Source organism: Peromyscus californicus, unplaced genomic scaffold (genome assembly GCF_007827085.1).
Source record: "Peromyscus californicus insignis strain IS unplaced genomic scaffold, ASM782708v3 Scaffold_5__1_contigs__length_169319896, whole genome shotgun sequence".
In the NCBI taxonomy this organism is placed as follows: domain Eukaryota; kingdom Metazoa; phylum Chordata; class Mammalia; order Rodentia; family Cricetidae; genus Peromyscus; species Peromyscus californicus.
In genome coordinates, this window is record NW_026294573.1 from 142,165,195 (window position 1) to 142,309,373 (window position 144,179).

The window sequence follows — 144,179 nt, forward strand, 5'->3', positions numbered from 1 at the left end:
TGCAGATTAAGAAATCGGTACTCATTGGTCCCAAGATCTTCATCTAGGTATTCCCTGTCTCCAGAGTTCAGAGGGAAATGTTTTTGTTGCTTCAACCACCTAGCCTTTGGCAATTTGTTCTTGTAGCCAAAGCACAACACTGTCAAGCTACATATTTTGCTTTCTTCGTTATCTTTAGGGACCAGTATCAGCACAAGACACCCCAAGATCAAGTTCTCAGACCAAGATCTCAGCACAAAGGAGATTTATTTTCCCTAGAGGGACAAAAGACAGGGAATAAAGGACAAAGACAGGAGATAGAGGGCAGGAGAGAAGGGGAAGAGAACAGGGAGAGGGGAGAAAAGGGACAAGGGTCAGGAGGAGGGGATATTTGTCCTGCAGATACAAAGGACTGCCTCTGGATAGAGGGGAGACAGACATGGTCCATAGAAAAATATGTTTATAAAGGTAAAAGGGGAAACTCTGTGTTAGGATCAGCTGGTTAATTTTGATTGGGTGTGTTAATTAAGGCAGCCAAAAGGGGTTTTTTAATTGCTGGACTTCAATATTTAATAGCTGAACCTTGGTAGTCAGCCTCAGGAGGAGGACTTTGTCAAGTAGAGGAACAGACTATGGTGGCCAGCTGTTGGAAACTCTTAATGGTTTTTAGGAAGAGGGAATAGGGGAAGGGCAAGTTCTATCAAAGCTATGTTTGCCATGCTCCACCTATTAGAGTCTCTCAGTATCCTTCAAGATTATTTTATTTATTGTTTGTTTGTGCACATGTGTGTACAGGAGCTCTTGTGCCACACAGCAGAAGTGTGGCGTCAGAGGACAGCAGTAGGAGCTGGCTGTCTCCTTCCAGGCTGATAGATTGTTTTTTTTTAAAATTTTTATTTCATGTGCGTTGGTGTTTTGCCATGGGTGTCGGGTCCCCTGGAACTGGAATTACAGACAGTTATAATCTGCCATGTGGGTGCTGGGAATTGAACCGGGGTCTTTTGGAAGAGCAGTCAATGCCCTTAACCACTGAGCCATCTCTCCAGCCCCCAGGCTGATAGATTTTTAGCAGCAAGTATTCTTACCCCACTGAGCCATCTTGCCAGCCGTGGTCATTGTTTTTCTTATAAACTGTGGAATCAGTTTGTTGGTATGTCTGACTTGGTGGGACTGTGACTGAGATTGTATGATATCTATAGATAAAGGAGGAAAGAATTGGCATCTCTACAAAATTGACTCTTCCTACTTATAAACACGGTGTCTTTCGATTTACTTAGGTCTTTAATTTTCTTTAGAACTCCTCTGTCAACACAAAACAGTAGCTCTCATCTTAAAGGGGCTAAGAGTTTATTTTGGGGCCATTTTGAGTGACCATGGCCTGGGAACACAGTTTTAGGTTACCACAAACACCATGTTTCATAATGGAAGCAGTGTCATGTAGTTTTTATAGTTTTACAGAACAGAGAAAGTCATAAACCAAGGCAAGTTTAAAATACATAGGTGGGTACACCAGAGAGGCAGGTACATAAAGACAGAGAAGCTTTTCTACAGGTGCAAGATGCTCTCTGAAGGCATTCTGAGCTTTAGGATTGGTAGAAGCCAGTTGCCTGCTAATTCAATAGACTCTAAAAGACTTTTATCTGTTGTCATAGGATGTTAGTTTGGATACAGCGGGCAAGGAATGGCTGTTCTGGAGAGTCAGAGTTTAGTCCAAGATAAAGTAATTATTTCTCTGGACCTGTAACATCCCAAACTCTCCACAGTATGAAATTCTAATCAGACAATTCATCTCTGCAGGCACAGATTCTTTCAGGAGTTTTCCTTCACATTCTTGCCCTTCATATAGACATACAATCAACTAGGCCTGTAGCTAAGTATTTTATTTTGATGTATTTGTAATTTCCAATGCCAGTTGCTCATTTGGGGCAGAGAGGAAAGTAATTAACTTCTGTATACTAACCTTGTATCCCGGCAACTTTGCTATAACTGCTTAATACTGTTTATTTGTTTACGTAGATAACCATGCCATCTGTGAACGGAGCTGTATTTCTTCTTTTTCAATTGTGTATTTTTACAAGTTTTTCATCAGTTAAGACATAAGCTCCCTGAGGATCAAATTTTTATTCTATTTGTCATGTGTTTAATGCTTATTGTTTTACTAGTTACCAGAAATAAAATTTCACACTACTGTGAACTAAATAATTTAGATAGACAATTGCTTGCATGCTAATGCTGTCATAATCCGTTAGTAGGAAAAGCTCAGGTAATGCCATGGAATGTTGCGCTGGTTTCGCAGATCAATGCGGACCCAAAACATAGCTTGAGTTCTCGCATCAGCATCATCAACTCTCAGAAATCAGTCTGTGTTTTCAGATTAGGATATGGCTTTTACTTTTTGTGCATTACCGACAGTACACGTCAGCAGCCAATGAGCTTTCGCTCTGGGAACAAAGGGTAGTAAAAGGCGGCGGGGGCTCCTAGGAAAACACCGCGGGAGCGGGGTCTTGGGCGGATTTCGGCGGAGGAGGGGCGGATTTCGGCGGAGGAGGCTGGGCCGGGAGGTCGCGCGGGATGCGCCGTGTTGTCATGGGGACGGCGCGTGCGCCTGCGCCTGCGCGGCGGAAGGCGGGGGCGGCGATGACGCGCAGGGCGGGCCGAGAGGTTCGCTAGTCGGCGCCCGATCGAGCGGCGGGAGCAGCGCGGTCGTCGGTGCAGGTGAGCGGCAGCGAGGGCCCCGGACCCGGGAGGTCCGGGAAGCTGCTCGGGGCACCGGTGGGCCCCGCCGGCACCCCCACCCGCACTCGGCCCTCCTTGGTCGCGTCCTCAGCGGCGTCGGGACGGCCCGGGCGGGGACCGACCGGAGGCGACAACGGTTAGCGGCTGAGCGGCGGCTCTTGGAGGGGGCGGGGAGGGTGTGTGCACAGGAACTGTCCCTGGAGGTCTGGTGACTCAGCTCTCCTTTGAGGATTTCCTTCTAATACCGGGAGGAGGGAGGCTGTGGACGTGGAAAGTTTCCAGTTTCCGAAGTGCAGTTATGGAGCCGTGGAGTGTGTGGGAGCGTCTGTTGTATTCGTCCTGACAGACACAGCGGCGTTTTCCCCTTAGGTAGATTAGAAAGTGTAGGGTTTGAAATTCTTAACATGCCCGCATTACACCAAGAACAATGGTTAAGAACGAAAGTTACCTTAAAATACCTGCTGGCGTGGTAAATAGTCATGCTTTTTCAGTGTCAAGGTGATACGTTAAACAGATTTGTACACTCATTTTCTCGTTTTAAGGCAGAGGACAAACTGAAAATCTTCATTTCCATCCTGTAAACAGCTTAGTTCCTTAAACTTTTAGGTCTTACGAGGTACATGGCTATTACTGACCCATGGTGTACGCCAGGAAATAAGGAAGTGGAATGACTCAAAAGTTTCAGTAAACAATCACTCCATTATAACAAGAGTTACTTAACTTTGGAAGCAGACTGTAGCTATGGGCTGTAACCATTAAAGAGGATTTAAAAATCATGAACGAGAAGGGCCTGATTAGCAATTAAATGTACTTTTTAATTAAACAGTCCCATAAAATGAGCATGACACCATTTCCCAATGTTTTTGCCAGATCTGATGATAATTGTTCATCAACTAGAATGTGTGGCCATGTCTTTTAACCATTGCGAAGATTTCAAATGTATCTCTGTTCTAACACATCATTGCTTTTGGTTTTTCTTGCATTTGGGTCATCAGAACACAGTATTGATTCCAGATCTCAACTATCAGTGGGTTCTGTCAGTACTATTTGTTAATTTTTTTGTTTCTCTGGTCAAATATAATATCTTTAATAACTTGAGTGGTTTAGGATGATGGTGAGAAAGTATCTATTTTTGTTCCTCGTTTAGAGAGAATTTTCGTTTAGGCTTATAAATATTAAATAGAACAATCAGTGTAGTTGTTTTTTTTAAACTGCCTACTTTAATGGTTCCTGCTGATCACCTTTCGTACATGTTTTCCACAGTTGGCCTCTGTAAACATGCACAGTAAATCTGGAATACAAGTAAAGCCGTGGAAGAAAACTAACACCCTCTTAGTGAGATTGGTGGTTGGGGCTTGTCTAAAAATGCCACAGGACCAAGTTCTTCCTGTGCACTGAAGAATCTTGTTTCTCCTACTAAATAGAAATATGTTGTTTATTCACCCGATTCTCAGGTTTGAAGAACTTCGGCTAGAAGGATATCATCTAAAACCTCAGTGTATGTGGTGAGGTCCTTCACTGTAAGCCTGTAACACACCAGCTGGTCTTACATGCATCCCCTTCCCCTTTAGTTTTCTTCTCTGCAACTGTGGCCAAAAGAGGAAAATTCTAGATTTTTATTATGCTCAGCAACAACAACCTTAGTTTTTCCAAAATATCACTTCCCTCGTTTGAACTGTGAGTAGGTCAGAGGCCCAAGGAAGCAACACCATATTGCTTGGTTTTGAGGGATAAGTAGAAAAATCTTATCAACCTAGAAGTTACTTCTTCAGTCACTAATTTTTCCAAATGATGCTAAACAACCAACCAGCCAAACAAACAAAAACCCTACGATGCCTACAGGAACAGTAGGATTGCTGAGAACAACAGCACAGCAGTGAAATGCAGCATACTCTGTTTGTCCCACCCAAAGTGACTGTCCTTTCTACAAGGCACCAGTTCTACAGATAAAATTTTTGTAGTTCTTTTCATTGTTGTCTTTATGTTTTGAAGAGATTGTGGTATGACCCAAATCATTAGAAAAAAGTCTTTGCAACAGACACACCTTTGGGTGACATTTTCTAAAGCCTACTGGTGCATTGGGCTATTCATAAGACATGATGGAGTATTAGGGTTTCAGCCACTGTGTGGTAGCCCAGTCCTGCTTGAGGGGCTGATTGTTGAAAGCACCAATTCTTTTCAAGGAATAAGAACAGCAGAGCAACTGCTGTGGAGGTTGCAGTCAAACTCCTCGGATATTGAGGACTTGGGGTGCTGATTTGACTCTGAGAGCCTTCAGGGGCCTTGGGTATCGTGCCATCACTCCGAATGGGAGGCCAAGAAGCAGAGTTCTGTGACTTAGTCGGCACATGATGGTTTAATAGGAATTGTAAGGGATTAAAATGAGAACTCTTGACTGGTGTAATATTTTCAGAATTCTCTCAATTCACTTGGCCATTGTAAAATTCCAGTCAAGGGTAGTTTCACGGTCCTGCACAAAGAGCTCAATACTTTTGACACTTGGAATCAGATGAGAGACTCAGCCCCTGTGACTGGGGGTGGAGAGAAGTAGAGGAAGCTGGGGAACGACTTTTGGCAAACTGTTCTGTACCCTGGAATCAATGCCAGATTCAATCTCACTTTTTGGGATACAGTACAGATTACATAGGTGGATTAGTAATTGGCTTTGCTGTAGAAATAGTAATTAAATGACCCACTTCTTGCTTGAAAGGGATTGGTTTGTTCTTCCAGTTGTGGTGTGGAAGATAAATGCCTATGATTTCATCCACTGATTTTGTTGGATTTTTCTAGCACTGTTGCTTATGTAAAACTAACAAAACGCGGGGACAGAGAGAGGCTGGAAGCAGTCTTGATCCTGCAAACGGGGGGGGGGGGGGGTCATTGAAGGCCCAGTTCTGTCCCTCTCTTGCCAGCACCCCTTCCTTCTCTTGTCAGCAGCGGGAGGAGTTTTATATGGAGCTGGGGAGCTGGGGCTGCATGGGGTGGGTGCATGAGTGGATGTGTAGAAGGCTAGGGTTGCTGAGTGAAGGAGAAAGGTTGTGGTAGCTGTCCTGGGCTGCCTTCTAGACTGTCAGTCGATTCTGGTTAGAAGGGACTTCTTTCTAAAGGAAGATTGTGAGAGCAGAATATCTGTAAACATCTGTTTGGTATAGGTAGAAAAAGGTTAGCTGGCTATACCAAGGAGAAACAAGGTGAGAACGGTGAGGGGGACCAGCAGGAGGCAGAGTGGCAAACTCAAATCAGTCTAGAGAAGTGAGCTTGTTCCTGGAGGGAGGGGCCAGAACAAAGGGATATCCCTGGCTCAAGCTGAAAGTAGATCAAAGTTCAGAGACCTAAAGGGAAGAGAAGTTTCAGCAAAGGTTAATCAATGAGTATATGTTTTGTTCACCAAGGAGAAAACTATTCAGTCAGTTGTTAATATGGAAAACAGAAACAAAGCACAGCTGGGGCCAGTGACTGGCCTAAAGCAAGAGTGCAAGCATCCCATCATAATGCAGAGGACGTTTCTTTACTGTGACGGCACGCATGCAGGGATGGGAGAGGCTTTCTCATAGCTGTTTATGAAGGTCAGCTAGCCGCTCCACTGCTGCCCTGCGCCACCACCCACCCCCATTTGGTGCATCTCTGTCAGTTTTGTACACTGTAATAGACTGGGAAGACAAGTAGCGTTTTGCTGAGGTTTGAGTATTTCTGTCAAATTATGGAACTTGAGGATGTTATAGGAACACTTGATTTATAAGCCATCATGCTGATACAAAATTTGTTATTTCCACCAGGTGAGAATAAGAGCACTACCACATTTTTTGAGCCAACTTTGAAGCAAGCTTTATTATAAATACTAGCTAGGACAATGGACACTGGCCATGTCCATACCTGGGATTCCCAGAGAATGACCACAAATTACAATAGTCAGGTGCCTATAAAGGCAAAACCCACAAACCCACAGGGCTACGACATACTTCCCATCTTCATCCAGTGGGGGTAAGCATACATCCTGCCTACACACTTCCCACCTATGTGTGATCAAGAAAGTTGGGCAACCAATCTTGTTTACAAAAGTGAAAATAAGTGGCTTGTTCCAGGAACAGAAGCCCCCAGCATTCCGAGAAGTTGTCTGTCCTTGGGCAAGTAGGGCTTACAAGTTAGAGGCATTTTTGTTTGCACAGTAATTTAAACTTACAACTTTAGCCTTCAGAAACTTTCAGAGGAGAGAAGGGACTGAAAATCTGCTTTAAAAATATGCCCCAAACTCCCAAATCTGGGGAAAGGAAATGACAGTCAAGGAATCCTGTACACAGCAAATTGGAGCAAATCAGAAGTATCAAATGAAGAAATTAGAGAGAGCTGCAAGAGAAGAACAACTCATCCTGTAAAGGGTCTTGGTAGGGCTAAGGGCAGAGTTTTCAGCAGAACTTATGCAGGCCCATGAAGAGTGTTGATATATCCAAAGTTTGATAATCCTTCTGCAAAGTGTTGTATGTAGCAGAACTGCCCTTCATAGACAAAGCAGCTGTAGTGCCCTAGAAAAAATGGTGGAGAGAGTTTCCTACCAGGTTGGCCCTTTAACAGCTGCTAAAAGGAGTCTAACAAATGACCTCTGGTAGGGGATGTTCACCAGCAAAACATGACAGCACAGAGCTCATTTGTAAAAGGTAAGTGTGGGGCCTGGGAGGTGACTCAGCTGGCAAAGGCTTTTGCCTCGCAATCCTAACAAGCTGAGTTTGATTCCTATACCATGGTGGAAGGAGAGGTCACAGTCCTGAAAATGGTTACCTCCTCACACAGGCCATCAGCTGTTTAAAGCCTCATGGTAACCACAAAGAGGGTTATAGAAAGGAAGTGAGAACAATTGAGAAGTGCATAGCTTCACACGTACACACAAATGAGAGAATGCTGAGAAGAGAGGAGAGAGAGGCAAAATGCTACAAGACAGTCAACAACAAAATGTTGGTAAGGAAGTTACAGGTACATAAAGACTAAATTGCTAAGCAGAAGACACAAAAAAATTAATGAATGGAAAAAGTCAGCTGTCTACACTGTACATGAGATGCTATAGAAACATGGGCTGAAAGCGGTGGTACAGGAATAAATGGTAAGCCAAGTAAACTATTAGCTGGCTCGTTTTTCTCCTCAGTGAATAAAAGTGTATTCATTGATCAGCCTTTGCTGAAGCTTCTTTTTCCTCTAGGCCAGTGGTTCTTAGCCTTCCTGCTACTGCGATTCCTACCCATTAATACAGTTTCTCATGTTGTGGTGACCCAAACCATAGAATTATTTTGTTGCTACTTCATAACTAATTTTGCTACTGATATGAATCATAATGTAAATATCTGATATGTAGGATATCTGATGTATGATGCCCGTGAAAGGATCTTTTGAATCCAAGGGGGTTGCATCCCATAGGTTGAGAACTATTGCTCCAGGCCTTTGATGTCTTTCAGCATGAGCCAAGGTATAGCCCTTCTTTCTGACCCCTCCCTCCAAGTGCAGTAATTTGACAGAAGTACTCAAACCTTGGTACAATATTACTTGTCCTTCCCAGTTTAGAGACTATTATTTTTTCTTCTTTTGGTTTTTTGAGACAGGGTTTCATTGTGTAGCTTTGGCTGTCCTAGAACTCATTCTGTAGACTAGGCTGGTCTCGAATTCACAAAGATCTGGTTGCCTCTGCCTCCTGAGTGCTGGGATTAGATATTAGTATATGGTAAGTTGAGCATGTTTCGTGTGGTAAGCATAGGATTAGTGGTTCTCAACCTGTGGATCATGACCCTTTTGGAAGTCAAAAGACCCTTTTACAGGGGATCGCATATTAGATATTCTGCATGTCAGATATTTACATTACAATTCATACAGTAGCAAAATTACATTTATGAAGTAGCAATGAAAATAGTTTTATGGTTGGGGGTCCCCACAACATAAGAAACTGTATTAAATGTTGTAGCATTAGGAAGGTTGAGAATCGCTGGCATAGGACACTCAAGAAGCAAAGGTGTGGTGCTGTAATGCTAAAAGCACCCACTCAGAAAGCAAACACTTACAACCTCAAATTCTTAAACTACATAAAGCAGATAGGGACAAAGGAGAAACAGCAGCATAATGGACTTTCTTATGAGAGCTCTGATTGTGGAGAGGACATCCAAATGGAGCATTAGCAAGACAGCAAGGGACTTGAGCAATATTGTAGACCAAATGGACCTAAAGACATTAGCAGGACATTCCATCCACTTCATAGAAGACACTTTTAAGTGCATGTACAGCATACTCCTAAGAAAGATCACCTATGAGGTCATTACATCTTAACAGTTCTAAGAATGTATCAAGCATCTTTTTGACCACAGGGAAAAGTAGAAACCAAAATATACTCATGAATACTTTTTAGGGTAAAAGAAATTGAAGGGGAAACTAAAAAATATCAGTGACAAAAATAAAATACAATGGATTCAAACTTGAACAGTTACAGGCAGTTGTAAACTGTCAACATTGGTGCTGGGAACTGATCCTCTACAAGAGGAGTGTGTGCTCTTAACCACCCAGATATCTCTCTAGCCCCCAGATCTGTGTACATGCCCATAAGTGCAGATTCTATACTTAAAATTTGTTAAAGGGTGAAGAGTGGGAAGAGTAACCAGAATGCACTGTGTGACGTTGTCAGAGATTGAAATTTAATAGAAAATGCTGATTCTAAAATTCACACTAAACTAAAATGGATGTAGAATAACCATAGAATCTTAAAAAAAAATAGTGTGGGGAAATTCTTACTCAAAACAGTACAAAGGTATAGTAATTAAAACTGGTACTGGTTAAAATAAACCAGTAGAATAGGAGCCAGGCACGATGATATACTTAAACATCAGTTGACCTTGAACTAGGCCAAGGCAATTCAGTAAGAAAAACCTAGCCTTTTCCAAAGACAGTGCCAGAGCCGACATCTTGATGTCCAAATAGAAAAGAATTAAATTGCATCACTGCTTTATCTGTGTACAAAAACTATTCAAAATAGATAAAAGATGCAAATATTATAGCCAAATCTGTTAAATTATTAGACAAAAACTGTTTCAGTGACCATGAGTTAGTTTTTTTTATGTTGCATTTAATGCACAAATAGAGGGAAACACATTTAACTTTATCAAAGCAAAATACTTCTGTGCTACAAAGGGTGCTCAAAATGAAAGACAATCTAAAGAATGAAAGGAAAGTACTTGGAAATCATATCTGATAGGAGTATGTGGTGTGTCTGAATATATCTGCTCCTCCAAAATTCATTGTTTAAACCTCTAAGTGGGTGTTTGGGACGGAGATTTTGAGGGCTCTGCTGTTATGAGTGGCACCTAGTACCCTTTCAGTGGAGACTCTAGAGCTGTCTTGTCCCTTCTTCCATGTGAAGACACAATGAAAAGTTGCTGTCTGTGGCACAGGACATGACATTTCATCAAATTCTTAGACTTCCCAGTGTGCAGATAGATTTGTATTTATAAGCCAACCAGCTCCATTGATTTTTTTTTTTTTTTTTGGTAACCTGAATGGATTAAAAACCTAATTTCTAGAATATAAGCAGAACAGTTACCATTAAAAAATAATGATCCAGTTAAATAAACAAGCAGTGGATTTGAATGGGCATCTTCACAGCCAGAAGATGTAGATGTAGTAAGGTCTGCAAGTGGCCAAGTGGCCAAGCACAGGACAGAATGCCAGCATTGTCAGATGTTAGAGAAATGAAATTCCAACCACAGTGAGATGCTGTTTCACTCCCAGAGTGGCTGTCAGGACCACAGACTGTAGCAGTGAGGAAATGGAGAAATTAGAGTTCTGAGCGTATAAAAATAGTGTAATCCTTTTAGAAACCAGTTTGATAGTTTACAAAAAAGTTAAATGTAGGGTTACCGTATTGATTTAGAAGTTATGTTCTTAGCTATGTATATCAAAAGAATTAAAGACATACCTTTATGTAAAAACTTCTAAATCATATATATATATGCATATATATATATATAATTTACAAGTAATGCAAAAGAGTGCTAGCATTATTAACAGCATTATTTTTATGGCCCCAAGGTACAGATCAGAATGAATAAACGTAAAGTGGTAAACAATGTAATGTATTCAGCCTTAAAAGGATAAAAGCACTGATAGATGCCACAACATTGATGAACCTTTAAAATACCATACAGTATGAAAGAAGCCAGACATAAAAGGCCATTCAGTCTATAATCCTAGTTAAAATGCCCACATCAGGTAAGTCCCATTCACTTTGGCATGTATGTTATTGTCCTTATTCAGCTCAGGTTTAAGAGGTCATGTTGGTGAGACTTTATGGGTGTAGCTTCTGACATTCTAGGGTACACAATCTTACAGCAAACTCCCTGATCTCTGGCTCTTATAATCTTTCCACCCCATCTGCAATGTTCCCTGAGCCTTAGGTGCAGGAGTGTTTTGTAGATGTATCCATTGGGACTGGTCCCCCACAACTCTGCATTTTGATTGGTTGTGGTTTTCTGTATTGGTCTCCATTTGTTACAAAAAGAATTTTCCTTGATGAGGGCTGAAGACTACATTTTAGACCCCCCCCCCCAACTCTGCATTTTAATTGGTTGTGGTTATCTGTATTCATCGCCCATCTCTTACAAAAGGAAGTTTCCTTGATGAATGGTGAATACTACACTTTAAGGACAGATATTTAGAATATAGTTAAGGATTGTGCTGGTTTAGTAAAACAGTGATTGTAGGTTCTCCTCTAGTATCCATGACTTTACTAGCTCTGAGTAGTTAGCTAGCTTTCCAGTACCAGGTTCCCTTCTTGTTGAGCAGGTCTTAAGGCCCAGTTAGAGAGTGGTTGGTTACCGACAAGGAATGTGTGCTACTGCTGCACCTGTAGTGTTATTGTGGGTAGTGGTTGTTGGTGTGGTTCATAGGCATCAGAGCTGGATAGGACTGATAGTTGCCTTCCTCCTTTGGAAGCTTGTATGATGCCCTCTGGTATCATAAAAGATGGTCCTCAGGGAAGAGGCATTCAGGTAAGTTCCAACTCAGGAATCTCTGGGCCCTGTTTCTGGAATGCATGTTATCGTCAGCAGTAGGAACATATTTTCCATCTCTATGGGGCAACCAAGGGTAGTAGCAATAGGCTATATGTTTTGGGAGTCTCTTAGCTGTCTTAATTAGGATTTCTGTTGCTGTGAAGAGACACCATGGCTATGGCAACTCTTATAAAGGAAAAGTATTTAATTGGGGTGGCAGTTTACAGTTTCAGAAGTTCAGTCCATTATCATCATGGTGGGACATGGTGGCACGCAGGCAGACATGGTGCTGGAGAAGGAGCTGAGAGTCCTACATCTTGATCCACAGGGAACAGGCAGTGAACTGTTTCACTGGTGTAGCTTGAGTATAGGAGACTTCAAAGCTTACCCCCACAGTGACACGCTTCCTCCTTCAAGGCCACACCTCCTAATAGTGCCACTCCCTATGGGGGGGCATTTTCTTTCAAACTATCACAACAGCCCTGGCTAATAACTCAAAGAGGACTTCTCATGTCTGTTATTGGGGTTTTTGTTTTAATAAGTAGCCACTACTAAGACCAAGAGAGTGTACCACAGAAGCAAGCTGCCTGCTGATAGTTTTATTCTGTGGCTTGTGAGGTGCTGCTTGATAGACATGGCAGAGCTTCACCAGTGAGTGTTTATTAACGCATGTCACATTTTAGAATTTACTGCAAAGCCACAGGAAAGGGTTTTGGGTGACGTGCTCCAACATGATTGATGGCTTTCTGCTCAACATAGCAGGCTAAGCTGCATGAGTCTTCTCCCTGTGATGCAGAATGCTACAGAAGCAGGTCTTGTGGGCTGGTTGGAGAGGGTGCTGGCCTCAGCACAGCTGGGTGGCTCTTCACACCTCTGGCTGCCCTTGCTGAGCATGAGGCCTCCAGCCTTCTGTCAGTAGGACATCGTTTAAGGTTCAGCTGGTTTGAAGAGCAGGAGATAAGGAATGGATTTGGAAGTGGGAAGTTGATAAACTGGCTCAGTAATTGCCAAATTTTTTTAACAATTAGGATACATTCTCTCTATTTGGTTAAGTGGAAGTCTTGGGTATTTATCTCAGAATATCTAAACAAAATGTAAAATATGTGTCTTTTTATTTCAGTGTTAAATGTTTCAGAGAATTTTATTTTAAATTGTTGCAAAAAAAGAGCTTACGGTAGCTTAAAAAAAATTGAACAGTATAGAAATGTTAAGAATGAAAGGTAATAGTTTCCTTCTTGTATATGTTTCCCAAGATAAAACCACTGCTTAAAAAAAAAAAAATAAGACAGATGGCGCATGTTGGTCTTTCCACGTACATATGTGTATTCTCCCAGTGCTCTTTTACATGAGACATTGCACACTGTTTGCTCTCATTGTTAGAAGTAATGTATCTTGTGAAAGGTCATTTCCTGACCCTGGTTTTGCTGAGGAGCACTGTGTCAGCTAAGCATAAGCCAGGCCTCTTGTGAAGTGATGGCAGCTTTACTTGTAAAGTTTAAAGTCCGTGATGAATGTAGTTTGGTAGCTGTGGGAACAGAGACAGAGTTTGGTAACAACTGTTAAGTCTGTTAACAACTATGATATGCCTTAAATAGTCCTGTGGTTTTGGCTTTTGAAGTTATATGTTTATTGTATTAAACAGTTGTCCATGTTTATGTGCATGTTGCTGGCTGTGCACACTGTAAATTTCTGTGACATTTGAAGATGTTTTTTTTTTCCCTTTAGAAAAAACCTGCAAAAATGTCTCTTTATCCATCTCTTGAAGATTTGAAGGTAGACAAAGTAATTCAGGTATGTTTGCTTTCAGTTTTAAAAATTATTTCATAACGTGTTCACTTATGAAATGAAATGGGAACGCCCAGCCTGATTTTAGATTTCTTTATAGATGTATTTCTGAACATTGTTGCCCACTGTTGAATTATTAGGTCTTTGTCTCTCTTTTGTCTTTTGCACTTTGTCCTTTCCTAACACACTGTGGTTGGGCGTCTGCCCTGTGTGCCTGTTTTCTCCTTTCTAGTTGTGTTACTGCATTGAGTTTGTACTTCTGACCTCAACTGTTGAGTTGTTTCTTCCATAATGTAGTCGTACGTCTGTTTAGGTCTATTGTAGACTAAAACGTTACAAGAAGACTAGAAATTTTTTATTATTTCTCTATATCCATCAGCCCTGGATAAACAAAACTGTGTGTGTGTGTGTGTGTGTGTGTGTGTGTGTGTGTTTACCCCAGACAGGTGAGTGCAGACTCCTATGAGACCAGAAGAGATCTCCCTGGGAGCTGGAGTTGTGTGTGTGTGTGTGTGTGTGTGTGTGTTTACCCCAGACAGGTGAGTGCAGACTCCTATGAGACCAGAAGAGATCTCCCTGGGAGCTGGAGTTGGAGGTGGTTGTGTACTGCCAGGCTCCTGTGCTGGGAACAGAACTTGGGTCTGCTTCAAGAGCACTGTACTTCTCTACCTTAACTTCTGAGCCACCACTCCAGCCAGATAGTATTTCTTTAAAATTTGTTTTACAATCTTCAGAGGGCTTAATTTTCTTAGTACAGTTTAAATTGCATATAACTCATGTAAGTTGGAGTGTATAATATGCATATCCGCCTTAGATAGTCGTAGTTTTATGTAAAGTTGGTGCAGTTTTCTTGATACCGTCCTCAGGTGAAAGGAGAGGAATAGAGTAGAAATAGCAGCTCAGCTGTCCTAGGGACTGACCTCGTGGCACTGGGTGAGGAGATTGCTCCGTAGACAGTTCTCCAGGAAGGCTATTAAAATGTGGCTTTTAGCATCTGAAGTGTGCAGTTGAGCTGCCCAGGAGAGATGATTTAAGCTGTGAGCAGCGTGCTCCGTCATTTTAAATGTATGCCATTTCTTTCTGTAGTGTTCAGTTTCCCCCCTCTGGTAATTTTCACAAAGTTCATCTAAACATGTACTTTTTTCAAAAAGCTTTTATCTGAAATACCCTAAAACAATATTACATTAAGGGTTAGCACACAGATTACAAAGAATGATCTTTGTCCACGTTTTTCTTAATGGCTATGTATGGAATTGAACTTAAATTAACCACAGTTGGCTTTTAGTAGAGCATTTTCACTTTGAAAATACAGAAGGCAGTTGATGCTGGTGGATGTTTTCCTGTAAAGTAAAAGACTTCAGTTTATGTCAGCTGACCCTTTTAAGAGAAGCAGGTTCCTTTAGAGTTCCTTCAATGTTCAGAGCAGAGAGCTAGCTGCTGGGAGACGGAACAGGGCCAGGTGGAGGTGGGGTATATCTCTTCTGTTCCTACTAGATTTCAAACATTTCTAGTCCAGCCTCTTAGACTAGTTCTGCTTCGTCATCTAGGTGGGTGACTGGTGTGTTTTTTATCTTGAGATGCTCTGGCAAGAAGTTACAGAGGAGTGTAACACTCTTTCTTGTCATCTGGCTCTTTGCACCTCAGCAGTGAACTGCCAGTTCATATTTTGTAAGTGATTTTATAGTAGCCATTACGCCAAGGCTTTCAGCACTACATGATCAATCCTAGAACCCTTTTCAGTTCCAAACTCTTTAACAGCTTATGCTTGTCTGATATGCATGAAGCCCTGGATTCAGTCCATCCCCAACATTAAACTGAGCAGAGTGGCACATGACTATAATCCCAGCACTTGGGAGGTGGAGGCATGAGAATCAAGAGCTGATGGTAATACAGTATTCAGCTAAATGGGGAATTTGAGGCTAGCCTGGGCTACATTAAACTTTGTCTCAAATACCAAAAGAGAAAGCACATACAGTTGATTTATTTGCAGGAGACTGCTAAGCACTGACTATAAATAACATGTATCATATAAATAAGTGGTGTCATTCAGTTTTTAAGGTACTCCTAAATTTTTTTATTTATAGGTTTCCTTTGGAAAATAAATGGTTGCTGAAGTATTTAAAATGAAACTTGGAGTAAAACTTCAGTTGTTCATTTCTTTGGGAAGTTCTAGATTTAACTTATAAATCATACAAGAAAGATACGTATTTTTGATACTGATAGAATTTTCTTTTCCAGGCTCAGACTGCCTTCTCTGCCAGCCCTGCCACCCAAGCAGTTTTGGTGGATGTTTCTGCTGCTTTCCCTCCAGATGGAAGTAGGTTCATACTTTGGGCTCATTTTCTTTGGACAGAAATACATACAAAGCCTTTTTTTCCCCTCTGAAATTCAGAACCTAGGATTTTGACATGTTATATGAATTTGTGATTAATGATTTAGTAGCAATAAGGAAAAATGGTTTACTAAAGAACTGACCTGTATAATCAAGAGCTGTGAGTATGAAGGTGTGTTTTAGGGCATAAATTGTATTTTACTTGGACTCATAGGCCTTAACATCGTCTGTTCATTAACGGGAAAGCACTCTTGCATGGGAGCTAAGCTTTCCTGACCGCTGTAGCAGCTCGCAGACACTCTGAGCTGCTTCATTTCACCTTTGCCAGGGAGCTTGGGAAGCTTCTGACTAGCTCCCATTGGGTCTCACATCAGATCTAAGAGTTACTCTCCAGACTCCATACTGATTCAGGGGCTTCAGGACAGTGCTATAAGACATTGGGATACAAAGTCAATGGTCAATTCTTAAGTTTCTGTGGCCTTTCATCTTCTGCGTGGCCATCTAACATTATTCTTTGGAGTGAATCTACTCTGAAGTCAAAGTAGATCATAGGAAAAGATTTTAGAAGTAGCACACTTCTAAAAATGTTAAATGTTGTTAATGTTTAAAAATTCTGTTTGCGTGACTTCATTGGACTATGGCTGCCATTCTTAAAGTGGTAGGAAACTGAGTAAATTCACAAGCTTTGCCTTTTTCTCCTGTTAGGTAAGAGGAACCGTCGTCACATCTCATAGCAGTTGTGACAGTGAATACTTGGGTTGTTCTGAACAGAAGAACTCATGCCATAATCCCCAAATTTCTATTGCATAGGGTTATCTTAAGAAACAGAAAGGACAAGATCATTTATTTAGAAAAATAATTTTTACCTTTGAGTAGTCACCCCTCTGTATCCTCTATTTCTGTCTAAATTTTTATCTGTACTGTGAACATGCAACAGCCATTAGCGTTGGGTGATTGTGTATGATAGTATACAGCAAGGGGTCACAAGGTGACAGCAGGGTTTGCACAGGTCTGCTGATGGCTAGAAGGCCTTCTTTTCTTTCTGCTTATTTCAACTTTAAGTCTTGCTGTCTAGCCCTGGCTGGTCTCACATCTGTGGCAGTCCTCCCGCTTCTGCCACATGAGTAGAACTCTGGCTTGTAGCCATCCCTACCAGCCAGCTTCAGACCATGTTAAATGAGGGACTTGAACACCTGCAGATTATGAACCCAGTGCTTTGGCCACAAAAGGATGACTGCATAGGAAAGCCCAGACTATCTCAGATGTATTTATATTTTAGGGCTTTCACATTAAACATTTTATGGATTCTTTTCATTCTAATCATGGCAGAGAAGGAGAGATGTCTTTCCATTTTATAGATCTTTTAAATGTGTCTAAATCTTTGTACCTTAAATGTGATTTTTTTTTATAAAACACAGTAAGTCCATAGTAAGTTATTATTTTGAATATTCTGCCAATGCCTTTTTCCTCATTTGTTTATATTAGATCTCTATCCTAAACTGTATCCAGAGCTCTCCCAATACATGGGATTGACTTTAAATGAAGAAGATATATGTACAAATATGCCCATGGTCTCTGGAGCACCAACTCAAGGGGTATGTACAGTATAATTTTGAATTCTATAAAATGCTCTTTATATGTAGATGTAAACTCTTTCATAGGGAACTTACATATTTAGAACATTAGTGTTGACGTCTCAGATTTTAGATTTTTCTTTTGTTTGTTTGTTTTTGGAGACAGGGTTTCTCTGTGTAGCCCTAGATGTCCTAGAACTTACTCTATAGACCAGGCTGGCCTTGCAGAGATCTACCTGCCTCTGCCTCCTGAATGCTGAGATTAAAAGCATGCACCACCACGCCCAGCCTGATTTTAGATTTCTTTATAGATGTATTTCTGAACATTGTTGCCCACTGTTGAATTATTAGGTCTTTGTCTCTTGTCTTTTGCACTTTGTCCTTTCCTAACACACTGTGGTTGAGTGTCTGCCCTGTGTGCCTGTTTTCTCCTTTCTAGTTGTGTTACTGCATTGAGTTTGTACTTCTGACCTCAACTGTTGAGTTGTTTCTTCCATATCTCAGCAATTCCTATTCAAACAGTATTGCAGTGCGGATAGTTAGCCATGTGAAGTTCATATCTGCCATATTATTTTGCTCACAATTTTATTATTCCTCTTATAATTAGAAGCCAAGCTTCTTGTAATTAGACTGAGGTGCTAGGCTTACATATAACATATAGCACTTGATATGATTATAGTTACATACTTCATGACGGAATCTACTTCTCTTCTTTTGCCATAATGCCACTGTTTAATACAGTACGTAGCATTTATTTATTGAAATTTCAATATTTATTGAAAACTTACTTGTATTAGTCAGGATCCAGTGGAAAACAGAGTATTTCAACTGAGGTAATTTTAAGAAATTAGATAGTCAGAGATTTCCAAAGGAAAAAGTAGAACCAGTTAGAACTGCAGGGAGCCAGCTGCTGTCCTGGGATAGAGTGGACAAGGTGCTTAGGGTGGAGTCTGCTGCAGCTTTGACCTTGGGAAGTGTTTCTGGTGGCTGCAGCCCCTTGAGGGGTTGGGTGAGTTGGTAAGAGATGGCTCAGTACCTCTCTTGCAGAGGAGCTCCAGAGAATCTGACGACCTCTCTGGCTCCCTTGGGCAGCCACACAAGTGGCAAATACTTAGAGATGTACATATAGATACATTATATAAAAGTAAATCTTTAAAAGGAGGTATGGAGAAACAAAGGTTAACTGCTATATTTATAGAAAATTTATCTTCTCACATTGAAAAAACCCCAATTATAGGTATTATTTAATGCTGAGGCTCCAGTTAGTGTGTCTGACCTCCTTTGCCCCAGGTCTGCATTCTTTGTTCCTTTTAATGTAATGAGCACACCAGGGCCCCCTCCATGTGTACATTTCTGGCCTGGAAGGTAACCTGAAGTTTCCTTTAGAAGTATCTGCATGTATAAGGCTCTTTAGTGTGCTCGTTTCTTTTTCTATCATTTTGTTATATTTAATTTGTTCTGGAGATTTCTATTAACTCTTCCATGTAGTGACTGATTCATTTCACATACCATATATTTTTTGTTTTTGTGTTCCATCTAGTTCTCTCGCCCAGCTTTATAAAAATTATGTACATTGAAAGTGTACAACGTATTACGTATCAATTTGTGTACGTTGTGAAATGGTTCCACAATCAAGCCAATGAATATATCTACCCCCCTAGAGTTATAACTTTTAGTATGTAGTTATAACACTAGCAAGTTCAGTTACATGGTTTTAACAGCATGGTTACTGTGCTGTTCATTAGAGCCCAGAATTACTTTATCGTTGAAAGTCTGTGTATCTCCCCATTTCTCCTCTGCCCACCCCTTACCCCCACAAGTGTCCTTCTGCTCTCTACTTCTGAGACTCTGTATTTATTGTTTCCATTTTAAGAGCAGACTATACTGTCATTCTGTCTCTGACTTACTTCCTTTAGTGTAAGCCCTCCAGGATCATCCATACTGTCCAAATGCCCATGGTTTTATGGCTGGAGTAATATGCCATTGTGTATTTACAACAACATTTTCTTTATTCATTTATCTATTGACAGACGCTTGTTTCTAAGCTTTGGTCACTATGAATAATGCTGCAGTGAACATGGGAATGAGGTATCATTGGGATATAATGATTTTATTTCCCTTTTGATATTTGCCCAGAAGTGGGATTGTTTGACCTATGGCAAATGTGTTTTCATTTTATGAGGATCCTCCATACGGTTTTTCAAAATGCTTATATTAAGTACATTTGGTGTATGACAGTGCACAAAAGTTTACCAACACATCTGTCTTTTTGGTAGATACATTGTGAGGTGGTAATGTCATCTTCTGGTTTTGACTTATATCTGCTAATGATAAATGATCCCTTTCACATACCTGTGAGCCATTAGTTATCTTTGGGAAAATGTCCTATGTAGGCTTTTTGCCTATTTTTTAATTACTTGCTTTTTTGCTGTTGAGTTTTGAGTTCTTTATACATCTGGATATTTGCCCCTTAATACATGATTTGTAGATAACTTCTCCATTCCCATGGGTTGCTCTCAATTTGCTGAATGCCTCTTTTGCTGTGAAGAACTTGTTTTGAGGCAGGGTCTTTGTAGATCATGGTGGCCTTGAACTTAGAGATATACCTACCTCTGTTAGGATCAAAGGTGTACACCACCATGCCTGGTCCCAGCTGTGAAGAACCTTTTCAAGTTTGATGTAGTCTTACATACATATTTTTGCTTATGCTTCTGGTGTGAAAAATTTTTTAAAAAATCATTGTCAAGATTAGTCAAAGAGATTTGTCTTGCATTTTCAGCAGATCTGAACAGTTAAGCCTTTTGAATCCATTTGGAGTTGGTTTGTATGTCTGGTATAAGGTCAGCCCCAGTTCCACTGCCCTGCATTGGACGCTTCAGTTTTCCCAGTCCCATTGTACATGCATGACAACTTTGTCTTGAGCAGTTTAATATAAATGTTTCATTCCTGACCTAAGTCCTTGATCATATTAAGTTTATTTTTAAATTGGTAATTTTATGATTATACCACAGAAACTTTCTGGAAAATACATGTTACAGAAATCCTGAGTGACCTCTTGGTTCTAGGAAAATATGTTCAAAATGAAGGTGAACAAGCGTAGTTGTTGGTGACAGGGATATTTTCTGAGAAATGGTTCGTGTGTTGCTTTTTTTTTTTTTTTTTTTTGGTTTTTCGAGACAGGGTTTCTCTTTGTAGTTTTGGTGCCTGTCCTGGATCTCACTCTGTAGACCAGGCTGGCCTCGAACTCACAGAGATCCACCTGGCTCTGCCTCTCAAGTGCTGGGATTAAAGGTGTGCACCACCGCCACCTGGCTCGTGTTGCTTTCAATGCTGTGGCAGCTTCATGTAGTGTATTTACCCAGTCTGAGGTCATATGACCTCATTGGACAATGCAGTCTTTAGAGACTGCTGACACTTAAGTGTTCTCTGATTGAGGTAGTTCGGCAGCAGATGATGATTCATACACAAGAGTGCCAGTTGAGTTAAAATAGCAAGCCTGGAGCAAAGTCCCTGAGTCTTCTCTATCCAATTATAATGGAGTAAACTACTAGAGGAACGAAGAAATGAAAACCAGTGCCATTATTGTAGAAATCAACTTCACTGCAGGGTCTTATTTTTGGAGCAATATTTCTAAGAACTAGAACTGAGCATGCTCCAGTTTTCTGTCGATTACTTTCAGGGAAAGTGCTTCTAGACACTGACAGATTATGTATTGTTCCAGCAGTTGGTAGCAAGACCATCCAGTGTGAACTATATGGTAGCACCTGTGACAGGCAACGATGCTGGAATTCGAAGAGCAGAAATTAAGCAAGGGATTCGTGAAGTCATTCTGTGTAAGGATCAAGATGGAAAAATTGGGCTCAGACTTAAGTCAATAGATAATGTAAGTATTTGTATTTCCGAAATATTAATATCAGACAATTAGAAATGAAAATAGTTTGGCTAGCTAGTTGTAACAACACATCTAAATCTACTGACTTAATTTTTCACTTCCAAGTGGAGACAGCCTGTGCTGGAACTTGTAAGCAGTTCACCATGAATGAGCTTTTCTTTTTGATTCTCTTTACTGAAATGAATGATGTCACTAGCTTTACATAAACCCTATGACAGAGTTTGTATGGTAGAATTCTGAGTTGGTATAGGGCCGCATATGTGAAAGTAATGGAAAAATTGACAGTGAGAATTGGGTGTGCATTTTTAAACTACATGATAATTATTTAATTTGTGAGATGGTTTTGCAAAGTTGGTTGTTCTTTCTGTCTATAAAATTTTAACTTGATGACCATTTGTGAACAAGTTCTTTTAATTCAGGCAGTGAATCCCCTTGGCACACTAAACACATGAAACCAGGTTTCCCAGATACATTTTAAAATGTTACAGACATGGTGGGTCTCATAAACCTCAATTTATGATTTTCTTTTTCTTTTTTTTTTGGTTTTTCGAGACAGGGTTTCTCTGTGTAGCTTTGCGCCTTTTCCTGGAATTCACTTGGTAGCCCAGGCTGGCCTCGAACTCACAGAGATCCGCCTGGCTCTGCCTCCCGAGTGCTGGGATTAAAGGCGTGCGCCACCACCGCCCGGCCTTCTTTTTCTTTTTATAGTCAGTATCTTTCTGGATTCTGTTTCAGTCTTAAGACTCCTTAGCTCAGTGAGTCCAACTTTCTGCAGACAAAATAAGTATGGCACACTGTGGAGGTGAATGATGCTGATCTTGGCAGGAAATGCCAGCACCACCTTTCTACTCAACGGGCTGAGAGCATGATTGTGTGTAGCCCTCAATACATGCCCATTGTGCTTGTTGTAAAGCCTTGACCTCACTGGTGTTCTCCTCTTGCGTGCCTGCAGGATACTGTAGCAGAGATTCTCCGGATCCTTTGGCATCATTCTAGTTTGTGTATTGGGGCGCTGCCTGTTCATAGCACCTCATGGCACAAATCATGTCTGCCCATCTTAGATTGTAGGGAAGGCCTAGCCTTATAGATGTGTCTGCACATCCCTAGCTTTCCTTTTACGTTTGTCCATTTGGTTCAACATCTGATTGAATTTACATAAGTATGAATGTCTGTGTGAGTTAGTTGTTAGAGGTACCCTTCTGAATTTCATAATGGATTATAAGCATTCATGTTATAGTTAACATGTTTATCTTTTTAGCCTGTTTAATCCCAGCTGTATTGATATTTTAAGAGATGAGAAAAGTGGTCTTTGAACTAAAAACATGGAATTATTACCCCAGACTATCATTTATTTTTAAAATTTATTTAATTTTATGTTTTGAGTGTTGGCTGCATGTATGTGTGTGCACCACATACACGCTTGGTACCCTTAGAGCTCACAAAGTGATACCAGATCCCCAGGAACTGGAGTTAGACATGGTTGTGAGCCACCATCCTGGTGCTGGGAACTGAACCCGAGTCCTCTTGTATATATACTTAAGCAGGAAAACAACTCACCAGACATGCAGTGCTTGGTGTGATCAGAACCTGCTGTGTAGAGGTTTGCATTGGGCAAAGTTGCCTGTTCCTGTCACTAGACTCTATGCAGGGTGATGTGACCAAGGATGCTCAGGTAGGTCCCGACTGAGATCTGTTTATTTTGATTTGTTTTGGGGGTATTATTGCTTTAATATAGTTAGATTTCTTTTTTTTTTTTTTTTTGGTTTTTCGAGACAGGGTTTCTCTGTGTAGCTTTGTGCCTTTCCTGGGACTCACTTGGTAGCCCAGGCTGGCCTTGAACTCACAGATATCCGCCTGGCTCTGCCTCCTGAGTGCTGGGATTAAAGGCGTGCGCCACCACCGCCCAACTAGTTTTGTTTCTTTTTAAGAAATGACTTGACAGTCATACAGTCCTAGGAGTATTTGTCATCAGCCGCTTCCTCAGCCATAGCAGTGGAAAATGATAACTTCTTTTCTTCTTATCTAGGGTGTATTTGTTCAGCTAGTCCAGGCTAATTCCCCAGCCTCCTTGGTTGGTCTGAGATTTGGGGACCAAGTGCTCCAGATCAATGGCGACAACTGTGCGGGTTGGAGCTCTGATAAGGCACACAAGGTGCTCAAGCAGGCATTTGGAGAGAAGATCACCATGACCATCCGTGATAGGTGAGCTGCGACCCAACAGTGAAAATGGAGATTCAAGTACAACAAGATTGGTTTTCATTTCAGTGTTCTGTAAATACAGCTTTCTACTTTCGCTTTTTTTTTTTTTTTAAAGAAAATGTTGATTCATTACAGTCATGGAGTTGCTGCAGTTGTGTGCTACAGGTTTTTCTAACATAGATTCTTTTTATAGAATTCTGCTTTTGCATATATTCTTTATCGCACTTTATGGGAATCTGTCCGCTAGGCAGTGATTTTCCTGTTTGTCTCTTTAGAAAGGATATATATGCTGGAGGAGTAACTGACACAGTAAAGAAGCCGTAGGGGTCATTCGGCAGCCCACTGCTTAAGCATCCTTACCAGGGCCCTTTGTCACGAGGACTGAAATAGACACAGAGTTCCCAAGAACTCAGTTTTGAAACCAAATCTGGTCTCTGGGGTGGTTGTGCAATTAAGTAAAAGAGGATGAATCGTTCTGCATGGTGGGTAGTCTATTTTTATCTTAAAGTGACATTGGTCTAAAAATTTTTATTAAATTCCTAAATATATCAAAAATTAAAAATGGAAAAGTCTTATAATTTTTTTTTAAGTCTGTAAGCAGAATTTCATAAAGTTGGACCAGAGATGGTTAAGAGTACACACTGTTCCCAGAGGACCCAAGTTGGGAAGGGTACAACTGCCTATAACTCCAGCTCCAGGGGCTCCGACACCTTGTTTCTTCATAGGCACCTGCACTCACATGCACAGACCCACCTATGTCATTTTTTAAAAAAATGTTAATTTTGCAAATAAAAAAAAAATCACATGTTGAAATTAGCCAGATCCAAAGACTGTAAGTCTCAGTGAATCTCTATACAGAGTAGTTATTTAGAACAGAAGCTGTGGAGCTTCACATTGGATTTTATATTTTCACTGTGGAATATATTTTCTGACACTTACCCACCACCATAAATAAATCCATGAGAGTTAGAACTAGTAAAAACAATTTCTTATATTTGTTTGTAACTCATGTTCACTACCTGAATTCAGTCCTTTCTCATGCCCTAATATTTACTCTTCCTTGTTCTTTTTCTGTTATGTCATGTGGGCCTTTGTTAATATAAATATATATATTTCACTGCCTAGGTCCTTCATATAAAGAATGTGCCTATTTCCTAAGATTTTGTTACTTTGAGTAATAGTATAAGTCCATTTTTCTTGCAACTTTTATGAATGCATTTTTCTTTAGAGCTGAATACTAGTCATACATATTCACATACACACACACACACACACACACACACACACACACACACACACACACATAAATTTTACCCACTTACTGTTGATGAACATCTAGGTTAATTCTAGTTCGTTGCTATAGTGAATAAGTAGCACAGAGTACAGGGCACACGTATTTGCAGTAGGGTATGAAGTCTCTGGGTGTATGCCCAGGAGTGAAGTAGTGGGATCATGCGGTAGTTCTATTTTTAATTGCTGGAGAAACTTCCAAACTTATCTCCACAATTGGTATATTAATTTGCAGACAGACACACAGATCCCATTTTGATAATAGCCATTCTGACAAGTTAGCTAATATATTCCAAAGTAGTTCTAATTTGCATTTCATTGGTGGCTAGTAATACTGAACTTTTTTTTTGAGACAGGTTTGTGTAGCCCTGACTGGAACTCTCTCTGAAGATCAGGCTGGCCTGGAACTCACAGAGATCCACCTGCCTCTGCCTCCCGAGTACTGGGATTAACGGCATGCACACCGCTGCCTGGCTTGTGGTCCATTTTTATTTTTGCACCAAGTGAAAGAATCTAATTTCATCCGTCCGCGTCATTTCTTGATTAGTCTTCTCATTATGTTTTTGCCTCCATTGCCAAAAATTACATGGGCATAACTTTACCACCTTATTTATGGGCCCTCTTTCTGTTCCATTGGTCTTCTGTCTGTTTTAATGCCAGCACTACTAGACTTTATGACTATAGCTATGGTATGATCTGTGGTTGAGTATTGTAAAGCCCCAATAAGTGTTCTTCTTAGGATTGCTTTGGCTATTTAAGGTTCCAAATGAATTCTTGAGGGTTTTTTTTTTTTTTTTTCCTAAAACTTTGAAAATCTGATATCAGAATTTTGATAGGTATTGCATTAAATGTGTAAATTAATTTTGGTGTAATATAGCTATTTTTACAATATTCTGCCAATCCAGTTGCATGGATTTTCCATCATCAACTATCTTCTGTGATTTCCTTTTTCAGTATCTTGAAGTTTGTACTGGAAGAGGTCTTTCACTTCTTAAATAATTTTAAATATTTTGCATAAGAGAAGTTTTTTATAAGTGGGACCAATAGGAAGGTACAGCTGCAGAATTTCATAACGTGAACAAATCAGGTGGCCTTAAAATCTTAAGTAACACTATGGCAGAGTTGCAGAACATCAGCATGGATTACACTGCATGGCAGCATCTGAGACAGATACTCATGGCCTTTGTAATAGTAGTTTGTGCCTCCCTTACAGTCAAGCTTGAAGAATCCTTTCACTGCTTCTCTGGTGGCTTTTTTGTTTTTGTTTCTGTTTTTTGTTTTGTTTTGTTTTTTTCAATTTCTTACCACAAATTAGAGCAGACAGCTTTGTCCAAAATCCCAGCACTTGCGAAGATTGGATTGCGTATAATGAGACCCTGTCTCAAACCAATAAAGCTGGCATGATGGTTCAGTGGGTGAGGCATTCACAACCAGGCCTGATGACCTGAGTTTGAGTCTCAGAACTCATGTGGTGGACAGAACTGACTCCTGCAACCCATATACATGCACCTGTGCACATACAATCAATAAATACAGTGTTTTAAAATTTAAATGCCCTAAGATCAGTTGGCTCCCAGAAGTATTGAAGGTATTCAGTGATTTAGTTTAAAGCCATCTCGTTGTTAATGCAAAGTATGGTGAACTGTAAAGAAAAATGTATTGATATATTGATAACTCCACAAAGCACTCTGTTCTGTTTTCTCAAACTTTTAACAGAAGGATATCTTGATTAGCAAGTCAGTCAAATCATGAGACACGGGGGGGGGGGGGGGGGGGGGGGGGGGGGGAAGGCGAGGCTACTGAGGTGTCCCATGTATACAGTGTCAGAGTCATAGTAAATTATTAGAAACAGCACTTACTGTAACAAAATACCGAATTTAAAGCTTCAATTTAACCCAACCAACCCTTATGCTTATAGGCCCTTTGAACGGACAATTACTATGCATAAGGACAGCAGCGGGCATGTTGGTTTTATCTTTAAAAGTGGAAAAATCACATCCATAGTGAAAGATAGTTCTGCTGCCAGAAATGGCCTTCTCACTGATCATCACATCTGTGAGATCAACGGGCAGAATGTCATTGGCTTGAAGGTAAGGAATGCACTAGACCCTGGTTTAGAAAACATTTAGGTGGTATGACTTTGGTGGTGGCCTTCAAACACTGAAACTTGGTGGGAGATAAGTGTAGCAACTGGGGCCCTGGCCAGCAATGCTCTTGGACCATCACAGAAATAACTCTGGGATGTTACGTGGAATTGTCTGTCCCATACTGAGGTGGCTAAACTATGATTCCTGGCATCCCTCAAACTATAATTCTGTGGAAACATGGGCAGGGAAATTTTTAGACATTCGAATGGGTAAATGTCCAACTTTTTTCAGTCCAGAAATATAGAAAAGGAATGTCTTGGTATATATTAATACTTTGTTTTTATACATTTTGATCTGTAAAGTTTTTGTGGGCTTGTTTGTAGACAGGGTCTCTCTTAATAGCCCTGGCTGTCCTGGAACTCACTCTGTAGGCCATCCTGTTCTCTAAGTCTGAGAGATGTGCCTGCTTCTCAAAGGCATGTGAAACCATGCTCGGCTTATAAATTCTTGAATTAAGAGTATCTTAAGATCTAAAGGTTTTAAGTAAAACTTTAATTCATAAATTCTAGAATCAGTTGACTGTATATGGGGCAAGCTGTCCATTCTCAAGTAAGGAAAGGATTTTATTCAGTACCTTCAACTTTGTGACCACCTTAAAAAACATATGTCAGTAAAATTAAAATTCAGACATACTAGGGATTGTGACTCCAGAGATATATTAGCACGAGAACAGCAAATATAATGAGTTTTTTTTAACCTAACAATTACAGTTTCATGTTTATTAAATAAAGCCTCAGTGAAATTAAATTCTATTATGTTTCATTAGGACTCTCAGATTGCAGACATACTGTCAACAGCTGGGACTGTAGTTACCATTACAATCATGCCTGCTTTTCTCTTTGAACATATTATTAAGCGGTAAGTGGACAGCTCTACTTTATGCTTGTGGTCACCTGACATAAATGTAAACACTCCTTTCAGTCTGCAGTTCTGCTTTGTAGAAATCTAGTCATGGTGGTTGTGACGGGGATTTCTTGCCTGTGAGATATTAAGAGTGGTGGTTGCTGTTCTTCCCAGTGTCTCTCAGGAGGTAGAGAGGTGCATGATGCTTGCTCTCTGTCCTCTGGAACAGAGGAACGTAAAGTCCATGAGAGTTGACAAGGGCCAGCAAGGGGAGACTCTGTCCAGAGCTTTTCTGCTCCTATCTTCCTTATAGTTGTTACCATGGTATCTTGGAAACTCTTCATTCAAAATCCTGATACAGCACGTGAAAGTGAGATTTGGAAGATACATAAGCATAACTGTTGTAATGAAATCTTTGTCTATATTTTTGGCTTTTGGGTAGAATGCAGCTAGCTACCCTCAGGGGGGAAAAATAGGAAGAAAAAAGTAATAGTTGTTCTGTAGTCTTTTTTCTTTTTTAACTGTTGGTAGGTCCCTTTTCCCCCCTTTTCTTCTGACTCATCATAGCCTTGCTATTTTAATTAAACTGCCAGTCTTAATATAAAGGACTCACACTGTCTCTAGCATATCTACCCTGGTACAGATGTCTAGTCTTCCTGGACAGTCTCAGCCAACTCAGTTATCAGTTCCTTGGCTCTGGGCTCATTGAAAGACCTTTTTTCCCCTCAAGCTCATCAGTGATAATAGTGCTAAACTAGAATTGGGGTTGTCTTGGATTAACATGGCATTTTTGCAAGTAAGTCATCACTTATATAATGAGCGGCTCTCTTGTAGGATGGCACCAAGCATTATGAAAAGCCTGATGGATCACACCATTCCTGAGGTTTAAGAACCTGTACAACATACACAGCTGAACGTTTCCAGTTTTCTTCTTTGGCAACTTCTATATTTTGCATATGAAGCTTTCCCGGAGCCAGGGAGAATATGCTGCATGGGGACCTGTCTATCTTCCATCATGGCTGGAAACCTCAATCTATCTGATGTCTTCTGCAGATTTTAAGATAGGTGTAGCCTTATCCTGGTTTTACAGATGTGAAACTTACTGACTTTCCTAGAATTGTTTCTCTACTGGAAACCTGATGTTTTTATAAGCCATTGTGGTTAGGATGACTGGTGTAGTCTTAGCTGTGTGAGAACTGGTCACCTTTGTCCTAGATAAAGCACAGTGCTAGTCGTGTGCTTCAGTTCTGTGGCATACTTGGATTTTAGAACATCAGCATAGAACATTGAGGATGATTGCCTTTGATAGTTATTTTTTAAGTTTTCTCCATATGTGTGTAAAATTCCAGTTAATCAACACTGGTTTCATTCCACAAAAGCATTATACAGTGTGTGTAGTTTGCAAGAGACTATCATGATTGTCACTAAATTTTAACTACCTTCACTTACTATGCTTCAACTGTCGCCTTAACTACAGTAAGCATTTAGAATAAAAGCCAAAATAGAATAATTGCTGCCTTCTGAGACCTGAGATGTTAGCTCTCTATCTAGCTGGTAGATGCTAGCCCTGAGCAGCTTACTAGTAAAGCAGAGCTGCCTAGTTGTGTGGAGATTTTCTAGTCACTGCATAAAGGAAACGCCTCAAAGTTGCGTAATGCTTTCTGAAAAACAAATCGCTATATATTTCATGTAAAAGTTGTTATATAAACAGAACAAATCTTGGAGTTTCCTTTTCACTTGTAGATTATTAAGTGGGCAATATTTAATTTGGCATTTGAATCCTAACATTATGTAACTTAGCTACCTTGGGTAGTCTTAGAATGTTTCCCTAGCCATTTTAATTTGTTCCATTTTTCTGACTCTGTCCTCTAAACAAAAATGGCAATGACACTTTATCTTGATTTTTTTTCTTCTTCTTGGTTTATGCCTATCCTAGTATTTTATCTGATATTATCCTAGTAAATGTATAAAAATGTTAAACTTTTGTCTGTCTGTTATTCCTTCGGTCCTTTCACATCCACGGTCTGTGAGAACAGCCATAGATCTGTGTCTGGAAATACACTTGCTTGGGAGCCCTAGATGGCCAGACCGGTGGCCCCGTTCACCCTCTACACTTGTAGGTGATGAAGGAACCTACTGAGACTGCTGCATCTCTAGTGAAATCAGAGACTACACACATGTATTCAGTGATGCTTAAAACTGACTTTCAAGTTTCTACTACTTTGGTCTGGTTTGGGAATTTTCCCTCTTAACCACACTATAAAAATACTTTCAATAGCACAGAAAATTTGTAATCATATGGTTGCTGTTCAGAGATTAAATAAAAAGGAAGTCATTGCTATTGCTACATAGCTTACCTTGTTGGAAATTTACATTTCCAATTTACCTACCTTACTGTCTGGACTTGGTTCTGAAGGTAGGCCCAAAAGAAATGGAATTATATTTGTCATTAAGTATGGTTTTGTAGAAGGATTAATATTTGTAATTCTTAAAAGAAATTATTTAAATAAAAGGAAAAGTGCTTTCATTACAGAAAAATATTTTTAATGTAGAAAAGATGAACATTAGTAGCGTAATGAAATATAAACCGTTACTATACACAGTAACAGACTTACTGTTATAAGAACTGCTATTCCTCCCCTAGATTCTTAGAATCTGGGCACGCGGCACTGTAGAAAGGCAGCAGTCCATAAAACACATCCAAGAACCTTGTGACAACCAGGCAACTTGGATCAGAGGCTCCTGCACTGCTTCTCGGAGAACTGAGCTGCCAGCGCTGCCGATGTTCTCAGTCCAATGGGTATTTCTTCTCGTCCTCTACCACCCAGTACAGTCTTCTGTCATCACATGTGATAGTCCTCTGTCTAAAAAGAATGTTCTTGCCCGTAATGCTGCCATGTTTTTATCTGCCTTAACGGATGACAAATGGCTTTGAATGAAGTCACCATGATTTAGGAAGTTGAAACCACAAATTCTTCATGTGGTGGAACTTCCAAGTACTATATCATTGCACATTCACCATTTAAAAGTTTGGTTTAAAAATACATTAAATAGAATTGAACTTAATAGAGAGGAAAAGGCACTTAATACTGCAATTTCCAAAACATAATCTGTCTGTCTTCCCCTCCTGTGATGATACTGCTACACTGTTCGTTCATCCATATGCATGTCACGGCACCTGAAAGACAGGGAGGCAACCAAGGTAGACTTGGTGACTGCATGTTGACTCCCATACACTTAACCAAGATGCCATCATTATTCCTTGTCATTGTGTAACAAAAGCTGTCTATGAGTTTAAAAGCACCCACTTCTACAGAGAACTTGAGAGGAATGAAACCAATTCCATATGAATCTAAAAGCAAAACGATTGATGCCAACACACACTTTGGCAAATGGTATAACAAAAGTAAAGAGATTTTATGGGAAGGGAAATGAGTAGCCTGTGACCACGTCTGCAGATTTATGCCTTTTCCATGGAAAGATTCACAGATGAATTGCAACTATTAAAAAACCCACTGAACCGAGGGGGAAAGCATAGCTACATAATTTTAAGATAGATGACTAAGAAGAAATAAAGCATGTGAAATTATATGACAAGAAAAGAGAGTGAAGGTATGTCTCACAGTGGGAAGATGCAACGGTTAAAACAGCCCTGCAAATGTAAGCGGACTACATTGAGTCTTCCAAGAGTCTGCAAATGAAAAGGGAGAGGGAGCAGGGAGCAGGGAGCTTTACATGATACTGTATGTTGTGCAATTCTCTCCACATAATGCTTCCGGAAAGATCCATATGGGATATGGCAAGTACCCCTCAAGACTGGGATGTAGGAGTTGCAGTTTGACACTAGTAGGTAGGAGGATGCCTTAGTTTCCATGGGAGTTTATTTTTCATTGTCTTTTGGTAGCTGCATTATTTTTAAGAATCAGTTGTACAGCTTTGCCATATTTTTTTTAATTCTCTATATGGAAGTAAAGATTTTTTTCAGAGGCTGAAATAAATATAAATCTTAAGGAAACTGCAATACATAACCACTGGCCAATCAGAATGCAAGGGCAATGTTGACACCCCAGAGCACACCTGGGGTCTGCCTACGAGTGTCCCCTGCTGGAAGGGGCCTGAGTCAGCTCACCAGCAGATGTAATAGCTGCACTCCACTCACCGGTGTGGCCCTGTATCCGCTCACTGATTTTTGCTCCAAGGAGGTCCCAAACAAGCAGCTCACCAGACCGACTTCCAGATAAGACTGAATTGCCGTCCCAGACGAAGCACCTGCAAGCATGATCAGGAGACAGTCTGTCATAAAGGAAGTACGTAACCAGAGGACACGAGCACGAACAAACTGTACCTCTGTGGCTCCTCTGAGGTCATGGAGGAGATGAGCATGCCCGTCTGCACATCAATCACGTTCAGACAGCCGTCTGCTCCTGTGCTGAGGACGTGGCGACTATCTGCCATAAAGACACAAAGGAAGCTGCTTCAGAAAGCAGGTCTGATCACTCAGACTTGACTTATGAATCTACTGCCTACTTCGTTTTCCTTGAGCTCCTTGAAGTTTTTTTTTTTTTTTTCCAATTTCTAAGACCCTGAAATGACATGGCCCTTTGATTAAGAGTTCATTTCCACTACACATGCTGATTCCTCCAGCTGAAGAATCAAAAGCAGTATCCAATTTATAAATTACCAGTGCCAAAAGTCTATATATTTGCTTGGAAGCCTTGCTCCAGACAGGTTTGATGACCTGGGACGGATGTGTGAAGTTGGCGCCATGAAGAAATTGACCACCTGTTGTTTAAACGAGTAGCCCTGGATAGCCTGGGCTGTCTTTATACATTTTCATGAACAGTTTTACAATGAGCCTTTCTAAGTTTCTAAAAATAGTTACAATAATTATTAGTTTGTTCCTTTTTCCCCCTTCTGTCCCCCAACTTTCCCATCTGTAGCCATTACCTTTGTGATCTAGATCTCTACTGACAGAAGCATAAGCAGTTTTGCAAGCTACAAAGGAACTTTGCTGGCTAGGCACACCTACAGGTAGAACAGTGTGACCAGTAGGCAGCATACGTGGTTACAGGGTCATGCAAAGTGAGAGACAGTTTTGTCTCTTGTGGTTAATATTTACATCTGGTAGGGTCTGGGTTCTCAGGACCAACTCAGCAGCCAAAGCTGGATCAATCCACTCTACATTCTGCACTACTCCATCTCCTCTGAGGACATACCAGGGTTTTCCACTTATCCTATAGACAACGTAACTCGGAAACCTACTCTTAATCATTGGCACTGTTTATCCCTTGCCCTTGTGTCCATCTCCCTTAACTTCTTGGAGCATTGGCACAGTTATTAGAAATGAGGGAACTGTTGGTTGCTATGATTCTACTTCATTCCTTGTCTCTAGACTATTCCCATTAACCCCTGATATCATCTATTTAGTAACATTTCTCAAAGACTCTTGTGGTTAAAATCATTCGCTCCCGAACAGTTATACAAATATGTAATATTTAAACTTCATGACCTACTGTGACTCTTTCAGGCCAGCAGTTTGGCTAGTATGGTGAAAGCTAGGAGAGCATGTAGCACCATGCTCCTGGGGTTATGCCTGGAGTTACATAGCTAACTGCCCACAGGTATTTGCCAATGAGTCAAGGTCTCCAGGGTCTTGCTACAAGGAGAGCCATTTGTGCTCTTCTAAGGCCTTGTTCCCCAAAGAAGTCACATGGCTCTTCCCATGTATCCAGAAATGAACCAGCCTTAGTTATAGGCAGAACCGCTCATTAATAAGGTATGCTTTGTTTTTGAATTTTTAATTTCAGAGTTCTAGCTGAGCTGATATGTTCTATTTGGAAAAGGATGATACTTACCTGGGCTAAAAGCAGCATCACATACTGTCCCTGAATGGCATGAAATCTGGTGTAATAAGGTGGCCGTAGTGAGGTCCCAAATATTCACCATGCCTTCTTTGGTGCCAGAAACTAACAGTGTGCTTTCAACATTTAAATTGATGGTATTGACCTAAGAAGAAACAGTGACAAATAATTGGCTCAGACTCCTCATTAACTATGCTTTTCCCATACTCCTTAAAGTATCCACTCACAATGACAAAAATTAAGCTTTACTGTGCAGTGTGTGCTGGTACAACTAATACGATTATATTATAATTTAGTAATATCTAATGACCATTTATTTTAAAATGAAGTAAAATTCTAAGTATGCTAGAAAAATACCCACAATGTTCTTCATACAGAAAAACAAAAACAAAACAAACTAAAATTCAAGTGGAATCAGAAAAAACTCCAGATAGCTAAATTAATCCTGAGCAAAAAGAATAATAAGGAAGAGACTATAATTCCAGATTTGTAATAAAACAGGGTACTGGCACAAAAATAGACATGTAGACCAAACGAATACTCAAATATGGGTATTCATAACTACTGTCACCTGATTATTTGATATAAAGGCAAAAATATATCCTGGAGGAAAGACAGCATCTTCTCTAAATGGTACTGGCAAAATTGGATGTCTACATGTAGAAGAATGAACTTAGACCTATATCTGTCCTGCTGTACAAAAATTAGATCCAAGTGGGTCAAGGACCTCAATTTTAAATCTGAAACAATGCTAAAACTGCTAGAAGAAAAAACAGGCAATACCCTATAAGATATAAATGTAAGAAAGGACTTTCTAAACACAACTCCATTAGCCAAGGAATTAAGGCCAGCAACTGACAAGTAGGACCTCATAAAACTAAAAAGCTTCCATAAAGCTAAGGAAACAATCGACTAGGTGGAGAAAAAACCCACAGAATGGGGGAGAATCTTTGCCAGCTACATATCCAACAGAGGATTAATATTCAGAATATACAAGGAACTAAAACAAACAACCATACAAAACAAAAACAAAAACAAAAAATCGAAGCCAAAAAACCAGAGTCAAGGAAACAACCCAATTGAAAAATGGGCTGGGGCTCTAAACAGAGTTCTCAATAGAAGAAATAAAAATGGCTAAGAATACTTCAAACAGTGTTCATCATCCTTAGCAATTAGGGAAATGGAAATTAAAACAACTTTGGGATTTCATCTCATCCCAATCAGAATGGCTAAGATCATCAAAACAGCTGACAACCAATACTTAGAGTCTGTTGAGACAAACTCTCATTCACTGTTGGTGGGAATGCAAATTGGTACAGCAGCCACTCTGGAGATCAGTACGGAGAATCCTCAAAAAACTGAAAAATAATCTACCATATGACCAAGCTCTTTGGCATATGCACAAAAGACTCAACATCCTTTTCCAGATATTTGCTCAGCCATGTCCATTACAACCCTATTCACAATAGCTAGGAAATAGAAACAACCTAATGCCCAACAGATAACTGGATAGCGGGAATGTGGTACATTGGTACACAATGGAATACTATTCAGCTGTACATAAATATGAGATTTGCAGGTAACCTAGAAAAGATTATACTGAGTGAGGAAATCCAAACCCAGAAAGACAGAGGTCACATATTCCTTCTCATCTGCAGTTCCTACCTCCAAATGTGAGTATCCCACATAGAAACCAGGAGAGTATAAAGCGATCACCGGTGTGGAGGATAGCAGGTGAAGTGGGAAATGGAATAATTAGGAGGGGGCACAGGCTGGGGGAGGTCAATACAGAAGAAGAAGACAAGGGACAAGTAACACCAAAGTTGTTTGATAATGCCTCAAGAAATCATATTACTTTATACTGATATAAAATTATACACAATACGTAAGTGTATGTGCACACACACAGGAAGTTAAGCCACCTGGGCTGACAATGCTCCCCACAAGAATCATATACTAACAAATACTTCAGTACCGGACACGAGAAATTGCCTTTTGAATGGTCATGGTAGTCCAAGTGACTCCCTCAACAGTATAGATTATTGTTAGAGCTCTTGGTGCCTCTCAGGAGTTGAAGCTGGGCCCTTACTCCTGAAGACACTACACCTGAGGACACAGGACGCAGATGACTTGAGCTGGATCTGACCTGAAAGCCTCTTTTCTGTGCTCTAGCTTCTATGGTTCCAGAAATTACTATGCAAGTTGCTAAGGGAAGGAAGCAATTACAACAGTCTTACCCATCTGTAACACCTAGGAACCAAGACAATTACCAGCATGGTAAGATATGCATAAAAGCACAATAAGTGGCACTCATATATCAGTGGCAACCCACAGTTATCTAATTGGACTTAAGGCCACTTAACAGGAGGGAAAGCACTCCTGGTACATTCCTAAAATAGCCAGCTTCCTGGGACTAGTGAGGTCATGGACTTTAGAAAACAATCTACTACTACCACTTTGCTAAACCCTGTCTTTATGCCCACAGATAAGTGTAGTTACCACCCCTTACCAAAGCAGTCTCTCTTGATAGTAAACAGAGACCATTACAGAAAACCACAACTGGACACAATGCTGAGATTAACAGATTATAGGGAGTCCAGCCCCACTGGAGACATCTGCATCACAGCTCCTGTATCTATGGCTCAAGGAACATGGAGGAAGAGAGGGCACAGAGAGTGTAAGAGCCAGAACACCAGAAGCCAGCTGTAAAACAGTCTCAATCAGAAATGGCTACCTAAACAAGACTGGAACAGTGGCAATATCAGCAGACATGTTAATGTGGAAAAGGAAAAATTTTACAGGGTTTCACAACTAGACAAGAAACTATAGGCAATTGATGACTACTAGGAGAATTAACCTTTCCCAGGGATGAGCCTTCTTATTGATTGTTCAATGCAGAGTGGTCAGCCTTGAAACCATCTAAACACCACCAACAAAAACAGCCTTGGCACATTGTATTTATATATATCCATGTATATACATATACATATGTATATGTATGTAACAATAATGAAGAAAAAGGCTATGAACTTGAGAGTGAGGGGACTTAGTAGGGGCTCAAGGGACATTAGGTGGGAAGGGTTGAAGGGAGGAAATGGAGGTGAGAAGGTGATATAATTCTATTTCAATTAAAATATATTTTAAAAAGTTAATGCTGAGGGGCTGGAGAAATGGCTCAGTGGTTAAGGGCACTGACTGCTCTCCCAGAGGTCCTGAGTTCAATTCCCAGCAACCACAAGGTGGCTCACAATCATCTGTAACGATATCTGGTGCCCCCTTCTGGCCTGCAGGCAGAACACTGTATACATAATAAATAAATCTTTTAAAAAAAGTCAATGCTGGATAATAAATCATGTTGAGGCGGCAAACTACTTGAATCAGGGCTGATCCATGACTATTTGAAGGCTGTGTGGAATGAAGGAACTTGAGTTGCATACTGAATGTCTTCAACCTTGAAGACCATGAAAACACAGCATCACTTTGCAGCTGCTGGACAAAGGCAGTACTGTAAACTACAGCCTAAGACACAGTAGCGTGACTCGATAAACCACCAGGAATAAGTTCTGTTGTGGCTCTGTGGCTAGGCTGTGCATTCTCGGCCATTCCCACAGCTTGTCAGTGCTCTCGGCTTTGGGATAGGTATCTCCAGGACAGACGGTTCCTTCTACTTTCCAGGTCAGAAAGCATGAAGATGATGGGTCCTACCTCAGAACTGACTTTCTGAAAGTTAATTGGGACATAAGCTAATTCTCTCAGGTAAATGTGCCAATGAACCTATTAGAAGGGGAAGGAAGGCAGAATCAAGCACCTAACAGGATCACCCAAAGAGCTGGCCTATAATCTCTAATATGCAAAAGAAAACAGACTAAACATACACAAATCCAAGTACTTACTGCCCACCCACCCTCTGGACCTAGAACTTTGTTGTTGGACTCACACTGACATCATGTTCCAGCTCAGCCAGCAAGTCAAACTGGTGTCTTTTGGTGCCTGGCATTTCTGCAGGAACACCTGACCACACCTAGGACAAAGCACATTGCAGAAGGTATTTTTAAATTTTAATACAAAATTCTCCACACATTTGCAAAAGACTCCCATCCAGCATGCCTGCCAGTGAATGCTGGGACAAGTCCAGTGTCTCCCATGGGCTTCTTCCCCACTAGTACACACATGCCTCTGTCCACATCCATCCCTTGAATATGTTACTCTGTGTGGTTTAAGCACTGTGTCAATCAAGGGAATGTTGAATGCACAAGTGTTGCAATGTCTAGTAGTGTTTCAAGAAGTAGGTAACCAATCCCCAAATTACAATATTATATAGAGGAAACTTATCTATAAGGTTGGAGAAAAAAATGCCGACAAACTCTGCAAGAAACATAATGGTTTGTTTCTTTCCTGTACACAGAATCAAACTGGAAATCTAAGCATTAGAGAAGCTTGTATGGGAAAACAGGAGTCTGAAGAGCAAGCTGATGACCCTGTACAGCACAGAAACAGTCGGAACACATGGATGCCTGTCTCACATTTAAATACTCTGATCTTTCAATGATCCCTCAGCTTCACTTGCACTGTTAGGGTTAACTGATCAACTAGTAGGGCTCCAGTCTGTGTCCAGTCATCAAACAAGAAGAGCTCCAATTCTGTTTCTGAAGAAGACCTGTAAACACCGAGGTGAACACACTATGCACAAGCACACAGGGAGACCCTATTGTTGAAGACACAACACATGTGTATTGAAGGACCTGTGGAGTCAAGCTGGAACCGACCTGGAAATGCCTTCTCTGCTGCAGGGCTTTCAGTGTCAGTCACTGGGGGTGGGTGGGCAGGCGGGCAGGGGGGTGGGCCACGAATGGGTTTATCCAACAGTGGACCCTGCATGCTGTTAGACTGAGATGCCAGTCAAGATGTGCTTGCTGTGCACAATAATGACTTTCCAACTGGATCTGAGCCTTACTCCACAGGAAGGAATTCATGTCTTGTCCTATAAACCTGGTCAAAGGCCCAGAGCTGGGGAAGTCCTAGGCCTTAGGTGAAAGTCCTTTACTGCTGTTTTGCTGAACAGCCACATTGCCAATCTGCCATCTACATATTTATGTTTAGACCCATAGATGGGTGCTGCCCGCAACCTTGGTCAGGAAGCTGCTTCCGCAGTAGGAAGCAGTCGATGTAGATACTCCTAACTGGTTAAAGTATGGAGAGTAAGTGACTGTTGATTGCTCAGTCCTTCATGAACTTTCACATCAACAGCCCAGTGCTGAGAGAGTGTCAGCATGAAGGAGGATGTAGGAGTCTGCAGGATGGGGAGGAGTGCTATGAAGTGTCCTCTGGACATGACATGGCTATTGTACCCATGAACTCACATCACCTGTGGTCACCTGCACAAAACTTCCCCAGCATTCCATCACTGACAGGGGAAGCCCTCATGAGACTCTGTCCCAGCTAAGCAGTTACTGGCAACTTGTTGGGGTAGAGGTGCCACTTTCCTTCAGGGGTGTGGCATCTGATGGGCCACTCAAACTCTTGTGGATGGCCTACATCCATTTTGCATGCTGGCAACACTAACTGTTTTAAAAACAGAGGAGGAGGAGGAGGAGGATTTGAAGGTGGGAGAGGGAAGTACTGTGAGAGTGAAAAGGAGGGGAGATTTGTGTTGGATATGATCAAGATACATTATATGCATGTGTAAAACTATCAAAGAATAAAAAAGATATATGGAAGAAATGCTCAGTACAATAACTTTAAGAAAATGCAGTAAAAACGTATCCTTGTATATCATTTACATACTTTCTGAACATATTGATAGGAAACTGAATGGCTCACAATATTATATAATCAAACATTTTCAATTAAAAAGTCTATACAGACCTTCACAGTAGAGTCCCAAGATGCAGAAAACAGCCTGTCATTATGCCAACAGATCTTACTGACAGCATCATCATGTCCCATCAGTGTGTCCTGGCGTCTTCCAAATGCTATGGAATAAAAATAGCTAAAAGATAACAACAACTGTTAAAATAATATCCAAGCTTAATTTTAAGATTCTTAAACATGCATTTAAGAAACAAATATTATTTCTAAACTACTAATGCTTACTAGAATTACAAATTACTTGTTCTTGTATTATTAAAAGTATTCAACATTTGAATTTGAAATTATATTACTTCCAAATCTATCTTAGCTACATTTCACCTGAGTTTAAAATATAGAAAAAACAGATTCTAATTGGAGAAATGATTATACTAAAATAATGGTATCTGACCCCAATGATGCTGGCCTCATCTCTACATGTCTCCTCTAATGCAAGCCTGCTTATCCCTCACATCCACATGTGAGCAGCCACTGAGCATGCAGAATTAATTACAAGAAGCAGGCACAGATACACACACGTTGTTATCCCACGAAGAACTGATGACAGTGGTGTCTCCTGGCAAAAGTAAGCAAGATGATAAAGCCTGAAATACAAAAGATTTGATATTAATGACTTGCAATAATTAGTAAACCCTTCACTGGCATACTTCAGTTATGGATTCCTGCCAAACAGATGTCAGATTCTTTCTATAATGGCTTTCCTCATCACTATCCAGGACTCAGAGTTGCTAAGTCCAGATATTGGTTTTCTCCCAAATGCTCAAAGTTATCAGGAATACTGTAACCCAGACTGATGCTTCTTGGGCTCTCACAGGGCTGGAGGAATGTTGCTATTCTGGAGTAGAGCATGGTAGGAGAATAGTCCTTAAGGATGAAATGGCCCTCTCTGTATTGCAGAGATGTGGCTAAGGAAAATGTACAAAGTTCTCAAGGGAATTACAAAATCTCCTGGAGTGTTGATGTTAAAAATAAGGCACACTCTTTAATAACTGGTTTTATGTCCCCAAGTAATCAGAAGTGCCTAATTATTTAAGTAGCACAGAAATACTTCTTTTCTGATAGCTAAAAGAAAGGATAAACTTATTAAGGAGAATTCTACTGGGTATCCAAGATTTTAGGTTAAATCACACTGGTATGAGAAAAAGTAAGGAGAAACTGGCCCTCCCTTATTCCTTCCTGCCAGCCTCTCTCCCTCCCGGCCTCGAGATTCAGGACCCAGGACCTTGCACTGAACTACACCCCAGGTCCCATGGGTTTCTACCATAAGTAACACCGGTAAGATAAACTTACCATATTTGAAAATGATATACTTCTCTGCAGCATTTTGGATTCTTTAGAAAACATCTTCAGAGTGGAATCTGAGAGTCAGAAAAGAGATGAAAGACTGCCTAAGCATTACAGACACCAAAGGACAACCGCCCTACTAACTCTTGGAGGGCAGAAGTCAGCATCGTTCCACGGAAAATGAAGTGTATGCAGGCCTCTGAGGCCATGCCAACATGAAGATTCTAAGACATAACTTCATGGCTGAAACCATACAATCCCAGCACAGACATGTTTTGCCACTGATATTTCTAAAGGCCTGCATGCACAATGAAGCCCCACACTCAAGTGCATGGAAAGTTAGAGAGGAGGGAGGTGGAAATCTTAATACTAAAACAAATATTATCCTTTTAACAAAGGTGTGTGAGTGTATATATAAGTGGTTCTTTGTAAAATGCATTAAAATGCATTAATGTGTATCCCATATGTGCCTGCTGCCTGTGAAGACCAGGAGAGGGTGCTGCATTCCCTGGAACTGGAGTTCTAGATGGTTTTAAACTAGCATGTGTGTGCCAAGAACCAAACCCATGTTCCCTAAAGAGCAGTATTTTAAAATACTGAGCCATATCTCCAGGCTCAATTTTAAGAAAACAAAGACCTTGCCAATAGAAGTAATTTTTTAAATGAATGGCCTAATTATAGAGTGACATTTTTTAAAAATTATTTATAAATGAATAGTACTCTCATTTTTATTATTTTTTCTCTTTACCGAGGAAGGAAAATGTTTTGTTGTATAATGAATGGTACCTAAAGTAGGTACTTAGAGTCCTGAGCTCCGCCCCACACACTCCTGTTTTATGAAGGTATTGGATAAGCAGAGCTGGAATTGAAAAGAAAGCCCGGGTTAAGGTTAACAAACCAGAAGGGAGCGGGATGAAGAATCAGTCAAACACTTTTAATTCTGCAGCAGATTCAATGCCAATCAAGTGTCTACACTGGCTGGGAGAACGACTAGTTTGTAAAAGAATAATGATGAAGGAAGGAAAATACCCAAATGTTTAATTTCCTTGACTAATAAACACTGTGCAAGCTCACCAACACAAACTGTTAAAAAGCCAGGGCAGAGGCTCAGTGAAGAGCACTACCATGGGGTCAAAGCCATGGTACAATCTCCAGCACCAACAAACCCCAAGACACACAACTCCATGTTGCTACAGCTATCCATCCTGCAGTAACCTACTTCCTAAATATCCACCATGGTAACCCATCATAACGAGCTTTAATCAATTTCTTCTCTACAGTAAAACATCACATTTCAACCTAATCTTGGCAACAGAATTCATGAAAATTATAAACAGGAGCCTCAGTAAGACTTTACTTAGCACTAGCTTGGGAACAAACACAGAAACACAACAGCACTTGGCCATTCCTTCAGGGTGTCATTGATCTTGCGATGTCTTCCCAATTTGCTTTTGGTCCTGTTAGGCAGTTCTGAGTGCTCACCACAAAGTCTACCAGAGACAATTTGACCATTTTAAAGAAACATAAAGCAGCCAAGACACTTTTCTCAAAATGAGAGATGCTCTCCCAGCACTAGAAGTCAACAGGTTAAAGATGGCAGTGAGCACTGGTCCCCCAGGTGGCAATCCCTGTGAATGGTCCCAAAACTTAAGCATCTGAGTCACAAACACTGTGCATCGGAGCAAGAAATTTAACTTTGAGGCCAATATTAGAATGCATATAAACCAGTAATACAAATCATGAAAATCTAAACTTGAGAAATGTAAATTAAAACAAAATACAAATGTTTGACTTTAACAAAAATCTTTCCTTTTTACTTAGCAAATTCACAAAGCAGTGGTACTGGGGGAGATCTAAAGCCCTGATGGTCATAACATAAAACTTGTGGTTTACAAGGTCATGTGAGTACAAAGATTTGAAGATTCGACATACCATGGCAGACAAACTCTACGAACCACTAGCCCAGTGGTTCTCAACCTTCCTAATGCTGCGACCCTTTAATACAGTTCCTCATGTTGTGGTGACCCCCAACCATAAAATTATTTTCTTGAAACTTCATAATTGTAATTTTGCTATTGTTATGAATCATAATATAAATATCTGATATGTAAGATATCTGGTATGCGACCCCTGTGAAAGGGTCATTCCACTTCAGAGGGGATGCGACCCACTGGTTGAGAACCACTGCACTAGAGACTTTGTTAAAAGACACAAATGTTTGTTGGTTGCTTAATGGGTCAACACAGTAGCTAGAAATCCTGGTGAAACACAGATGGCTTCCTCCTTCCTGAGCAGTACTGTAGATACCCTGACATGTCCAGTGTAGGGTCCTGCATATAACCTTTCCTACACAATTATTTTGTAGACTGTGGGAAATTCTATTTTATGGAATCCAAGGTGGTATATGAATAGAAAAGAATGAAATGCTACAGATTACACATCACAGTGACAGAATATGGTAGACTCATCTACCTGGATGTGGTTAGCTGTACAGCCTCATTTATAAACATGACAGATGGGAACTACAGTCTCCTGTGCTAATCTAGGACTAATGAGTAGCTTCATGACAAACAATCACTAGCTTTGTCAGAACTGGTTGTCCTGACACTAAAGCATACTTCAATTAATGACAGACCTCCAGAAAAACACATGTGCAGCAAGAGATGAATTTTACTGTTCTTATAAATCAGCACAGCCAAATTCTAATGTATCATTAAGATATAGTTCTAAGTCTTATAAATAAGGCACAGGTACATTATCAATATATGAATTCAACGCTATGTTAATTTCTACAAAAAAAATTCTAGAGCTATATGCTGAATGTCAGGGTGAAACCTAACTGCAAATATACATTCTACAAGTTAATGTGCACCACCACCCTGGCAACTCAGGTCTGGCTTAGCCCTGGCTACTCCTCCATGCCATTCTGAGTTCTGCAACCATGCAGCAGACCTGGAACCTCTTGCAGTAAGACAGCCTGGAGTAAGCAAGGCCATGGCCAACGGACTCTTCCTGCCTTGTGCCTTCATCCAGGAAACCTTGTCAGCAATAGGAAGCCTTTCTTTTTTGGCAGACTATAACAAAACTTTTCCAAGCCTATTTTATGTGGAAGCAGCACATGCCAGTAAAGCCCAGACACTGTAATTCCAGCTAAAGAGCTTTCCAGGTGGGAAAACATACCTTGTGATGTGGTAAAGACTGAAGACCCATTGCAAGACACTGCTATTCCTGTAACCGCCCTGTTGAAAATCAAAGTTTTATAAATTACCATTAGCCATGTGCTGGCACACCTGCTTTATTTTTACTAAGCTCCTTTCATTTTGTCTTCATAGCTTCTTCACTCGGTCTGTTCTCTGCATGCTCCTGCCATGACAAGTCATTGCTTGGCAGTGCCCACCTTTGCTCAGACAACACCCTGCTGCTGGAAAACATCCCCACTCTTTGCTCCCCAAGCTGCTGCAGAACATGCTAACATGTTTCTGACACGTGAAAACTGCTTCTCTTACAATCACACCTGACCTGACGACCATCCCCAAAGTGACGGCACTTACTCTGTACAATCACTTAGCTTGCTTCATTCAGAATGCACCGTCCCTAATGTCTATCAGTAGGGTACACATGGGGCTCCAGTGGGCCCTTTTAAGAACATCCAAGGTTCAACCATTAAACATTACTTGTATACGCAGTTTATTTACACCATCATCTTGTCTTTGACCACATGAACTCTTCCTATGTGCCTTTCTGGGAAGTTGAGGGAAGAAAAGCTATTCTAAAAGAAACAAGGTAGAACTAGCTGTCTATTTTCAAGATGCTATACTATGCTTTGAGGCACACACCTAAAACAAAGCCAGGCATTAGCACACCCAAACCCACTCATGACCAATGGACTACACGGCCACTACCTGTGTGAGAGTGCTGACAGCCAGGGAGCTGTCCCAGGGCCTGAGCTCAGGCTTGGGTTTTCTTCATGAAGCAGGTTGGCCCATTAGGCCAGTCTCTTAAGCTTTCCTACCTGAGTACATAAACATTCTGAGAGATATACATGGAAGGCTTTCATTCACAAACCCAAGTTCCTTGAAGTTACAGGCGTCTTTAAAAAAATGCAGATTTTACAATGGATATGTTTTTCTGTTCCTCTCCTTCCCTCTCTCCCTGTCTTTTACTCATCCTGCACATCCCCTTTTCCTCTTACCACATTTGACTTCATTACCTTATGGTGCCTCTCTTTCTCTACCCATGTGCTATCATTACTTTATGAAAGATCTTTATCAACTGTCCCATTCATCCATATATCCATTCACTCACCCACCCACATTTGTTATAATTTTTTGCATGTGAATATGTGTGTGGTATGCATGTATATTCATTCATTCACATTCATTGCATGTCTGTGGGAGCACATGTCTGTATGGGTGTCTGTGCATGTGGATGTCTTCCATGATGGCTCTCCGTGCACTTTACTAAGGCAAGGTCTCTCACTGAATCTCTGCTAGCGATCTTGCCCAGGGATCCTCTGTCTCTCTCCTGAGTTCGGAGATTACAGATGGCTTCCACTGTACCTGCCCAGCTTCTACACGGGTTCTAGGGATCTCAATTCCACCCTAACACTTGCAGGAAAAGGGCTTTATCCAGTAAGCTACCTTGTTAGCCCTGTTTTTTTTTTTAAGATGTACTTTCTCCTACACTATCAGTAAATTCAAAGCTTGGTGACAGACACACTTGTCCCATAATTTCCCAATTTTTAAGATTTGAGGGGTGGTGTATATAGTTTAGAGGTACAAAACTCCAGGCTGTCTGCCAGCCCAATCTCATTCTAGAACAGTAGTTTTCAACCTGTGTGTTGCAACCCTTTTGGGGTCAAATATGGGCCACATATCATATATCATGTATATCAGATATTTACATTACTATTCATAACAGTAGCAAAATTACAGTTATGAAGTAGCAACAAAATAATTTTATGGTTGGGGATCACCATAACATGAGGAACCATATTAGAGAGTCACAGCATTAGGAAGGTTGAGAACCACTGTTCTAGAACAGCATACGGCAGAAATGGCAGTATGGAAGAGCATGCGGTCCAAAACTAATGATTTCCTGCCAAGTTTCCCTTTGCTACACTGGCTTCGCATCAGAAACCACTGTAGACATTTTGCAGCAACACTGAATGGACACTTCCCACCTGACTTGGTGTTAGGATTCTGCCCTCACTCCAGCTACATTACTGCACATGTACAGTTTGGGGTCTTGCGTCTTAGGTCACCAGTAAGTGCTGGTGACTACACTGCATGGTCACACAATCTGCGCCTTAAAAGCCAGATGCAGACCCCATGCTCTCTCTCTGCTCTGATCTGTTCCCTCTCTCCCCTATCTTTTCTCTCTCTCCAGGCCTGGCTCTCCTCTTTCCCCTCCCCCACTCCTTTTTCCCCTCCTAAGAAAGCTCTGAAAACTAACACTGGGCTCTGTAGTGACCATGACCTTTCCACGGGGTAACCAGTGCCGCCACCAGTGCCATTTATCATCTTTTCACTTGGCTTCTACAGTTCACCCCCACACCGAGAGCCCAGCTTTTCAGACGAGGAATGAGGCACGCTTACTCTTTGTGGAGTTTGTACTGCTCATGTAGCTGCAACTTAGTGATGTTGTTCCAGGCCAGACTCCGGCTCTCCTCGGTCAGGTCTTCAAATGACTCCTCCCCTGGAGAAACCGTACAAAACTAGTGCTGAGCGAGTCAGGAGCCACAGAAAGGCAGCCGCACCAGACTCACCCTGTGTTCTATTCAAATTAAGGAGCCAAGAAAACAAGTCGCCCACCAAAATATGCTTTCAAAGGTATTCGTCATATGGCCCAGTGTTAGCCAAGAACAAATTAGACACAGGAAGTTTCACTGAAGTTTCCAGGCTTCCTAGTGTTTGCAAAGTCCTGATCTGACCAGTCGCTTAAGCATCACGGGAAATAGAAGTCTGAGTGGCCATTTCCTTCTCAACCTTTTCCTTTGTAAAACCTGAGAGTTGCCTAGGAACACTGAAGCTTTATGGTGATTTTGAGAGGGATAAAGAAAACAAGAAATAAAATAAGGCTTCTGGTCCCTCAAAGGGTTTCTGGGCAGAAGTGACACTCTCACTTCTGCCTGAAGAAAACCTGGATTGATTACCCTGGTTAAAACGGTCATGATGGTGGTTATGGCTGGTGATTAAGGGATGAAGACAGCATTTCTGACTTAACCCTGCATGTCTTCAAGTAGTAATTTAAGCAGCCCCTAGGTCAAGCCCTCACAGGAAAATGTAGGAAAGTGGGCTTTGCTACTCCTGCAGCCTCCCTGAGAGGCTTAGTATGCCTGGGTGTCATGAGACAAAACTGAAGAAAAGGAGACATTTTATTGATGAGATGCTGTGTTGTCACATGGCTCCTCATGTGAAGCTCTATGACATATGAAACATGGTTACATTGATGAGGGTGCGTGATCTTAAAGTTCATCATAGTAGCCAGCATGGCCTGGATGGAAGAGATACTCTACACACATTTGCCACATTAAGAAAATTAAATAAAAAAGAACAAAGTTAAGAAGCGAAGCAGTCTGAACTGAATTCAAGCTCTGTATGGGGGTTTGGTAGAGTCAAGGCCAAGTCTTTTCTGGAAAAGTGTAGAGTAGATGACTGGGAACATGTCTGACAGTTGCTGCAAAGCACTGAGTGCAAACTTCAAAAGCACAGCATTGGAAGGAGCCAGGACAATCACTGCCACAGGAAATGACCTTTCCTCAAAGTTGATAGTTACAACCTTCAACAAAGACAGGGGTAGGAGAAATAAGTTTGTTTTGTGGTGCTTGGGCAGAGCCCAAAGCCCTGCACATACTAGCCCTGCCACTGAAGTAGCCCAAAGCCTCCTACAGATGCAAACATCTTTAAGCAACTCAGCAGTTCATGTTTCATCTCTGCTTCAGAATCTTCAGAAAGACAAACAAAGGCCCCTACCTTACACTACTGGTCACAGGACTTACCTGGAGAATCTGTCATTGAAGCATTATAGCTGGAGGTCTGGGACACACTTTTAAACTTGGGGGTGATCCTTCGAGGATGTGGTGTCACAAACAACTGTTTTGGTGTCTGCCCAAATTCCAAAATTTGGGTCAGCATGGCTACTTTCTCATCGGGATCCTCAATGCTTTAGGAAGAAAGACAAAAGACGCAGTAAACCAGTAGCTTCAAGTCCTGAAGCACGAACTTCAAACAGTGTAGGTCAACAGGGAGACAGAACCTCAGATAAAAAGCCAACATGGGTAAGGACTAAACCTCTTTGTACACCTTTACATAATATTTTTTTCTTTGTTCCGTCTGTTTTGTTTTGAGATAGGGTTTTTCTGTGTAGCCTGACTGTCCTGGAACTCACTCTGTATCAGGCTACCTTCAAACTCAGAGATCTACCCGCTTCTGCCTCTTGAGTGCTGAGATTAATATTGCCAGGTGGTGGTGGTGAATGCTACATCTGTATGGGTGGCTGAGGAGGCCAGAAGCAGGCATTAGATTCCTCAGCACTGGAGTTCCAGGTAGCTCTGAGCTACCCCACACAGGTGCTAGGAATTGAACTCAAGTCCTTCTGAAGAGCAGCTAGAGCCCTTAACTGCTGAGCTGTCTCTCTGGTCCCCATTTTCTGTGTCTTAGCAACTAACAATGTTGAAAGCAAGATATAAATCATTTCAAAATTTCTGTATCTTAACTTCTCAAATAAGTACATTAATAATTCAGATAGAAGTGTTTTATAATGAAGCAGAAACACCTTGTAGACATATACATACCTGTTCAAGTCTACACCACCTTCATAGGTCAGGGGATGAAATACTGAAGGAGAGATATAAACACTAATGAAAAACATACATTTAGTTATAAATATCCTGTCCAGATTCTGCACAATTCAAAGCTGTATTCAAATAAATTCATTTTCATTTGTGAAACATTAATATTTAAACAGTAAATATTATCTTGTATTATTATCTTTTGGTGAACAAAAATGTAACTGGCAGATGTGATGTGCTGTTATCTGGGTGTTTTCCTTGGTTATTTCTTTCTCCTTTTGGAAAGCATTAGTCACAGCATTGGTGTGACTGCACTTCATGGGAGTCACTTCTGGATTTCAGCTCAAGTTCCTTGCTATTGACAGAGAGAATCAGAGAAACTTGAGGCAGATAAGCACTGAGGTTGAAGAGGTGGACAGCTGCCATCTTCTTTATGCTTAATTAAAAGCAACATTTGGGCCTTTGCAGGCATTGAAGTTACTGCTCTATTACAGAGGTTTTTGTTTGGTTTGTAGAGTCTAGACATGTAACCTAGACTGGCCCTGAGCTCATGTCCCCCGTCTTCAGCCAGAGCACTGGGTCTCCAGCTTGTTTGTCTGCATGTCTGCTTTCTCACCACACACTAAGTGAAACATCAGCCAATGTCACATACCATTATGGGCCGCTACAGCTTCACTTCCTTTTTGCTTATAGCCAAATATCAGGTCAATCCACTCGTGGAGGTGCTCAGACACATAAGTGCTTTCCAAGGCATCCTTGTTCTTCTGGAGAAAGTCTTGGGGACCTATCAGGGTAGACTTCATCAGAATTTTATGCCATCTCTATTGTATTTTCTTTCATTTCTTGTACCTATCCATTTGTGCTTAAAACTTCTAGGAGAAAAGAGATACATGCGTCTATTTTTTTTCCTTTAAAGACACACATATTTCTAATGAGTTTTATTCTTTATTTTACATATTTTTTTTTTCTGAAAAAGTGGCAGGAAGCATTTTTATAACATTTAGGTCTGTCAAACACATACTGATGTCTTTACAATGTAGACTCAGCATACTTCTGATTGGGATAGACAGATTCCAGTTCAATTAAGTAGCTATTCTTAAAAGCCACAAGAATACAATACAATGAATGACATCACAACTCTACTACTCAGGAAAGCATGCAACATGCTATGCTGTCACGCCTCAGGAGGAACTTACTTGAGGCCCATGCTGGAAGCTCCACATCGTCGACCATCTGCCCTCCTTGTCTCTTTCCAAGATCCAACTTCAGACTATTGACTAAAAAGCTGACGTCTTCATCATAAAATTCTGGAATCAACTGCAAGTTGGGGGAGGGGTGGCAACATGTTTTTAAAGCATTTAGAAACCAAAGCCCTGTGGATTGCCTTCTTCCTGAACTGCTTACCTCTTTAAAATCTGTTGCACCATCCAAACAGTTTTTCCAGGTTTCTGCAATACTAGATATAAAAAAGAGTGATGTGCTCATGATCAACCCGAGCTACGGACAGCAACCGCGGCTTTCCTCTGCATCCTCCCACTAACACCTACTGTTCTAGACTCTGGCACCCCAGCTTTCTCACCGACACAGCTTTTAACATGCATGTGAGGCCCCTTGACCAAAAAGAAAAGTGTGGCCCGGGGGCTGGTGGAACTTCACTAGAAATCACAGGAGAGTGAAGCAAGCCCACACCACCACATGCACAGTGCCCCATGGAAGGTGCACACCACACCATCCCACACCACTGCATGTACACTACCCCATGGAAGGTGCACACCACACCATCCCACACCACCACATGTATACTACCCCATGGAAGGTGCACACCACACCATCCCACACCACCACATGCACAGTGCCGCATGGAAGGTGCACACCACACCATCCCACACTACCACATGCACACTGCCGCATGGAAGGTGCACACTACACCATCCCACACCACCACATGTATACTACCCCATGGAAGGTGCACACCACACCATCCCACACCACCACATGCACACTGCCCCATGGAAGGTGCACATCATTTGAGCAACTGCTCTGTGGCTCCGGAAAAGATCAGACTAAAAACGTGTGGGGGGACACAAGGGGACTTTGCTTCCTTTTTGTATTCTGGGAAGGAAATGTTAATCATGCAAATATGTAAGCCAATTTTAATGCTTTCACTATAGTAGAATTATTAAGAATAAAATTTGGCTGGACAAATCTAATTGCCCAATAGAGAATAACAGTTAAAGTAAATTGTGGTATATTCTAAAACATGACACAATAAATTTTTAAAGTCATTGTTTCAAAATATTCTTCATAGTATGGAAAAAAAACTGCTCAGGCTGCACAGGACAGGAGAAAAATCTGTATTTAAAAAACTGTGCCTAAGCTGGGTGTGGTGACAGACGCCTTTAATCCCAGCACTTGGGAGGCAGAGGCAGGCAGATCTCAGAGTTCGAGGCCAGCCTGGTCTACAGAATGAGTTCCAGAACAGCATGGGTTAGACAGAGAAACCCTGTTTTGAAACAAAACAGAACAAAAATCTGTTTCTAGGGCTGGAGAGATGGCTCAGTGGACCTGGGATGGATTCCCAGCTCCCACATGGTGGATCACAGCTCTCTCTGTGACTCCAGTTCCAGGTCATCTCCTGGCTCCTGTAGGTAGGGCATGCATATGGTACACATATACATAAGCGGACACATACTCATCCACATAAAATAAATTAAAAATAATAAAAAACATGTTTCCCTATATTTACATACACTATGAAAGCTTGAAAAAAATGACTTATTTTTGAGAAACAGTCTCACTATATAGTCCTGGCTGTCCTGGAACTCTATAAAGACCAGGCTGGCCTAGAACTCACAAAGATCTGCCTGCCTCTGTCGCTTGAGTGTTGGGGTTAAAAGTATATGCCTTCAGGCCTGGTTAGGCTTTTCATTTCTTTTTATTTTTGTTTATATCTAGTATTTTAAAACAAGCATACTGTACATATATAATCAGAAAGTGTTCAAAACCGTGAGATGTTTTATCAAACCTGTTGAACATTCTATCTGCATTATCAAATCTTCCATTCTGTAGACAGAGCATATACTCTGGTGCTAGATGGGGGGAAAAACAAGGTTAAATCAGACTGTAGAATTATCTGGGAATCCAAGTGAAACTGTGGATGATGCTAGAGCCTTACCGATCCTAACGAGGTAAAAGAGCACATAGCCTGGGGAAGAGTAGTGACTCCCATACATGAACTTTGGCTCGGGCATTTCCTGGTATCGAGTCTACAACATAAGAACAAACAGTAACTGACTCCAGGCGTCAACCCTCGGGACAGCAGAGGCCAGCGGAAGGCGCGTCTGTGACTAGCAGCACCCCTTCCTGCTGTACACTCTCATTTTCCAGGCTTGCAGTACGGAAGGTGCCAACATCCCCCAAACGGAATGAATTGTAGGTACCTCTTCTGCACTTTATCAAAGAATATTATCTTCATGAAAATAATTCGTGTAGGCCATCCTTCTACTTCCCCAATTAACGACAAAGGACAAACACACAGAAACGGTGAGCCACCAGTCAGGGCAGGAAAGGGCTGAGGACATCCTGACCCTGAGCACCCAAGTCTGGGGACTGGGCTTCAGTTACTGAGCAAGCACAGGCCACGACTCGTGTGCTGCTTAGAAGCCAGGAGTCCCGCACATACCAGCAGTCGCTCCAGCCGTTCCTGATTGAGAGCTCCCACGGGCTTACTCAGATCTCGGAAGGTTCCAGGATTTGACAAGTCTGTAAACACCAACACAGTGACATTACACCTTTACTCTCCTGGAATGAGCCAAGTTCACACTTGTTTCTATAAAGCAGTTTTAAAAACTGAGGTAAGTACATAAGTAGTAAGCACCTACGTTATTTATATAGGTGCCAAAAAAAAAAAAAGAAAAAAAAAGAAAAAGAAAAAAACCCACATCCACTTAAAAGTGACATCTGCAGTGTAAGGTATTCCAAATATAGACTGTTCAAACAAAGACTTGCTGTAGCATGCCAGATGGATCGAGGCTGACAACCTGAGTTCAAGCCCTGGGACCCACTCGGTGGAAGGAGAGAACAGACTCCCATAGGTTGTCTGACCTCCATGGGTCCACCTTGGCATATGTGCAGCAACACACCCAAACCCTCACACACATACAAATAAATAAGTATATGTCATTTTAAAGTACTTTCTAATAAAAAACAAAGGAAGCCCAATTCCAAGTAAAACTACAAAAACAAATTTTTAACCCATATTCTTCCACTAAGGTTTACTTTCTATGTCTGAACTACAGTGAATATTCTTTTGTGACATTAGCAAAAGAAATTATTATTTTTTTTTTTTTGTTTTTTTTTTTTTGTTTTGTTTTTTTTTTTTTTTTTTTTTTTTTTGAGACAGAGTTTTTCTGGGTAGCCCTGGCTGTCCTGGAACTCACTCTGTAGACCAGCATGCTTCACAGAGATCGAATTCACAGAGATCCACCTGCCTCTGCCTCCTGAGTCTGAGATTAAAGGAGTGTGCCACCACGGCCCAGCTACATTAAAAAAACTTAAAAACCAAGGATTTGAAAATTATCAAAGAAATACATTCTTATATCCCTAGACAATTTGTTATAACTTTCAATGACAAAGGATCAACTCACTGAACTGTCAAAAAACTATTTGATCATAATATATAATTTAAAAATATTATGATATAAAATTACAATATTATCAAATTTTAGAAACACTATTTAAGGGAACAAGAAAGAAGTATTGATGCCATAAAAATGAAAGTGTTGTGATGGTCTTGAGTGTCAACTTGAGTGGACTGAGAAATGTCTAAATTAGCAAGAAGTTTTTGGGTGTGTCTTCACGGCATTTCCTGAGACAATCAGATGAGGAGGGCTCTTGAATGAATTGATCCTTCAGTTGGTTTATAATATGATGTCAGTATTAGGAAGCAGTGAAAAATGGAGGAGGAAGGTCACTAGGGCATGTCTTCCAGGCTGTACCTTGTCCTAGCCCTTTGCTCTACTCTGCTCTGCTTCCTGGCTACCTTGCTTCCTGGCTACCATGTTTCCTGGCTACCATGTTTCCTGGCTCTGCTTACTGTCCTTGCCATGATGCACTGAACCCCTGGAAACCATGGGCTAACATCAATCTTTACACCTATCGTTTGGTTTACTTGGGTATTCTGTCCCAGTAACAATACAAAAGTCTGAGCAGTACTGTTCCCTCTCATAATGTGATCATGGATGACTTCCATTTCCTACTGTGATTAGTGGATATTTGATTTTTTTTTGGTATTCAAAATTTCAATGTAAATCTAAAATAATAAACTATCTTGGAATTTTCAGTGAGAAATTTAAATGTTTTAGAACTTGGCACTTACCCATAATAATGGGAAGACTGAATTAAAATTATGCACACATTTCCTATGCATAAACTTCAAAGAAGTGGTAAATATACATAAAACACTATTTATACAACATCTGTCCAGTATTGTGAAATGGAAACTGGCAATCTTTAGTGAGAAATGAGTTCTAATTTGTTCCTATAATCCGATATGATATAAAATAAAACACATATGCCCTTTTGGAAGCAGATCCTCATCAGGCCCATGCGTGACAGTGCTCACCTAACTCTGTGCTGGAGTAGTCATTTATTATCCACGGGAACACGGGGTACTGGGAGAGGTCGTTGCAGCTGCGGTCGGCCAGGTTGTTGAGGTGAAGCAGGTACTGGTAGTTGGAGAGGTGCCCGCGCTGCCACTGCAGCATGTAGCTCTCCGCAGTGTGTTCTGCGACATGGTGTTCTGAGGGGAGAGGGGTCGGAGAGCTCGCTGTGCTTCCAGGATGACTGGCTAGCTGCTACTCAATGTGGCAGAACTAGATTCTTTAGTGTTTTCAAAGTGTCTTGATTTGTTTTCACAAAGATACAGGAAAAGAAGTTATTAAATATATTGAACTATTATCAAACCACTCCCAAATATTACATAACTTGAACAATATAAGACTACGGAGTGAACACACAAGTATCATATGGCCTCAGACGGCAATCACACAATGAGTCACAGAGTGCTGCTATCAAGTCTGCTGAGTTCTGATGGAGTTTTAGAGACCATGGCCACCTGTACACACTTCCCTCTTTTATTATAAGCCAGAACAAACCATATAGGGCTTAATTAATTGTTTTCAGATTCTGAAGAGGTGGACTACTGTCAACTGATCAGTAGTTACATATGATTTGTGAACTCAAAAAACACAAAATTGCCAAAGAAAAAGGGGAATTTCGTGGCACTGACCATTAAACCAGAGCAACCAGGAAGGCCCTCCTGGGAAAAATGGTTTCTCTGTGAGAACTCTTGTTTTAGAAAAGTCAGAATGACTCAACTGTTCTACAAATGAATGGATTATCATCTTGTTTAGAAGACTCTGCATTTCTGAATCTAAAAACTCTTTACTGGCTGTATCAAGCATCTTAACTCAAGTGCTGTTACTATGTATGTAGTGTATTATTGTATGTGTTCTTACTTACTTCTTACCAAATTAATTAGCTACCAGGAAAGGCTTCGAAAGTGAAACTGTTTTTCACTCTTGGAACCCTCTGGAAAAGCTGGAGCAAACTTAGAAATGAGCTCGGACAGAGGGAGTGGCTCTGACGGCAGCATCAGCATCCCCTAAAACAGTGCTTTTCTATTGTTGTCTTGTCATTGTTAGGAAAAGAAAACAAACCTGGGCGTAGACAATAAAAACAAACTCATAACCAATCTCTGCTTATTCACTATGTTAACGTAATGGGCTCAATGAGGGGGACAGTAACTATAAGCTACTATGGGATAAAATATATTCCTGCTGGAATGAAATCTCCCTAAAGGGAAATTTCATTTCAAGGAAAGATATCCTTTACCGCACATTTATCTAGAAATGATCTCACTGTACACTAGAGAGAAACAAATTAGAATGTATTAATAAAACCTCAACTTCCATTTAAAAATCATTCCTTTTTAGTAATATGACAATTATGTAAATTAGGAATCTAATTTAGTCACATAGCTTAACAAAGAGTTCACAACTGATGAAAATGTAGGGGATTTTTCTGATAAAGGAGAAGAACTTCACATTTTCCATGAGGATTGAGGAATCATTCCTAAGGAAAGTAGATTCTATTCCAAGGGTGCTGAGCTGAGCACAGAGGATTCACCTGCTCCTTCCGCCTCAACTAGTGATCACAAACATATTCTCCCACCTTAAAAAAATGCATTTTTGGTTTTCATAAATTAAATCATGACATGAAAAAAACACTTGAGTAGACTCTTTGCAACCCACTCAAGTTGGAGGGCATTAAAATAGAGAAGCATTTAACATATTCATCAGGAGCTTTCAAAACACACAAATGAACTATTACCAAAATGTTGTGCATGGAAATTACCAACATTTCCCTAGTTTGTAGGATATTATATCAGAGAACAAAACAAGTAATACTATGGCGAAGCACTGTTTCTTCTCTTATTTGCTGTCCCAACTTCTAAGGAGTTGAGCTACCTTCCCTTGAACAGACAGTGAAGCAAGACCAGCAAACCTAGGTACGTGGCAATGTAGAAATAGAGGTCATCTCTGTCTTGAGGCTCATAGAACTTTAGGTATATGTCGGAACATAGGTCGTCTTCTGTGCAAAATACTTCCAAGCCCTGAAAATTCAGAAAGAATAAAACAAATAGTTCCATGTTCATCCTGGAATCACGCAATCTCAAAAGTCAGCTAAGCATTTCTATGCTTGAGCCTTGGGCCTGCTGACATTTATAAATTGATTCAAGTTCTATATCCCTATATTCATATGTTTTCTTATAAACATCTTGAGAACAAGAGATGTACATCAGGCAAAAAATGTTATTCTCTTTAGTACCAAATATTGTTATTGACATAGCTTTTTATTCTGAAATTTAAAATTAGATTTCCAATGAACTCACATTTCTTTCTTGCACATAAATGTTTAGCTTTCTTGTACAAATTAAATAACTATGAAATACAACAAATTAATAATTAAATAACCCATTCAATTATGGCTATTTTAAAGGAAACTATGAGCTGAATGCCTATTTTCTTAGCACTCAGGAGGCTGAGGCAAGAAATCATGAGCTCTGGGCCACCTGGGCTGTAGTAAAGCCAAGTCTCAAGAGAAAAGAAAACTGTAAGCTTCATGGGCATTATGCTGGCAAAGTAAGATGGGAGAAAACAACAAGGAGAGCCCAGATGGGCCCTGGGTTCAAGTCCAGGCTATTGGCATTTACTACCTAGGGAAGTTAGAAAGTTAATTCCTGGGCTCACACTGCTTTATCTGTAATGTACAGGGCTGTGATAGAAATGTGTGAGTCTAACCAATGCTAATTTCTTCACATTTACTGACTGCTCTTCTATACTGAGAGCACAAGATTTTTAATAGTATCTGCTTTCTGTAATTGTCTACTATCATTAGAAATGGACATAAAATAGGTAGCAAAGTGCTTGAATCTCACAAATTAAAAGTACAAAAATGAGCTAGTTATAATCTGCAAAAGAAAATGTATTTTTATTGGTGTCAATCCAAAACATCATGGAACCATCTAATTTCTAAGTTGCATATATGAGATCAAGGTAAGGGTGGTGTTTACATAGCGAGGAGATGGTGGCAAGAACCAACCATGGGCTTTAATGGTTATCCTCTCTATTTCTCTCTCCCTAAGCTCAGAGGCTTAATTAACCACTGTGGCTGTATTAGTGTACTCCTCTTCCATACTAAAGAATTACTTTTAAGGATTTCAGTATTACTCTGAGACCTGGCTGCAGAGCCTGTGTGGTGGGAGGGACACGGGAACATCCTGCAGGAACTGTTCTGGCCTTTGCCCAGGAGCTCTGGGAATTCAGGAGGGAGAAAGTCAAGGACTCTCTAGCCTTTTTGCTCTTTGAACAAAAAATATTTCTGCAACAGAACCTCTTATTTCTAGAGAAGAGTTATTCTTCTATCAAGGTCAAGCTTCCACACACTCACATACAGCACTGTTGGGCTTTCAGGCCTGCTGCGGAGGCCGTCTGTCAACCAGCTGCCTCACTGCAGGTCTGGCAGTCCCCCACAGGGAACTGTCCTGCACCTGTGAACTGAACTTACCAGAGGCATGAGGCCGTGCCTCCTTTTGTAAATGCGCCGGACATCTTGGAGTGTTATCTGGACCACAGGTTTCTTTAAAAAGCACAAAGGCAGTGTCAAGAGTCACCATTCTAACACAATTACAAGTTGTTCTTTTGTATCTTACAGCAGGGAAGGAAAGAGCCACAAATCCTTTGCCTTCCCAGTGTGCTGCAGTTGAACACCCAGGAGATCTTGGAACAAATGGTACCCAGTTTCACAGTTTACTCTGATACATTTCCTAACCTTCCTCAGTAAACTCAGACAATGGTGTCCTCATCTTTCAGGTTACTGCAAGGATTACTGTGTGGTGTGCAGCACTCAGGAATGAGTATAAATAACTACTCAAGAAGTTTGCTCTTTCAAAACATTTATTTGTTTATTTATTTATTTGCGTGTGTGTGTGTGTGTGTGTGTGTGTGTGTGTGTGTGTGTGTGTGTGTGTGTGATCTCTGAGTGTATACATGCACTGAAGGGGTTACATGTACCTGTGTGTGTGTATATGTGTGTATGTATGCACCTAGGTGTGAGGGGCTACATGTGCGTGTGTGTGTGTGTGTGCATGCACCAGTGTGTGAGGGTCTACATGTACCTGTGTAATCATGTGTGAAGGCCAAGAGAAGTCTATTCTTTGGGGCATATCGGGGACTAAGGGGGTCCAGCCCCTTGGTAGTCCCCTCCCAGAGTCCGGGAAGAATCTACAACCAGCTGATAATTAATCTTTGATGAAAAGAAATGAATCTATGTACACGAAACTCCTTAGTTCATACACTTTATTATTCTGTAATAGTTCTCTCTCTGCACAGCTCCTATTCTGCTCTCATGTCTAGCTCCTTTCTTGCCTGATTTCTCTCTATATTTATCTTCTGTCCCCTCTAGGTTCTATCTTAATTCCTTCATCTAGTTCTGTCCCTTCTAGGTTCTCATCCATCTAGTTCTTTCCCCTATCAGCTCCTCTCCCCTTTCCTTCTCTCTCATCTTGTTCTTCCTCATCTTGTTCTTCCCCATCTGGCTCTTCCTCATCTTCCATCTCGTTCCTCTAGTACTCTCTTCTAGCCCTTCAATCTAGTTCTTCCCCATCTCAGTTTGTTCCTCTCAAGTTCTTACGCATCTAGTTCTTCCATTCTCTTTTCTCTTCTCTGTCCTCCACATGCCCTAGAAGTCCCGGTATATAAAGGGAGGGTCCGAGCTAAATTGTGTAAGGCTATTACTTAATGTCTACCTGACCTAGGCGGTATCTCCTTGTGGAATTTAAGTCAGGAGACTTGCAGGTGGGCTGCTATCACTGTTACTCCTTGAAAGTTGGGCGTCAACCTAGGCAGTGTTTCCTGTAGTCCTTGAAAGTGGCCAAGGGAGATAATCTGATTCCAGAGAAAGCCTTTTCTGAGGCTGGTCTCTGAATACCTGGAATGTGTATGTCCAGAGAGTGATCAGTCCACACTGTTAGCCCTTCTAGGGAAAAGTCAATTGGGAAAACTATGAAGGCACACATGATTTTCATAACAGAATACAGCTGATATATAACAAGCCAAGAAACACCAAAGACTCCTTGGGATTTAGCTTCCTCTGGAGGAATTTCCTGATCCCTCCAGGTATTGATTTTGCCATAACCAGCTGAGTTCTTATGATATATTCCTGCGGCCTGCAGCAGGGGCAGGTTCTCTCCCTGGACCTACCTCCTGGCTCACAGCTGAGGGTACAGTTATACAGGTATGCGTGGGACACCATGGGCTCTGTAGGAGATAGGATTCTAGCTCTGGTCCTGATGACTGGGCAGCATATGCTCTTAACTGCTAAACCATCCCTCCAGCCCTGAGTATTGATCTAGAATTTGCTTTGTCCTAACATCCATTTATTCAAGAACTATGTTTTTAATTTCCTTTATTATAGAGTTTTAAACTTCATAAATTACAATATAAGGCAAGACCTTTAAACCTCATAAATTAAATATAAGCAAGACTGTTTCTTTTTTAAAGGAAAAAATGTTTTTGATTCTCTGGAACTGGAAAAAAATAGTAAGAGAGAATCAAAATTAGAAAATACTGTGTGCTCAGCTAGAAGGCAAGCTGATCGTAGGTGTCAGGAAAGCCAGGCTCTGCAGCTCTGAAAACGGCCTTAAAGACCCCAACATGATTCAAGAAGCCTGGCCAGGGCTTTGGGAAGAAATACATGCTCACTGTGTCCCCAGAAGCTGTTCTGCCAGACATTTTTTTCTACAAGTTTTTGACCAAAAATAGTGATAGTAGCCAATATCAGAGAACACCATGCCAGCCAGCCATGTGCCATGTTGCTGGATTTGACCAGTATCTGCCACCACCTAGTGGACAGAATCGCTACAACACCATGTCTGACTTCAGTTTAGTGCCAATGACCAGCCTGGAGAATATCCAGGGCATACTCTTCTTCCACAGAAAACACTTCCTGTCAGTTAAAGTGCCTGTTAATGGCCCATAGTGTGGCCAGACGGACAGAACTTCTGGTCCTCTCATGACCCACACCAAAAAAGACCATCACTGCGCGAGCAATAAATCTTTAAAAGTTAGTGTTACTGTTTACTTCCCAGCATAGTTCTAAGTCTAATGTTATTTTTAACAAGAAGATGGTTTCCTACACTATAGGAGGAGTCCTAGACTATTGAAGGAGTCCCATAGACCCAGATGTAGCATCTCTACACAACCCCACACTGGCTGTGAGAAGCTCACACTACCACTCAAGGAAGACAGTGTCAGGCAAAGTGCACATGGGAGACCAATTTCTCATTCATTACAGCACTTTCTTGGTGTCTTTCCCTGTGCTTTCTAAAAGAAGGATAAGTCTCCCTTGATGTGACCATAACCAGGAGGGTGGAGTTTCTCTACACACTACTAGGAACAAGGTCTTTCAGAATGTCTGGACGCAGGTCAGAGGGGACTGCATTCAGTGAGTGTGTACCAACTACTCAGGGCATTAGGAAGCCACACTGCTACAGGGGGCTGCCAAATGACTTTGAACTTCCCTAAGAAGTGCGGCGAAGCAACTCAAGTAACTCAAGACAGTAATTCTGATGTCAGGTCCTGGAAAATCAAGCTGAAAGACAGAAGCAAGCACTGTATATAGCCCTGTGCCCAGGACCACGTACTGGGTGTCCATTGAGAGGCTGGAAATACAGGCTGGTGTCTGTAATGCACACATGTCCCGGATTCGTCACCAGAGGCGTTACCATCTCTGCTTTGCACTCCATATGCAGCTTTTCAGAAACATTTTGGAACCTGGAAAGAATGTTTTGCAGCAAGAGTCAGAAAAGTCAGAAATCGATCTACTCTCTAGGCTTAACCACAATGTAAATTTGCCTGCTATCTGTCTAAACACTACACTTAATATGAAAAAGGTGGTAATATAAATTGGCTGCTTAAATAAGGTTGATATTCTTTTAGATGGCATAATGGAAGCCCAACTTTTTATTAACAGAAGAGATTACATTTCACAGAAACAAAATCTCTCCCAAATGAACAGTCCTGAAGCCATTCCTACAACCATGTTCCTACTGTTACATAGTTAAGAAAGACCTCCTTGTAGAGCACAGGTTCACATCTGTTATCTCAGCTCTAGGGATGTTGAGGCAGAATAACCTGAATTTCAGAGTAGCCTGGGCTACAGAGCAAGACCCTATCCTTAGCACATTTACTTTATCAAGTTTTGAGCACATAATTACAATTGCTTAAAGGTCAGTTTGATACATAACATAAAACCACTCAAAGATGCCATTTCTACTCTTAAAATGTCTAACTAAAAAAGTCTTCCATTTTTGATTTGTTAATTTAAAGAACTGTGAAAACAACTAAATTATCAATATTATAGGGCAATTATTAAATTATTAAAAGTAAATCTCATGGACCTGGGAGTGCAGCTCAACAGAAGAGCATATGCTTATCGTGCAGGAGCCCTGGTTCAATCCTGGCACCAAAGACAAGTAAAAACAGAAAGAAATACAGGACAAGACACCGGGCCAAACTGTTCTCCAAGTGAAAATGTGAAAACCAGAGAGAGCCTTGAGGTTCCTGACTAATGATCAAAATCAACTCATGAGTTCTTAGAACCAATCAGAAATGTGATAATAAAGTCTGTAGGTCAGGACAGCTTCAGAGAAAGAGAAGTAACTGAATAACCATTACTGTCAGCTTTAACATCTCTCTCCAGCAGACAAGTGAGTCAACAGAGCAGTCACTACGGTATATATACACTGGAAACAACCATCACATGAGCGCCATTACAGACATCGGATCCAAGAGCTACAGGAAATAGGAAATATTCACCAAGATTGACCATATACTGGACTATGAGACAAATTCAAGCAAACACCAAAAGACTGAAACATAAAACATATTTTCTAATCAACTAATATTAATTAATAATCAGCAACAGTAAGATAACTATAAAATCCTCAATTGTGTGAAAAGTAAGCAACATACTTCTAATCACCTATAGATTAAAAAAATGGCCAAGTTAATTACAAAAGGAACAACAGAAAAAACCTGAGCTGCACTTCCGAGGGAGACTGAGTTGAAGTGCTACTGTAACAAAAGAAAGCCATGCCCGCTACTGCAGCTTTGCACTTAGCACCAGAGGACACCCCCTCTGCTCTCTGTAAGCTGAGGAAAGAGATCATAAAAGCAGACATCAGCTGTAAATAAAATGGATGACAAAAAAATAACTAAGTCAAAGGGCATTACTTGAGATTAATAAAATTGGTAATCCCTTCACAACACTGATAAGGGGAAATGGACAACCGAAAGCATCAACAACAGGCATGATTATGCGCAACTACACAGTCTGCTAGCATTAAAACTTCTGGGACCCACATGGTAGGAGGAGAGAACTGACTATGACCTCCACACATGTGTCAGGACATGCATGAACCTGCAGCCCACTCCCAACTAAATAATAATTTTTTTTTTTTTTTTTACAAATGTTAAAGGACACTAAGAAACACACGTCTGATAAGTCAGATAAAATGGACACATTTTTGAAACATACAACTTAACAAAATGTGGGAGCCTACAGAGGCTATCTAGTGAGAACTTACTCAGGGTCAGAGAATCTGAGCTTGCTTTACCCAGCACAGCTGCATAATTGGATGATTTCACCAAAGGCATGTTTACCAGGTGTTTGGAAGGGTCTACACTTGGCTGTACGGTGTGCTTTGATCTTGCAAGGGGGAAGTCTTTTGCCTCTCCCCTCGGCATATTATAAAAAGCCCTTTTGAATAAAGTTCTGGGCTGTTGGGTATTGACCCAGGGCCCTCCCAAAGCCATCCTGTGTCTCTGTCTTTCTTCTCATCATCTAGGTCTATCTCTCTATCTGATATTTTCTCATTCCTCTCTCCTCCACCTAAGAACCCTTTCAAAGGTGGGATCAGTTCAGAGCTGGACTCCAGCAGACTCCCACATAAGGCGTTTGAACAGGGATTTGGGTACGGAGGATAAAAGAGTAGGAACACAGCAGGTTAAGAGGGCATGCCTAGTAATTAATTAAATGGAGGCGGTGAAATTCTATTCTTCCAGAGTAAAATTGTAAATATAAAGCAAGTACTTAAAGTTAGGCTGCAGCAAGTATCTCTCTCTGTCCCTGTCTATGTCTCTGTTTCTATCTATTTACTAAGTTAGGTTTAAAGTTGTGAAGAAGTTTTGGTGAAGGTTGAGAAATACAGATTTTAGGGATGTGGTGAAGGTTTAATAAAAAAGTAACTTAGGGTAGAATAGATTTCCCCACAGTGGGACCTGGGATGCAGAAAGCAGCATTCGGGACCAAGCAGCTACTTCGGACTTTGCAGAGACTGCCAGCTTCAGAAAGCAGCAGCAGCAGCAGAGCGTGAGCGGCTGCCACAGCCAGGCAGCCACAGAGACTTTGGACTCCTGTGGACAAAGCAGGTCTGTCACCAGGAGCTGGAGTCCCTGGGTGGCCAGAGCCTAGCAGAGACACCACGGGAAAGTCAAACATCGAGCAGCAGTGAGCAGTGGAAGCCTGTGGAGGCTAGGCTGCTGTCCCAGGCTCCATCAGGCACAGGAACTGCTGAGTGAGGCAGAGCCATGCTCCAGGCTAAACTGTGGCGATGATGGAAGACAAGAGCAGCCCAAGCTCTGAGCTGGGTGTGGCTGGAGCTGTGCGGCTGCCCTGAGATTGGTGATTGTCTGTGCAAGCAGGGCGGTGCACAGAGGCTTCTGGAACTCGGTGTGTGGAGCACCAGGCCCACCAGCAGAGCAGGTAATGGGACCTGAAGAAGCTATAGCTTGTAGCCTCTGGGAGGCACAAGGAGGCACCTGAAGCCCCTGCAGCAGGAGTCAGTTGAGAGCCCTTGGGCCTCAGGACTGGGATTGTAAAAGCATAAGTGGAACAGAGCCAGCAGCTAAAATTACGCAGCTTCTGTTTGCTGAATGCACACAGCTTTTTCAAAGAGCTCTGCAGCTCAGTTACTGTGACAGCTACCTTTATCCTGAGGCAGAGTTCCTAGGGTAAGACTGCCATAAAATGCTGCTGTAACTGAAAGCAAAGTTTCAGAGACTTGTGTTTGAACTGAACTGTTACATTCAAGGAAAGTGCAAAAAAAAAAAATTGGTTGTAGGTTTCTTCATATTTGGAACTTTAAGACTGGTATCAGAACTGGTTTTTGAACTTTTCAGACTGCAGAAATGGGACAATTTTGATTTCACCTATATACATTATCAACTGAGTGACTTACGAATGTGTATGCATATATGCTTTATTAATTGGGGTAACTCAAGAACTCTTTTGTGTAAAAATGGAACTGTTTGGTGTAGGAATACAGAATTTTTTTTTAAACCAGGCTTAAGATGCAATTTAAAAAAAATAAAAAGAAAAGGGGGAGTTAATATTCCCCAGTCTCTTTAATTTTTTTTTTAAATATTTTCTTGTCCCTTGAGTGGATTAATGTTAACTTGTGTTAATGTACCACATGTTTTGCTAGCAAAAAAGTGTAAATAGTTCTTTTAAGAGATTGCTTTTGGATGTTTGCTAAAGTTTGTAAAGTGTAAGTAGTTCTATTGGGAGTTTACTTTTGGATGTAAGTTTGTGAGAATTGTAATTGTAATATTTATGTTAGAATTATGATGTTAACCTGTTAATGTTAATGGTGATGCTAAGTAGTCTTTAGATTTGATGCAGTTGCATCAGGAGTTTACTGATTTATTTGATGCTGTTGCATCAGGAGTTTATTGATTTAAAAAAGGGCTTGATGCAGCTAAAATTGCTATAGTCATCTTAGACCCATTTTAAAAGGCCATTCTATCTTGATCATCCTCTACTCCTTTACTAGGAGGTATAGCAGCCATAAGGAGCAGAAGTATTGCTATGATTATTCCATCTATTTTCAAGCTCTTAGTGGGAAAGCTGATTCAAAGTTACATAGAGTTAAGCTCTGAACCTTCACATATTATTAAGAAGGGGGAGCTATGGTGGCCCACAGAAGCTATCGAGTGAGACCTTACTCAGGGTCAGAGAATCTGAGCTTGCTTTACCCAGCACAGCTGCATAATTGGATGATTTCACCAAAGGCATGTTTACCAGGTGTTTGGAAGGGTCTACACTTGGCTGTACAGTGTGCTTTGATCTTGCAGGGGGAAAGTCTTTTGCCTCTCCCCTCGGCATATTATAAAAAGCCCTTTTGAATAAAGTTCTGGGTTGTTGGGTATTGACCCACGGCCCTCCCAAAACTATCCTGTGTCTCTGTCTTTCTTCTCATCATCTACGTCTATCTTTCTATCTGATATTTTCTCATTCCTCTCTCTTCCACTCAAGAATCCTTCAAAAGGTGGGTGCAGGTCAGAACTGGTCTCCCATAGACTCCCACACCAAAATAGATTAAAAAAAAAAAAGCTTCTTGGAAATTAAATAGTCCTGCATCTAATTTAAAAAATAAGTAAGGCCAGGGCTGAAGAGATGGCTCAGTGGTTAAGAGTAATTGATGCTCTTGCAGAGGACTGAGGTGTGATTCCTAGCACCCACACCGTGGCTTACAACCATCTGTAACGCCAGTTTTAGGGAAACCAAAACCCTCTCCTGGGCTCCATGGGTACCAGAAATGCACATAGTACACACTCACACATGTAGGCAAAACATTCATACACATGACAAAAACAAACATAAAGAAAGGAGATAAACTGTGTGTGGTGGCCTCACTTCTTTCACAGTGCTGAGGAGACTGGAGCAAAAGGATTGCAAGCTCAAGGCCAGTTTTAGCCACATAGCAAGATTCTCTCTCAAAATAACAGTAATAAGGATGGTGGTACTAATTAATAATAACAAACTACACTAAGTACCATCCCTAAAAATACTTCATACTTATACACCTTTATCTATAAATTATACCAAAAAAAAGTAAGAAAAAAATATCACCAAGCCTCATTCTTCTTGTAAACAGAGGATCACAGAACACATCCAAATGCATTCTATGAGGTCAGCAGAAGTTTATACCAAAACAGCTACTAGAGAATGACAGAGCAATGTCCTGCATGTACACAGATGCGAAAACATCTGATAAAACATCCACAAAGCAATAGAGAGGGTCACAACCATGTTAAATAATATTTTTACATGAATATAAAGTTCATTTAACATTAAAAAATCAATATAATTTATAATATTAACAATAAACAAGAAATTATCATGTCCATAAGTACAGAAAAAATACTTGACAAAATTCTGTACCTTTTACTGAAAACACATTCAGCAAACTAAAATAAAAACTAGTTTCCATACTGTGACAATGAGTACCTATGAAAAACCTACAGCCACCATCATTCCTTAATGATAAACACTAAACTATCCTCCCTCAACATCAAGAATAGGCAGGGCTTCTGCACCCAAGGTATTCAAAAACAAAACAGTACAATGAGACAACAAGTAGAAAATAAACAGAAACTTCTATGAAATTGCCCTTGTCAGAAATGACTGCAAGCATGAAAACAATATAGATTCTGCTAAAAACTCATCTAGGACTCACTCATGCATGAATTTAGAAATAGCAGGGTATGCCAGGCGTGGTGACGCACACCTTTAATCCACTTGGGAGGCAGAGGCAGGAAGATCTCTGTGAGTTTGAGGCCAGCCTGGGCTACAGAGTGAGTTTCAGGAAAGGCTCCAATAGCTATACACAGAAACCCTGTCTCAAAAAAAAAAAACAAAATTAAAAAAAAAAAAGAAACGGCAGGGTACAAAGCCAATATTAAAAAAGAATTTATTATGTTCTGCACCAGTAACAAATATCTGGAAAAGAAGGGTTCAGTGCACACCCATCCTAATACTAGGGGGAGCTCAGTGATGAACGAAGGGAGTTCTATAGAATCCTTCAATTTAAAAACCTAAACATTCTAAAATAGAGAATTTTTAAAAAAACTTTTGGTTAATATGAATGTGGAGCTATGTTAGAAGATATTGTGGCTAATTGGACATGACAATGATACCAAGGACTGCAACAAAGACTCTTTAAAACATATACGCCTAAATACTGACGGGACACTGCCATGATGTCCTACAACCTAGTGTCAAACAATTGGAAAAATTATACTCAGCATGCAAACACATACATATATACTACATAGAGATTTCACCGCACATGCGCATACCCCCCCCATGCACACACACGCACGCACGCACATGCACCCAACTCTGCAGTCATCTAAATTCCTTATTTATAAGGACACAGTATTTGCATAAGCTACAGCCACCTCCTCGGCATGCTGAACTGGCATAACCAGATGACTTAGAATAGCTAATGCCCTCCAAGTGCTACACTGCCTTACTGCACTACTGAGAGGTAATGACAGGGAGAAAGCCTGAATACAACACACACACACCAGAGCACATGAGTATGCCAATGAGCATGGCAATGTCTAAAGCAAACTGGAAAGACATGAACAAGCACACACCTAGTAAGTCATAGGATATCTGGGTTCTTTATACTATTCTTTCACCTTGACAGAATTTGAACCCTTTCAACATAAAAAGTAGGGAAAATATATATCTTCAATAACAGACATATCTTAAAAAATAGGATGAAAGCTCACGTTTGCAAGTTTGCTTTCACTGTTTTAGAAGCAGTGTACATGACTGGAATATCCCATTTTACACTGCAAAGACTCCTCCTTAAACCCCTCAGTACAGCAGTTCAGGTCCTGGATGAATAAATTAAAACTTTCAAAGTGAATCACTCTTTAATTTTCCTAAGATTTATTTATTTCATTTTATATGTATGAGTTTTGCCCACATGTCTGTTTGTGCATGTGTGTGCCTGGTATCCTAGGAGGCCAGATCTCCTGGCACTATAAATGCTTGTGGACCACCAGGCATCAATAGTCACTGTGAAGATAAAGTAATACAGAAGAATATGAAATGAAAACATAGGCAAATCGCCCACATCTAAGGCAAGAAATAAATAAGAAACTAGGATAAAAATAAATAGCACCATTATTTTCAGAAACTGTATTGCATACTTAATAAAGCCAAGAAAATCAATGGGAAAACCATTAGAACAATAAGTATACTCTCTTGGTCCCTGTGGGGAATGATAGGAAAGTCTCAATGCAATTGCTTTCTTTAAGAATGGACAGCTAAGCTAAAAGCAGAAAGCACAGTTAGTCAGCAGCAAAAGACAGGCAGATACACATTCCATACATGAGAAAACAAGGGGCAAAGATGAAGGAGGAGATGAGAGAGAATGAGGGAATGAGAGAATACGACAAAGGCTTAGAGGGCAGAGAGTGGGTGACCAGCAGCGCCTTGCTTCCTTTGCGAGCAGCCAGAGCTCAGAACTCATGAAAGCCGACAGCCACCTGGAGCACGGGGCAGTGAACAGGCACGGCCACAGAAGCGGCTGAGGCCATGGCAGCAGGTCACTGTAACTTCCAACAGTCAAGTGATAGATGTGTTCTCTACACAGGCCACAATTTAGTGGGTCATTAGGTTGGGGGATGAAGAGGAACTGAGCAGGGAGACCAACACTGAGAAGATGGACTAAGGATTGCTGTGGCACACTGTGGCAAGCCCAGTGGGTAAGACTGGACAGGCTGGCAAGACGGCAGTGGTGGGATGCACAGGTTTCTAAGTGGCAGATGCCAGGAAGGAGGAGAGCAGAGGAAACTCTAAGAGTTATCATCCCTAGCCTGGACCATTCCCTAAGATGAGCAGGAATAAGATGATGAAAGCCGTGCTGGGGCCAGAACCAAAGTGTTAGGCCAGTGCTCCCCACTTCCCAGCCCACATCACTGCATTCTTGTCAGAAAACAAAATGTTGAAATCTTACCTGTTTTTGTCAAATGATGTTCTAGCCAAACGTGACTGCAAGATAGCTGTTATCTACGAGAAGAACCATTTAAAAATACGAACATGAGTGTAAGCGAGCTCAACAGAAGTTAACTCCTAGTCAAACAGCAGTTATTCAGAACACTCACCATGGCTGTTTGGTCACCAAGTTTATCAAGACAGGATGCCCTGTGCAACTACAATGTGACAAATACACACAATTAGCTTCCTTGAAGATGACAGCAAGTATTTCTTTAGAGGCAATGGAAAACACTGATTGCTCTTTCACTTAGTAACAGCGGAGATAACTCCTGATGTCTGTGGCTTTTCCTACTTAAGTTTCCAAATTCAAGTAAATCAGCATATTTAGAAAAGTGATAGTTATCTGGACAAGATGAAATACGAGATTTAAAAGATGGCTTCTGAGCAGATGTGGTGCGTGCCTTTAATCCCAGTTCCAGGGAGAGAGAGGCAGGAGGGAGGCCAGCCTGAGCTACATGAGCCCTGCCTCAAAACAAAAGTGAGAACAAAACCTCGGCTTCCGGCTCACTCTGCTCTATGCTCTGTGGGTGCCAGACTGAAGGGCCAGCCGGCTTACCTGTAGCAATGTCTCCACAACATCTTCCACCTTCCCAGAAACTTCCAGGTCAAAGACATACTCCATTTTTCCCTGATGAGGACAGAAGCAGAGCATGTCAGCCTGCTACTTTAAGAGCACCTGCCCAGCAGCTGCCAACTCTGCATGTTTCTGCTCTCATCCCCAACTGAGAGAGACCCACGGCTGGGTCACTCAGCGCCTTCCATGGCCCTGCACTTGCTCTGTACTTCCTGCTCTCATTCCCTGAGGGGTGGAGTTAGTTTTATGTTGAGTCTTTCCTTTTGTAATGTAGACATCTAGCTTACATTTCTCCTAATGCTGCTTTGCTCCCATAATCTGACATTCTCCTTTGGTTTTCATTTATCATGCAATGTTTCCAAGTTTCTCTTTTCATTTCTTTTACCCACTGCTGGCTTGACAATATGCTGCTGAAATGCACTATCCTGGCTTTCCAACTGATTTCACCTCACTCTGGTGGGGCAGTGATTTCAATCTCACCTTGGCTACAGCTTGCTTTGTGACCTAACATGTGATATGTGTCACTGTGGTAGAATGTCCTGTGCTATATCCATGGGTCCATCTGGCCTACAATGCTGACCCCTGGCTGGTGTTCTCTCCGCATGCTCTTCTCGTTCGTGAGTGGGACAGAACTCTCTCACTGTCACTGTATTGATATCTAGTTCTCCCTCAGCTCCCTCAATATTCACTTCATGTACTGAGGTGCCCTGGGGACAGGAACACATGTACATGATGGCTACCATTACATGTCAACTTGATTGGGCCACAAAATGCCAATATATTTCAGTAAACATTGTTTCTGTATGTCTATGAGGCAGAATTAACATCGAGTCACTAGACTGACTAAAATGGACTAAGCTGTTCAATGTAAGTGAGTCTTGTCTGTCAAGGTCCAAAGAGAACAAAAGACTACAGATAGAAACGCCCACCTTTGTGACTATCTTCTGGATGGAATGCTGGGTTTCCCTTCCCTTCAGATGCAGACTCCTCTTACACTGTGTGCTCTTCAGAGGCCGGATGTCTCAGTCTATATCATCTCCCACACCGATTCCTTGTAATAAATTCCTTATAACAATCTCTCTGTCTCCTCTCTCTCTCTCTCTCTCTCTCTCTCTCTCTCTCTCTCTCTCTCTCTCTCTCTCTCACACACACACACACACACACACACACACACACATAAATGTAATGTCCAGATGGTCTGCATCCATCCCTAGAGAACCCTCACATGCATTGATAGCTATGTGCCTGGCACTTGAGATACAGGTCTGTACTTCAGATGGTCTCAGAAGAGCTACCTGAGGAAGGGTACCCAGGAGTGCTCTCAACCTAAGAGGAGGGTAGACTATTGCCCATGGAGGCTTTTGTCAAAGTGTAGAGGCAATGTCACAACAAGAGAACAGTCATAAGGCATGAAGCATTTAGCAGGGAGGAAGGGACACTCACACATAGTGGTCAAACTCCTGGGTCATCTGCACATGCAAGTTTTCTTGTCTATAAAACTGCTTAAGCAGTTTGTGTTTCATAAGCTGCTGGACAAGATACTGCAGGCTGGCCTGCACCTGGAGCTGACTCAGCATGTGGGCCTGGGTTTGCACAGAGAGTATGGCTTTTCTCATTCACAGAAGTGTCCTTATTAGGAGCTAGCTCCACCCCTTGGTTCTACAAAAACTCCTTTAATAGGAGTGATGCCTTCCCCACACAGTTTGCTGCGGTGTGAAGGATCACAACAGAGGTGAAGTCACATAAATGCCTATGCTTCCTTGATAAATCTTTATAACTTCCACCAAATTATGACTTTATAAAAGTTGTTATAAAATACAGGGTATTTTAAAAACTAAGTAGTTCTTGACTACTCGTAAAAATACATTTTCAGGTGGTGGCGCACACCTTTAATCCCAGCACTCGGGAGGCAGAAACAAGTGGATCTCTGTGAGTTCGAGGTCAGCCTGGTCTACAGAACAAGATCCAGGACAGGCACCAAAACTACACAGAGAAACCTTGTCTCGGAAGAAAAAATACATAAAAAATAAATTTTCAGCAAAAAATTCTCAGTGATACACAGTAAAATATGCTTATAAATTTGTCCACTGACTTCAGTTCCTTCCTTCCTTTCTTAAAAGGTGATATTTTTATTTTGTGTATGGTTATTTTGCCTGCATAAATACCTATGTACCGTTTGTGCAGTACCTGCAGAGGCCAGAAGAGGACATCAGATCCTCTGGAACTGGAATTACAAATGCTTTTTAGCTGCCATGTAAGTAACAAATCCCCAGTACTCTTAACCTCTGAGCATCTCTCCATTTCTTCCACCTCTAATATCATCTTTAAGCTTTTGCTATTAGGGTTAAAGTCTATGTATCCCTTGGGCACTTTTGCATTAACTGTTAATAAACTTTGAAGTACCCAGTATTACCATATTTGATTAAAGATGTTAATAAAACCATAAAAGTCCTACTTCTCCAAATCACTGCACACATTTCCAATAATACATGAAAAACTTTACTTACCCGTTCTATCTTATATGGTGCCACAATATTGTGTTCTTTGATGAAATATACCTGAGAAAGACAAATCAACACTGAAATAACCAAGTTTTCATGTGAAGAATTCCTACAAAAATACTATAAATTCAATGTTTACATGTTACACAGCTCTAGTTGGAAGTCTTTCTGGATTGTTATCCTTTATGTACTGCAACTATGTCATCAGCACATTGCCAGGCTTGTCTTCAGCACAAACCCAGATAATGAGCAGCACTCACCGGCCTGATGCAGAGCACTCAGGGCCTCCTGGCTCCACTCCTGATCCTCACCAGGTTTCAGATGCACACAAATCAGGTCAGACTCCTCTTACAGCTCCCCAGTGGTCTTCCCATTTGCTCCTGACAGCCTCACCATGGTCCAGAGCCACCACGGCAGTGGCCTGCTCCTATGCCAGCCTTTCTCTGAGCGTGTCCTCTGCTCTGACCCCTCTGCCCCGACTCCACTCAGCTCCTATCTGGTGATCACCGCTGGCTCACCTTGCGGGCACTGCCAGTGGCTCTTTCTCTCTCTGCTAACCACTCTGTCTTAAGGAGCACAGCAACATTCCCTAGGATGCCCTACACTTCATCCTGCTTCTCATTTTCTTCATAACATTTATCACTAACTGACACAGGAAGAGAGATTTTGCCCCCTCACCACCCATCTCCCCTATTGAACACATGGCTTAAAACTAATGTTCATACATGCACGCATAATATACACACAAACATGTTATTCCAACAACAACAACAAAATCTGAAAGCAAAACTCTGTACCAAAACCTCTTTCTGAGACTTGGTGAAAGTCTTCTGGACATATGAAGCTTAAAATAACCCTTGGAAGAGTAGCTTGCCCTGGGTGCCCCTTGATTTTTGAACTGATTATTCTGAGCTGTATTTCTAAAACCAAGTTATTCATCCTTTACTAAGATGGGTAGTTCTCTAAAGAAAATGTTACTTTTAACTAAAAAAAAAAAGTTCCCTTTCCTTCCAAGATATGGATGCCTTTCAATAAGCACATGATGTAATAAGAAATACACTGTGAGCACACACAGGGTTAGGGATAGTAACAGGACTCCCCCACAAAGCACCAGATGGGCTTTATCTGTTTGCATCTGGAGCATTAAATATGAAGTTGAAGATAGTTCATCTCTTCCTTTTTTAAAGTTGGAACTACAGAAGGTGCTAACAGAAAGTTACTTAATTCAAAATCTCCCAGATTTCATAAGAGAAACGTCAAGGCATGTTAGACAGTGTTCTATGAACAAAGGGTTCCATGATGAGAGACAGCAGAGGCCGCTCTTGGCTCCGCCCACTCCACTCCCCAGATGCTTCAGTGTTACAGACTATTATTCTAAGGTGTGTTACTTGTGTTTATGTTGCACTTGTCTAACTCTGTGAAGCTGTGTTACTGTGCCTGTCTAACACACCTGATGGTCTAATGAAGAGCTGAATGGCCAATAGTGAGGCAGGAGAAAGGATAGGCAGGGCTGGCAGGCAGAAAGAATATACAGAAGGAGAAATCTGGGAGAAAAGAAGAAGTGGCCAGAGAAGGAGGAGGATATCAGGGGCCAGCCACCCAGCTACACAGCAAGCCATGGAGTAAGAGTAAGATTTACAGAAGTAAGAGAATGGGACAAGCCCAGAGGCAAAAGGTAGACAGGATAAGTTAAGGAAGGCTGGCTAGAAACAAGCCAAGCTAAGGCCAGACTTTCATAATTAAAAATAAGTCTCCGTGTGTGATTTATTTGGGAGCTGGGTGACAGGCCCCCCCACCAACACTTCAGGCACTGTCCTGCGCAAATCTCTGGATCAAGTGCTCAGCTGCAGTCACGTTCCCTACAGAGTTCCTGCACGCACTGGATCACAGAATGTTTCTCTGGACCCTGACAATGCACAGAACTAGAGCACTGCAGAGTCCAGGCAACCCAGACAACAAATCCTGTGACAGTTAAGGAATGTGGAGCCCAAAACCAAAAGAACAAAGAAAGACCTCTGCTCTTTCTTTACTTAATTTTTTAATCTACAAACTAATTAATGATATGCCAGCAGAAAAATTACATTTTAATTTGTCATGTGATGCCAATACTGAATTGAGTACTGTAGTGAATGCAGTATGTCTCTGGAATGAACAAAAGACAACAGCTCAGGTCATTCCTGACAGGAGAGACTACCCTTCTAGAGCACTGCCTGAGGCTGCTTCCGTGGCCTGGCACTGGCTTGCCACCTTTAGCAGTGAGAGGTCGCATAACCTTCCCACACTGATTCTGAGGACAAACTGCAATCCTTATACTTAGTAAACATGGAAGGGCCAATGGGAGAATCTTATCTTTTAAAACGTTTATTTCTCAATGACTAAATTCTCAAGGCATTTAAACATCTATTTCCAAATGTTTTCAGTTGAGAGCCATATTAAGTGAATAATTTCATTATGCAAAAAATTACACATACTCATGCACAGAAATCTTCATACAAATTTGGAAAAATACATACTAACATTTTTAGTAAACATTTTTACTACATGCTTCTCACCTGTCTGAAAATGAGTGAAATACCCGAAGACTTTGCCCTGGAATACAGAAAAAGTCATCAGATATGTAAATTTTGTTGAAGTAAAATTAAAAGTGAAAAATGACATACTTTGCAAAGTGTCTGTTGGCTCCATTTTCTCCGTGTTTTCCTATTTTTAAACAGTCTCTCAAAGGAATCTGGATAAAATTGAAAGAATATTATAAAAGTAAGCAAAAATAAAAGTACATGTACACACACAATTAGGAATGTCTCTGCGTACATTTAAAACACCTTTACCTTAATGATGGGCTGGGATACTGCATCTGGCTCAAAAATCACTGATTTTGAACATATTTTTAATGATCCTCTGATTTTCCTAGGAGCCAAAGCAGAAAAGATTATTTGATGAACACCAGGACAATCATGAAAGTTATTTATTTGAACTAGAATGTGGATTGCTAAGGTGTCAGCTAATAAAAACTTGGCAACTACAGGAAGGGTGTAGAACGATGGAAAACAACCATGTTCCTTCAGCTCCACTCTCAGGAGCTGGAGAAAACCACACAGGCTGCAGTTGTGGCTGCATTTGCTGAGTGTAGCCCCATAACCTCATTAATTATTATCAGCATCATTATTATTACTGAGTCTTCACAACTGCTCTCCAGAGAAACCAAGGCTCAGAAACACTGATACACGCTACACCTGCGACGTTTTCAGCAAATTCCATTGGCTCTTCATTCTCTAAATCTTGAAGAACAACTCAGCAAATAACAATAAACAAAAGATTTTTTGCTTTTGAAAACCATGGAAAAATTAAATTTGAATTTTACATACAAAATACCATAAATGATTTTGAAGTATTCAGGGAAAAATCTATTCCATAGCAATAAGCAATTTTAAAGACTATGTGATATAATATCACATAATCAAATATGGAGCTGATAATCAGATATGGGAAGTGTCTGTAGTTTCCTAAATCACATGGCTTTACTAAGTTTTGGAAAAAAAACATGCTCAAGTGTCTTAGAGGCTGTTGTTAATTTGAGCCAATTAGCATCACCTTTACTTTCTCTTATCAACTGATTTTTATCAGTGATTAAAACAAGACAACAGCTTACTATGAAGTCAGACATATAAGAGAATACTGACTGTAACTATGAACAATTAATTTCCCAAAACATGTTTATATACAAGTACAATTTTTATGATCTCACATTCTTTTTTCTCCCATTTTTCATGTGTATGTGCATGTGCGTGTGTGCTCACGTGTGCATGTGTGTAGCATATGGGTGTGGGGAAATGTCCATACACACCTGTGCACATGTGTGTGGAGGGCCATGGGTAATGTTGGAATCATCCTCCATAGCTCTTGCACCTTATCCTTTGTGGCAGGATTTCCTAGCCACACCCAGAGCTCATGGCAATGGCTAGTTTCTTTCACTAGCCAGCTTGCTCTGGGGAAGCCCCGTCTCTGTCTTCTGAGGCTAGAGTTGCAGGCAGGCTGCCATTCCCTGCCAGAATTTTACCTAGTTCTGGGGTCCGAACTCTAGTCCTAATGAGTGGATGGTGGGCACTCTAACCACTGAGTCATCTTCCCAGCCCTTGGTTGGTATCTGGGTGAATTCTTTCACTTTGTGCACCCAGGGCTTTTGGGTTACCCTACTTCAACTGAGGTGGCAGCAGGTGGCCCTGTATATCCAAGGTTCTGTCTCCACATACTCAAGTAACTCAGATTACTTTTTTAATTTTAGAAAGTTCCAAAAACAAAACTAGGAGCTTCTGTGATCAAATACTGTGCTGAAAGGATGGGGATGAAATGGTGCCATGTTCAGTCCTAGACATAATCACAGATGTGTTCAGTAAACAGGAAGATTCTTGCAGGCTGTATTGCAAATACTACACCACTTTTTGTGAGGGACCTGTGCCAATCAAGGACTTGGGTATTTGTGAGAATCAGAGGGAAATCTGTGAACCTGTATCTTTATATAACTTAGAAATCTAAAGTGTCAAAAGCAACAACAAAGCCCACACTGAGAAATACAGCCGCAAAGTCCGAGAATGGCCTCCCAATCCCCAGAGAAATCTCTCCTCTCTTGTGGAAGGAAGTGACATTGGAGCCGTCTGGTTATCGTCACTACTCAATATATGCACTGAATGGATGAACAGGCCCATCACACAGAAGGTCATGATTCAGTTTACAACTCTCCTTTCTCAAAGGGTTTTGAAAATTTACATTTTTTCATGTTGTTAAGTGCATTTACTTTTAATATACAAACTTATCAACAGTTAAATTTGTTAATAGTATGAAATTTCTAAGTATAAGCAAATAGAATAGAAAATGCCCATATACCTACCACCTAACTTTAGCATTGGTTATTTTTGCTTCTTGTATAAGCCCTCCTTAGCCCAGCTGGTCTATATATAGAGCTCTGAGGAAGTACTCTTCTAATAATGGCTCTTAATAATGGCTCTATCATTATCATGCTTAAAAATGAATAACTCTTTAAGGTCTCCACATACATTGTGCTCAAAAACTTTCCATTTCGTAAATGTGTTTTCAGTTTGTTTACTCAAATCAAAATCCAAACAAAGTCCACATTATATTTGATTCATATACCACTCATACTTGCTAATCTAAAATTATTTCCCACCGGGCGGTGGTGGCGCACGCCTTTAATCCCAGCACTCAGGAGGCAGAGGCAGGCAGATTTTTGTGAGTTCAAGCCCAGCCTGGTCTACAGAGCAAGATCCAGGAAAGGCACAAAGATACACAGAGAAACCCTGTCTCGAAAAACCAAAAAATAAATAAATAAATAAAATTATTTCCCACTTAGTGACTTTTTTGTTGTCCCTTTTGCAATCGTAGGCTGGAACCCACGTTCTCTTGGGGATTCCAGACCAGAGCCTCCCACTGAAATAGCAGCCCCGCCTACCAGCCCATAGCTGTTCTTACTGCATCTGTGTGACAGCCCTCTACATGTCCTTCCTGTATAGTCTCCATGTGATTAGATCAGATTCTGTTACATCTTCTGACAATATGTTGGGGGGCGGGGGAATGTAGTGCCTTTACATCAACAGGAAATACGAGGGACTTAAGGTAGTATTAATCTTGACATGCCCATTACAAAACTTCTCATTAACTTCTCTTCCAATGGTTTTAGCAGCCACTGAAGATTACGATACACCATATAATTACGGTAAATAGTTTCTATGAAGAGCCAGACAGAGGTATCTTTATAAATCATGCAGTCTCTGTCACAACTGTCACAGGGTGAGCAAACATGGGCCACATGGAAACAAATGGCAGTGGTTTCTCCCAAACATGGAGTCATATACCAGTAAAAGCAGGTGGCCACTCAGATTGGGTCCAAACCTGTGTGTAGTTGCTGACCCCCTCATATAGATCCATTATTTCATCCAGAGTTTAAATTCTATCACCCCTTTGTATTTACTAGCTAGAATTTTTCAAATAAGAATAACTTCACATTAATCAGCAATTTAGTGACACTGAAGTACATTTGTACAGGGAAAACAAAAATGCAAAGACAAAATATGCTTTGATTAATAGTTTTCAAAAAATTGAACCAAGCATCTGGATCTGTTTTTAAAGGAGTAATTACTAGTTATGGAGGAAGCAGATTTTGCTCTGGTTCACACTGCATTATTTATTACTTCATTTTGAAGAGGCTGACATCTTTCACTGCTCCATGGTTTTTGATCATTACTTTACGGCATCATCATCCCAGTGACCAAGAGCAGGGTGCACTGTGACAAGAGGGATCCGGGAGCAAAGTCATGGTCATGACCAGAGCCCTGCTTGGCAGCCTCAGGGGAGCCAGAACCACCCTCGGAGCCCTGCTCTGCTCAGCAGCCTCTGTCAGAGGAGCCAGAACCACCCTAGGAGCCCTGCTTTGTTCAGCAGCCTCTGTCAGAGGAGCCAAAACCACCCTAGGAGCCCTGCTCTGCTCAGCAGCCTCTGTCAGAGGAGCCAGAACCACCCTAGGAGCCCTGCTTTGTTCAGCAGCCTCTGTCAGAGGAGCCAGAACCACCCTAGGAGCCCTGCTCTGCTCAGCAGCCTCTGTCAGAGGAGCCAGAACCACCCTAGGAGCCCTGCTTTGTTCAGCAGCCTCTGTCAGAGGAGCCAAAACCACCCTAGGAGCCCTGCTCTACATAGCAGCCTCTGTCAGAGGAGCCAGAACTACTCTAAAAGCTCTGCTCTGCTCAGCAGCCTCTGTCAGAGGAGCCAGAACCACCGTAAGTTATGCCACCATCTGGCTACCTAATTAAAGAGGGACTCCTCCATAGCCCTGTGTTTATTTTAAAGACATCAGACCTCACAGTGCCCAGAGCTATGTGAGCTCGCTCACCTTTCCTCATGGCTGCCCTGGTGCTGGACGTGGAAAGCTGTGTGCTGCTCAAAGTAGTACTCCTCCAAGTTGAGCAGCAGTAAGGAAAACCTAAACATGGAAGAAGAAGACAGTTTCATGTTGCATCTGGTTTACAGAGGTATAGAAGGCTTTGCACATAAAAAGCCTGCTCCCACATCTCCAGGCAGCACTCTGTGAAGCCCACACTCTTCTCTCCCATGCCCCAAATGGAGTCCTTCACAGTGCAGATGCACTCTCCGAACACACACAAAAGTCCCAAACTGTGAAATTAAGTGTTTATGACAAGCTTGCTCTCCTCCCCATGGAATTTTTGTGTCAGTGCCCACTGATGGTGCATGCCAGGCTTTCCTGTCCCTACCTACCCTGCTATAACCCTGAGACCATGTCCCACACTGTCTTGAGTTCTTACGACTCCCAAAGGTAATGAGTTCTAGGAGGCAGGTGTGCAGATGGCTACAACCAACCTGATGGTTTAGATACCATACATGTTTAATAAGTAAAACAAATAGACTGAGTTGTATAGTTCCTTCAGTTTTAAGTGCTTTGTACTTTAAAAGCACAATGGCAGAAGTGTACGATGGTAAGGTGACTTGGGTAAAGGTGACTGCTGCTTAAGCCTGATGACCTGAGTGCTGAGTGACCCCAGAACCCCGACCCTGGGGGAAGGAAAAAACTGACTCCTGGGAGTTGTCCATAGACGACCACATGTGAACCACGGGGGGTGCACACGTACAACTACAAAAATAAAATAAAGTAACAATTTAGTTGAACTGCCACAGAAATAGGTACACAGCAAAAAAGTGAAAGAAGTGCGTTTTTGGCTGCAGAGTATCAGGGAACACTGACAGCATCTAGTCACGGAGGAGCTTCCAGACGGCGTCAGACTTGAGGTGGATCTAGACGCTCTGCTATCCTTGAGGGAGATACCCAGATTAAATGTGCATCACACAGAATATTGCTTATTTTGCTTCCTCCTGGAACAAAACTAAGAGGTAAATAAAATATTTTTAAATGACAAAACCCAAAGACAACAGCAAACTAGAAAGATATCCAAGCAAGGAAGAGATGTGAGCCGATCTGTGGGAGGCAGGGAGCAGATGGGAATGAGCCACACAGAGAAATCAGTGCAGATGCTTCCTGGGACAACACCACTCATCCTAAAACCAGCGCAAGCACAGGGCTTTACCTGGTGTCCGGCACCGAAGAGTCCCTCCAAGATGAGAAGCTTCTAATGTGAAAGAACAAGACGCAAACAAGCACAGGAATACAAACTGAGGGAACAGAGACAATGCAGGGTCAGAAGAAAAGGTCACGACTAATATCACCCTTATAAAGACCAAACATGACAGAGTAACACCCAAATAAACGGGGAGAATATACAAGAAGGACTAGAGACAACACAAGGAACAGAAGAAAAGGTGAAAACACTCTAATTAACAAAACACTCCAATTGAGTGACATGAGAGATTGTTCATTCAAAACACAACCTGACTGCGGTGGAATAATGCTTTTGTACACTAGTTTAATAAAACGCTGATCATCCAGTAGCCAGGCAGGAAGTATAGGTAGAATAAGACAAGGAGAATTCTGAGAAGAGGAAGGCTGAGTCAGGAGATGCCAGCCATCCAGGGAGCAGCATGTAATGACACACAGATAAAGCCATGGAACATGTGGCGACATGTAGATGAACAGAAGTAGGCTGAGTTTAAGTGTAAGGGCTAGTCAGGAGTTAGCCTGAGCTAATGGCTGAGCAGCTTTAATTAATATAAGCCTCTGTGTGTTTTCTTGGGTCTGAGCGCCTGCGGGACTGATGGGTGAGAGAAATTTGTCCTGACTGCAGGCCAGGCGGGACACAGGAAAACTTCAGCTACACCTGACCCAAAGGACTGACTCATGAAATTAAAATTAATGATAACAGGAACTAGTTTTACCATCTAAGTTTTACTGACCTGTCTTCCATTTAAAAAACTTCTGAACAACTAGTCATAAAGAAGCCATAGTCTCCAGTATATTAAAAAAAAATTAGTCGTAAGCCAAACTGCCAGAGCACAACCTGAAATCCTTTGCAGTCCATCTGAATTCCAGTACAGTCATCAGATTCAGGAGGATGGTGTCACTCCTTTGATGTGTCAGGTGATGTCCAGGAAGGCACCAATCAGGAACTTATTCACTAATTACTGCCCCCTGCCCCCAGATTTTGGCTGCACCTGAATGTCGAGGTGCAGTCCTTCCTTCCGTCCCCTGCTATCCCCTCTGCTCCCATGGGAAGGGGAAACAGAGTAAGTGTTCTTCAACAAGACATGTGCATGAATTTATGGCTAGGAAACACAGATCACCTTCTAAAACAACGGTTCTTCTACGTGGTATTAAGATAGATGCCCACCCACAGTTTGGCACTAAATCTATCACAAACGAATAGTAGTTTCCTTTGTTTATAAATACTTACATTTTACAGGAATTGCAAACTTACAGGGCGGAACCTAAGCAATCACATCCTTGACATTAACGGTTTAAGGGCTGTTTGTTTTGTCTCCACTGAAGCCTTTACTGGTACCTGCTTTAAATACATTCTGTGTGAAAATTATTTCAATTAACTTTCGACAATAGTTTCCAAACAATATTCTATGGAGTAAAAGCTAATGCTTTAAAAACTTTAAATTCAGGGCTAGATAGGTGGCTCAGTGGTTAGGAGCACCGGCTGCTCTTCCAGAGGACCCAGGTTCAATTCCCAGCACCTACACGGTAGCACACAACTGTCTGTAACTCCAATTCCAGGGGATTTAATACCTTCACACAGACATACATGCAGGCAAAACACCAATGCATGTAAAAATAAATAAATTATTAAAAACCTTTAAAGTCACTTTTTTGCAGTTTCATGATTTTGCGCTCTCACGCATTAATATTATAGCTAGCCATTAATTACTTCTTTAGACTTGTGCCTCTGGGTCTGCGCAGCCTCCGTGTAACCCACCTTCACAGAGTGTGGGTCATTTTCTAGGTACATTTCAATTTAGCAAGTCATTATATTAAACACATGCTGTTCTATCCTCGAGTCACCTGAATTTAAAACATATTGATGACATGCTTAACACCTGACTGATTGTTCCACTCCAGACAGCCAGAGGGACAACCCTGCATGCACAGCGACTCCACAGTTATTCCCAGTCATGCTGATAGTGGGTACACAGTGTGTACCAGTCAGGCCTTTGTCTAGGTTACATATGTAAATCTGGCACAAGCTCAACAGAAAACCTGCTTTGACACCCGAGTGGCAATGCACAAGCCACAGGACAGCCACACTTTCAGGGTTTGCACCCATACCCTGAAGACCCAAGCTATCCTCAGATTAAGCCAGGCTGTTGTGGTCCTACCAGAAAGCTGGCTGAGCAAATAAGTCATTTAAAATTCAAAAAACAAAACAAACAGGAAAAAAAAAACCTTCTTGGAATAAGGAAGAGATTAAGAAAACAGACATACAAAGAGATTACAGTCTGGTGACACCACCCTGCAAAAACCATGCCACTCCCATACATCAGCAATGTCTGAAGAGAGCTGGCGGGGCAGAAACAGCAAAACCTGTCCTTGTCCATCACAATAGCCACACCCATCACTCCTGTAACAAAGGCAGACTCACAAGAGACAGGCTTAACAAATGTATTTAGACTTTTGCATGACAGGAAAGCATTCCAAACACCCAGAGAAAACTGTCTCCCTTTCACGCTTAAGTCTGAGACACAGGCAAAGCAGACAGCTGTGTGGAAATGTGAACGTCAGAAGGTGCTGGATGAACAATGCACCCAACAACAGTTCTGCTGAGTCTCCTTGGCCTCCAGCTATGTGTATGGTCAGGACCTCTCACAGTGAAGAGCTTCAAGAGAGGAACAGAAATTGACCTCTCTAGTTTCTGTGGTTGGTTAGGGGAGAGGGGCTCTAGGTTCTATGAGACAGCTTGGGGGGAAGTTCTGGATTCAAGACTCACTTCGGGGAGAAGGGGACAGAAGCAGGAGGTCAGGGACCTCACTTACGAGATGTTTTCAGCTCTTTAGTTCAAGCACTCAGCACACTAAGACCATCTTCTGGAAGAGTCTTTCAGATTCTCAACAATTACTTACATTAGACTCCATCTAACTAGATGAACATCAATGTTCCCATTTTAATTTTGTTCACACACAAAAACTAAAAACAAGAAGACAGAAACACTTTATCCTCTGCCCAAGCGATGGTGACTGAACTCTACTTCATTTTTACCTTCCAATCAGAACTCTGCCCACAGAGATTAGAGGACTAGGGCAGGACTTCACTGGTAATTCATGCTGGAGACTGGTGACAACTTCCTCCGTCTGTGGTCTGTGAACCTTCTGTCCATCCAGCGCTAATAAGCAGCCAGTACATGCACGCTCTTTCAGCACCTCTCAGAGTCCCCAGGTCACTAGAAAACTGCTGTCCTAACCGCAAGCTCTCCCTGCGTTTTTCCATCAGCAGACACCTGTGTCCCCTGCCTCTTCACACATTTTACGAAATTCTCTTTTAGATGAAGGCCATTGTCGAGAGAAGAGCACAAAAGAAGAGTCACTTTCTCTGTCCTAAGTCCTCATGGCCCTGCCTAATAGCTACATATGTCCTCATTTCAAACACAACTTTAGAAAATTCTGGTTTTGTTTTCTTAACCGACAGCGTTTTTCAAAGCTCCCATTCAGGGGAGGCTCCAGTTTTCTTGAAGCCAGTTATAACTTGTGGACTCAGCTCTGGAAGTCAATGTGGAGGAACACGATCATACAGCCTTCTGTGTTCGCTTGCCTTGCCTTTGGCAACTGTTCCGGAAAGGCAATTCGGACCAGAAGTTCTAAATTATACTTTGATGATAGTATATACTTCTTGAGTGAAACTGCTTTCCTGAACTGTCCAATAATAGTGGCTTTCTTTTTCACTTTCAAGTTTCAATACTGCTTTCTTTAAAAATCTAGGTTTTAGGTAAGGCTGTAGCCTCACTCCCTTGATTCAAATAGGTGCCTTGCATCACGGCTTTCTCTGAAGGTTTCTTCACTGCTACTCGGTTCACTCATGTCTCTTTAATGTTCAGAATCAAGTAAACTTCACAAGCTCTGCAGTCGGTAAATTAAAACTTTAAAAGGGGAAGTGGGGAGCTGTAATTAGCTCAACCATGCTTCTCAGCATTTGTCACTGCTGCCACTTCCTGTTTCCTGATCTACCCCAGGTACACCTCTCTCACTTTTTCCCCTGTTCACTGCCAGGGCCCCGCAGTGAATGAATGCAAGTATGTTATCTCTGTTCCTCTTTCCAAAAGGTCCTCACTGTATGGGCCCCACCCACAGACATTCAGAACTCACTGCCTCTCCTTGCCGGTTGATACTTCCATGTCAATCTGCAGCTTTTCACCACTGGATCCTAATCCCAACTCCCGTCCCCCAAGCTTCAGTGACACCTCAAACACTAACCCTTGTCCTAGTTTGCGTTCTGTTCCCGTGATAAACACCATGACCAACTCAGGGAGGAAAGTCTTTATTTCTGTTTACAGGTTCATCATCCAGAGCAGTGGCTCTCAACCTGGGGGTCCCACTACCCTTTCACAGGGGTCACCTAAAACCATCAGAAAACACAAATGTTTAGATTACAGTTCATAACTGTAGCAAAATGAATTATGAAGTAGCAACGAAAGTAATGTTATGGTTGGAGGTCACAAGGAACTGTATTAAAAGGGCTGCAGCATTAGGAAGGTTGGGAACCACTGCTCCAGAGAAACCAGAGTAGAAACTCAAGGCAGAAACCTGAAGCCAGGAGCTGAATAAACCTCTGAGAGGAATACTGCTTACTGGTTTCCTTCCAGGTTTGTGTAAAACTACTTTTCTTGGACAACCCAGAACAACTTGCTCAGGACAGTGCCTCCCACAATAGGTAGACCCTCCTCTACAAATTAGCAATCAAGAAAACGCCCCCACAGACAGCTTACAGTCCAATCTGATGAAGGCAATTCCTCACATGCGGTCCCCTCTTCCCATGTGTCTAGTTAGTGTCAAGTTATCCATATTCTACAAATTTGCACAGAAATATGAGTGATTAAATAATATTTCTAGTTCCTGTACCCAATGGCTCATGTAAATTACTGGCCCTTCTTTCTCTGCAGAAGGTGTGGTTCCCTAGCAAAACCATTTCACTATTTCAGCTGACTTTCCTAGTCCTTCCCCTCCACAGCACATTTATCGCTCCATTACTTAGCCCAACTCCAAGAAATTATACTCTCTTCTCAGTGGGTGAGATAATTACTTCCTGACCCAGCTCAGCTAACAAAACCCCTCCCGCTGACACTACCCATAAAACCTCCTGCTTTTAATTTAAAGTCTCCACATCTATGATGATAAAGGTAGAAACATGACCAGTGCTCTTAAAAACCCTTCAGCTTTCTCACTCATCAAGACTCACAGCCCAGTGGACTGGGTGACAAAGCTCAGTGGTAAAGTGCTTACCCAGCCCATGCAGGGCCTTGATGCACCCAGGAGTACACACACAAAGCCACAGCGGTGCAGGGAGCCCTGGGGACCCGATAGAGGCAAAGGAGCAGTTGGAAAGAAGTAGCAAACAGACAGAAAGCACGGATGCCTAACTGACATTACCTTGAGTTCTCCGACTTTCACGTGCGCACAGTCATCTAGGAAGCGTGTTGAAATGAGATTCTGATGTGGACCTGGGGCGGACCCTCTGACTCTTCCAGGCATGCTCATGCACTGGTCTGCAGATGCAGTGGAGACTGAGATTCCAGTGTCATATAAAGTATGCTTCCATCACACCAGAATCATTTAAACTTCAGAGAACTTAACAGTGAGTGCTGCCCAGCCATTCACGTGTGGGACAAAGGCTGCACTTGGGCCCAAGAACTCGGGGCTAGTACTATTCTGCACTTAGTCTTGGTGTCAGTTTTGTCTTGTGACTCACAGTTTCACAGATTTTAGTCTCTCCTGGCAGAAAGGCAGCAGCAGCAGCTAACATCAGTTGTCCCAGGACACAGAGAGAACTGCCTAGGCTAACAGGCTCCTTCCTTTCCTCTTTCATCCCATGATGGCCATTCACATTCTGGATGTGTCTTGCCCTGTTAATCTTCTCTGGAAATGTCTTCAGACACACTTAGAGGTGTGTCCACAGGCCTCCCAATGCAACCAAGGTGATGAAATAAGCCATCACACACGACCAAGCTATGTGACCTAGTCAAATCATTTACTTAGTTTCTTAAGTTCAACTACAAGATGTAGTAGAGATATTGAATAGATGACCTTATTTAGAAAACAGACCCAAAAAATCTGAGTTTAAAGAAATCAGCAAGGCTGGAGAAGCGGCAGCAACCACCACAGAGAGGAGGCCTCCCAAGCTTCCAGAGAAGACATTCTACTTACAAACAACAATTCAATAGCAGCGGCACCGGGCTGTTGCAGATGAAAAGGTGGTGTCCTGGGAAGCTGCCCAGAATCTGGTTATGGCTTTGTGTTTAAGGCCATCAATCCTGGTTGTCCACAGGCTTAGACCCCAGCTCCCAAATGATGCCAGGGAATGTGCTCATGCTTCCCAACTGTGGACAGGGATACCACAAATCCTGCCAGATCTTACAGATTTAGGCAGTCCCCCGTCAAGCCAGTGGGGTTAATGACAATCCAAAGCCACAAATACTGAGGCTGCCCAGCTGCCCAGGGGTAACAAGCAGGACCTATCATGTCTTCCTGGTCATTCTGAAGGATTCAAGTTTCTCTCTCTCTCAAGTGGCAAAGCTGAGTGCTGTCGAGGGGAGCAGGGCATACCTGCAGCCAACCATTTCTCTGCTAGGGGTATCACGATTTACTGCTTCTCCAGCAAGTCCTGGTCTATTCTCTGGTATCTGCCTTTGTTTAGAATCTTCAAAATGCTAAGAAAATGATACATCCAGCAAGACTATTCTCAAAGCAGGGGCAAAATAAGGATACATTCAGACACGAAAAAACAAGGGCAGTATACTATCATCAGATGCCGCTCAGAAGAACTTTTACAGGATATTATTAAGAAAGAAAATTTCCATAAGGAAGACATGAAATGCAAGAAGGAAAACCCATCAAAGACTGTAGCAAGCATGCACATAAAACTACAAAATTATTAGTCAGGCAGTCATAATGCCTAATGTGTAGATTTAACTGGACAACAGTGAACTATAATTCAGTAAGGGACGACAGGAGTAATTATTCCAGGGCCTGCACACTGACAGAGAGGAAAGCAAGAGAATGACTTGCTGCAGATAGTATATTAAACGTTAAAATTTCAAGCATGAGCACTAAAACAAAGATAAAATTAGAATATAGCACCCAACACTCTGCATGAACACTGAAGAGAGCACAGGAACTTCACTTAATCCAAAGGAAAGGGGCTGGGGGAGGAGATGAAGTCCAAGACCGCAGTGAGATGGCAGAAATAAATCTGCAATAATAATCAATGAACTATTTCTTAACACTAAGATTCAAATTAAACTACTAAAAAAATCAACAGGAAGGGGTCAGCAAACGGCTCAGGGTTTGCTGCCGAGCCTGGCACCCTGAATTTGATATCTCGGTGGACGCAGAGACCTGCCTCCTGCAACTGACCGCCACTCACACATGCTCACACATACACACATGCACAAAATAAATGAACAAAGTGTAATTAAGTTTAAAAGTTAGATCATACACTAGTTCATAAGTAACATACATAAAACACAAGGTTACAGAAAATGTAAAAGAATGGAAAATTTTATAATGAAAATCACCTGACATAGCTATATGAATATCAGACAAAATAAAAAAAATTACTAGAAACAGTGAGGTTATTATATGTTCCTAAAAGATTCACTTCAGGAAAAAGATAACAATTCAAAGTTTCTCATAAAATACAAATTAACAGTAAGTAACAGGACTGGACAGAACATTTGCCTACCATCTGCAAGTCACTATGTTCAATCCCCAGCATCCCCAGCACTGAGGAAAAAAGGAATAACTAAAATAATAATAATAATAATAATAATCAATAAAAATTAAACAAGAGACAATTTTCAAAAGTTTTTTGAGTTAAAAATGTTAGGACAATTTCTAAATATCTGGTGTTAAAATGGAGACCATAGTGGTATTTAGAAGAAACTAGTCAAAGATATAACTCAGAGGTAAAGTGTTTACCTACCATGCACAGGGCCCTGAGTTCGATCCCCAGTACATCAACAATAACAAAAGAGAAAAGTATCACTGCACCATGGTTAATACAATGTTGGGTATGACACACGCTTGTATCACAGCATTTGGGAGGTGCAGGCAAGAGGGTTAATAATTCAAATCTTTCCTGGGCTACATGTGACCCTATCTCATAAAAGAAAGAAAGGAAGAATGGGGTGGTAGGGAAGGCAGGAAGAGAAAGAACTAAAATTAACTACTGAGTCCTTAAGCATCCACCTCTATCTATATCACACTTAAAATGATATAGTTGATGCAAATCATACAGCACAAACTCAAATCCCATTTATTCTTGTTTTGGAATAAGTTAATTTGAAATAATAATGGAATAAGGAGATAGGCTACTAAGCATTTTTGATGAAGCCAATATAAATTTTAAGTTAATCAAAATATCTGCAACATTTATTTTCTCCCTCACTAATATATGTGATAAAAACTGGGCTTTTTTTTTTTTTTCTTTTTTTGGTTTTTTGAGACAGGGTTTCTCTGTGTAGTTTTGGTGTCTGTCCTGGATCTCGCTCTGTAGACCAGGGTGGCCTCAAACTCACAGAGATCCACCTGGCTCTGCTTCCGGAGTGCTGGGATTAAAGGCTTGCTCCACCGACACCCAGCTTTGAGTCATTTTTTTAAAAGCACAACTTTTTTTGATTCATTACATTCCCAACTGACTGAGTGCTGATTCTGCATGTTATTTCCTTTTCCAATATCTGGCATAATCTACAAAAGGGGAATAAAAGACTAGAATGCTCCACGACAGAAATGGAAGATTTACATGGGAGAATAACAAATCATTTGGTATTCTAAAAAGGTACTTTTAATGAATGCAAACTCAATTGATAAACAAATATGCTGAGTAAAAACAAAAATTAATATCAGCGTAACCAAAGAATTATATATCCATGGGCTCTCTGAAGCCGAGTAGAAGTCTCTGGAATGCCTGTAAGACTATTAATGTAATGTACAGGCATACAACAGAAAATTAAGACTCACTAACACTTTAGCCCAATATGACAGCTTATAAACCACAGTTGTTCGTTCTATTACATCACAGAAATAAAACGACAGCTTTTGCTTTTAAGGCCTGTGTCTCAACTATGAAAACTTCTACATAAGTAAGATAAAAATAGTTGTGAAGACAAAATTTAAATAGAAGTATTCATAAATAGAATAACAAGTGGCAGTTTGTAGAATATCCTCAGTTGCTTACACACTGACCATGCTCAACTATTTCAAAGAATATATGTGAATTTCTCTCTTTACATTTTTATTAGCCTTCATCAACATCTAAGCATGGTATTTTTAAATAACTAGTAAAATTAATATGGCTCCTGAACAAAATCGTAGGGATACAAAAGCACTTAATTGAACAAATAAAATGAATTATTTATTTGCTTTCTAATCCTGAAAATAACTAAAGCATAGAGTTTTTTCATAAACTTCAGGACCAGTGCATGGTTATACAAATCAGAAGTCTCAGTGCAGGGCTGTGTAGTTTAGCAAGTAGCAGTACAGGATTCCAGTTAAAGTTCAATTTTAGATAAACAATATACTTAGTCTGTACTGAGTTTTTAGTATAAATATGTACCCAAATCTACATGGGACATATGCCAAAAACCTGCAATTAATATTTAACTGAGCGTCTCATACCTAACAATCCCAGCCCAGCCGGGCTTCCTTCTCCAGCCCTGGTAAATGCCATATACCATCCATCACCAGTCACCAGTCTCACTAAACATCTGGAATACCTATCTACTTCACTGCATTCTTTCTTCCATCATCACCGTGATGGAAACCACTGGTGCAGAGTCTCCCAAACAGGCTCTGCTTCTACTTTTGTAGAAAATACGGCTTATTCTAATTGGAGCTGAATCAGCAATCCGAGAAATAGACACCAACTTCAGCTTCTCTTTCTCTGGGGTCATTGTTTGGTAGCTGTGGAAATCTAAAATCCCTAACTCAGTATGAGGGGAGCCAGTGAGGCCACAGTGCAGAGGGAGGCCTCTGGTTATCTCTCAAGCTAGCCTCCAGCTCCTCAGGAAAAGGAACAGTTCTCTGAGACAGCTAGAGCCAATAGCCTTTATCATCATTTGTCCTGAATGTTGCCAATGATAGATAAGCCAAGAAACACGTGCGCAGAAATGTTAAATTTGGGTCTCAGTAAGGTTCATTTTCCAAAGTTAACTTTTAAAAGTTGGTCTTTTTGGATGGAGTCTATGATTTATAAAGCATCTCCTTAAGTTCAAACCTCACAGTCAGAGACCGTTCCTCTAATTAAAATAGATACCTATAAATAGTACCCTAAGACTGCAAAGCCATTAGGTAGAGAAAAAACATTGGGACTGATCAGGAAGTAGAATTCAACTGCCAATGCTGATTGTTGATGCTGATAGCTGATACTTGCTTGGGCTAGGAGAACTCTAACCATGGAGTAATGTGGGCCTAACATAAACAAAACAGCATATGCGGGAAATAACAAGGGCAGCAGGTTCCCCTTGCATTACAAAACAGTGTAAGACGATCAAAATAACAGAATCTAAAAGACAAAACAAAACACCCCTTTCTGGTTTCCCTGCTCATCACTGAGGCCACAGGATTGTTACAAACGACTATTAATGAAGTCTAGAACATGACAACAGTTCAAACGTTTAAAACGTTAATGTGAATGCTCATCAATGCAATACAGAACACCAACAAGTCTTAACAAGTCGTTGGTGCCAGACAAAGACATCCCTTTTAAACTCAGGTGGGAAATGCAATTTCAGGACGGACCACCTGACCAGCCAGACATTACAGATTAAAGAGAGATGGATGTTTGGATGAAGGAAGCGGGCGGGTTGAGTAATAGCTACAGGTGAAGGGAAATCCACCCAAAATTAAAAGCTGCACCTGCGTTTCTAGGTATAACCAGCTTGGCTGGCTCCACGAGCGACAACGTGACAGCCCGACCGCAGCTCCCACAAACAAACTCCGTGTTTGCAAAAACGGTTTAGCCCGCATTCCTGTTGGAACCAGAGCTGGATTTTCCGCAGGCGTGTGGGTCACAAAACCGCACTGGGAAGGACACGCGGGGCGGAAGTGCGCTTTCCTACAAGGCGACGGGATCTGAGGGAGGCCGTAGCCTTACCCAAGTCCTTCCTGGGCCGCGGGTGACCGCGACCGTGCCGCCGCACGCGCTTCTCCAACAGCCTCCCACGCAGGCCGGTTGCGGGAGGCCGCCGGCTGCTCGCCCCCACGCGGGCGCGGGGCTGGCCCGGCCTTCGCAGCCCGAGGCCCCCGGCAGCCGGGCCCACTCGCGGCTCCCGGAGCCGGGAGGCGGCCGCGGCCTGCGGGAGAGCGCCTGGGCGCTGCCCGCCCTCCCGGCCTCCCTCCCGCCCCGCGCACCTCTCCTTGGAGTAGAGCTGCAGCTGCTGCTCGCGCTGCCTCTTCCGGGTGAACGCCATGGAGGCCCGGGGCGCGCAGGCCGCCGACTGTCCCGAGCAGTCCCGAGCGGCGCCGCCGGGCGGCCGAGAGCCCCACGCTGCGCCCCAGGGCCCGCGGCGTCCCGACCGCGCTCACCGCAGCATCCTCGCGTGGGGACTCGGGCGACGCCGTGACTCAGGCTCGGAGGAGGGGCGCGCGCTGACCCGGGGCCGCGGAGCCGCGTCCTCCGCTGTCCCGACTAACCTCTGCAGCGCTGCTGCGGCGTGGATACCTCACATGTGAAAGCTGACACTTGCCCGGGAGCCCCCCAGTTGTTGGCGGCGGGGACATGAAATAACAACGTTTTGGACTTTCAATCCCAAATTTCAGTTATTGAAATAATTGATGGCATTTTTTAAATAACAGCATTAATGAGGTACAACCCACGTACCAAACAATTGCCCAATTTTAGTGCAGCAGTCTATGGTTCTTACAAATATTCATAGATAGGTGCAACTATGACCACAGTGTTAGGATTTTGTTTTTCAAACCTTTCCGTTTTAGCAAGCGCTTTCCCTAGCTGCCTCTCCAAAAACCTTTGCCCTAGAAAACACTACTTAACTTTCTATATCTATGAATTTGCCTACTCTGAACATTTCAAATAAAAACAGCTATACAATATGTGGTCTTTGTGTCTGATTTCTTTCATTTATCATAATGCTTTCAAGGTTCATGAGCTGTCGCATAAGTCAACATTCCGTTTCTTTTTCTCACTGAAGTGTATTCTATTGTATTCCATACTACATTTCCATTAATATATTCAGCAGTTGCTAGGAATGTCAGTGTTTCCACCTCTTAGCTATTAAGGATAATGCAGCTATAAGCATTCATGTACCCGTCTTTGTATGTACATGCTTTCATTTCTATGGAGCGAAGCTGAAGTCAAGGAGTGGAGTTGCTAGACTTGGCTAATAACTCCACCTCTAAACTTTGAAAACACGCCATACTGCTTTCAAAGTAGCTGCACCATTCCACTCCCACCAGAAGTGAAGAATGGTCCTGACCTTCAACAATACTTATATTTCATGGGCGTTAGGGCTTTTCGAGACTCTGAGAGTAAGCTGCAGATTGCTTACCTTTGACGGACTCTCAGATATCAAGCCTCCAAATTGTGTGCATGCTGAAGCACACCTACCATTGTCTTAGGACCAGGTTCTTCGGGGCTAAATTAAAAGCAAAAAAAAAAAAAAAAAAAAAAAAAAAAAAAACACCAAAAAACATTGGTGGTGAAGTAGCAATGCATCTTAGCTGTCTTTATTCTGTATCTGAATGTGGGGGGAGGTTGTGGGTAATAAATGAGGAGACCTGAGGACCCTGAGTCAGTGAATCTCTTCCTTGTATCCCAGTGCTGCACAGATCCTGTAACTGGGAGACACTGGCTTAATGGTCCCTTGGGAAAGTGTCATTGTGTGCATATGTGCACAGTGAAATAAGATTATGAGAATTGCTGAGGTACTACATGAGAAATTTCTATGTGAGAAATATGACAGTAGATACTTTGAAGTCAGAGGAGAGAAATTAATTTGACTAGAAGAAGGTAAGAAAAAAATAGACCAGAATATAACTTTTCTTTCAGCTAAACATTGAAGAAAGGTGTGGTCCCGGGTAGCTTCAGAGTGACAGATTCTCTCCTGGAGCAAATAGCCAGGTTCCTCCAACTCTTCTTAAGTGGGCCTTGACATTGACTATAAAACCTGTGGACTTCTAGTTCATACCCTTGATATGGAATATTAAGATGTGTTACATTTGTTTATGCTGTGGAATATTTGTTTAATGATGCAAAGATGTGTTGCATTCTTATATGTTCCATTTGTTTAATTCTGAAGCTGTGTTACTTTGCCTGTGTAAAACATCTGATGGTCCAATAAAGAGCTGAATGGCCAATGGCTGTGGTTGAAGTTTTCCTGTGTCCACCTGGCTCCTGCGTCCTTGCATTTCCGCATCTGCTCAGACCCAAATAAACACACACAGGCTAATGTCACTTATAAACTGTATCACCAAGGCAGGCTTCTTGCTATCTATTTCTTACATCTTAAATTAACCCATTTCTATAAATCTATACCTTGCCATGTGGCTCGGGCTTACTGGTATCTTACATCTTCTCATGGCGGCAGTGGCTGGCAGCATCTCCTGACTCAGCCTTCCACTTCCCAGAATTCTCCTCTCTGCTTGTCCTGCCTATACCATACTTCCTGCCAGGCTACTGGCCAATCAGCATTTTATTTATCAATCAATCAGAGCAACACATTTTCATGGCATACAGAAAGACATCAACAGCACTTCCCCCTTTCTTTTTTTTTCAAAAAGGAACTTTTTTAACTTTAACAATAGTAAAATTACATATAACAAAGCAATTATCAAACAAGAACTATAGTTCTATAGAACTATAATATCTAGTCTATTTGTATTTGGCAAAATTAAAGAAGATATCCTATCTGTCCTATATTTGTGAGTCTAAGGTTTCATATCTAACTTATCTTTTATCATAACTGAGGAAATTATAACTCTAGTCTTCAACTACATCAAAGACCTCAGAAGTATATAATATTACCTGAGAAATGGGAGAAGGACACAAGCAACTTTCAGGAGTCTTGTGAGAGTAGACAGAGACAGCTGGCAGCCTGGACAGTCACCTAATGTTCCTCTGTAAAGTTGGGGCATCTGTCTTCAGCCCATAGGCCTAGAGTCTCCCAGTCACTTCTCTCTGTGTCATGTAGAATGTCTAGCAGTTTCCTCTGTGAATCAGGAACGTGAAGAACCATTTCACCAAGCAAAATTCAGTGGTCACCTTTCTATGGGTCCTGCATGTCCAGTTGATCAAGCAGTCCAGGCAAGAACAGTTTCTTGCCCAAATGGCTATTTTTGCTAATAAGAAGATAAACTCCATATGGAGTGTCTTCAATGCTCATCCTCCTCTCTGAAGCAAACCCGGTGCTTTCTGGACATGTCTCACTGTCCAGAAAGTCTAAATTTTTAAAACATTTTAAATGCCATATTCTGTAGGTCTTTTGTTGCTAGAGTTTTCCTGCCTGGCCCACAGTCAGGACAAATCTCTCTCACCTACCAGTCCCACAGCTGCTCAGACCCCACCAAGTAAACACAGAGACTTATATTGGTTACAAACTGTATGGCCATAGCAGGCTTCTTGCTAACTGTTCTTATAGCTTAAATTAATCCATTTCTATAAATCTATACCTTGCCACGTGGCTCGTGGCTTACTGGCATCTTCACATGCTGTTTGTCATCGTGGCGGCTGGCAGTGTCTCTCTGACTCAGCCTTCCACTTCCCAGCTTTATTCTCCTCCTTGTCCCGCCTATACTTCCTGCCTGGCCACTGGCCAATCAGTGTTTTATTTATTGAGCAATCAGCAACACATTTGCCATACAGAACATCCCACAGCACTTCCCCCCCCCTTTTTTTTCAAAAAGGAAGGTTTTAACCTTAACAAAGTAAAATTACATATAATTTGGGAATTTCGGCGTAGCTTCTCTTACTGCTTCCTGCTGGATGGGGGCGCTGTATCTTATGGGGACACAAAGAAAATTTTAGGATTATGGAATAGTCCATGAGGGTGTATCGTCTGAGCCAGTTGCCTTCAAATCGTTCTGGATGTTGGATCATCTGGGCCATGGTGTCATTGGAGACCTTTCAGGGGGTCTTGACTGGTCAAACCTGATGTATCTTAATCTGGAACAAATCCATAGCCTCTGGCTTTCTTTGGGAACAAAAGAGACTCTTTTCCAAAGTAACATATCCTTATATCCAAATTTTGAAGTCAAGGTACCTTTAAAATATACTATTGGTTTAACTCAACATCTTTTACGATCAAATGTTTTTCTCCAGTTAAAAATCCCAAAGACAACACAATCCAGATTCTCTGTGTAATATCCATTTTTATGTGGCTTATTTTTTATACTACCTTTACTGTCTCTTTAAAGACTTTATTTTAAAAAACTATTTATTTCTTTATATAACTGTATATATTTCTTTTTCTCTCTCTTTCAAGCCTACGTACATTTTTATACACATTGTAAACTATTACATCTGAATCTGTCTTATTGTGAATCTATTGCTTTAAACTGCAGCAGCTATGGCTGCTGGCTCCGCCCACCTCAGCTTCCCAACATGGCGGTGGTTTACCGCCAGCTCTGGGAGCCATCATGGGTCTATGCTTTTATCCAAGCAGCGTGTAGCCCAGAAACCTCGTTTTTGTTTTATACTAGCAAAGCCTAAATCCACCATGCAGCTTAATGTGCCACTTGCAGAGGCCTCATTCCCGCCATACAGCAGGTCGAGTGCACAGGCTAGGAACCCACAAGTAGCTCAAACCGGCAGCTGCCGCTCATTTGAGAGAGACAATTAGGAAGCTGTTTTTAGCTCCATTTTAGAATCTTTTTACTCAGGTTTTAGGTGGAAACTCTTGCGACCACATTGGACGCCATTTGTAGCTAGAATTTTCCTGCCTGGCCCACAGTCAGGACAAATCTCTCTCACCTGCCAGTCCCACAGCTGCTCAGACCTGACCAAGTAAACACAGAGACTTATATTGGTTACAAACTGTATGGCCATGGCAGGCTTCTTGCTAACTGTTCTTATAGCTTAAATTAATCCATTTCTATAAATCTATACCTTGCCACGTGGCTCGTGGCTTACTGGCATCTTCACATGCTGTTTGTCATCGTGGCAGCTGGCAGTGTCTCTCTGACTCAGCCTTCCACTTCCCAGCTTCTTTCTCCTCCTTGTCCCGCCTATACTTCCTAGCCAATGGCCAATCAGTGTTTTATTTATTGAGCAATCAGCAACACATTTGCCATACAGAACATCCCACAGCAGTCTTTGAAGTGTTTGAAGATTACCTACCTAATTGAATTATATCTATGTATACCTACAAAACTTAACATGACTATAAGTTTGACTATCATAGAAGACTAATTATTAATCTGTATTGATTATCCATTACAATCTAAATGAGTTACATAAACCTAATACCTTAAACAAGAGTAAAAATATATATAGTAGAACAAAATCAACTCTAAATGTCTATCAATAAACTAAAATCTATACCAATGTAAAACATTTTAAACAAGTTGCTCTTTAAAAGTAGGTTCAATAATTTACCCTTTTATCCTATCATATCTATATCATATCCCCCTTTCTTCTTTAGAAAGAGATTACATTTTTAATCTACCTGTTTTAAATAAAAATATTGGTTTTTCTATGTCCCACACCAGAGGGCTGTTCTGATATGGGACAGAAGACTCTCTCAACCTTTTGTTTTAGCAATATGCTTAGGTTTAGAGAAGGAGTGAGCCAATTCCATCTCTAAAACCTGCTTGGTATATTTGTGAATTTGGGCGTAGCTTCTCTTACTGCTTCCTGCTGGATGGGGGCGCTGTATCTTATGGGGACACAAAGAAAATTTTAGGATTATAGAGTAGTCCATGAGGCTATATTGTCTGAGTCAGTTGCCTTGAAACTGTTCTGGATGTTGGATCGTCTGGGCCATGGTGTCATCGGAGACCTTTCAGGGGTCTTGCCTCATCAAACCTGATCTATCTTAATCTGAAACAAATCCATAGCCTCTTGCTTTCTGTGGAAACAAAAACAGAGCCTCCTTTCCAAAGCAACATATCTTTAGATCCAAATTTTGAAGTCAAGGTACCTTTAAAATAAACATATTGGTTTAACTGAGCAGTCTTTACAACCAAAAGTCTTTTTGCAGTTAAGAATATCAAAGATCTCACAATGCAGATTCTCTGAGTAATATCCATCTTTATGTGGCTTATTTTTTATATTACTTTTACTTTCTCTTTAAAGACTTTATTTTTAAAACTATCTATTTCTTTATATAACTATATATTACTTTTTTTCTCTCTTACAAGCCTATGTACATGTTTACACACATTGTAAACTTTAGAGGTTTATCCCATCTGAATCTGTCTTATTGTGAATCTATTGCTTTAAACTGCAGCAGCTAGTACTGAAACAGAAGCCTTGGCTGCTAGCTCTGCCCAATTTAGCTTTTCAACATGGTGGAGATAATTCACCACTAAAGTTGGGAGCCATGCTGTCTGCTGACTATGGAAGGCAGTGGGTCTATGCTTCTATCAAAGCAGTGTATAGCCCAGAAGCCCCACCCACTTTTTTTGTAGTAAAACCTATATCCACCATGCTCCATGTTGTGTGGCTTACAGAAACCTCTGTGTAACTCAGCAGGAATGTGCTGCCAACCCGCCATAGAGTAGTTCGAGAACACAGACTGCGGCTAACTTGAGAGTGACAACTAGGAAGCTGTTTTTAGCTCTGTTTTAGAATCTTCTTTCTCCAGTTTAGGTGGAAATTCTTGCCCCATGTTCTGGCACCATTTGTGGTTGAAGTTTTCCTGTGTCCACCTGGCTCCTGCATCCCTGTGTTTCCGCAGCCACTCAGACCCAAATAAACACACACAGGTTAATATTATTTATAAACTGTATGGCCATGGCAGGCTTCTTGCTATCTAATTCTTATATCTCAAATTAATCCATTTCTATAAATCTATACCTTGCCATGTGGCTTGTGGCTTACTGGTATCTTACATCTTACTTCTCATGGTGGTGGCTGGCCGCATCTCCTGACTCAGCCTTCCACTTCCCAGAATTCTCCTCTCTGCTTGTCCCACCTATACCATACTTCCTGCCTAGCTACTGGCCAATCAGCATTTTATTTATCAATCAATCATAGCAACACATTTTCACAGCATACAGAAAGACATCCCCAGCAGATGGCAATGCAGGAGAAAGGTGGGGCTGGCAGGCAGAGAGAATGTATAGAAAGAGAAATACAGGAGGAAAAAGAAGGAGCAAAAGAACAAGGAGAGGAGGACATCAGGGGCCAGCCACCCAGCCATACAGCCAGCCACAGAGTAAGAGTGAAAGTAAGATATACAGAAGTAAAAAAGGAAAAAGCCCAGAGGCAAAAGGTAGATGGGATAATTTAAGTTAAGAAAAGATGGCAAGAAATAAACCAAGCTAAGGCTGGGCATTCATAATTAAGAATAAGCCCCGGTATGTGTATTTATTTGGTAGCTGCAAATGATGGTAGGCTCCCCAAAGAGCAAAGAGTAAAGAGTGAAAAACTAGCAACAACACACCCTCTCCACATGAAGACTTAAGCCCTGGCACCATTTCTAACAGTTCCCTTGAATGGCCCAAGCCCCTGTTAGTGCCTGTTCACTGCTGCCAAGAGAACTTACTGTTTATTCCAGTCTACATAGACTGGAGCACTTGCTGAAAAGGCTTATGGGGTGGCGAGAGGTGGTCAGCAAAGTGTGTCACATAAGTGTGGAGATATGAGTATGTATTCTAGCATCCATGTGAAAAGTAAAACCAGCATGGCAGGTACTGTACCCCCAGCACTGGGGAGTCTGAGACTGAATCCTCAGCACTAACTGACTAGCCACTCTAGTCAGTGAGTGAGTGGTGAGTTCAGTGAGAGACCTTGTATCAAAAAGGGGGGGGTCAATAGCAATAGAGGAATGCCCCTGACATTGGCCCCTGTCCTCCACACATGTACTGACCAAGAGCACACACATGAACACAGGCCCACACCTATACCACACATACTAACAACAAATAACTTCCAAAGGTCTTACATGTGTCAGTCACTCCTTTGCCCCTTTGGGATGCATTTGTATCTCCTGAAACTCAGAAGTGTCTTTTCAAGGACCTGAGAGCCATTCTTCTGATGTGCTCCTTCTGTGCAGGAAGACAGAATTCTGACTTCTGTCACTGCCAGCCAGCATACACAGCTGCCTAGCTTTGTTTATACTGACTAGCCCTTTGTAGTTTTTCACTTTTTCTTGACCTCTCATGGCTCTTTCTGAGTCCTCTGCTGTCCCTTCAGAGTATTTACCCCACCTTTCCACAAATTCAAGTTCAGTTCATCTCCTGCCCCTATTGCAACAGCACATTTCTGATTAAAAGTGGTCCTTCCTACTTCAAGCTTTTCTTGGACAAGAAGAAGGGAGAAATATTTTCAAAGGGTTTTCTTCAACATTAGCCCAGAAGAGAAACGTTTTTGCTGTATTAACTTGTTAGGAGCTAGAAGTTTTAAGAGCACCGAGGACTGGTACTCTCATCTTCCCACCACCTAATCTCTACCTAATTGCTTCTCTTGTGTTCCATCTTTGTTTATATTTTTAAAGGTGTAAATGTTCCTATCAAAGGCTAACTTCTTTCTTCCCAGCAAGTGAGAACCTGGAATTATGCTTTCTTCTGTCATTCTCTTAGTTGGTCTATCTCCCCTCTGTAGTGGGTAGCCATTCCAGCTTTGATCTGGAAGTTCCAACCCCCATTGAGACTTCGGCAACTGTCATGCCTACAAGGCGGGGCCAAGAGAGGACCCTGAAGACCTGAGATCCAGATGCGCCACCTCCCTTGGTTCCTGGACCCTGGATGCTGGAGGAAGACAGAACAGAGTTCTCCAGAGAACACCGCAGGACTGCACTACGTCTTTCCCAGACCCTGCAACCTACCTATTCCTTCATTTGTAAGTTACTCCACTAAATAAACCTCCCTTTTAACTATGTGGAGTGGCCTTAATAATTTCACCAATACCCCTCACTATTGGATTATTCCCATCTGAAAAGTAATATATTTTTTTTCTCATTTTATTGAAAATAGATTATTTTGTCATAAAATATATCCTGGTTATAGCTTCCCCCACTCTACTCTTCTGAGCCCCTCCCCATCCCCTCTCCCCTCCTGATCCACTTCCTTTCTGTCTATCATTAGAAGAGAACAGGCTCCTAAGAGACAACAACCAAACATGACAAAACAAAATACAAGATGAAGCATAAACTATCATGTTGGACACAGCAACCCAAAAGAGGAAAAGAGCCCGAAGAGCAGGAACAAGAGGCAGAGACCCATTTGTTCTCAGTCAGGAGTCCCATGAAAACATTAAGCTAATAGCTGTAATATATACGCAGAGGATCTGATGCAGGCCGTGTGGGCCCTGTGCTTGATGCTTCAGTCTCTGAGTTCATATGCGCCTTGTTTAGTTGATTCAGAGGGCTTTGTTCTCCTGGTGTCTTCCATTCTGGCTCTAACAGTCTTTTCATCTCCTCTTTCATGGGATTCCCTGAGCTCTGAGGAGAGGGTAACATATTTCAAGATTAAGACAAGCTTTCCCTTATCTTGCATTTCCTTCCAGCATCTCATTCCTGACAGAGCTGCTCGACACATCTGACTGCCTATACCGTCTTCATTTTTTTCTCATCTGTTCTGTCTATTTTGATTGGACTTCAAATACCACCTCTCCTCCACAATGCTTCCTTATCAAATCTCCACATTCATTGGCCACTTTTAGCTCCATCTTCTCTGAACTCTCAGCAGAACCCAGAGTAGCTGAAACTGCATGCAACATGGCTCCTGTCTGGAGTACTTCATTACTGCAAGCCCCATGGTTTCCTTGCTTTTCTCTTACCTTACTGCCTACTGCTTGATCCCTTTGCCTGCCCCACCCCCACACTTGATATCAGTGTTGATTCTCTGTGCTCACTGACCAGTAACTTAACCAGTCTGTAACAGAGGAACTGAAGGGCTATTCAAGACAGAAATTTCTGCTAGCCGTAAGCTGTTTGTTCTGGCTCACGGTAAACATTTCAAAAGACTTGGGTAAGTCTATTAAAAGTTAGGTTATGTGTGTTGCTTAAGAAATCAAACTTCTCCCAAGGTTTGGTCCGAGCTGTTGGCACTATTGGGAGGGGGTAGAAGCTGTAGGAGGTGGGCCCAGATGGTGGCATGCCTTGAAGGGATACTGAAAATCTGGCCTCTTCCTCTAACAGTGGGTGCCTTTCCACAAGGCCCCAAAGCAACAAAACTGACACCCTAAGGCAAAGGAGCTCCTTCTCCCTTCAGGTAGATCTTCTCTCGGGTATTTGGTCACAGCAGCAGAAAGCTGGCTGAGTACTACAGTTGAAGGCTTTGTCATGGGCACCTTCCTCTCAGGTCAGACATGAGGAGAAATGTCAGGATTAACAGCCAAGTGTGAGCATTGAGTAGAGGCTGACTGAGAGATACCTTTGGAATGTATATCCTTTTGGGAACAAGAATTCCTGACATAGCATTGGACTTTCAGTAAGGCGAAGTGAAGGTTTAACTCAGGTAGACAACTACAGCTTGAGGTACTGTTACCACAGATGTTGGTTATTGCCCCTCTCAGGAAATGTGGTGAGCTCTGGAGAGGCCTCATTCCTTTACCCTCATAAAACTTAGAGGCTGTGTTTGTCTTCATTCTGGGAAGTTTTACAGTTGCAAAGTACATTTGGAGCTCTTAGTTGTTGGGGTCCACGAGAAGTCCCCAGAAAGATCCCCAGTCACGATGTGATCAGCAAGGGGCCATTTATTACACCACAGGCATGTGGGGAATGGTGACGACCTTGAGAAAAGCGTGCAAGCTCCTTTTAAGCACAGCTAAGGGGAGTTCCTAGGGCAGTTAGAGCATTTGGTCATTTTATCTACGATTGGCTTAAGTGAGTGGCAGTTATGTTAGTACATTTCTAATTGGTTAGGGCTAGCAGGGGTGGGTTTAAGGCTATAGTTTTTCCATTCTTGGGCAAATCTGGACAAGCCCTAGGCATTGTCCTTTATTTAGGTATTACCTGTGTGTGTGTGTAGCGGGGGAGTTGGCCCAGGTGTGCGTGCAATTCTCCTTGTCCACTGTCAGGGGTGTTGGTGATTGATGGTCCTTTGCTTGTGAACTGAGGCCTAGTTCTTAACTGAGTTATCAGGGGCCTGTCGTGATGTTTGCCTGGCCCTCTCATTCCCCACTTGAGTAGTGCGTCATCTCCAATCCTGGAGATGCTTCTTCCAGGTTTACAGGTTTGTATTGTTGCTTTAAAATAATCAGTTGGACTATGGAGATCCATTCCTTAACAAACCTCAGCCGGGCGGTAGTGGCGCATGCCTTTAATCCCAGCACTCGGGAGGCAGATGCAGGCGGATCTCTGTGAGTTTGAGGCCAGCCTGGTCTACAAAGTGAGTTCCAGGAAAGGCACAAAGCTACACAGAGAAACCCTGTCTCAAAAAACCAAAAAAAAAAAAAAAAAGAAAGAAAAAAATCTGATTAAGGCGTTAATGATACAAGGTCCATAAGTCAGGGTTAAAAGAAGAAGAATCAGGAGTCCAGGGTGGATAACCAGGGTGACCAATTGAGTAAAGATTCATACCATCCCTCATTCTGTTGTTTTTCTAATTGTCTATCATGTAGCCTTTCTCTAAGCAGGGTGATCGAGTCCCTGATAACTTCGGAATGGTTGCATGGAAGCAGCGTTGTTCTCCAAAGACTGTGCATAGTCACCTGTTCCAGAAATAATAATCAAGTCCCCTCCTGTTTTGAAGGACTGCCTGAGCAAGGGAAGAGAGAGATTCATCTAGGTGGGTGATAGACTTTTCTAGGGTGGCTATATCTGCATCTCAAGGCCCTGTAGTTCTGATCTTGTAGTATCAAAGCTGAAGTTCCAGTGCCTATGGCTCCAGCTACACCGACACCTAGGAGGGTGGATAATAAGACGGCTGTGACAATGTCTCATTTCTCCTGTCTTGGTGACATTTCTAATTGGTAAAAGTCTTTATCATCAGGGTAGTAGACTATCCTGGGGACTAGCTGAACCAGGACACAGAAATCTTTGTTCTGATTCAAAACATGAACATTAACTTAGGCCAGAGGCACATGCTTACCAGGTGTCATCTGGCGGATCAGGAAGGAATAGCCATGTGGGGTTTTACCTAGACAGAGGCCATTTCCTGTCACTAATGGCAAAGTGAGCCTCCCCTTAATAGGTTGTTGCTATCTGCAAGCTTGTAAGTTATGGATATAGTACAGTTTCCCTTAACTGCTATCCCTTTGTAATAGGGGGCTTTGGTACTTAGGCATAATCAGCAATCTTCAGTGAGACTGGGCTTTGAAGCATTCAGAACTGAGATGGTGGTTGATAAGAGCCTCAAGGGCCCTGGGCTAGAGGGTATATCTGAATGAGGGACTTCACTGGTAGATATTGGGGCTCTGTGCCTTTTGGCTTAGCTGGAGCAGCCAATACCTTATTGGACCCAAAGGCTTGGGTGATAACAGAGGTTGAGCATGCAGTTGTATAGAAAACAGCTTCCCAGGATCACCAAATTGACATGCCCTGAATCACAGTCCCCAGGTTTTATCTGATGTCCATTCTGTAGCCTTTCTGCCTGACTCGGTAAACCAAACTTAGTATTGGATTGTGCCTTGCCCATACCTGAAGCCTCTCACAGGCTGGGAGGCCTGCGCTAGAGACGGCAATGAGATCTCCATGTTGCAGGGCTGGCCACCAGATGTGGCCCTTGGAGACACAATCCCAAGAGGCACAATAGTATTTATCTGCTCCCCTACATTTGTCTCCCATTTCTTGTCCCTAATATGGCCAGGGTAGATGTAGAAACATTGCTCTTCCATCCCCTATGGTGGATTACCTTGCTCAGCCATGATGCAAAGGGGAGGGGCTAGGGCCTGTCTCAACCAGATTTTGTTAACTACCCAAGGGAGGCCTTACTCCCTCTGAGGAGTGGGATGTGGGAGAGGTGGGGAGATGGGGGAGGTGAGGGAATGGGAGAAGTGGAGGGATGGGGAAGGGGAAGGAGTGGGAATTGGTGATGGTATATAAAATGAAAAAAAGATTAAAAAATATTGCTCTTGGAGAAGACAGGAGTCTCTCTGTTGGTATGGGCCTCTCAATGTGAGGTCTCTCAGTGTGAAGGAACCAAGTGTCAGAGTGGTTAGGTCTAAATGCAGGTCAGGGAACCAGGTTCCCACTGAGGCCAGGCCAGTGGTTTCACTCAGGATTTCCCCAGTTTCTAAATCAGTAACAAACCAAGTGAGGTTGTAGGGCCGATGGGGGTATGAACATTCTGCCCAGCTGTTAAAAGTAATAGGGGGAATCCTAGCTGGTACAGGCTAGGAAGGAGGACACACATAGTCATAATCATTGTTTAGCTACTTAGCTGGGTCAATGACTTTCTAAATTCTCAATTTGAGAGGGTCCTGTGGGTGGGCAATTATCGGAATTTTCCCAAGGGCCTGCTCTGAGAAAGTCCCTCCCAGGGTCCTGGGGAAGACACTACATCCAGCAGTGGGTTATCTGAGGGAAAAGAATCTATGTACACCATGCTCTTTCGTCTGTTTATTTCTCTAAGACAAAATTCTATCTATGTAGCTTCAGCTCCATCCTCACATATAGCTCCTCTCTGTACCTACTTTTCCTGTCTTCTCATAGTCCTAACTAAGCTCCTATGCTTTTGACCTCATCTTCGTCCTCTGTTCCTTCCTCCTCCATCTTTCCTTCCTTGCTCCTTACCCCTGCTCTGAGAAATTCTGCCTTCTTCTCTTCTCCCTGGCCACACAGCGATGTTTGCCATCTACTGAAACTGCCTTGTCCTTTCTCTCCTGGCCACGCAACTCTGCTCCTCTGGAATTCTGCTCCAGTCCTTACTGCACCTGGTTATGCAAAAAGCCCTATTGTCCAAGTCAATTGCTCTGCAATGCTACTAGGCCTGAAGGAAGGGCATGGTCTGAGCTTTATATTGCACAAGAAACAAAGCTATGGATCTACAGCTGGCCTGACTCCTGGGCCCTGCAGGGGTGTTACCTAGTGGATCAGGAGCCAGTCTGAGAAGCTAAACTGTTTGCCATAATGCCTAGTAGTATATAGGAACACAAGAATTTCATAGCAAAAGACAGCTGGTATATATTAAAAGCTAAATAACATCCAATATTCCTTGATAAATGGCTTTCCTCTAGAAAAATTCCTTGGTTTTTCCAGGTATAGCTTTACTATACAGCTGAATCTCTATAATATATTCTTGCTGCCCACTGCAGGCAATGCCCCTGCAAAGTCCAGGGTTGGCTTCTTCTAGAGCATAGTTCTCAGGGTCAGTGTGTGGGTCCACAGGATTCATGTGGAAATGGTGAATCCAGGTGGGGACCCCGTCCACTTTAACAGCTGTGGGAGTAATCAGGATGACAGTGTGGGGTCCCTTCCAGCCAGGCTCTAAGGTCTCTTTCTGATGTCATTTGATGACTACTGGATCCCCTGACCAGAACCCATGGGACACTGGCAGTGGCTCCTTCTTGTCGACTGCATGGAACTGGGGCCAGAGTTGTTGCTGCACCTGAGAGAGAACTTGTAGTGAGGAGAGACACTTTGGTCATCAAATTTCTCCAACAGTTCTGCCCTAAGGGTAGACAGTATTGGTGGAGGCCTGACATAGGGGGTTTTGGGAACCTGGTAAAGAGCAAGGGAAGGAGAGAAACCCAGTCACTGCCACTCTCAAGGGTTAATTTAGTTAAGGTCTCCTTAAGGGTCCAGTTCATCCTTTCTATCTGGGCAGAACTCTACACAATGAAGTTTCCAATTTGTCCAATTAGTCCTCATTACCTTGACTAGCTTCTGTGCTACCTGAGAGATGAATGCAGACCCATTATCTGAGTCTAAGAGCACTGGATGGTCATTGTTAGGATCCTGTACATGTGCAGCTCAGGGTTTGCATCTTTCATCATCAGCAGGCACTGGCAACTACATGGTCGCAAAATCTGTGCCTTTAGAAAGCCAGACACAGACCCCCCACCCTCTCTGCTCCCTGCTCTCTTCTCTCCTCCCGCCTCTCCTCTCCTTCTTTCTTTTTTTGGTTTTTTTTTTTTGAGACAGGGTTTCTCTGTGTAGCTTTGTGCCTTTCTATAGACCAGGCTGGCCTCGAACTCACAAAGATCCACCTGGCTCTGCCTCCTGAGTGCTGGGATTAAAGACGTGCACCACCAATAAAGCTCTTTTTAACTCTGGTAGTCATGGCGGGCCTGTGACTCCCTACACCACCAGCACCGTTATCTATCTTTCATTGGTGCTGTGGACTCGGATAAGAAATTCTGAGCACTCAGCAACCAGGGCTGAATGTTGTTGGAAACCTAACCGAGGAGCTGCGACTGCCTGCCAGGCATTTGCCCACCTCACTGCTGCTGCCGTCACCACATTACCGCGTGGAAATTGTGCTTGCGATGACCGCTGCCGCCACTGTGTTTTCCCCACCACCACACGTGATTCCCCTGCCATTTCCCGCAGCTGCAGCCTGAGCTATATTACTCGCACCAGACCTCTGGGGGGTCCTCGCCTACGTACCAACACATTCTTTCTTGACCAAGTATGGGATGCTGTCCTGCCCCCAGGGGATCTCCGGTGCATACGCCCCAGCCCTTACCCTTATCATGACGACAGTTAGGTAAACTGTGTTATTAGTGCCAATTCACAGACTGCCTATTCTCAAGGATGCTTGAGATAGGAACCTGGGATCTCGTTTGTTATTTCAGTTTTTTATTTTTATCTCTTGGCACTGCAGCCATGGGACACAAGGGCGGATACCAGTAAATCTGGCTGCATAATGGCTTCATGGGAATTATCTAGCTTCTGCCAGCAAATGGACAAATAAAAAGAGTTACCTTATCTCCAAGCTTTCTACTCAAACTCTGAACCTCGCCTCCACCCCCCTTTCCATTTCTGATTCTTTCCCTGCCATGTGTCACCACTTCTGTCTATCTGACTTCCATTCTCTGCTCTCTAGTATTGGGCGGACTTTAACTCACCTTAACTCCTCCCACTCATTCTCAAGCTGCCGTGAGAAGCACAGATGAGTGGGTCTGAAAGCAGGCTAAGATACATGCAAATAAGTTTACGATCAGGATCCACATGGGGAACACAGTAACCAGAATGGCTCTTTAGCCAGAGATCAGTTCACATTCTGCCACCTGGCAGGTCTTCCCAAAGCTGTCCTTAAGCCAGCAAACATCCAAAAAAAAAAAAAAAAATTCAAGACACAGAGTAAAATCTGTCTGTTACTCCCCAGATCTCCCCGATATAGGACTAAAACTTAAGCATCTGGCGAGCAAGGCTCCTGACCCCATAGGCAGAATTTTCAGCTATGGCATTTAAGGTGTACTGAGGAGAGACGAAAAAAGTCTGAGAACAGAATTGCCAAGTGCTGGCACATGCTGGTTCCTGAAAGCTGTTGGATCCCTGCTTTAAGTGTGTGTGGGGGGGGTTGGGGGGTAAGGCCACACAGGCTAGTGCGTGCCCTGCCAGGCCAGGATATCAACTGAGCCTTGTTCAAAGTACCACCTAGAAAGACAACCGGTCAGCTGACTGCCCCCAGGCACCAAGAGGCCAGGGGACAGACAAAGACCTCCAGCAGACCTAGGCTTGGCCACAGGCTCGCTTGCAGGGAACCCAGAACACAGCACAGAAGTGATCCATTTCTTTCCCTTTGCAAACCGGAGCCACTAACCCAGTCCTGAGAGTTTTGGGGTCTCACCTTTCCTTGTTTCCCTATTTTCGGGGTAGGGAGGACAGCCTTACCCACCTCACCAGACTTAATTTCACTTTCAGAGTTACTTAAATGGGAAGAGATTTTCCAGCTAAGGTAGGAGCTTTCATTTCATTACACCCTCCATGTGCCTCACTCCAGACCTGTCAACAGTGCTTCTCCTCCTCATGCACACAGACAGGGCCATGCTCTCTGCCTTGTCCCTAATTCCAAAAGAATAAGTTCTCATGCACCACAAGCTTTTCTTTTCCCAATTCCCTCTTCTAATTAACTGGTCAGCTAATGGCTGCTTTGGATTACCACAGAACTGGAGTCCAGGGATCATCAAGTAAGAAACTGAAACAGCTAAAAGGTATTTACACCCCCAGACCCAAAAGTGTCTGGGCTCTACAAAAACAGACTTTAATATAACTGTCTATTACTGTTAAATGCTCTCAACAATTGATCACCTGTGCCTCCTGGATGCTAAACTGGTAAAGGAAACAGGTGCCTTAAATAATCTGTCTCTAATAAAGCTTAACATGTTCCAATCTCTCTGTCTCTCTCATTAACACTAACCAATACAAGCAGAGTACTAAACACTACGATGGTCACTAATTTTCTCATGGCTGCTTCTTAACATGTTCAAAATTTTTCCCAAGCTCCAAAAACCAGCTTAAATCCATCTGGACAGGTTGGATCTACTTCAGGCTTTTCCTGTCTCACCAGCATCCTGTCAGACACAAAAGCGGCCAGGGTGCCAAGCCAAGAGGGATGGATGGCTCCAGGGCAGCAGGACAGCCCACCATCCCAGGACACCTGTCTACTTCAGAAGCCCCCTTCCCTACCCGTCTAAGAGCCAACCAACGCCCACCAAGTCAGCTGGAAGCAGTTTTTCCAGAAGAAATGATGCCTCTATTCCTAGTCACTCTCTTTTTTATAATAAGCAAAAAGTTTGGAATGTAAGGATCCTGTGCATGTGTAGCTCAGGGTCTTGCATGCTACGTCATTAACAGGTGCTGGTGACTACATGGTCACACAGTCTGCACCTTAAAAAAGCCAGGTGCGGATCCCCACCCTCTCTTTCTGCTCTGTACTCTGCTTCCCGCTTCCCTTCCCTACCAGGCCTGGCTCTCCTCTCTTTCCTTTATCCCCTTTTCTCTCCTAATAAAGCTCTAAAAACTACCAGTGGGTTCTGCCATGGACCATGACTTTTCTGCTGGTAACAAGAGCCACCAACTAGCACCATTTACCTTTCAGTCATACCTAGGAATAATTTTGTCTAGTAGCTTCTTGACTACGATTGCAGCTGTCTCATGTTTGGTTGGAAAGGCTTCAGTCCATCTTGAAAATGTATCTATGAAGATTAATAAGCATTGATATCTGTATAGGCCTGGTTTTACCTCAGTGAAGTCAATTTCCCAGTTGGCTCCTGGTCAGGTTCCTCTTTCTTGGTGCCCTGTTTTTATGACTCTGTTCATTGTGTTCACAAGCCAGCATGTGGGGCATTGACTTATGGCCTCTGCTGTCTTAGATTTAAGATCACAAACCTTAAGGTGTGCTCTCCTTAGAAGGTCATGTGTCTTCTCTCCCAAATGAATGTTCTGATGTAGCTGCTGGACTAGTTGAGTATCAAAATCTGATGGGAGAATGATTGGTTAATCTAGGGTCTTCTTGTACCATCCTTTCTCTTTGTAGGTGTTCGTACATGTGTAGATACTCTTGGTCAGTGCAAGCTGGAAATTCTGGCTGTGTGGGTGCTACCAGCTTCAGTGGTGAGACCAGCAGAATGGGTGCCTTCTGGAGAGCAATTTTGCTCTTTTGCTGTAGCATCTGACTCTTTAACTAGCAGGGCTGTTGCTGCTATTATACAGAGGCAAGGATGCCATCCAGTGGTCACTGTGTCCAGTCTTTTTGATAAGTAGGCCACTGGCCTCTTCCATGGGCCAAGGGCTTATGTCAGCACCTCCTTGGTAACTCCCTTTCTCTTATCCACGTATAGGTGGAAGGGTTTGGTGACATCTGGTAATTCTAGAGCTGGTACATTTAGTAGAGATGCCATGATTTCATCAAAGCCTTTTTCCATCTGTGGAGTTCAGTCAAGGGGAGCCTTCCCTCCCCTTGTGGCCTCATATAGGGGCCGTCCCAGCTCAGCAAATCCTGGGATTTAAAGTCTACAGACCTTAGCATATGCCAGGAATTCTCTCACCTCTCAATGGCTTGCTGGGTCTGGGGATCCTTAGGACAGTGTCTTGCCTTGCTGTTGATAGGCATCTCTTGCCCCCTTGAGAATCCCAGATGTTACCTCAGTCTGGCAGAGTTGAGCTCTCTTTGCTGACACACGATATCCTACGTCTCCCAAAGTTCTGAGCAGTTCCTCAGTGGCACTTTTGCAGGTTTCCAAGGTGTCAGCTGCTATTAGGAGATTGTCTACTGTAATAGGCTGGTTTGGGGTGGGTCTGTCAGTACTCACCCAAGTCCTCATGGAGGGCTTCATCAAAGATGGTGGCAGAGTTTTTGAACCCCTGGGGTAGTTGTGTTCAAGTCAGCTGTCCATTGAGTCCATCTTCTGGGTCTGTCCATTCCAAGGTGAACAAGGGCTGGCTGGCTGGGGCCAGTGTCAGGCTGAAGAAGGCATCCTTGAGATCTAACACAATATACACAGTCCTTTCCAGGGGGAAGGTACTAAGAAGTGTATAAAGATTAGGCATCGTGGAGTGAATGTCTTCCACTCATTTGTGAACCTCTCTGAGGTCCTGCACTGGTCAGTAGTTGCTGTGGGATGGTCTGTATGTCAAATTGCTCTGATTGGTCAATAAATAAAACACTGATTGGCCAGTGTCCAGGTAGGAAGTATAGGTGTGACTAACAGAGAGGAGAACAGAGGAAACAGGAAGGTGGAGGGAGTCACTGCCAGCCACCACCATGACAAGCAGCATCTGAAGATGCCGGTAAGCCATGGGCCACGTGGCAAGGTATAGATTCATGGAAATGGATTAATTTAAGATATAAGAACAGTTAGCAAGAAGCCTGCCACAGCTATACAGTTTGTAAGCATTATAAGTCTCTGTGTTTACTTGGTTGGGTCTGAGCATCTGTGGGACTGGCGGGTGACAGAGATTTGTCCTGACTGTGGGCCAGGCAGGAAAACTCTAGCTACAAGTAGTCATTAGAGTTAGACTTTTTTAACATGCAACAGAGGTGTGTTTCAGGCTGATTGGCAAGGGATCAGGATGCTCAGGTCTCTGAAGCCTTGATGTGAGGGGTGACTCCCAATTTGGTCTCTTCAGGCATTGGGTACTGTCTGATGTGTGTTGGCATTGTGTCAGCTTTCAGCTCTACTAATATGGGGGCCCTGTGCATTGCCAGCCCAGACCCCCCAGTTTCTGCCCATGCCTGGGGAACTTTGTTGAGGCATTTTGTAGTAGGTCTCCATTTATTTTATGTGGGGGGCTTGTGAACAACTTATATTCACCTACAAGTGACATGATGAGCATGTGTAGTGCTCTTTTGATCAGTCACTGATATTCCAATCCAGTTGAAATGGATGTGGGCCCCCATCTTGGTTAATAAATCTCTTCTCAATAGTGGGTGTGGGCATTCAAAGATGATCATGAAAAAGTGGATTATTCAGCCCTTTCCTGTCTCTACCAATCTTCAGGTAGTCCATGAATACTGGTTCATTCCTGTGGTCCCTTGTACCCAGGATTGCTTTTGGGACATTTGGCCCAAGGGTTGTTTCAGGATGGAGTGCTGTGCTACGCTGTCTACCAGAAAATCTATGGTTTCCCCTCCACCTTTAGGGTTACCCAAGGCTCAGGGAGGGACTCCAAGCCCCGTCCCTTCAATCACTCATTTCTTCCAGTTCTAGTACCTCTAGTGTCTCCACTTTTCATCCCTGTCGTTCAGGGCATTCATTTTTCCAGTGACCCAATTTCTTTCAGTAAGCGTACTGGTCTCTTTGTAAGCTTGGCCTATTGCCTGGCCTGGCCTTTAGGCCTTTCCCTCCCTGTTTTGAATTTCCAAAGTCCAATTTCCTTGCCTGTCTCTTAGCTTCAGGATCACCTGATGCAGCCAAGAGGATCTTTCTGAGTCCTTGTGTCTGCTTATCTGAAGCCTTTGTTAGCCCTCTAGCCTGTCTTTCTTCTGAGATCTCTCTGTTATTGTTCACTTTTTCTGCAACCACAATGAGTTCAGCCAACCTCTTACCATCAAACCCTTCTAGCCTTTATAACTTATGACAGATTCCAGAACTGATTGGTTGACAAAAGCCAGGCTCACTGCTGATCTATTCGCTGGCGCTTCTGGATCCAAGGGCATATAGGCCTTACAGGTTTCTATCGTTCTCTCCAAGAAGCTCCTGGCATTACCTTGGGCCCCTGACACACCTGACTTACTTTGGATAAATTTTTGGACTGCCTCACAGCAGCATGGAGACCTTGTTAGTAAACTGCAAAAGCTCTGGGTTTGGTGTCCTGAGTTTCGGCACCAAATGTAAGTAAATTGATGGCTGAAACTTCGAGGAGACAGTTTAGCCCTAGAGGGCGAGGTATCCCAGACACCTCAGAGCTGCTTAGGACAAGAGCTCTGCCCTGAAGGTGTCCCAGACACCTGGAGCTGTTTAGCACAGCTCTGATGGCTGAGACTGTAAAGAAATAGCCCAACCTTGGAAAGGAAGGTTTTCTGACTTCTCGGGAGAGTCAGGCCTGGAACTGCTTCAGCATGGAAGGGTATCCTGACTCTTTGGGAAGGTCAGGATATACCTGGTATGATGGTATGATGGGGGATGGTTTCTCCACAGGACACAGCAATCCTGCTCCTCTCCTGGAGAGCCACAATCTCCGGCTCAGTGTTACCAGCTCTTTCTCGCTCAGTCCACTATGGGACATCCCAGCAAGGTTCTTCTGTTCAGCTCCCCCTTGCTCAGTTCACTATGGGACGTCCCAGCAAGGCTCTTCTGTTCAGCTGTCAATGAAGGTCTTCACCCAATACTCTTTTGAGAAAGATGTTTATTTGGGAAGGAGGAGTCCAGCAGAGTAACTGCCTCTACCAGAGTGGAGAGAACAACTCACAACTGACTGGGCAGGGCAGTTTATATAGGATGTCTAGGGGGCGGAGTCAACTGTGATTGGTTAGTTTATTTTCTGCCCAGGGATTGGCCAGTTTTGTGAGCAAGGGGCAGAGATGGCCCTGATTTCAGGGCCAAACTGTGTTTCCTTCATTGGCCTTTCTTGGCTCTTTGACACTACCTGTAAGGCCAGGGCACATTTCTTTCACTGACTCTGATTCTAGGGGCCAAGAGTGTTATTTTGGTACTAGTCTCAGAGTCAGGGCATATTTCCTGGGTTCTGGGTTTGGGGATAAAGTGTTCACTTCTCTGGCTCAGGTCCCAAACACAGGCTGTGTTTCTTTCCCTGGTCCTGGGCCCTAGGGCCAGGATTCTACTGTCCTGCTCTGTGATTGGTTGTTTTCACAAGTCAGTTGGACAGGGGCAGAGATGGCTCTGATCTGTGCTAAACTGTGTTTCTCTCACTGGCCTTACTTAGCTTTTTGACACTACCTCTAAGGCCAGGGCACATTTCATTCACTGACTCTGATTCTACAGGCCAAGAGTGTTTCTTTGGTACTAGTTTCAGAGTCAGGGCATGTTTCCTTGGTTCATTTCTCTGGCCCAGGTCCCAAACACAGGCTGTGTTTCTTTCCCTGGTCCTGGGCCCTAGGGCCAGGATTCTGCTATTCTGCTCTGTGATTGGTTGATTTCACAAGTCAGTTGGACAGGGGCAGAGATGGCTCTGATCTGAGCTAAACTGTGTTTCTCTCATTGGCTTTATCTGAGCCATCCTTCCCTAATTCTAGGCTCCAGGGTCAGGGTAATAACACCCTCTCCTGGCCTCCATGGGCACCAGGCATACACATGGTGCACAGACATACATGGAAGCTAAAAATCTGTAAAATGAAATTTAAAATAAATGAATGAATGAATGTTTTTAAGGTAGATGGTCCATCTTTCCAAATATAGACATTTAGCCTCAACCCTTGCAATGTACACCTGAAAACCCAACTTAGATCCTTGGAGTCCACTGTAAAAGGAGTGAACCAACTGTCACCTCCAATTAATGTAGTCCAGAAAATACCTCACAGACACGCCCACAGATTTGTCTCCTAGATGATTTTAGATCCTGTCAAGTTGATAATCAATATAAACTATGTGTCCACCAAAGTAAACCTAGAAATATATTCTTAAGGAAATATTCAGCAGCATGAAGATTTATGAACTAAGGTATTCACTATCATTTTACTTTTAATGTGTGAAAAATTAACAGTGATCTAGTATCTAATAAAAGACTGATAGTTAAGTCAATTATTGATGATCTATTCAATAGGATATTTGTAATATATCCACGTAAAGGTCTGTTTCTAATGAAGATTTAATTACCTGCAATGTAATTAATGACTGCAATGTATTTGTGAAAAAAAACTAAAATCACTTATTTTAAAAATAGGAGAAAATATAGCAATTTGTAATAGTTATCTGTGAATGGAAAGATTAGGATTTTGTGTTACCTTCATTATACTTAGACATATTTTTCCAAGAACTATATATTTTTCTGAATTGGGAAGCAGACCACATTTACTACTTATTTTGTCATACAAAAAATTAGCTATGTTGTGGCTATATCCAATGGGCTTTCCCAATTTTTCTCTAGTTAATTTGCAGACATTGAATGTGTTTCTTTAACTTTTGTTCTTCTCTTCATGATTCCAGCTAATCCGTCATACATGAGTTACTATTGGCTTAGGACCACTTCCCTAGCCTGCTTGTGTCTCTGACTCTCCTGCTATGGTCTTGAGAATTCAGCTTGGTTTCTGCTTTCTTGTGATGCTCACCACACATAATATCCCTTACAGTTTGTTTCTCCTAGCTTGGCAATGTTCTTTTCTTTCCATATTTTCCCCCAAAACATTGACACATTATGTTTACTTTATTTTGAGGTATGGGACTTGGGAAATTCCAGAGCATAGCTCCAGTATCTGAGCAATATACTGAGAAGTGTGCCAAACCTATCCTTTTTACCAGCTACCAAACCCCACAAAACTGATCCACTCCCATATAATCAGTTCATGAGAACAGATCTTATTACCTCTTAAAGGTCACACCTTCTTAATGTTGCTGCAATGGAAGTTAAATTCCAGCAAGACATGGGGACACTGATATCACAGTAGGCGGCAAACTGCAAAAGTTGCTGAGTACTTGCAGTGCACTGTAACCCCTAGTGCTGATACCAAAATTAAAGAGAAGGGGAGCTGGTCTCTTTAAGGCTTGGAAAAGATTTTGTTGTTCTATGTTTTGTATGTGGGTATTGTAGCCAAGGCTGGCCTAGAACTCACAATCCTCCTATCTCAGCCTCTTGAGTGCCAGGATCCTGAAAATGTTCTATTATGCTCAGTTCATTCTTGTGATGTATGGAGAGAGTGTCATTATTATTATTAATATTATTATTATTATTATCATTATTACTAATGGAAACAAAAATATATCTAAAACTGAAGCTTCTGGAAAAAACACTTGTTTTTCTCTGCCTTGCATAGCTCCTCAAGCTTAGCTTTGGCCTTCCTCCTGGCCAGCTGGATCTCTGAAGACATCCTTGTTGACAACAGTTTTGTTCAAGGGGCTATTAACAGAATTCTTTGTGGGCACAAGGTGATCATAGTCAGACACTTTCACAAAGGACTTGATCTTTGATTTCTTGGCAATTTTCTTCTTGCCTGTGGCAGCTGTCACTTTTTGGGGACAGCAGTCAATTCCAGTCACTGGCTATAAGGGTGGTCTGAGGTGCCATCATCAATGTTCTTCATGATGGCAGCTTTGTGTCCTGAGCATTGTTCAGCCAGGACCAGACCACTTTTCCAGGTTTTACGAACTTGCCCATTTCAACAGCAAGCAGCAGGGACCCAGAAGGAAAGTCTGACTTTTGTGTGCAGGGATGGAGTTCAAATCCAGGGCCTAGTGAATTCTAGCAAAAAACTGTCCCACTGAGTCTATTCTTAGCTCCAAAGCAATATTCTTTAAAATGTGTCCTCAAGACTAGCTTCTGAGTCACCTGGGCACTTACCAGGAAAGCAGATCTTAGCTAGGCAAAGTAGTGTGCATCTGTAATCCTAAGCACATGACATAGAAGGAAGATGAGCTCAGAGTTCAAGCATTAAGTTTGAGGCCAGCGTGAACTACTTGAGACCCTATTTCAAAACCACAAGAAAAAAAAAAACAGAAGAGAAAACGAAACAAACTTTCATGCTCTGTTTCAGTTCTTGTTGGCCAGTGATCCCTGTTTGAACAACCTCTCCAGGCAATCCTCAGTGCACCAAGATGTGAGATGGCCACTCCAGAGAGAAGTGGGGGAGGGGGGGGGAGGAGGAGAGAGAGCAGAGACTGAGAGATGTGGCGTGGACTCTTGGGAAGACAATATGAGGAAGTCTTGGTGATAGAGTTTTTAAATGTGACACTAAAGGAATAGTTAATTTGTTTATTCTTTTAAAGTGATTTGCACTGTTGCTGCTCTGGTCTGAACTTAGAGCCATCCTGTAAAATCTGTTTCACTGGGAGACTAAGGAGGAGCTTTGCAGATAAGCAGCCCACACATAATGAAAACAGGCTCTATGTGAAGATGTCTTTTACCTGCTCAAACATAAAACAAAAAATCATCTGGGTGGTGGCGGCGGCGCTCGCCTTTAATCCCAGCACTTGGGAGGCAGAGCCAGGAGGATCTCTGTGAGTTCAAGGCCGGCCTGGACTACCAAGTGAGTTCCAGGAAAAGGTGCAAAACTACACACAAAAACCCTGTCTTAAAAAACAAAACAAAACAAAAAAAATCATCTTTAACTGACTTGTGCACACCATACAATCCATACTTGTGTTAATGTAGATATGTATGTTACCTTTAAAAGTTTGTGTGTTTTCAGAAAAAAAAAAGGAACAGACACCAATAAAAATAAGTAGCCCAAGTGATGCAGCCTCTTAGAATGCCTCTGTTACAATTTCCTCAGAATTCTGCATCCAGAACAACTTCAAAGCTGCTGGCTGAGATGGTCCAGCCTCATGCACTACTACAGCCAGGACTTCAGATAAGCCCCACACTTTCCCATTACATAGACTGGACAACATGTGATAGAGCTAGCTCTCCCAGGACTTGACCATTATCTCATTTTCTCAGCATCCTCCAAGGATGCTGTCACCCCAAGGCAATAAGAAGCAATCTAGAGAACATGATACCCACATTCACAAGAGGTGGGGTAGGTGGTTTTTGGTCATTTGATAGGTTATAGATGTTTTTCATGTTTTAGGGGTGTTGTTTACAAATTGTTATTGGTCATGGCCAGGAAAAAAGCTAAACAATGGAGATTAGATTCAGGAATCTCTTTCTGAAGGGGAAAAGGGGGAATATAGTATAAAAATGATGAGATAAAAGAATGGATTGTTGAGTCTACTTTTGAGCAGCCACTAGTCTCAAATATTTTACATTGGTATGGATTTTTGCATATTGATACAAATTTAAGGTTATTTTTGTTATTCTGTATGTTTGTTTCTACTCTTGTTTAAGGTGTTGTACCTATGCAGCTCATTTAAAATTATAATATAAAGTTTTAGTCCTTGAAAGCTATTTAGGATAATAAATAAAGACAGGTTAGTAGTTAGTCATCTATAACATTAAATTTACAGTCATATCAGGCATGTTTTTAAGATCAGAGACGTATTTTAAATAGATAGATAGTTTTCAAACACTTCAAAGACATACAGAATATGGCATTAAAATGTTTTAATGCCAAAGGATTTTCATGACAGTGAGACACACCTGTTCCTGGCAGTACCAATTTACTGCAAAAAAGGATGATGGGCATCAAAGAAACTCCATATAGAGTTTGCTTTCAATGTGGCAAAGTTAGCCATTTTGGCCACAAACTGCCTTTGCCTTGAGTGCTAATTATGTCGTCCAAACAGAGCAAGCAGGACACAAAAGAAAGCGACTGCCAAATTTGCCAAGAGAAGATAGGACAGTCCTTTAAAATTCCCGATTCAGAGAAAAGTCTGTCAGATATTCTAGGCCTGTAGGCTGAAGATGAATGCCCCAATGTTACAGAGGAACCTTGAATGACTGTCCAGGCAGCCAGATGTCTCTGTCATTTTTATAGTTTTGGAAGTTGCTTGCTCTTCATTTCGTGTTTATTCAGGTAATATTATATCCTTCTTGGATCTCTAATGGGGATTGAACACTAGATAGTATACAGTTTTCTTTGTTACCAAATTCAGAAAAAACCCTTACATAAGAGATAGAAAGATTATAAGGTCGAGAAACAAAAGCTTAAGTTATTTAATTAAGAAGATGTTTTTAGATCTAAAAAGATAGTTTTAGGATGGTAATACTAGTTATTCTAGAAAAAGGTTTAGATATAAAACTTTAAACTCATCATGATAAGATAGATAATAGAGTGCTTTCTCCAAATATGCCAAATACAAGTAGACCAGACAGTGTGAATGTAATTCTTACCTGATAATTGTTCTTATTGTATGTAGTTTTACTATGGTAGAATTAAACATTTTTCTTTTTATTTATAGAAAAGGGGAAAATGTTGTGGAATATTTGTACACTGTGTGAAGATATATTGCTGTGATAGGTTTGATAAAGAGCTGAATGGCCAATAGGTAGGCAGGAGGTATAGGTGGGTGTAGATAGAGTTTTCCTGCCTTGCCCACAGTCAGGACAAATCTCTGTCACCTGCCAGTCCCACAGCCATCAGACCCAACCAAGTAAACACAGAGACTTATATTGCTTACAAACTGTATGGCCGTGGCAGGCTTCTTGCTAACTGTTCTTATATCTTAAATTAATCCATTTCCACAAATCTATACCTTGCCACGTGGCCCGTGGCTTACCGGCATCTTCACATGCTGCTTGTCATGGTAGTGGCTGGCAGTGTCTCTCTCAGCCTTCCGCTTCCCAGAATTCTCCTCTCTCCTTGTCCCACCTACACTTCCTGCCTGGCCACTGGCCAATCAGTGTTTTATTTATACAGAACGATATCCACAGCAGGTGGGACTTGCGGGCAGAGAGAAAGGAAGTGGAGTAGAATCTAGGCATGTAGGAGAAGCCAGGAGACATGGAGAGGAAATGAGAGGTGCAAGATGGGAGATAGGTAATGCTACATTACAGAACATAGATTAACATAAATGAGTTAATTTAAGTTAAAAATCTAGTTGGGGACAAGCCTAAGCAAAAGGCTAAACGTTCATAATTGACAATAAGTCTCAGTTGTTATATGCAGGCTGGTGGTCCTGATGAAAAAGTACTGCTACAACCCACCCCCACTTGTCAAGGAGAATGGGCCCAGTGTCATGGGCACTGAGAGCTGGTCCCAAGACCACCAACAGCCCTGGGAAAACTGCCCTCCCCATCAACAGGCACCACAATGGGAGAGCTGGCCTTGTGCACAAAAGAGCTGGCCCTACCCCTCACAATCCATGTGTGAGGGCTAGCCCCAATGGCATGGGTGAGGGAGAGCTGGTCCTGCCCCTTGTCTGAGGGGATGGTACCAATGGAGGCCTAAACTGACCAACTCAAGGCCACATCTAGAGTTTTGAGTTGGCCTACCCAAATATCTACCTGTCCTATGACCTGCTAGGGCATGTGAAGGTTCAAGTCCTGCAGAAGCATAGCTGCAGGATCTCAATGACTCAGGGCAACAACAGGATATCTGAGAGATGTTTCAGTGAGGGGCCAGTATTGATGGTGTTGCAGAAGCCAGAGACCTTGAATCAGACTATCAACTCATTGTAATGAACATTTGCAAGTAAAGCTGTTAGGACAAAAGGGTATACTTCATGACACATCACAGCTCCCAAGGCCACTGTGACAAATGAACATGTGATGGAGAGCTGGGACAGATAGAGGAGAAAAGTGGTTTTTCTTCTTTTAAAAAAATTATTTTGGGGAGGGAGGCTACAAGGGTGGAGGGCAGACAGGGAAGGACTCAGAAAGGAGTGGGATTGGGATGTATGATGTGAAATTCCCAAAGAATCAATAAAAATTATGTTAATATTTAAAAAAACAAACAAAAACACACATACACACAAAACAACAACAAACCCCCAAACATATGCCTCTATTTGCAGATACCTCATAATTATCAATATCAGTGCTATCAGAATTTACTTGGAATTACTTTTTTGCAAACATTGAGCTTAATAGTTTGCATTCATCTTTCTCCTTTGATCCTAATGGGAGAATATTCTCTGATTTTCCATGACTAAACATCAACAATTTGTTCAGATACATTAATATTCTAGGCGAGTCTCTCTTCTTCCTGATCCTGTTCTATCTCTCTGTCCCTATCTTTATTCCCTATGCCTCCTCCTCCTCCTTTTTCTCTCTCCCTCCTTGTATTTTAGGGTAGTGAAGATGAAAATTTCACCTTCACCTGCCAGAAGATGTTGGCTAACATCCCAAGTAACAAATACAATATGTCTTTGCCAAGGTCACAGTAGGCATTTTGGCAGCAACCTCTCTCTAGGTAAGGGCAGTGATATCGGCATTTCTCAAGCATGACAAGATCAGGTGTATAGAATGCACGTGGGCTGTGTTCTACCTCCTGATACCCAAATGTCCAGTTAATCCTGATTGTCAAATTGGTGGGATTTAGATTCACCATGGAAACCACTCTCTGGGCATGTCTGTAAGAATTTTCTAGATTGAATTAATTGATGTAGGTAGACTCAACTATAAATGAGGGCAGCACCATTCCATGGGCTTGGGGCCTGGGCTATAAAGCAGAAAGGGAACTGAGTACCAGCATCTATGTCCCTGCTTCCTAATGAAGACATAGTAAGACCAGCTGCTTCCTGCTGCTGCAACCATACCTTTCTGGGCATGATGAACTGTGCGACAAATAGAGCTTCCCTTCCTTACCTTGCTCTGGTCAGGCATTTTGTCACAGGAAACCAATACACCAAGGGACAAGAGAAACTGATTGATGGAAGGATGTTGGTGCCTGGTCCACCTGCAGCCACAGACTGTCTAAATCCATTTAAACTCACAGTCTCACCAGCCAACTAACACTGTCACCTGCTGTTCCTTAGCAACGGTATGGCTTGTTGGCAAATGCTTAAGGTCACTTTGTGAGATCATTCTGTTATTTCTAGTCATCAGAAGATGCCAACTCAGGCTTTAATTTAATTACAGGCACAGTTCTACTCAGTAAGTGGCAGTGACTTTATTTGATCCATGACTGCATGACCCAAAGTCTATTTTCTTGCTGTTTGCAGTAGCAACTTTGAGGTTAAAAGAAAGTGATGATAATCAGAATTTATTGCTTGGAGTAGAAAACTTAGGGACCTCCTGGAGGAAAAATTGTTCCCTTGTACATGCAAGGGAAGCTGCAATAACCCATGGGTAAGAGTCTATCTCAAACAGTCCTACCTCACGACTCTCATCTCAAATATCTTGGAAACAGTAAACCCCAAAGAAAGGAAGAAGACACTGTGTAGGCTTAGTTTGTGGCATCAGTCTTAGCATTTCCTTTTCTTGAGCTTTTCTTAGTAGCCGTTAAGAATAATTTTGCATTTGCAAATCCATTTTTAAAATTTTATTGAGTATATGGGTATTTTGTCTGCATGAATATCTGTGCCTCATGTGATGACTAGTACCCACAGTACCATAAGAGGGCATGGGATCATCTGGGACTGGAGTTACAGAAAGTTGTGAGTTGCCATGTGAGTGCTGGGAACTGAATTCTGGTTCTCCTGAAAAGCACCAGTGCTCTACTGTTGAGCTATCTCTCCAGCCCCTGAAAATTCATCTTTTTATTGGCTTTAGTGGGGTATAATTTACAAGCAATGAACTTTACCAATTTTAATTGTAAACTGGATGGATTTTGGCAAATGTATGCTGTCTCAGCCACTATGATTGTGATACAAAATATTTCACTATCTTGACATGTTTCCTTATGCCCTACAGTGAGGAATCCCCATCATTCTTTGTCTTCAGAAACAACCAATCTGCTTCCAGTCACTGTAGGTTTATTTTGTCTAGATTTTCACCCTGTTGGAATGTGGGACACAAGTGTGTTCAATTTTATTGCTGAGAAATGACACTTGCAGTGTTATGGAGTTTAGGACTACTGGGAAAAGACTAGACTCAATACTAATTTTAATAAATTAGTCAAATTTATTAAAACTGCTAGCAGGGCTGCAGTTTCTTAGCCAAATCAGAGACATGCCACCCAGAAGCAGGTGAGGGGAGGGCTCACTTTAAAAGTTAAGGCCACCATTACTTCTTTCTGTAGAATTTGCAGCTCTGTGCGGAACTGCCTCATTCCCCCTGCACACACTGATAAGCTAGTTTACAGAAGCCAGAACAAGTGGTTAATCATTTCACAGTAGTTATACGATTCCAGGGGAGGGGGCAGGTTGCTAGGAGCTCATCTTTCAGGAGTTTACTTAAGAGGTCAACATCTGTTAGAGCCTGGTACAAAATGGAATTTCCTGATCCATCACAAGAGCAGCTAAACCAAGTTTCTCTCTTCAACAGTTGACAGATATAGGCTGTTTGTTGTTTTTGGGTATTGTGAATAATGCTGCTTCAAACATTGATGTAAATCTTGATCAGGATGTATGTTTTTCTACCTACCAGGAACCATTGCTTGCAGAATATCCTACATTTCTAGAAAACATTCCAACTGTGTCATATGGCATATGATATAAGAACTTTCCATGATTTAAAATCCCAGATCTTGGGAGGCTATGTCAGAAGGATTATCCTTAGTTTTGGGGCAGCTGAGGCTACAATACTGAATTCAAAGCCATCCTGAACTATAGCATGAGACCCTGTCTCAAAAAAAAAAAAAAAAAAAAAAAAAGACAAATGAATTTCCTGTCTATTTTCCTGCCTTATCTGTAAGTATTTTTCCAGGCCAAGTTTACATTCCATTAGTAATTCTATGATGGTAGGGACTAGTAACAAATGGGACACACAAAGTCTTAGTCCTTACATCTAAAATGACTGCAGACAATGACAAGCACTCCAAAGACACTGAGAGTTGAGATGACCCAGAAAAACATGTTTCCTGGGGAGGGCTTGTGCCCCTCCCCACTAAGTTAACTCCATGAAGCCCTAACTTAGCACTCAGGGTGGCTGCATCTGGAGATGTGATCTTTAGGACATTATCAGTCAAACCTAGTCATAAAGGGAAACACTCATCTGATAGAAGTGTGGCCTACCCTGTCCTGGAAAAGTTTGGCAGCCACTTTTCTTTGTATCCTGCTTGTCCAGTTTGGACAACATACTTACTGTCAGCAGTCAGAGGCAAAGTCCAAATAGCTATCTTTTTTCACAAAGAAAACAAACTCCATATGGAGTTTCTTCAATGGCCATTATCCTTTTTTGAAGTAGTTCAGTGCTGCCAGGAGCAGATGTGTCTTATGTCAAGAAAAGTCTAAGCTAATAAAACATTTTAAATACCATATTCTGTAGGTCTTTGAAGTGCTTGAAGATTACCTATCTACCTGAAATACATCTCTGTATGATCTTGAAAACCTAACTAACATGACTATAAATTTGATAGTTATGGGTGACTATTAACCTGTATTTCTTTATTACCCTAAGTAGTTTTCAAGGACTAAAACTTCATGTTGCATAATTAAACAAGCTGTATAGGTAATATTTTAAGAAAAAATAGAAACAAATGTGTAGTATAAGGAAAATAACTTTAAATTTGTAACAATGCACAAAAACATCTTAAACAGAAGTAGAAACATATATACAGTATAACAAAAATAACCTTAAATTTGTATCATACAAAAATCCATAAAAATATAAAGTATTTAAGACTAGTAGCTTCTTTTTTAGTTCAAAAGTAGATTCAACAATCTATCCTTTTATTCTATCACTTCTATATTTTCCCTTTTTCTTTTCAGAATGAGATCCCTGAATCTAATCTCTTTTGTTCAGCCTTTTTTCTGATCATACCCAATAACAACTTGTAAACAACCACCCTACATGATGACAAATAGCCATAACTCAGTGAAAGACCAAAAACCATCCAACTCATCTCTTGGAAATGTGGGTGTTGTGTTCTTAAAATTACTTCCAGCTGTCTTGTGGGTGACAGCATCTCTGGGGGACCCTGGAGAAAGCACAATGGTCAAGTCCCAGGAGAGCTAGCTGTACCATTTGTTGCCATTCTCTGACAAATGGGAAAGTATAGGGCTTATTTGAAGTCCTGGCTAGAGTAGTGCATGAGGGTGGACCATTTCAGCTAGCCACCTTGGAACTGTCCTGGGCAGTTTGTAGTCCAAAGCTGATCTTTGGGTGGTGTTTATCAGTTTAGTATGGTGGTGTTTATCAGCATTACCACAGTCTGGGTGGAATCATTGTTGTGAGGCACCATCATACTTTTGGAGACTACAGAGGTCACTGTTAGGAATGTTTATCATATTCTGGAGATAACTTAAACATATTAAATGTCAAAGGTTGTAAATCTTGGGGAAGTTAAAGAACCATGATCTATTAAATATATCCAGGATACACAGGCTTAATTCCTAAATATCTGCTTCAGACTCAAGCCTGAACTCACATACAGGAAGATACATGAAGCCTTAGCTTAGAATTGGTTAGTACTCTATAAGACCATTAACATCAAATAGAAGGTTTAAATTTTGAGATAGTATTTATAGCTTATGAAAAGTTTTAAAGAGTCAAAATAAATCTGAGGGGTATAAGATTAGTAACAATATAATAGTCCTTAGATTTTGGTTTTCTTTTGTCCCATACCAGGTAGCCCTTCTGATATAAGACAGAGACTTTTATTTTTCTTTTAACAAATATGTTTGGGTTTTGAAAAGGACAGAGCCACATTCCAACTCCAAAGCCAGCTTTACTTTTTTAAAAATTGAGTCAGACCTACATAAAGACCACCTGCTCAACATGTCTATAGAGATCAGCCAAAACAGACATTTTGAAAGGTTTATGAATTTACCCTGTTGGAAGTATTCTATACTGTTAGGCCAGATTACTCCTTTCCTTGGTAATTTTTTCCCTGGATGGTTCTCCCTTTCTTTTTTTGATGCTTCCTTTGTCTAAAGGTTTTTAAATTCCTCAGTTGCATGTTTTTATTTTCCTGGAAAGACAAAAAATATAAACCTGCTCTGATCTTAATTTTGGTGAGTTTTTCCTTCTGTCAGGTTGAATAGCCATGTCAGTTGATGGAATATAGTCTCTCCTAATCAAGAGGTCTTTCCTGTTCAAATTAAATCTTGATCAGTTTTGATGGTATCCACAACATTTCTTCTCCTGTAGAAACAAAATGAAACATCTTCCTCAACATAACACATATTCTGGTTTCCATTCTGAGGTCAACACATCTTTAAAGTACATCAGCTGATATAGTTCAGTTTTTTTTTCTATTACCCAGTGTCTCTCTACAGCTGCTGTTCCCTTTTCATTAGCATTTAAAAAGTTTAAAGTCAATAAATCATTGTGAAATCTATCTCTAGGGGTCTTTATTACCCCTTTATGTTTATTAAGCATTTCTTTTAAAGTACAATTAAATCTTTCTATAACTGTTTGTCCTGTAGGATTGTGTGGTATATCTATAACACGCTTTATGTTGTAATATGCAAAAAATTATAGCATTTTACTAGAGACATATGCTGGAGCATTTTCAGTCTTAATTTATACAGGTATTCCCATGACGGCCATAACTTCTAATATGTGTAATAACAGAATCAGCTTTTTCAGAACTCAAAGCAGTTGCCCATTGAAATGCTGAATATATAGCTATGGTATGATGTACATATTTTAATTTTTCAAACTCTGCAAAATGAAACACATTCATTTGCCAAATTCCATTTCTTTAAGTAAGCTTTGGGATAATTCCTTCATGTAATGGAGTTTGGTTATACAAAGAACAAGTAGGACATTTTCTTATAATTTCCTTGGCTGGTTGCCAAGTGATAGAAAATTCCTTTTTTAACCATTATTATTAACATTGTGGTTTTGTTTTAATGAAATTCCATGCATCTAGCACATTTCTTACTAATAGATGATCAATTTCATCATTACTTTGTGCTAGAGGGCCTGATAGACCTGTATGGGATCTGATATGTGTTATATGTAGGGGGTGATTTCTACTTCTGACTATTTTCTGTAATTGGATAAATAACAAAGTTAATTCTGAATCATCAGGAATAAGTTTAGTGATTTCAATATGTAAAACAACTCGTGTATTGAGAATCAGAAACTATATTAAGAAGTTCTGGAAAATCTAATAATACCATGAGAATAGCATATAATTTTGACTTTTGAATAGAATCATATGGGCTTTGAGTCACTTTACTTAAATTTCCTGATTTATAACCTGTCTTTTCTGATTTATTTACATCAGTATAGAATATAGGGGCTTCAGATATTGGGTTCCTCACACAATGTGAGGAAGGACCCATTGATTCTTGCTTTTGGGATATTTGTTGTTAATCTCTCATCAAAAATTACTGCAAACTCTTTGTCAATGTTCATTTTCTGCCCATAAAGAGGAAATTTCAGCAAGTAAAAGGTACTACAATTTCTGTTGGGTCTGTTCCTACTAACTGATGAAGTGCCGTGGGAGAACACAGCAGGTGACAACTAGTGTTTGACAAGTCGACCCACCAGATACACAACTCCTTAGTGGGGAGCCTAGAAAAGTGTGGAGTTACTAACTGTTACTGATCTGTTGTTCCTGTCTGTTATTTTTCTCATGTGCTACTGCATTTCTTTCTTAAAAACAGCTATGAGTGTTTTCCCACTGCTTGTGTGTTTATCTCAAGAAAATATTACATCTTTGGGCACACATTTAGCTGTGGATTTCTGTTTAAGCTATATAATTCTGATATATAGAAATAATACCAGAATATTCTTTTTACTGACACAAGAAAGTAACAATATTTTCAGTCTCAAAGACAGCTAATTTTAGACTTCAGAACAAATTAGTAACAGACTAAGCCACCCCTACAGAAGATATACAAAGACTAATTCCTAGGTGTTGTTTATTGTTAAGTCAAGGCCAGGCTGTTTACACTGAGATATAGCTCCTTGCAGAAGATCTCTTTCTGCATGTACCCTGACCACTCAAGATTCAGCCAATTGTTGACTGTCTGGGTTACCTCACCAACTTAGAGCTATGTGCATGGGTTAACGTGTCATTGCTAGCCTAAAAGAAACTACATGACTTATCTTATGTTGTGAGAATGGTTAGGATCCTGAAAAAGTAACTTATAATTGTCCAGAGTTTGGCTGTGAGTCAGCAGCGGTGGTGTGGAGAGAGATCGCTGTTTAGAGCCATGTGAGAGCTGATACAGAATGTGAGTGGTGTGTGTGTGTGTATGTGTGTGTGTGTGTGTGTGTGTGTGTGTGTGTGTGTGTGTGTGTGTATGTTTATGTGTGCTGAGTGAAAGATGAAGAAGCATGAGAGAAGTATGAGGGAGTGAGTGGTTAAAAAGTAAGTAAAGAGTGAGTGAAAAATGTAAAAGAAAGATGTGTGAGTGAGTGTGTGTGAGTGTGAGAGAGATGTGTGAAAGAGCTGCTGCTACATAGAGGAGCTGTACCTAGGAACTGTGTAAAGTGCTGTATGGTGAGACAGCTATGTAAATGAGATGTTTAGCTGTGGCTGTGTGGAGATTTGTAACTGTATGGAGGCAAAGAAGATGAAGATGTATAGAAAAGAGATGTAGAAGAGAAGTATATGTAAAAGAAAAATGTGTAGTTATGTGAAAAGATGTATGTATGTAAAGATATGTAGCTGTATGTATAGAATGTAGCAGTGTGGAGATATGTAGCTGTGTGGAGACAGAAAGAGTCAGAAACCATTTTTAAGATGAAGTAAAAGAGAAAGTTATCATCAGAAAAGGTGTGTGTTTCCTTATTTTACCAGTCAGATAGATAGAAACTTATTTCTAATCCTCAGATAGAAAAAGTCTAGTCTTTAGATAGAAAAGGATTTTTTTTAAAACCCTTAATACTCTGAGGTTTTCTATTTACAACCCTGGAGTAGTTTAGGGGCTCTGATATTCCAGTCTGTGATAATGACATCTCAATTTTCCTTTTAGAATCTATTTAGAAAACTTTTCTACATAGGTCTTTAGTTTTTTTCTCTGTGTGGCAAAAATATCCATTCTAAAACCTTATCTTCTCTCTGCATAAGAATTCCAGTAGGAGAACAGTTAGAAGGTAGAATAACTGGGATACAATTGAGCTCTGGATCCAAGGGCTGCATCCTGTCATTTCTTCTCTACCAGAGCCAATTCTCTCTTAGCTTCAGCTGATACTTTTCTTGGACTATTTAAATTCTTGTTACCTTGTCAAGTCTGAAATAAATTACTTAGTTCTTGAGTTGTTAATCCAATTGTGGGCCATTGTCAATTAATGTCTCCCAGCAATTTTTGTAAGTCATTAAGAGCCTGCAATTGATATCTCATAATTTTCACATTTTGGGATTGAATTTTTTATAAACCTATTTTGTATGCTAGGTAATTAATAGAATCTCCTCTTTGTGTTTTTGGGAGAGCAATTTGTAATCTTCAGCAAGGAATTTTTTTTTTTTACTTCCTTGAACATTTTTTCTAAGGTATCACCTATATAATGATAAATCATAAATTGTGGGAACTGTTAATGAATTATTTCCAATGGCTGTGGAAAAAATATTGGCACAGGGTGGGGCAGTTTCATGTTGTCAGAAAGTTTCTCCAGTTCTGCCAGATCCTTGTAGTCCTGTGGTACACTTATAAAATAATCATTTAGAGTTTTAATATTATTTATAACTGTTTGGCCATTAGCTCAGGCTTATTACTGACTAGCTCTTACACTTAAATTAACCCATAATTCTTATCTGTGTTTAGCCACGTGGCTTGGTACCTTTTTTCAGTTCTGCCTTGTCATCTTGTTTCCTCTGTGTCTGGCTGGTGACTGCTGACTCAGCCCTTCCTCTTCCCAGAACTCTCCTCATCTGCTTGGCCCACCTATACTTTCTGCCTGATTACTGGCCAATCAGTACTTTACTTATCAACCAATCAGAGCAACACATATTCAGAAATATATCCCACAGCAGTTTCACATCCCTTGTGGGAGAACTTTCCATTGATACCTTTTAATAGGCTGGGAATTATTATAAGTAGGCACTGTGAAGGCATATTTTTCTCTATTCTGTTTTTGTAAAGGATAGTGAAGCAGCAGTCTTTTAAACCAACCAGTACAATAGACCATTCTTTAGGTAATGGAGAAGACAGGGGAATTTCAGGTTGTATAGAGCCCATTAGCTGAATTACTTCATTTATGGCTCTCAAATCTGTTAACATTTTCCATTTTTCAGATTTTTTTAATGACAAATACAAGAGAATTCCAAGGATTGGTTGATTTTTCAATATGCTGTACATTTATCTGCTCCTGTACCAGCTGTTCTAATGCCTATAATTTTTATGAAGTCAAAGGCCATTGTTCCACTCAGACAGGTTTATCAGTTTTAACCATTTTAAAGGTAGGGCTGTTGGCACCTTCAAGAGGTCACCAGCTGTTGGGTCCCATTTATATACAACTTGAACAGTCTGTGACTGCTCTAGAGAATACCTTTTAATATTTCTCCCTGAAGCATTCTTCCTATTTTATGGTTTGCTTCTGAGATTGGAGAAATATTGATCTGTGTTTCTACTACTGTAATAAATCACATCCCCATAAGTTCATTGCTATGTTGGCCTCATATGGCTTTAATTTCCTTCTCTAACCTTCTGGCCCTATGCATCCCACTTATCTTTTGCTTTGTCTCACCTGAGATAAAGTTCCAATCCCTAGAAACTGAACATTTAGCTCCGAAGAGGCCAATTTGGATGCCAAGATTTTGGTGCAAGTAAAGTTATATCTGCCCCTGCATCTACTGAACCTTAAATTCTATTTATTTGTATTGTTAACTTTGGTCTTTGATTGTTCATAGACATTTGCCAAAATATTTGTGTTATGGTTTCTCCTGAAAATTTGTTTATCTTTTAATGGTGTTCTGTCATCCAGAACAGTATGGTTTTTTACAATAGGTATTAGGTTCTTTAATTGCTCTATGGAGGCATTTCCCCATGATGACAAGGATTGAACCAAATTTGATATGTGGGACTGCGAGAGCCCCCCAAGACATTCCTTGATGGCTTAGGGTTGCCTTGTCTGTCTCTTGTAGATCTCCATTCATTGGTCCAATGTTAGCTGTTGCTGTACCTTCTGCATACTCCAGAAGGCTAAGGCCTTCTGTTTGAATTATCATTAGAAAAGACATTGTTTCTAGGAATGCCCTGCCTACAATCTCTTTTTAGATGACCTTGTTTACCACAATTAAAACATCTGACATTTTGATTCTTCTTCAAGCCTTTGGAAATCACCTGTCCTATCCAACTGTCATCATGATTATGATATTTAATATTGACTATATCTCAGATCCATTTTTCTATGAGTCCTGATCTTGCCTTTAAAATCCTAATTACCCCTTTTGCATTGAGAATTAGCTTTTTCAAAAGCCAAAGGTTATTATTTGTCTAGCTTCTGGATTTGGTATCATTCTATTTACAGCTGAAGTCAATCTTTGCAAAAAATCAGTGAAGGCATCTTTTTGGCCCTGTATAACTTTAGCAAATGACTCAGTTCTCTTCCTGACTTCTTCAACTCTGTCCCAAGCATTCAAAGATCCCTCACCGCATAGAGCCAGGGTGTGGTCATTATATAGAGACTGTCTTTGTACATCAGCATAATCACTCTCTTCAGGAAATTGGTCTTAGGAAAGTTTAATACCTCTAGCCCTACTTCTTATTCAATGGTCCTAGCTCCATCTTCCCCCCAGGTCCTCCACTGTAATTGAGGACCAGGTTCCAAAACTGTTGTAACCAAGTATTTGCAGTCTTGGGGAACAATTCTGTGACTAGTTGCCCATGACTTTAACATTTGCCTCACAAAAGGTAAATGCATACCATATGAAATTATTGTTTCCTTAAATCTCCTTAAATCTAACATTTCCACAGGAATCCAGTCAGCTCTTCCATATCCCTGAGGATACCTGTCATTTGGCAGTTGTGCCTGTATGGTGATTGGATTAATTAAGATTGATTTTCTAATAACCTTGAGCTTCTCCTCTCTAATTTCATAATGTAATGGTGAGGCTGGTTCTCCTCTAAATTCCTCTGTCTGTGTCTGAATATTTTTACTATCTGTTTTAGTAAGTTTTTTAAGGCTTGTAAATTATCAGTCAAAAATTGTATTATTTTCTTTAGTAATTATTTGTATGGCTTGCATATTATCAATAGTAACATCTTCTAAGGCTTGTATCTTATGACTAGTAAGTTTTTCTAAGGTTTGTATATTATCAGTCATCTTTTTATTCTCTTCATCAGTAAATATTTCTAAAAGTTTTATCTTATCAGTCAAAATTGTATAATTTTCTTTAGTAATTATTTGTAAGGACTGAATATTACTAGTAGTAACCATTTCTAAGGCTTGTATCTTATGAATCATAAGTTTTTCTAAGATTTCTATGTTATCAGTCAATTTCTCATATTTGGACAGTTATCAAACCAATTTTTAAGGATAAATATGAATTACCAGACTGAGAGTAATTATGACTGACATTGCATCAATCCCAGCTAAGTTGTTTATCTCCTCATTTATTTATTCTATTTGCATCCCATCCATAGTAGCAGTGAACAGGGTCCTAATTCCTTGCATTGTGATATTTCCAGTTTTTAACATGGGAAATGTTTTAAGATTGTCCTTTCCCTTTTTTCTTTTTCTTTTTAAAAATTAACTAGTTAATTAATTTAACAGCCTGGTTTACTGGTTAAAAGTTTCCAATTGTCATCCAGTTGTGATGCTGATCCTTGGAGGATTGGGTTGTGCGAAGGTATTCAGATGTAGTGATGATGATCGACCAGCAGGTGGAGCAGGTTCAGTACCAAGGCAGACGGGGGAGATCCAGGTGCAGGGAAGCTGCACTGACCCAGCACTCTAGGAGCAACTGTCCTCCAACCTGCAGAGCCCACCCGTGGTGACCACGCTGGAGGGGGGCCCACCTGTGGTGACCAGGCTGCAGAGGTTAGGCCAAGCAGCCGGGTATAGACGAAATTCTAAACAGTCTTAGTAAATAAGAAACACAGAGCCAAATACAGAGGTAATAGCCAAAGAAATCAGAGAGCCATGACTAGCTTTAGCTTACCACCAGCAGTAGCCTCTCCAGAGAGAGAGCTTCTTCCTATCTGACTTGTCTTTTTATTGCCTTTCTGTTCTGACTTCTCATTGGCTCTACATGACTTCCTCATCACTGCCTGTCTATACAGACCTCCAGGTCTCTATGGTTGGTACTGGGATTAAAGATTTGTGTCACCATGCTTGACTGTGTCCTTGACCACACAGAGACTCTGCCTGCCATGTGATTGGATTAAGGGCATGTGCTACCACTGCCTGACTCTGCTTATGGCTCACTTTGACCTCTGATCTCCAGGCAACTTTATTTATTAACATACAAATAAAATCACATTTCAGCACAAATAAAGTATCACCATAGCCAGGCTACCTCCACCCTGGTGTTTGTGAGGTAGAACTGGCCTGAGATGCAAGGTTACGTTAAAAGTGCCTTGACTTTCCTGCCCACCCCCAGTGACTTGGTGACAGCAGCTGCAAAGTTCCAAGTCCTGAGTGGGCCTCAAGGTGAGTGGAGCTACCTGGATTAGCAGCCCAGAGATGGGTTCAGAAAAGCCCCAAAGCAGAAAAGCATCCAGGAGGAGGGATGGGGAAAAAGTGAAGTGTGTGCTGAGGTGGGGGGGGGGTTGATGTGACAGAACTGCGCACTCTCAAGAGGTCTAACAAGGCCCGGCGTTGAGCACCAGATGATAAAGATTTCTTTTACCATTTATTAAAAAGCAAAACCCGTGCACAAATATTAAAGAGCAACAACAAAAAACTGAGTTGGATTACAAGCTACCAAGAAAACATTCCTGTGCCACTTGCTTCCCAGGAAGGGCCCGCACTGCTCCTGGCTCTGCTTCTTCTCCCTCTCATCCATCCTTAGAGTAAACCTCACCTCTTGGACTAAAACTCACTTTTCAGTTGGATAGCAGGCTGGTGACAAAATTCCCATAACACACCACGTGTCTCCCAGGGCTGGAACCTGACTTGTCAGGCTTGTAAACAAGCACTTTTATGATAGCTGGAGCATCTTTAACCTGGTCTTGGAAGTTTCCTTTCAAGTAACTTCTCTTTCAAAGAATAGTTAAACCTCAGAAATAAAGCATCCACATGCCCACTGAAAGGAAATATAAAGACGGCTTTCTGGGTACTGACTGCTGTCCTGTGTGCTCTTTGTCAGGCTATTCCAGAATCAAGCAGTGGGAAGAGCTACCCAAGATTCCAGAACACATTCTGTGTACTTTGGCCTTAGCTCTCCTTCTGCTTCCTACAGTGGGAAGCCTGATGTGATGCTAACCCTCAAGCAGTGCACATGGAAGCCACTGCATGGCTTACAGACCTTCCACCTCCAAGCGCCAGACTCGGTGAGCAAGAACCCGATGGACACTTTCCAGAAGTCTGTGTTTTAATTTCTGGTTCACTCTGGTTTACTCCTCAGGTTTGGGCCCTTCTGATGATGTCTTGTTGGTAATGATTGACATTTGGAAGTATATGTTTATTTTTTATGACTTAGAACTTTTTATCATTTTTTCATTTTTTTTAAAAATAGCATTTTTAATGAACTGGCTCAATAGGTATGCTGGTTAGTAGGTCTGTTAGTAAAATAAAGGCAGACATGGTTTAGAGTTTAACAAAATGTATTTTCCTAAGGAATTATATTATGAACATTTAAATTAAGCACAATAATTAAAACTTTATGCACAAAGAACTTACAGATCTCATTTTTTAATAACAATTATTTAGTTGTTGGGCAAAGTATTTTGAAGATTAAGTACTATTTTCAAACCAAAGAATGGATGTGCTAAAGTATACTTTATACTGTAGGATTGTATAAACACAACATGGCAGCACACAGATATTTTTGTGTGTGCTAAAGGCAGAATGAAGGAAATTTTAAATTACCAAAATATTAGCCAGTAAGTATTAAATTTTCCTCATTAACAGAGCTTAATTTTATCAGAAGTAGAATGTCCACACATTCAACTTTTACTCACATAAAATTGTGGCAAACATGAGCTGCATCCTTTCTCTGTAATCCAGAACCATAGCAGGCACTAAGCAAATCTGTGAACAGTGGAAATTCCTTAAGTTATTAATGGACCCTACAGATGTCAACTCAACTTTCTTATACCCTGCTGCCCAGTGAGCCAAGGCCCTCTATCAGGGAAGGCATTGAAACACTGAGATAAAAATTGGCCCTGAAGACTTCATTCATGAATTCAGCAAAAGTGTATTGAAACTAGAAAAGCCTGAAAACCAGAATTCTTGCTTCAAAGTGCTCACCCTTTAAAATGGAGATACCCAGCTCTCAGTCACCATCAGTCTTTAATTTACCTATAAGGTGTACAGAGAGACCCATTTCCCTTGTGAGGGCAAATAAGGTCTTTTTAAAATGTATTATTGTGGGAGTGGTGGTAGGCACCCATGACAGTGCACATGTGGGTCTGAAGATGGCTTTCTGGACTTGCTTCTCTCCTTCAATGTGAGTTCTGGGAACTGAACTCAGGTTGTCAGGCTTGCCAGACAAGTGTTTTCACCTGCTGAATCATCTCACCGTCTCCCAGGCCCTGAAATGTTTTCTTATGTCACTCTTTCTGTAGATCAGTATAGGTGTGTTTGGAAATGTGTATGTTGATAAGGCCTGCACTGCTTTTTCTAGCCTCCTTCTGACGCTGTGCCCAGGACTCTCCTGCTGTAGAACAATCTTTGTACACTTTGAAGATGTGCTGCTCTCATTGTTAATAAAGAGCTGACTGGCCTATAGCTGGGCAGGAAGAGATTGGTTGGGAGAGCCAGACTAAGAGGACATGGGGAAGAAAAAGGGTAGAGTCTGAGGAGTTGCCAATGAGACAAAGATGAAGTTGGAAATGAACATGCCATGCTGAAAGAAGTTACCGCCATGTGGCAGAGGATCAATGATAAATGTGGATCAATTTAAGTTGCAAGAGCTAGTTAGTAACAAGCATAAGCTGTCAGCTGAGCTTCTATAACTAGTAATAAGCCTCTGTGTGGTTATTTGGGAGTGGCTGCTGGGACACAGAAAAACCTCGCCTATACTCTGCCTTGTCCAACCCTGCTGCAGCCTCACCTTCTAGCTGGCTTCTCCTGCACCACTGCCAGCCTTCTTGCTCTTCTCCTGGCAAGGCCTGGCCAGCTTTGCTTTCTGGCTTCATATCCACTCTGACTACTGTTAACACTTCTCTGGAGTCCCTTCTTCATTAAGAGCACATCATCAGTGCTTCAGTGTTTCTTTGAGCTTTGTTCTGGACTTGTCTCTGAACTAAAACATTTATAAAGGAGTGTGTGACTCAGCTTCTGTGTGCTGCCAATTCCCATGACAGATACTAGATTTCACAAAACCACTACTGTTAAAGCTATTTGCTGTAAAATATCAACTTATATACCTGATGATTAGATCCTACAATTTGACTTTTATTATTGTGTAAAATTTAACTAATTGTTGAAATGTCTATTAACTTCATCACAAACTATAATTTAAAATCTGACTATGGGCCAACAGGTCAGCTTCTTTAAGCCAACTACTCCTATGATCTATGACCTTTTTTTATTTTAAACTCAGAAAACACATCTGACTCCAGGAATTTAAATTTCCCAAATGTTCTTGGAAAGAATTATCAGATACATCCTCCAGTTTTTTTGTTTGTTTTTAAAAAGAACAGTCCACTTGTTACAGATGAGCCCTCTATCTTTAGTGAGGCAGCAGCTATTGACTGTGTGGTCTGTGGTATGTACCCTACTCTCAAAAGTATTCCCTCTTCACATGAAAAGAATGAACAAAAAGGGACAAGAGCCAACTCTCCTTGGGTAATTGACTCTTGGTGTTGTCATTGTGTTGTAAATACCTAGTTTCAAACTTACAGCAACAACAAATACCAGTACTGATTCTGAAAAGTTAAGTGTGTGCTGTGGGATGTTCTGTATGCTATGGATATGTGTTGCTCTGATTGGTTGATAAATAAAGTGCTGATTGGCCAGTAGCCAGGCAGGAAGTATAGGCGGGATAAACAGACAAGGAGAATTCTGGGAAGAGGAAGGCTGAGTGAGGAGACACCAGCCTGCCATCCATGGGGTAGCATGTAATGGCACATAGGTAAAACCATGGAACTTGTGGTGACATATAGATTAACAGAAATGGGCTGAGTTAAATGGGCTGAGTTTAAGCGTAAAAGCTATTCAGTAGTTAGCTTGAACTAATGCTGAGCAGTTTTAATTAATATAAGCCTCTGTGTGTTTATCTGGGTCTGAGCAGCTGCCAGACCATGGGTCCATGGGAGATGGGCAGAACAGGGAAACTTTCAGCTACAAAAGGCACCAAAATGTGGGACCTAAAACCTGAGAAATCTTTAAAAAAAAAAGTTTCTAAAATGGAGCTAAAAACAGCTTCCTAGTTGTGTCTCTCAGGCCAGCTGTGTGTGAGGTACAGTATGGCAGGTTCACAGTGGTATATGTGCTTGAGTGCAGCATGGCAGATTTCTGCCATGGTACACAATGGCATCTTCAAGCTGCACAGTGCACTATGTCATGACAGATTTAGCTTTTGCTAGTACAGAAAAAAAGAGGTTTCTGGGCTACATGCTGCTGGATGGAAGCATAGACTCACTGCTTCCCATAGATGGCAGTGAGCCTGGTTCCCAGAGCTGGTGGAAACAGTTCTGCCATGTTGGGAAGCTGAGGTGGGCCAACAGCCAATGCTGCCATTTCAGTCCTAGTAATGCTGAAGTTTAAAGCAATAGATTCACAATAAGGCAGATTCAGATGGTGTAAGACTTTACAGTGTGTGTAAAAATGTATGTAGGCTTAGAAGAGAGAAGAAAATGAATATAGACAGTTATATAAAAAAATAGAAAGTTTTAAAAAAATAACATCTTTAAAGAGACAGTAAAAGTAATATAAAAATATAAGCCACATAAAGATTGAAATCACACAGAGTCTGGATTAAATTGTCTTTGGGATTTTTTAACTGCAGAGAGACATGTGATTGTAAAGGCTGCTGAGTTAAATCAATATATGTATTTTAAAGATATCTTGATTTCAAAATTTGTGTCTAATGATACATTGCTTCAGAAAAGAGGTTCTGCTTTTGTTTCCACAGAAGATGAGAACCTATGGATTGCTTCCAGGCTAATATGGTCTGACCAGCCAAGACCTCATGAAAGGTCTTCAATGACACCATGGCCTAGATGATCCAACATTCACAATGGTTTCAAGGTAACTGGCTCAGACAATGCAGCCTCACAGACTATTTCAGTCAGGATTTGACCATAATTCTTAATTTTCTTAGGATCCCCATAAGAATACAGTGCCCTTTATTAGCAGGAAGTAGCCTAGAAAACTATGCCCACATTCCAAAAAAATGGATTATGGATTGTCTTTGTTTAGGTTGTTGATTATAAATTGTTATTGGTCATAGTCAATATCTTTCTAAAAGAAGAAAGGGGGATAATGATATGGAAATATAAGATATAGATATGATAGGATAAAAGGATAGATTGTTGAACCTACTTTTAAAGAGCAACTTGTTTAAAAATACTTTACGTTGCTATGAATTTTAGTTTATGGATACAAATTTAGAGTTGATTTTGTTATGCTATATATATATTTCTACTCTCCTTTAAGGTATTCTGTTTATGTAACTCAATGGATAATTAAGAAATACAGATTAATAATTAGTCTCCTATAATAGTCAAACTTATAGTCATGTTAAGTTTTCTAGGTATACATAGATATGATTCAATTAGGAAGGTAATCTTCAAACACTTCAAAGACCTACAGAATATGGCATTTAAAATGTTTTAAAAACTTAGACTTTCTGGACAGTGAGACATGTCTGCTCCTGGCAGCACTGATTCACTTCAAAGAGGAAGATGGGCATTGATGATACTCCATGTGGAGTTTATATTCTTCTTGGCAAAGACAGCCATTTGGGCAAGAAACTGTTCTTGCCTGGACTGCTTGACAAAATGTTATGTCGACTGGACATGGAGGCCCCATGGGAAGTTAACCACTGAACTTTGCAAGGCAAAATGGTCCTTCAGGTTCCTGCTTTGGAGAAGAAACTGCTAGACATTCTATAGGACACAGGAAGAAGCAACTGAGAGACTTTAGGCCTCTAGGCTGAAAATGGATGCCCCAACATTTCAGAGGAACTTTGGATGACTGTCCAGGTAGCCAGCAGTTTCTGTCATTCTAGATTTTGGGAAGTTGCTTACAATGCTCTTCCTGTTTACTTAGGTAATATTATATCCTTCTGGGGTCTTTGATATAGTTGAAGATTAGATAGTTATAAATTTCCTTGGTTATAATAAAAGATAAAATAGATATAAAACTTTAGACTAACAAACATAGGATAGATAGAATATTTTCTTTAATTTTGCCAAATTCAAATAGACTAGATATTGAAACTGTAATTCTTGTTTGATAACTGTTTTGTTATATATAATTTTACTATGTTAAAGTTAAAACTTTCCTTTTTAGTTAGACAGAAAAAGGGAAGTGCTGTGCTTTGTTCTGCATGATGTGAATATGTTTTGCTCTGATTGGTTGATAAATAAAACACTGATTGGCCAGTAGCCACGCAGGAAGTATAGGCAGGATTGGCAGATAAGGAGAATTCTGGAAAGCAGAAGGCTGAGTGAGGAGACACCAGCTCGCCATCTAGGGAGCAGCATGTAATGGCACATAGGTAAAGCCATAGAACATGTGGTGACATATAGATTAACAGAAATGGGCTGAGTTTAAATGTAAGAGCTAGTCAATAGTTAGCCTGAGCTAATGGCTGAGCAATTTTAATTAATATAAGCCTCTGTGTGTTTATTTGGGTCTGAGTGGCTGTGGGACCGGGGGTCCAGGGGAGCCGGGCAGACCAGGAAAACTTTCAGCTACACGTGTATGTTCCAACCAGCAGACATTAGCTTCCAACTCAGTCTCTAGGAATTATGGGAAGCTGAGCCTTGCTTCTGAAAGCATTATGAAAGCATACCAGTCTGTGCAGAATTTATTCATAATCCATCATAATAATAATTGCACTTGTTGCTATAGGAACTTATTAATGGTCTTGGAGCAATCAATAGCCATGACAGAAAGTAAATTAGGTACAAAATTTTGGACTCATCAAGAGAGGAAAATACAGAGGAAGTATTTTCTCTGAATTTGCCAAATACAAATCGATTGAACATTGTGAATATAATTCTTACCTGATAATTGTTCTTATTGTTTATAGTTTTATTATGTTAGAGTTAAAATATTTCCTTTTCATTTAGACCAAAAGGGGAAATGTTGTGGAATATTCCTTAACATTGTGTGAGGATGTGCCATTGTGATTCATTTAATAAAGAGCTGAGTGGCCATTTGCTAGGCAAGAAGTGGTTAGGCAGGACTTCTGGGGACAGAGAGGATTCAGGAAGGAAGAAACGAGCAATCACCAGCAGATGCAGAGGAAGCAGGGCATACAGGAGGAGAGGTAAAAGCCACAAGACACATGATAGCATGTAGATTAATAGTAATGAGTTAATTTAAGTTATAGGATAAAGACTTGCTACAAGAACTTTACATTTTTCTGCTGCAAACTTCAACACTGCTGTAGAAAGGCACATTCGGGAACACTGAGAACTTTGTACAGTGACCAATCTTTTGTCAGAGGGATCATAAAGGAAACATTATGCCTTCAGAAGAGAGCAGAAGAGCATTAGGGCTCCTGCCTTAGTGGGGTTGTCTGGGAGAGAAGTCATTTTTGCTTCTTTATAAGAGAATGAATACCAAAAGGAACATTTCTATAAGATCTTAAAGAACTAGGTCTACAAATCTAACTAATGCAGCTGGTTAAGAGTCCTTGCCTAGCTTGCTGTAAGTCCTGCATCCAATACCCAGCACTGCACAAACCAGGTAGTGAATATCTGTAATTGTAGCCCCCAGGAATTGGAGGCTGGAGCATCAGGATTTCAGGATTGGGGTTTCTTTTGTTGTAATGAAACACCATGACCAAAAGCAAATGGTAAAGAAAAAGTGTTTATTTCACTCATACTTCGATATATCAGTTCATCATCAAAAGCAGTCAGGGCAGGAACTTGGAAGTAGAAGCTGATCCAGAGGCCATGGAGAAATACTGATTACTTGCTGGATCTTCATGGTTTGCTAGCCTACTTTCTTATAGAACCCAGGACCACTGCCCAGGAGTGGCACCACCCACATGGGCTTGGCCCTCCCATATTAATCACTAATTTTAAAAATACCCTTCAGGCTTGCCTAATGTCTGATATTATGGAGGTATTTTTTTTTAAATTCAAGTTCCCTATTCTTAGATGACTCTGACTTGTGTCAAGTTGACATAAAACCCAGCCAAGACAGTTATCCTTGGCTATAAAGAGAATTTAATGCCCAAATACATGGGATTTCCTTTCAAAACTAAAAGTTTAAGCTCAGTGAAAGGTTAAAAATTACTTACCATAATAGTGATTTTAACAGCTTTCAATATTGTTTTAATAGTGCTTAACACCTGTCCAGTGCCCCTGGACAAATAGGTTATCATTTGGCTCAAGAAGATCAGAGAACTCATAGGATGGGATTTTGGATGGTCTAGCCACAGGTCTATGGGTTTGTGGAGGCATGGGTGCAGATGCCATGAAGAATGGGGACCAGATAAAGAAAAAAGAAGCTCAGTGGCCCAGATCCAACATTTTCCTTTTTGTATACTGGTTGGAGTTCCTAAGATGTCAGTAGATGATAATAGTTATTGTGTGACACTCCTGATACCATCAACTTTTAAGGAATTCTAGGGTCTAAAGGTTGAAGCAAGAGTAATGGTTTAGGCACAGGAAAATGAAGTCAGGAAGACAGCTATCTCTTGTTCCTCATGTACTTGGGGCATGAGAACATAGGACTAGAGATTTGGGAGGGAAAGGATCTATCAGGATAGGATCCAACTGTGAATGGTGACCTCAGAAGCTTGGGCTCTAACGATAGCAGAGGTAAATAGATAGATGTGGTTTGACAAGTTGGCAGCAGAAAAGTGTAGTGTTTGGGCTCGATTGTATGGTTCCATGGCTTCTGGCTACTGCTTATTTCTATATCTCTGACTAGATTCACAAGGCTGAAAGGGAAGCTTTGCTGGAGGTGTGAACTGTTCCAAATGCCCTGTGGTCATTTGTGTACTCAAGATTTTGCAAAGCTGATATGTCTTTCTCAATTCGAGTCAAAATTCATCTTCTATGTCAGCCATCACCAAACACAATTTTACAACACTCACATCCTATGTTGAGCAGAATAGATACTGAATATTCAATAATCTTACAGTTTCCTATTGTCAATCTGATTTTGGAACATAACATAATGCAATTATGTTTATCTGCTTGTTCACCTTATTCTAATAGGAGATATTTAAGGACAGAAATGATCTTAGCTTTGATTCCTAGCAATTATGTGAGTATCTACTCTATGTGTATCTCATTATCTCATTAGTGAATGTGACTTGAAATAAAGAGACTTCCAACTTCATTAGTCTACTATTTTATTTACTTTTCTTACTTTTCTTACAAGTTTCACAGTACCCTATAAGCTCACATTTTGAGGTTGGCTAACAGATCCAACTGACCTTGTACAGTGAATTAGGGTGTCATATGTGTATAAAGTGTCTTTCCAGTCTGTGCCTTCACACTCAGAAGTGTCCACACTTCGTGGTTTATTCTATCAATTCCATTTCTCTCTCCCTCTGTCCAGTCACCATTGTTGCCCCTTTCCCTAAAGGTATTTTCTTATAGTGGAGGATCTTTTTCATTCTGTTGCATTTTTGATGCAAAAGATTTTTAATTTACATGAAGCCCAATTTATATGTCCTTTTTTGTCTTTACTCTTCATGTCATATCCAGAAATAATTTGAAAATATAGTATTGTGAATTTTCCTCATGTTTCTTGTACAGTATTAATTGTTCTAGAGTTGTATGATAATAACTGCATAGCTGTATGATTATAATTCATGCACTGTAATCCCATCACATGGACTCCCATCACATTTTAAAGTATGATGGGCATTATACAAAATGAAAGAAGCCAGACACAAAAAGACAGCATATGATTCTATTTACATACACTGTGGAGAATAATCAAAGGCAAGAGGAAGGAGAAATGAGGAGCAGCTGCTTAGTGGGCATGGAGTTTTCAGTTTACTAGATGACTTTTTTTACTAGTCCATTGACTTCTAGTGAAGGATGATGATAGTGATTTATAGCTAGAGTTTTCCTGCCTGGCCCATGGTCAGGCAAATCTCTCTCACCTGCCAATCCCACAGCTGCTCAGACCCAACCAAGTAAACACAGAGACTTATACTGGTTACAAACTGTATGGCCGTTCCAGGCTTCTTGCTAACTGTTCTTACAGATTAAATTAATCCATTTCTATAAATCTATACCTTGCCACATGGCTCATGGCATCGTGGTGTTTGTCATCGTGGTGGCTGGCAGTGTCTCTCTGACTCAGCCTTCCACTTCCCAGCTTTATTCTCTTCCTTGTCCTGCCTATACTTCCTGCCTGGCCACTGGCCAATCAGTGATTTATTTATTGACCAATCAGCAACACACTTGACATACAGACCATCCCACAGCAGTGATTGTATTATATTAAGGGATACATTTAAATTGATATACTTAAACGGTTTATATGATGTTTTATTATGTGTTTGACCACATCTAAATAAATGAGGGAAAAGATGTATCACCTTTTCATAGGTTTTGAGATCAATTTATAGAGCTGTCTTGAAAGAGCCTTTCTTGTTGCTGTGCGGATGAGAGACAATACTCTACCTAATGTTTGGGGCACTTTATTTGCAAATTAAACTAGACTTTTTTTTATTAATGAAGATAAATATTCAATATATTCATTTATTTTAAAGTAATTGGCCAAGAGTAGGTACAACATGAAGATAAATGATGTACTATCTGTCTTTGGACACATCAAGGCTCTGGAAATTAGAACAAAGGCCTAATTCATCTCTAGGACAGAAACAGACATATAAATCTAATTATCACTGGCCATGAATAAGTACCAGTGAAGACTAGCCAATAAAATATATGACTTTTTAAATTGCTTTTGAAAAAAGTAGAGCTGTCTCCAACTTCTGCCAGTAATTGTAGAAGGCAGAATAATAACTGCTCAAATGTCAATGTCTGAATTGTCATAGCCTGTGAATCTCTGCTTTATATGGACAGGGAAAATTTAGAAGATGCGGTTAAGTTGAGGAGCTTAATATAGGGAAATCAACCTGAAATATCTGTAAATGAGTTACTTTTTTGTAGCTATAAACAAAATGCTTATGAGAACAATCTAAAAGGGGAAAATTATTTTAACTTACAGTTTCAGAAGATTTTGTCCATAGTTATTTGGTGTCATATCACTGACCTGTTGTCAGGAAGAGCATCATGACTGCAGGAACATGCAGCATAGGCTGTTCACTGCACAGCAGACAGGAAGGAGAAGCACAAGTGAGAGACTGAGGGAAGGGAGGAGGAGCAAGAGAAAGAGATACATAATACAGGTGGGCTTCACCTCTTAAGGTCGCTAGAACAATAGATGTTCAACTCACCAGTTGGTGGGAAGCTCTTCATATTCAAACCATACACATCTTCATGAGTACATCAGGTGGGTCCTCTCCTGGCTGTGGTCAGAGGGCAGCATGATGATGTAAAGAAACCCCAAAGATGGTAGTGTTGTGATGTGGCCCACCGGAGCTGGCTTTCATGGCAGAGGAAGGAAGCAGTAAGCCAAGAGACACAGGCAGCCTCTGAAAGCTGGAAAAGAAAACCAAGCTGAGTCTTAAAATAACATAAGG

At 41.4% G+C, this 144,179-nt stretch overlaps 2 protein-coding genes and 1 pseudogene across 6 annotated transcripts; 1 reads left to right on the forward strand and 2 right to left on the reverse strand.

Moving 5' to 3' along the window:
* The first annotated feature begins 2,595 nt into the window (after nt 1-2,595).
* On the forward strand, nt 2,596-29,771 carry Sdcbp (syndecan binding protein). Of its 4 annotated transcripts, none has more exons than XM_052714971.1 (9): nt 2,596-2,694; nt 13,455-13,520; nt 15,753-15,831; nt 17,332-17,441; nt 21,142-21,303; nt 23,339-23,514; nt 26,720-26,891; nt 27,715-27,806; nt 28,626-29,771. In XM_052714971.1, the coding sequence occupies exons 2-9, from the start codon at nt 13,470-13,472 to the stop codon at nt 28,678-28,680; spliced, it is 897 nt and encodes a 298-aa protein (XP_052570931.1). In that variant the 5' UTR covers nt 2,596-2,694; nt 13,455-13,469; the 3' UTR covers nt 28,681-29,771. The 4 variants fall into 4 exon arrangements, with proteins under 4 accessions (XP_052570931.1, XP_052570932.1, XP_052570933.1 ...); XM_052714972.1 differs by having other exon boundaries at nt 2,598-2,694; nt 21,145-21,303; XM_052714973.1 differs by lacking the exon at nt 2,596-2,694 and adding an exon at nt 2,724-2,851.
* Nucleotides 29,772-30,309: 538 nt separating this feature from the next.
* Nucleotides 30,310-92,345, reverse strand: Nsmaf (neutral sphingomyelinase activation associated factor). 2 transcript variants are annotated; one of them, XM_052714969.1, is made up of 31 exons: nt 91,683-92,345; nt 79,051-79,140; nt 74,981-75,059; nt 74,813-74,880; nt 74,705-74,741; nt 72,159-72,209; nt 69,634-69,705; nt 69,185-69,232; nt 69,037-69,089; nt 60,862-60,991; nt 57,726-57,797; nt 56,163-56,271; nt 54,220-54,396; nt 52,279-52,358; nt 51,772-51,862; nt 51,622-51,685; nt 50,001-50,052; nt 49,793-49,913; nt 49,249-49,380; nt 48,600-48,642; nt 47,805-47,968; nt 46,402-46,501; nt 43,985-44,043; nt 40,811-40,878; nt 40,037-40,104; nt 39,518-39,641; nt 37,590-37,673; nt 33,647-33,797; nt 32,137-32,239; nt 31,951-32,060; nt 30,310-30,969 (listed from the first exon to the last, which is right to left on the reverse strand). In XM_052714969.1, the coding sequence occupies exons 1-31, from the start codon at nt 91,739-91,741 to the stop codon at nt 30,875-30,877; spliced, it is 2,754 nt and encodes a 917-aa protein (XP_052570929.1). In that variant the 5' UTR covers nt 91,742-92,345; the 3' UTR covers nt 30,310-30,874. The 2 variants fall into 2 exon arrangements, with proteins under 2 accessions (XP_052570929.1, XP_052570930.1); XM_052714970.1 differs by lacking the exon at nt 91,683-92,345 and adding an exon at nt 91,426-91,551.
* Nucleotides 92,346-115,655: 23,310 nt separating this feature from the next.
* On the reverse strand, nt 115,656-116,047 carry LOC128097974 (60S ribosomal protein L27-like; annotated as a pseudogene).
* Between the last annotated feature and the right edge of the window lie 28,132 nt (nt 116,048-144,179).

What these genes read in the sequence shown, in the direction of transcription:
- Sdcbp (XM_052714971.1), top strand. Translation starts at nt 13,470, where the DNA reads ATGTCTCTTTATCCATCTCTTGAAGATTTGAAGGTAGACAAAGTAATT. An exon ending in CTGGAGCACCAACTCAAGGG is followed by an intron (nt 17,442 to 21,141) that starts GTATGTACAGTA and finishes GTATTGTTCCAG; the next exon opens with CAGTTGGTAGCAAGACCATC. An exon ending in GACTTAAGTCAATAGATAAT is followed by an intron (nt 21,304 to 23,338) that starts GTAAGTATTTGT and finishes CTTCTTATCTAG; the next exon opens with GGTGTATTTGTTCAGCTAGT.
- Nsmaf (XM_052714969.1), bottom strand. Translation starts at nt 91,741, where the DNA reads ATGGCGTTCACCCGGAAGAGGCAGCGCGAGCAGCAGCTGCAGCTCTAC. An exon ending in TTTCACTCATTTTCAGACAG is followed by an intron (nt 72,210 to 74,704) that starts GTGAGAAGCATG and finishes TGTCTTTCTCAG; the next exon opens with GTATATTTCATCAAAGAACA. An exon ending in AGTCTTTACCACATCACAAG is followed by an intron (nt 40,879 to 43,984) that starts GTATGTTTTCCC and finishes TCTGACTCTCAG; the next exon opens with ATTCCACTCTGAAGATGTTT.